Genomic DNA, 144179 nt, shown 5'->3' with positions numbered 1-144179 from the left:
CCATATTCTACACTACAGCTGCGTGATGGAGCACAAGGAAATGTCATCAGTGACCTTGTGTGCGTTTTGGCAATGTGATTGTTCCTCATGCGTCTTTATCCAGAAATTTGTGATAGCATGAATCTTCCTATCTAGAAGACAACGAGAGTACAAAGAGGTAAACTCCACAAAACAAGGGTCCTTCCTCCGAAAGAAATTAAGTAAGTGCTTCTTTGTTTGGTGGAGATGTCCTCATATTCCTCAGCATCAAGAACATGTCACAAAAATCAGTGGGAAAAGTCCTGGGGGCCTTTTGGTAAGCTGCCCATCATTTTGGCAAAAGGCAGGAAGACCATTTCATACTATTAAGGTGGACAGGGCGTGGCGGGGCCAAATGGGTGGAGCTTCCGGTACTTTTATACATTTGTATACTCGTAGTCATTTAAAGGGAGAACCATGGACTCTGCTCTTGAGGAAATATAAATTTTTATGGTCAATTGTGTCCCCTATCTTAGACCCCAACGGCTCCATGTACATGCTACAAGTACATGTATGTTCCCTCCACTTCAAGCTATGAAGACGCAAATACAATTGTGTCCAACGTCAACATGTCCTCTTTCAGATCCGCCATGAATGGGTCAAATAGTCCATTCCTAAGTATGATTGGCCACCGACTTTATATGGTTCACTTTTCACGTTTTACAGTTCAGGCGAGTAGGCCCTGAATTCTGCCATCAAGCCTTTTCCTGCTTCTGCCTCTGAAAATGCTCCAGCCTGGACCTGCATCCGTATCCATGAACTTTGTCCTACTCCCTGCGCGGCTAACGGTGCCTGACGCGGCCTGTTGCCTGCCAAAAACTGTATTCAGCCTTCAAGTTATCTGCTCTGCTCCTCATCCGATGCATTCCTGTCTAGTAGTTTAGGTAAACATCCTTCTAGCTACCGAGCAAAGGGCCCGGCCTCGCTGTCTTTATGCAAGTAATTCATAGGCCCTGTTACCATGGAAGATTCCTGCCCCCTCGCATCTCATGTAGACACATAGACGCTTGTACACGCACTAACAGTCAGTATAGAATAGGATCTGTCCGAGAAGACCTTTCCTTCCAGATAATATAGTTCCTTAAACACAAGATATTAGATATGATTTAGGACTAGGTTGTCCTGACACCCCAGACTTCTGTCTCCACATGTAGGGCTAAATGTCAAGTCCCCTTCACTCTCTAGTTACACGTCAATCACACGTCATGCGGCTGCGCGCGCATCTCTGCCAAATATTTCTGCTGACACTGCAGGATTCTCTTATGGATCCACCCACTTTTGACATCATTTTCAATGACGTTTCGAGCATACGCCTATTATTACGCCTATTATCATTACGTATGTGTATTCTTATCTGTATTATCAGCTGTTACGCCTCCTGCATCTGTCTTAATGCAATGCTTATCATATATATATTGTTACTTGTCAATAATGTAGGCTGATCCCTTCCTGAACCTTTGTGGTGATGGAATATGATTGCCTGGTTCGAACCATAATTCCTTTGTAAGGAATAAAGTCCTTTTCAGAACCTCTAATACCACGGATTCTGCCTCTTATTTTGACTGAGTTATTCTTACTAGACTTTACCGCATAAAAAATAGTACAGGTAATTTAAATATTTACCACATAAATTGGCACCCGAATAGGGACACTTTCTCATCTCACGCGCCGGAGGTGCGTTGCAGGCCCGGTCCCCTGCCACAGCTGAACGGACAAAAACGCGTACCCGCAGGATTTCCTGTATCTCCCTCCGGCCAAGCGGGGGTGACTGAGGCTGCGATCAACACCCAGACGAGGCGGTGAGAAGTGCGAAGTATCCCGACCAGAGCCTAGCTGAGAGAGCAAGATCCGAGGTATACAGAGGCCCACCAGGTTCCGAAGTTCCGAGTCGAGTCGAGTCCAGTCGAGTCCAGTCCGGTCCAGTTCAGTTCAGTTCCGAGGCCTTCCGTTCCGCGCTACCCGGTGAGTACCGTTGCCGGGGAGGCATTTAGACGTGCACATTAATTTGTGCCGGTCATGACGGGTTTGGGTACACAAATCCGGTCTGCACTGTTTTAGCAGTGTATCTGTACTGTTTAGCAGTATATCTAGTATGTTCATGTATATAATTCAGTATTATCTAGTATTAGTATTATGTCAGTAACTAGTTTTCTTCTAATTATCATTGTTCGTTAAATATTAAATGTTAAATGTTAAATGTTTTACTGTGTTTAAAAATTGTGGTATGAATGAGTGTTCATTATTGTGTTTATCGTATTAATTGTGTTCAAGTCCAGTTCGAGTAAGAACCAAGTAGCAAGGTTTAAAGATGCCGTTCTTTTCAAAATTAAGACAGATCAAAACTAGAAAAGGAGTACTCGAAGAAGCTGTTCCCATTCCACCTAGGGACACTCCAGGGTATTTCATGTATCATAAACATGGCCTAGATGCCGTATTATATCTTGACTTATGGGTGGACTACACCAAGGATCTAGCAGAAAGTCAGAGGTGGCCCGCAGCTGGGACATGGGATGCAGATTGCATCATGAGAGTAGAAGAAGAATTATGGAAAAAGAAAGCCAGACAGTCACAGAAAGATGCCATTGAACTATGGCGTAAAGAATCGCATAGGCGCACAGAGAAAGCACTCAGACAGGAAGAGAAAAGTAGGGAGAACTCAAATAAAGCCCGAGAAAACGTATTAGTTGAGGAAGGTATTCGAGTAAAATCAGAACAAGTAGACAGACAACGAAACACTTTTATGAATGGTATGTATCCTCTTCTGGCCGAGGGTTTACCCAAGGCCACCCCGGAAATACCGAAAGATTTGCCACCCCCATTACTCCCGACTAAAGCACATCCCAAGACCGCAAAAGATATTTTCCTTTCCTCCTATTTAGACGATGTAGCTCCCGAATATGTTAATGATCCACCACACACGCCACCTGTCGATGGTGCTCAACACCGAGATCATCTGCCCCCACCTCCGCAACAACAAACTCCTCCGCATAATCCAACAGGTTCATCTGTTTCCAACGCTTTTCCTGCATCCACAGTTTCTACCTTACATCCCACAAATCCTTTCGTGCCTAGCACCTCAGAAGGTGCGACAGCAATTTTTGCCACGCCACCATCACGAAGTAAATCGTCTCTTAGAGATTTAGCAAACCAACGTACACCCCAAATAGCAACGTCCGACATGTTTAAGGAACATCTTGTAGATTGTAGATATGATCCAGTGCCCGGTAAAAATGATAGAATGCTGCTATCATCACTACGTATACGACGAGCTTCACTATATTTAACGACACTACCAGGAATGGTTAATCATCTAGACAATATATATCGCTTTGTCCAAACAGGGCAAGGCCCTGAAAGTATTGACGAAGCCATGGAATACCAGAAAGTGGATATACAGAGACTACTGTTACGCTTCTCCATAAACTGCTTGATCAGAGACAGAGATAGGTCCGAGGTAGATCAGGATGAAATGCAAGTACTTACCAGATGGGGTCAGAATATATCAGAGGGAAAACATGATAAACAGACGTGTATAGTAGTTATGTGCCGAAAGATCCGCAAAGAAGTAGAACGAATACATAAAGCCAGATTGGAGGCAGACAAAACTGAATCAGAGGGAGAGGAGGAGGAAGAATCAGAAATGCCCACAGGACAATTAGAAACGATAGCTTATGTAGGTAGGGGAAGACCTTGTAACAATACCAGATACTTTAATGACCCGATACGCCCGATACGTCCAGAATGTAACAGACATTTTCAAGCCCCTATGCTAAATACGAAGTCCCCTGAACACTTATTCCAGGCTGCTGATAAATTACTCCGAGACCGAAGGGGGTATCATATGCTTGATTCTATGGATGAACAAGAATTAGCCAGGTCAGCAGTACAATGGGCTGACAGTTCTGAAAAATACAGTGATGATGCGCTAGCACACACGTTTTTGAACCTTACCCCAGACGAACAGCGTTTAGCTGGTATATACATGATACAACACCTCGTTATATTGTATAGAAGCCAACACTCCGATCCTGGTCCCCTACCTGATATACTGATAGAATTACTCACGAATAAATGGAGAGGTTCAGGTACTGATTTAATTAAAGAAATTCTAGAATATCGACACCAGTACATTGTCTTCGTATGCCCAGAACATGTTTCAGTTCCCTCCAAGGAAAGAAAAACGTATCACATAGACAGACAGAATCCCTTACGCGAAGTGCACCCAGTCAGAGGTGATGACAATATTTTTAAACGCGTGTTTGTGTACACGCCCATAACTAAAATTGAATTATTAGAAATGAAGAAAGTAGTACCTAGCCATGACAAAGACCCAGCGGGTTTCCACCGTGAGATAAAAGACATGTTACTCATGGGAGAGTATACTTACCCTGACATTATGAAAATATTAAAGGTCTTATTGCCTGCCGGTATTTACGAGAAACTCAAAGAAAAGGAATGGGAGGTGGGAGACCAAAAGATAGATTGGACAGCATTAGAAAACGAAGAAAAGGCCCGAGCTGCAGGTTCAGGGCTTGGGGAAAAGACTACAGTATTACCAGGATTATTAGTGCAGGTACTACCACGTTTATTAACTACGAAAAAGGAAGACTGGGGTGCAATCTCAGCCTGTAAACAAAAACAAGATGAAGACACCAGTGATTTCTATTCCCGATTTGAAAAATGTTTTGGTATTAATAGTGGCATAAAAGCAAGTAGTGAGTCGTATCCACATCTGTTTGTGACAAAATTAGTTGAGAATTCCCTGCCCCAAGTTAAGAGTAGAGTATTAAAATTCGAGAGTACTTGGCAAGGTAACACACCGTCTCAGATGTTACAAATGTTACAATATCATCACAATAGAATTAGAGAAGAACAAGAACATGAACAAAGACGTATGAAAGACACGAAAATGAAAATGCTTGTTGCTCAGTCAGTTCCAGCTGACGGTCATAAAAAAGGTACGACACAGTCCAATGATTCAACGGGTCCCGTTAGAGGGACATGCAACTATTGTAAACAGCCAGGTCATTATATACACGACTGCGCAGTTTTAAAACATAATATCTCTACGGGTATAACGAAAGAGAGACCACGTCCGCCTAGACAGGATCAGATCCAACCACAAGTACCTCAGAATATACAGCCTATGCCAGCTGTACAGCAGACCGTACCACAACCACAACAACAACAACAACAACAGCCACAGCCTATTGCTGCAACACAAAACACGACACAACAGATGTACCAGTATGCACAAAACGACTACCCAGAGTATCAGCGCTACACATGAAATAGCCTAGAGAGGGAAGTTGGCCTACCCCTTATTGAGGTTCCCGTAGATCAAGAGGGTCCTTACGTACAGAGTCAAGTATTAGGAAAAGACAGAAAGTTTCTACTCGATACAGGGGCAAGCAGAACCACTATCAGTCATAGCGAAGTCCCAGGGGCACCCCTCTCAGGCTCACAAAATATTTCCTTTGGTTTCTCAGGAAAGCCCACTATTAACGAAGTATCGCAACCGCTTGCATTCACAGTCGGTCCGTTAACACGGACTACAGATCTATTGCTTACGAAATCATGTCCAGAAAACTTGTTAGGTATAAAAACATTGAAGGCTCTAGGAGCTGTAATATGTTGTTCTCCGGAAGGAGTACGACTATTTTTGCGTGACTTTAAAGGTCACTACGTGTCTAGAGACATGGATCACCGGTTACAGAATCTACCTGCACATTTATAGGCGCAAGGCCCCACTGATGTAGGTTGTATGCACATCACACCATATCGAGTCACACTCAAAACAGGAGTGGTACTACCACGAATGCGACAATACAAGTTACCACCAGATGCTGTAGTGGCTTTACTGCAAATCATTGACGAGCTCATTGCACAAGGAGTGGTTGTGGAAACCGACTCCAATGTATGTAATTCCCCGATAATTCCGATTCTTAAACGAACTGATCCAAAAGCACCCCCAGTATATAGATTAGTTATTGATCTGCGAGAATTAAATAAATGCATTGTACCACAATACCCCGTGGTCCCAGATATCTCTTCATTGCTAACAGCCATAGATTCAGAAGCAACGTTCTTTACTGTAATTGATCTCAAGAACGCTTTCTTTAGCGTCCCAATCGATCCGGAAAGCCAATATTTGTTTGGATTCAGTTTAAATGGACGAAGTTTTAAATTCGCACGCGCACCTCAAGGATTCACAGAAAGCCCCAGCATCTATAGCCAAGCACTGAAAAGAGAACTTGACAGTATCCACATGCCAGCTAACACTGCCCTGCTTCAATATGTCGATGATCTGCTGATCACCGCCCGAAGCGAACCTGAATGTGAAAAAGCATCACTGACGGTTTTACATTTCTTAGCCGACAAGGGGCACAAAGTGTCCCCTTCAAAGCTGCAATTCTGTGTCCAGCAAGTTGTGTACCTTGGGCACTTGCTGTCCAAGGGGGGAAGACAGCTTACACCCGACCGTATCCAGTTAATTGTTAACATGCCGCCACCCAAGACACAAAAGGAGGTACGGGCATTCATAGGCCTCACCTCGTACTGTAGGCAGTGGATCCCTCAATATGCATTTCTAGCAAAACCACTCATTCAGTTGACAACACAGGAGGCAGCGACATCGACTGTCCTCCCTTGGACTCAGGAACATACACAAGCTTTTGAAAGCTTAAAGAAAGCTTTATGCCAAGCACCTGTTTTAGCAACACCATGTTACAGCAAACGTTTTACACTCTTTGTTACAGAACGTGAAGGTACTGCTTTGTCAGTACTCACGCAGGAACAAGCAGGATCACACAAACCATGCGCTTACTTTTCTAGCACATTAGATCCCGTAGCTCAGGCTCTTCCTGCGTGTCTGAAATCAGTCGCAGCAACAGCTTTAGCAATCAGACAAAGCGATGCCATAGTGTTAGGACATCAATTGACAGTACAAGTACCACACGCAGTAGAGGTTCTCTTGAACCGGACCCAAACACAACACTTGACTTTAGCCAGACTGACGGGTTATGAATTGACATTGTTCCAGCCACACATAGAAATCAGACGTTGTAGTACATTAAATCCCGCCCTTGATGTAATTGACATACAGACACATGCTACACCAGAAGAAATAAAGAGATGGACTGAATTAGGAGGGATCCAAACGGATCAAGGATGGATGACGAAGGGAAAATCTATATGGTTTCTCCCCGACTCAATGGTTCAAGTCATCATTAACACAATACATAGTCCAGCGCACCTAGGAGAGAAAGCTATGCTAGACAGTATTCAACACATTTGGTTCAATAAACACTTGCGAGCAGCAGCTAAACAGAAAGTACGCACCTGCATGATTTGTTGTCAGTTCAATCCAGGAAAAGGCGTACCTGTAGAACAGCGTGGATTCCAACCCCCCGATCACCCTTTTGAAGTCCTCCAGATGGATTATATCCAGATGGAACGATGTCGAGGATTCAAATATGTCCTTGTAGTTGTATGCGCTCTTTCCCGGTGGACAGAGGCGTATCCCGTCTCAGATTACACTGCCCCGACTACTGCCAAGCAATTAGTTCGTGAATTCTTCCCACGGTATGGTTTGCCCCGTATCGTGTACTCAGATAATGGCCAGCCGTTCTCATCCGAGTTAATGAAGCACATTTCACTCTTGTTAGGCTATCAATGGAAATTCCACTGTGTCCGACATCCCGAGGCAGCAGGTCTCGTGGAACGTCATAATCAGACCCTGAAAATACGACTTGCAAAAATCTGTAGAGAGAAAGGTGTCGACTGGATAGTAGCCTTGCCGGTTGCGCTCTTTTACATGAGAATGGTAGCACACTCTCGAACAGGGCTATCCCCGTATGAGGTGATCTTCGGTAGACCACCAAATATGTGGGGGACGCCTATACCTCGTAAAATCACTGATGTTGATTGTAATATGTTGACAGATTACCTGGCTTCCTTGATGTCTGCACTACAATCTTGTCGTTCACAGGTAGCTGCAGCTTTTCCCGATAACACTGAGGTGAAGCCCCATGACGTGGTTCCAGGTGACCTGGTGCTTGTAAGAAATTTAGACAGGAGGAACCCGCTGGAGCCTCGCCTATTTTCATTACGTATGTGTATTCTTATCTGTATTATCAGCTGTTACGCCTCCTGCATCTGTCTTAATGCAATGCTTTTCATATATATATTGTTACTTGTCAATAATGTAGGCTGATCCCTTCCTGAACCTTCGTGGTGATGGAATATGATTGCCTGGTTCGAACCATAATTTCTTTGTAAGGAATAAAGTCCTTTTCAGAACCTCTAATACCACGGATTCTGCCTCTTATTTTGACTGAGTTATTCTTACTAGACTTTACCGCATAAAAAATAGTACAGGTAATTTAAATATTTACCACATAAATTGGCGCCCGAATAGGGACACTTTCTCATCTCACGCGCCGGAGGTGCGTTGCAGGCCCGGTCCCCTGCCACAGCTGAACGGACAAAAACGCGTACCCGCAGGATTTCCTGTATCTCCCTCCGGCCAAGCGGGGGTGACTGAGGCTGCGATCAACACCCAGACGAGGCGGTGAGAAGTGCGAAGTATCCCGACCAGAGCCTAGCTGAGAGAGCAAGATCCGAGGTATACAGAGGCCCACCAGGTTCCGAAGTTCCGAGTCGAGTCGAGTCCAGTCGAGTCCAGTCCGGTCCAGTTCAGTTCAGTTCCGAGGCCTTCCGTTCCGCGCTACCCGGTGAGTACCGTTGCCGGGGAGGCATTTAGACGTGCACATTAATTTGTGCCGGTCATGACGGGTTTGGGTACACAAATCCGGTCTGCACTGTTTTAGCAGTGTATCTGTACTGTTTAGCAGTATATCTAGTATGTTCATGTATATAATTCAGTATTATCTAGTATTAGTATTATGTCAGTAACTAGTTTTCTTCTAATTATCATTGTTCGTTAAATATTAAATGTTAAATGTTAAATGTTTTACTGTGTTTAAAAATTGTGGTATGAATGAGTGTTCATTATTGTGTTTATCGTATTAATTGTGTTCAAGTCCAGTTCGAGTAAGAACCAAGTAGCAAGGTTTAAAGATGCCGTTCTTTTCAAAATTAAGACAGATCAAAACTAGAAAAGGAGTACTCGAAGAAGCTGTTCCCATTCCACCTAGGGACACTCCAAGGTATTTCATGTATCATAAACATGGCCTAGATGCCGTATTATATCTTGACTTATGGGTGGACTACACCAAGGATCTAGCAGAAAGTCAGAGGTGGCCCGCAGCTGGGACATGGGATGCAGATTGCATCATGAGAGTAGAAGAAGAATTATGGAAAAAGAAAGCCAGACAGTCACAGAAAGATGCCATTGAACTATGGCGTAAAGAATCGCATAGGCGCACAGAGAAAGCGCTCAGACAGGAAGAGAAAAGTAGGGAGAACTCAAATAAAGCCCGAGAAAACGTATTAGTTGAGGAAGGTATTCGAGTAAAATCAGAACAAGTAGACAGACAACGAAACACTTTTATGAATGGTATGTATCCTCTTCTGGCCGAGGGTTTACCCAAGGCCACCCCGGAAATACCGAAAGATTTGCCACCCCCATTACTCCCGACTAAAGCACATCCCAAGACCGCAAAAGATATTTTCCTTTCCTCCTATTTAGACGATGTAGCTCCCGAATATGTTAATGATCCACCACACACGCCACCTGTCGATGGTGCTCAACACCGAGATCATCTGCCCCCACCTCCGCAACAACAAACTCCTCCGCATAATCCAACAGGTTCATCTGTTTCCACCGCTTTTCCTGCATCCACAGTTTCTACCTTACATCCCACAAATCCTTTCGTGCCTAGCACCTCAGAAGGTGCGACAGCAATTTTTGCCACGCCACCATCACGAAGTAAATCGTCTCTTAGAGATTTAGCAAACCAACGTACACCCCAAATAGCAACGTCCGACATGTTTAAGGAACATCTTGTAGATTGTAGATATGATCCAGTGCCCGGTAAAAATGATAGAATGCTGCTATCATCACTACGTATACGACGAGCTTCACTATATTTAACGACACTACCAGGAATGGTTAATCATCTAGACAATATATATCGCTTTGTCCAAACAGGGCAAGGCCCTGAAAGTATTGACGAAGCCATGGAATACCAGAAAGTGGATATACAGAGACTACTGTTACGCTTCTCCATAAACTGCTTGATCAGAGACAGAGATAGGTCCGAGGTAGATCAGGATGAAATGCAAGTACTTACCAGATGGGGTCAGAATATATCAGAGGGAAAACATGATAAACAGACGTGTATAGTAGTTATGTGCCGAAAGATCCGCAAAGAAGTAGAACGAATACATAAAGCCAGATTGGAGGCAGACAAAACTGAATCAGAGGGAGAGGAGGAGGAAGAATCAGAAATGCCCACAGGACAATTAGAAACGATAGCTTATGTAGGTAGGGGAAGACCTTGTAACAATACCAGATACTTTAATGACCCGATACGCCCGATACGTCCAGAATGTAACAGACATTTTCAAGCCCCTATGCTAAATACGAAGTCCCCTGAACACTTATTCCAGGCTGCTGATAAATTACTCCGAGACCGAAGGGGGTATCATATGCTTGATTCTATGGATGAACAAGAATTAGCCAGGTCAGCAGTACAATGGGCTGACAGTTCTGAAAAATACAGTGATGATGCGCTAGCACACACGTTTTTGAACCTTACCCCAGACGAACAGCGTTTAGCTGGTATATACATGATACAACACCTCGTTATATTGTATAGAAGCCAACACTCCGATCCTGGTCCCCTACCTGATATACTGATAGAATTACTCACGAATAAATGGAGAGGTTCAGGTACTGATTTAATTAAAGAAATTCTAGAATATCGACACCAGTACATTGTCTTCGTATGCCCAGAACATGTTTCAGTTCCCCCCAAGGAAAGAAAAACGTATCACATAGACAGACAGAATCCCTTACGCGAAGTGCACCCAGTCAGAGGTGATGACAATATTTTTAAACGCGTGTTTGTGTACACGCCCATAACTAAAATTGAATTATTAGAAATGAAGAAAGTAGTACCTAGCCATGACAAAGACCCAGCGGGTTTCCACCGTGAGATAAAAGACATGTTACTCATGGGAGAGTATACTTACCCTGACATTATGAAAATATTAAAGGTCTTATTGCCTGCCGGTATTTACGAGAAACTCAAAGAAAAGGAATGGGAGGTGGGAGACCAAAAGATAGATTGGACAGCATTAGAAAACGAAGAAAAGGCCCGAGCTGCAGGTTCAGGGCTTGGGGAAAAGACTACAGTATTACCAGGATTATTAGTGCAGGTACTACCACGTTTATTAACTACGAAAAAGGAAGACTGGGGTGCAATCTCAGCCTGTAAACAAAAACAAGATGAAGACACCAGTGATTTCTATTCCCGATTTGAAAAATGTTTTGGTATTAATAGTGGCATAAAAGCAAGTAGTGAGTCGTATCCACATCTGTTTGTGACAAAATTAGTTGAGAATTCCCTGCCCCAAGTTAAGAGTAGAGTATTAAAATTCGAGAGTACTTGGCAAGGTAACACACCGTCTCAGATGTTACAAATGTTACAATATCATCACAATAGAATTAGAGAAGAACTAGCAAGCATTAATTGATAAATAGTACCAATACTCGGCCGTTTCCGAAGTAATTCGATGATTTTAATTTTTGGAAACACAATTTGGTTCTCAATACGTTTTTTATCCAGAAAGCTACGAATCTGTAAAAACTTGAAAAATTCTGTATAGGGAAGACCATATTGCTGTTGTAAAGACAAGAAAGAGACCATCTGTTGGCCAACGAATAAGTCCCCCAGTTGACTAATTCCGGCCCGGTGCCATCTGTGCATAATGGGATCTTTGAATATATCCGGCAACAAAGGGCAATCAATTAAAGGTGTATAATAGTTGACTTACTAATAGTAGCTGACAAATGGCAAAAGAAACTTGATGTAGACGGAATTGATATGAACAGAGTCATTGAAATATCTAATAAAACGTTGCATAATGGATCATTAATAAGTCAACATTTTATGTCCATTTACGACCTATATTATACACCGGCTAAAATTGCTAGATGGTCACAGGTCAGAGTGAATAAATGTAATCGATGCGATTTAATCGCAGCAGATACTATACATATGTTTTTTTTGTGTCCAAAACTCAGTCAATTTATCCAAGACATCGAGAATTTTTTATCAACTTATTTAGGGGTTTCAACACAAATTACTGCTGAGTTAGTGATTTTGGGGATACAAACTAGCAGCAATAGTATAAGAACAGATGTGGAGGATAGATTTATATTCATTTGTATGTCAATTTTTCGATGGTGTATTACTACCCAATGGCTAGATATTGAACCACCGGTTTTTAATAATTGGCAAGCAAGATTACTCTCTGTTTATCACTTAGAAATGGCTGTTTATAAAACAAAGGGCAAGAAAAAGAGAGCTGTGGGTCTGAAACTCTGGTCTCCACTTATTAATTGGTTATGAAGTGATGTAGTATTCTTATGTATGTACTTTTTGGGACATGTCCTCCTATAACTAATGTCTTCTCTTTTTTGTTAATTTGTTGGTACATCTTGATGTTTGTCCTGACTGCCTGATGTTATAAAAAACTTAATAAAGATGATTTAAAAAAAAAAAAAAAAAAAGAATTAGAGAAGAACAAGAACATGAACAAAGACGTATGAAAGACACGAAAATGAAAATGCTTGTTGCTCAGTCAGTTCCAGCTGACGGTCATAAAAAGGGTACGACACAGTCCAATGATTCAACGGGTCCCGTTAGAGGGACATGCAACTATTGTAAACAGCCAGGTCATTATATACACGACTGCGCAGTTTTAAAACATAATATCTCTACGGGTATAACGAAAGAGAGACCACGTCCGCCTAGACAGGATCAGATCCAACCACAAGTACCTCAGAATATACAGCCTATGCCAGCTGTACAGCAGACCGTACCACAACCACAACAACAACAACAACAACAGCCACAGCCTATTGCTGCAACACAAAACACGACACAACAGATGTACCAGTATGCACAAAACGACTACCCAGAGTATCAGCGCTACACATGAAATAGCCTAGAGAGGGAAGTTGGCCTACCCCTTATTGAGGTTCCCGTAGATCAAGAGGGTCCTTACGTACAGAGTCAAGTATTAGGAAAAGACAGAAAGTTTCTACTCGATACAGGGGCAAGCAGAACCACTATCAGTCATAGCGAAGTCCCAGGGGCACCCCTCTCAGGCTCACAAAATATTTCCTTTGGTTTCTCAGGAAAGCCCACTATTAACGAAGTATCGCAACCGCTTGCATTCACAGTCGGTCCGTTAACACGGACTACAGATCTATTGCTTACGAAATCATGTCCAGAAAACTTGTTAGGTATAAAAACATTGAAGGCTCTAGGAGCTGTAATATGTTGTTCTCCGGAAGGAGTACGACTATTTTTGCGTGACTTTAAAGGTCACTACGTGTCTAGAGACATGGATCACCGGTTACAGAATCTACCTGCACATTTATGGGCGCAAGGCCCCACTGATGTAGGTTGTATGCACATCACACCATATCGAGTCACACTCAAAACAGGAGTGGTACTACCACGAATGCGACAATACAAGTTACCACCAGATGCTGTAGTGGCTTTACTGCAAATCATTGACGAGCTCATTGCACAAGGAGTGGTTGTGGAAACCGACTCCAATGTATGTAATTCCCCGATAATTCCGATTCTTAAACGAACTGATCCAAAAGCACCCCCAGTATATAGATTAGTTATTGATCTGCGAGAATTAAATAAATGCATTGTACCACAATACCCCGTGGTCCCAGATATCTCTTCATTGCTAACAGCCATAGATTCAGAAGCAACGTTCTTTACTGTAATTGATCTCAAGAACGCTTTCTTTAGCGTCCCAATCGATCCGGAAAGCCAATATTTGTTTGGATTCAGTTTAAATGGACGAAGTTTTAAATTCGCACGCGCACCTCAAGGATTCACAGAAAGCCCCAGCATCTATAGCCAAGCACTGAAAAGAGAACTTGACAGTAGCCACATGCCAGCTAACAATGCCCTGCTTCAATATGTCGATGATCTGCTGATCACCGCCCGAAGCGAACCTGAATGTGAAAAAGCATCACTGACGGTTTTACATTTCTTAGCCGACAAGGGGCACAAAGTGTCCCCTTCAAAGCTGCAATTCTGTGTCCAGCAAGTTGTGTACCTTGGGCACTTGCTGTCCAAGGGGGGAAGACAGCTTACACCCGACCGTATCCAGTTAATTGTTAACATGCCGCCACCCAAGACACAAAAGGAGGTACGGGCATTCATAGGCCTCACCTCGTACTGTAGGCAGTGGATCCCTCAATATGCATTTCTAGCAAAACCACTCATTCAGTTGACAACACAGGAGGCAGCGACATCGACTGTCCTCCCTTGGACTCAGGAACATACACAAGCTTTTGAAAGCTTAAAGAAAGCTTTATGCCAAGCACCTGTTTTAGCAACACCATGTTACAGCAAACGTTTTACACTCTTTGTTACAGAACGTGAAGGTACTGCTTTGTCAGTACTCACGCAGGAACAAGCAGGATCACACAAACCATGCGCTTACTTTTCTAGCACATTAGATCCCGTAGCTCAGGCTCTTCCTGCGTGTCTGAAATCAGTCGCAGCAACAGCTTTAGCAATCAGACAAAGCGATGCCATAGTGTTAGGACATCAATTGACAGTACAAGTACCACACGCAGTAGAGGTTCTCTTGAACCGGACCCAAACACAACACTTGACTTTAGCCAGACTGACGGGTTATGAATTGACATTGTTCCAGCCACACATAGAAATCAGACGTTGTAGTACATTAAATCCCGCCCTTGATGTAATTGACATACAGACACATGCTACACCAGAAGAAATAAAGAGATGGACTGAATTAGGAGGGATCCAAACGGATCAAGGATGGATGACGAAGGGAAAATCTATATGGTTTCTCCCCGACTCAATGGTTCAAGTCATCATTAACACAATACATAGTCCAGCGCACCTAGGAGAGAAAGCTATGCTAGACAGTATTCAACACATTTGGTTCAATAAACACTTGCGAGCAGCAGCTAAACAGAAAGTACGCACCTGCATGATTTGTTGTCAGTTCAATCCAGGAAAAGGCGTACCTGTAGAACAGGGTGGATTCCAACCCCCCGATCACCCTTTTGAAGTCCTCCAGATGGATTATATCCAGATGGAACGATGTTGAGGATTCAAATATGTCCTTGTAGTTGTATGCGCTCTTTCCCGGTGGACAGAGGCGTATCCCGTCTCAGATTACACTGCCCCGACTACTGCCAAGCAATTAGTTCGTGAATTCTTCCCACGGTATGGTTTGCCCCGTATCGTGTACTCAGATAATGGCCAGCCGTTCTCATCCGAGTTAATGAAGCACATTTCACTCTTGTTAGGCTATCAATGGAAATTCCACTGTGTCCGACATCCCGAGGCAGCAGGTCTCGTGGAACGTCATAATCAGACCCTGAAAATACGACTTGCAAAAATCTGTAGAGAGAAAGGTGTCGACTGGATAGTAGCCGTGCCGGTTGCGCTCTTTTACATGAGAATGGTAGCACACTCTCGAACAGGGCTATCCCCGTATGAGGTGATCTTCGGTAGACCACCAAATATGTGGGGGACGCCTATACCTCGTAAAATCACTGATGTTGATTGTAATATGTTGACAGATTACCTGGCTTCCTTGATGTCTGCACTACAATCTTGTCGTTCACAGGTAGCTGCAGCTTTTCCCGATAACACTGAGGTGAAGCCCCATGACGTGGTTCCAGGTGACCTGGTGCTTGTAAGAAATTTCGACAGGAGGAACCCGCTGGAGCCTCGCCTATTTTCATTACGTATGTGTATTCTTATCTGTATTATCAGCTGTTACGCCTCCTGCATCTGTCTTAATGCAATGCTTTTCATATATATATTGTTACTTGTCAATAATGTAGGCTGATCCCTTCCTGAACCTTTGTGGTGATGGAATATGATTGCCTGGTTCGAACCATAATTCCTTTGTAAGGAATAAAGTCCTTTTCAGAACCTCTAATACCACGGATTCTGCCTCTTATTTTGACTGAGTTATTCTTACTAGACTTTACCGCATAAAAAATAGTACAGGTAATTTAAATATTTACCACATAAATTGGCGCCCGAATAGGGACACTTTCTCATCTCACGCGCCGGAGGTGCGTTGCAGGCCCGGTCCCCTGCCACAGCTGAACGGACAAAAACGCGTACCCGCAGGATTTCCTGTATCTCCCTCCGGCCAAGCGGGGGTGACTGAGGCTGCGATCAACACCCAGACGAGGCGGTGAGAAGTGCGAAGTATCCCGACCAGAGCCTAGCTGAGAGAGCAAGATCCGAGGTATACAGAGGCCCACCAGGTTCCGAAGTTCCGAGTCGAGTCGAGTCCAGTCGAGTCCAGTCCGGTCCAGTTCAGTTCAGTTCCGAGGCCTTCCGTTCCGCGCTACCCGGTGAGTACCGTTGCCGGGGAGGCATTTAGACGTGCACATTAATTTGTGCCGGTCATGACGGGTTTGGGTACACAAATCCGGTCTGCACTGTTTTAGCAGTGTATCTGTACTGTTTAGCAGTATATCTAGTATGTTCATGTATATAATTCAGTATTATCTAGTATTAGTATTATGTCAGTAACTAGTTTTCTTCTAATTATCATTGTTCGTTAAATATTAAATGTTAAATGTTAAATGTTTTACTGTGTTTAAAAATTGTGGTATGAATGAGTGTTCATTATTGTGTTTATCGTATTAATTGTGTTCAAGTCCAGTTCGAGTAAGAACCAAGTAGCAAGGTTTAAAGATGCCGTTCTTTTCAAAATTAAGACAGATCAAAACTAGAAAAGGAGTACTCGAAGAAGCTGTTCCCATTCCACCTAGGGACACTCCAGGGTATTTCATGTATCATAAACATGGCCTAGATGCCGTATTATATCTTGACTTATGGGTGGACTACACCAAGGATCTAGCAGAAAGTCAGAGGTGGCCCGCAGCTGGGACATGGGATGCAGATTGCATCATGAGAGTAGAAGAAGAATTATGGAAAAAGAAAGCCAGACAGTCACAGAAAGATGCCATTGAACTATGGCGTAAAGAATCGCATAGGCGCACAGAGAAAGCGCTCAGACAGGAAGAGAAAAGTAGGGAGAACTCAAATAAAGCCCGAGAAAACGTATTAGTTGAGGAAGGTATTCGAGTAAAATCAGAACAAGTAGACAGACAACGAAACACTTTTATGAATGGTATGTATCCTCTTCTGGCCGAGGGTTTACCCAAGGCCACCCCGGAAATACCGAAAGATTTGCCACCCCCATTACTCCCGACTAAAGCACATCCCAAGACCGCAAAAGATATTTTCCTTTCCTCCTATTTAGACGATGTAGCTCCCGAATATGTTAATGATCCACCACACACGCCACCTGTCGATGGTGCTCAACACCGAGATCATCTGCCCCCACCTCCGCAACAACAAACTCCTCCGCATAATCCAACAGGTTCATCTGTTTCCACCGCTTTTCCTGCATCCACAGTTTCTACCTTACATCCCACAAATCCTTTCGTGCCTAGCACCTCAGAAGGTGCGACAGCAATTTTTGCCACGCCACCATCACGAAGTAAATCGTCTCTTAGAGATTTAGCAAACCAACGTACACCCCAAATAGCAACGTCCGACATGTTTAAGGAACATCTTGTAGATTGTAGATATGATCCAGTGCCCGGTAAAAATGATAGAATGCTGCTATCATCACTACGTATACGACGAGCTTCACTATATTTAACGACACTACCAGGAATGGTTAATCATCTAGACAATTTATATCGCTTTGTCCAAACAGGGCAAGGCCCTGAAAGTATTGACGAAGCCATGGAATACCAGAAAGTGGATATACAGAGACTACTGTTACGCTTCTCCATAAACTGCTTGATCAGAGACAGAGATAGGTCCGAGGTAGATCAGGATGAAATGCAAGTACTTACCAGATGGGGTCAAAATATATCAGAGGGAAAACATGATAAACAGACGTGTATAGTAGTTATGTGCCGAAAGATCCGCAAAGAAGTAGAACGAATACATAAAGCCAGATTGGAGGCAGACAAAACTGAATCAGAGGGAGAGGAGGAGGAAGAATCAGAAATGCCCACAGGACAATTAGAAACGATAGCTTATGTAGGTAGGGGAAGACCTTGTAACAATACCAGATACTTTAATGACCCGATACGCCCGATACGTCCAGAATGTAACAGACATTTTCAAGCCCCTATGCTAAATACGAAGTCCCCTGAACACTTATTCCAGGCTGCTGATAAATTACTCCGAGACCGAAGGGGGTATCATATGCTTGATTCTATGGATGAACAAGAATTAGCCAGGTCAGCAGTACGATGGGCTGACAGTTCTGAAAAATACAGTGATGATGCGCTAGCACACACGTTTTTGAACCTTACCCCAGACGAACAGCGTTTAGCTGGTATATACATGATACAACACCTCGTTATCTTGTATAGAAGCCAACACTCCGATCCTGGTCCCCTACCTGATATACTGATAGAATTACTCACGAATAAATGGAGAGGTTCAGGTACTGATTTAATTAAAGAAATTCTAGAATATCGACACCAGTACATTGTCTTCGTATGCCCAGAACATGTTTCAGTTCCCCCCAAGGAAAGAAAAACGTATCACATAGACAGACAGAATCCCTTACTCGAAGTGCACCCAGTCAGAGGTGATGACAATATTTTTAAACGCGTGTTTGTGTACACGCCCATAACTAAAATTGAATTATTAGAAATGAAGAAAGTAGTACCTAGCCATGACAAAGACCCAGCGGGTTTCCACCGTGAGATAAAAGACATGTTACTCATGGGAGAGTATACTTACCCTGACATTATGAAAATATTAAAGGTCTTATTGCCTGCCGGTATTTACGAGAAACTCAAAGAAAAGGAATGGGAGGTGGGAGACCAAAAGATAGATTGGACAGCATTAGAAAACGAAGAAAAGGCCCGAGCTGCAGGTTCAGGGCTTGGGGAAAAGACTACAGTATTACCAGGATTATTAGTGCAGGTACTACCACGTTTATTAACTACGAAAAAGGAAGACTGGGGTGCAATCTCAGCCTGTAAACAAAAACAAGATGAAGACACCAGTGATTTCTATTCCCGATTTGAAAAATGTTTTGGTATTAATAGTGGCATAAAAGCAAGTAGTGAGTCGTATCCACATCTGTTTGTGACAAAATTAGTTGAGAATTCCCTGCCCCAAGTTAAGAGTAGAGTATTAAAATTCGAGAGTACTTGGCAAGGTAACACACCGTCTCAGATGTTACAAATGTTACAATATCATCACAATAGAATTAGAGAAGAACAAGAACATGAACAAAGACGTATGAAAGACACGAAAATGAAAATGCTTGTTGCTCAGTCAGTTCCAGCTGACGGTCATAAAAAGGGTACGACACAGTCCAATGATTCAACGGGTCCCGTTAGAGGGACATGCAACTATTGTAAACAGCCAGGTCATTATATACACGACTGTGCAGTTTTAAAACATAATATCTCTACGGGTATAACGAAAGAGAGACCACGTCCGCCTAGACAGGATCAGATCCAACCACAAGTACCTCAGAATATACAGCCTATGCCAGCTGTACAGCAGACCGTACCACAACAACAACAACAACAACAACAACAGCCACAGCCTATTGCTGCAACACAAAACACGACACAACAGATGTACCAGTATGCACAAAACGACTACCCAGAGTATCAGCGCTACACATGAAATAGCCTAGAGAGGGAAGTTGGCCTACCCCTTATTGAGGTTCCCGTAGATCAAGAGGGTCCTTACGTACAGAGTCAAGTATTAGGAAAAGACAGAAAGTTTCTACTCGATACAGGGGCAAGCAGAACCACTATCAGTCATAGCGAAGTCCCAGGGGCACCCCTCTCAGGCTCACAAAATATTTCCTTTGGTTTCTCAGGAAAGCCCACTATTAACGAAGTATCGCAACCGCTTGCATTCACAGTCGGTCCGTTAACACGGACTACAGATCTATTGCTTACGAAATCATGTCCAGAAAACTTGTTAGGTATAAAAACATTGAAGGCTCTAGGAGCTGTAATATGTTGTTCTCCGGAAGGAGTACGACTATTTTTGCGTGACTTTAAAGGTCACTACGTGTCTAGAGACATGGATCACCGGTTACAGAATCTACCTGCACATTTATGGGCGCAAGGCCCCACTGATGTAGGTTGTATGCACATCACACCATATCGAGTCACACTCAAAACAGGAGTGGTACTACCACGAATGCGACAATACAAGTTACCACCAGATGCTGTAGTGGCTTTACTGCAAATCATTGACGAGCTCATTGCACAAGGAGTGGTTGTGGAAACCGACTCCAATGTATGTAATTCCCCGATAATTCCGATTCTTAAACGAACTGATCCAAAAGCACCCCCAGTATATAGATTAGTTATTGATCTGCGAGAATTAAATAAATGCATTGTACCACAATACCCCGTGGTCCCAGATATCTCTTCATTGCTAACAGCCATAGATTCAGAAGCAACGTTCTTTACTGTAATTGATCTCAAGAACGCTTTCTTTAGCGTCCCAATCGATCCGGAAAGCCAATATTTGTTTGGATTCAGTTTAAATGGACGAAGTTTTAAATTCGCACGCGCACCTCAAGGATTCACAGAAAGCCCCAGCATCTATAGCCAAGCACTGAAAAGAGAACTTGACAGTATCCACATGCCAGCTAACACTGCCCTGCTTCAATATGTCGATGATCTGCTGATCACCGCCCGAAGCGAACCTGAATGTGAAAAAGCATCACTGACGGTTTTACATTTCTTAGCCGACAAGGGGCACAAAGTGTCCCCTTCAAAGCTGCAATTCTGTGTCCAGCAAGTTGTGTACCTTGGGCACTTGCTGTCCAAGGGGGGAAGACAGCTTACACCCGACCGTATCCAGTTAATTGTTAACATGCCGCCACCCAAGACACAAAAGGAGGTACGAGCATTCATAGGCCTCACCTCGTACTGTAGGCAGTGGATCCCTCAATATGCATTTCTAGCAAAACCACTCATTCAGTTGACAACACAGGAGGCAGCGACATCGACTGTCCTCCCTTGGACTCAGGAACATACACAAGCTTTTGAAAGCTTAAAGAAAGCTTTATGCCAAGCACCTGTTTTAGCAACACCATGTTACAGCAAACGTTTTACACTCTTTGTTACAGAACGTGAAGGTACTGCTTTGTCAGTACTCACGCAGGAACAAGCAGGATCACACAAACCATGCGCTTACTTTTCTAGCACATTAGATCCCGTAGCTCAGGCTCTTCCTGCGTGTCTGAAATCAGTCGCAGCAACAGCTTTAGCAATCAGACAAAGCGATGCCATAGTGTTAGGACATCAATTGACAGTACAAGTACCACACGCAGTAGAGGTTCTCTTGAACCGGACCCAAACACAACACTTGACTTTAGCCAGACTGACGGGTTATGAATTGACATTGTTCCAGCCACACATAGAAATCAGACGTTGTAGTACATTAAATCCCGCCCTTGATGTAATTGACATACAGACACATGCTACACCAGAAGAAATAAAGAGATGGACTGAATTAGGAGGGATCCAAACGGATCAAGGATGGATGACGAAGGGAAAATCTATATGGTTTCTCCCCGACTCAATGGTTCAAGTCATCATTAACACAATACATAGTCCAGCGCACCTAGGAGAGAAAGCTATGCTAGACAGTATTCAACACATTTGGTTCAATAAACACTTGCGAGCAGCAGCTAAACAGAAAGTACGCACCTGCATGATTTGTTGTCAGTTCAATCCAGGAAAAGGCGTACCTGTAGAACAGGGTGGATTCCAACCCCCCGATCACCCTTTTGAAGTCCTCCAGATGGATTATATCCAGATGGAACGATGTCGAGGATTCAAATATGTCCTTGTAGTTGTATGCGCTCTTTCCCGGTGGACAGAGGCGTATCCCGTCTCAGATTACACTGCCCCGACTACTGCCAAGCAATTAGTTCGTGAATTCTTCCCACGGTATGGTTTGCCCCGTATCGTGTACTCAGATAATGGCCAGCCGTTCTCATCCGAGTTAATGAAGCACATTTCACTCTTGTTAGGCTATCAATGGAAATTCCACTGTGTCCGACATCCCGAGGCAGCAGGTCTCGTGGAACGTCATAATCAGACCCTGAAAATACGACTTGCAAAAATCTGTAGAGAGAAAGGTGTCGACTGGATAGTAGCCTTGCCGGTTACGCTCTTTTACATGAGAATGGTAGCACACTCTCGAACAGGGCTATCCCCGTATGAGGTGATCTTCGGTAGACCACCAAATATGTGGGGGACGCCTATACCTCGTAAAATCACTGATGTTGATTGTAATATGTTGACAGATTACCTGGCTTCCTTGATGTCTGCACTACAATCTTGTCGTTCACAGGTAGCTGCAGCTTTTCCCGATAACACTGAGGTGAAGCCCCATGACGTGGTTCCAGGTGACCTGGTGCTTGTAAGAAATTTCGACAGGAGGAACCCGCTGGAGCCTCGCCTATTTTCATTACGTATGTGTATTCTTATCTGTATTATCAGCTGTTACGCCTCCTGCATCTGTCTTAATGCAATGCTTTTCATATATATATTGTTACTTGTCAATAATGTAGGCTGATCCCTTCCTGAACCTTTGTGGTGATGGAATATGATTGCCTGGTTCGAACCATAATTCCTTTGTAAGGAATAAAGTCCTTTTCAGAACCTCTAATACCACGGATTCTGCCTCTTATTTTGACTGAGTTATTCTTACTAGACTTTACCGCATAAAAAATAGTACAGGTAATTTAAATATTTACCACATAAATTGGCGCCCGAATAGGGACACTTTCTCATCTCACGCGCCGGAGGTGCGTTGCAGGCCCGGTCCCCTGCCACAGCTGAACGGACAAAAACGCGTACCCGCAGGATTTCCTGTATCTCCCTCCGGCCAAGCGGGGGTGACTGAGGCTGCGATCAACACCCAGACGAGGCGGTGAGAAGTGCGAAGTATCCCGACCAGAGCCTAGCTGAGAGAGCAAGATCCGAGGTATACAGAGGCCCACCAGGTTCCGAAGTTCCGAGTCGAGTCGAGTCCAGTCGAGTCCAGTCCGGTCCAGTTCAGTTCAGTTCCGAGGCCTTCCGTTCCGCGCTACCCGGTGAGTACCGTTGCCGGGGAGGCATTTAGACGTGCACATTAATTTGTGCCGGTCATGACGGGTTTGGGTACACAAATCCGGTCTGCACTGTTTTAGCAGTGTATCTGTACTGTTTAGCAGTATATCTAGTATGTTCATGTATATAATTCAGTATTATCTAGTATTAGTATTATGTCAGTAACTAGTTTTCTTCTAATTATCATTGTTCGTTAAATATTAAATGTTAAATGTTAAATGTTTTACTGTGTTTAAAAATTGTGGTATGAATGAGTGTTCATTATTGTGTTTATCGTATTAATTGTGTTCAAGTCCAGTTCGAGTAAGAACCAAGTAGCAAGGTTTAAAGATGCCGTTCTTTTCAAAATTAAGACAGATCAAAACTAGAAAAGGAGTACTCGAAGAAGCTGTTCCCATTCCACCTAGGGACACTCCAGGGTATTTCATGTATCATAAACATGGCCTAGATGCCGTATTATATCTTGACTTATGGGTGGACTACACCAAGGATCTAGCAGAAAGTCAGAGGTGGCCCGCAGCTGGGACATGGGATGCAGATTGCATCATGAGAGTAGAAGAAGAATTATGGAAAAAGAAAGCCAGACAGTCACAGAAAGATGCCATTGAACTATGGCGTAAAGAATCGCATAGGCGCACAGAGAAAGCGCTCAGACAGGAAGAGAAAAGTAGGGAGAACTCAAATAAAGCCCGAGAAAACGTATTAGTTGAGGAAGGTATTCGAGTAAAATCAGAACAAGTAGACAGACAACGAAACACTTTTATGAATGGTATGTATCCTCTTCTGGCCGAGGGTTTACCCAAGGCCACCCCGGAAATACCGAAAGATTTGCCACCCCCATTACTCCCGACTAAAGCACATCCCAAGACCGCAAAAGATATTTTCCTTTCCTCCTATTTAGACGATGTAGCTCCCGAATATGTTAATGATCCACCACACACGCCACCTGTCGATGGTGCTCAACACCGAGATCATCTGCCCCCACCTCCGCAACAACAAACTCCTCCGCATAATCCAACAGGTTCATCTGTTTCCACCGCTTTTCCTGCATCCACAGTTTCTACCTTACATCCCACAAATCCTTTCGTGCCTAGCACCTCAGAAGGTGCGACAGCAATTTTTGCCACGCCACCATCACGAAGTAAATCGTCTCTTAGAGATTTAGCAAACCAACGTACACCCCAAATAGCAACGTCCGACATGTTTAAGGAACATCTTGTAGATTGTAGATATGATCCAGTGCCCGGTAAAAATGATAGAATGCTGCTATCATCACTACGTATACGACGAGCTTCACTATATTTAACGACACTACCAGGAATGGTTAATCATCTAGACAATATATATCGCTTTGTCCAAACAGGGCAAGGCCCTGAAAGTATTGACGAAGCCATGGAATACCAGAAAGTGGATATACAGAGACTACTGTTACGCTTCTCCATAAACTGCTTGATCAGAGACAGAGATAGGTCCGAGGTAGATCAGGATGAAATGCAAGTACTTACCAGATGGGGTCAGAATATATCAGAGGGAAAACATGATAAACAGACGTGTATAGTAGTTATGTGCCGAAAGATCCGCAAAGAAGTAGAACGAATACATAAAGCCAGATTGGAGGCAGACAAAACTGAATCAGAGGGAGAGGAGGAGGAAGAATCAGAAATGCCCACAGGACAATTAGAAACGATAGCTTATGTAGGTAGGGGAAGACCTTGTAACAATACCAGATACTTTAATGACCCGATACGCCCGATACGTCCAGAATGTAACAGACATTTTCAAGCCCCTATGCTAAATACGAAGTCCCCTGAACACTTATTCCAGGCTGCTGATAAATTACTCCGAGACCGAAGGGGGTATCATATGCTTGATTCTATGGATGAACGAGAATTAGCCAGGTCAGCAGTACAATGGGCTGACAGTTCTGAAAAATACAGTGATGATGCGCTAGCACACACGTTTTTGAACCTTACCCCAGACGAATAGCGTTTAGCTGGTATATACATGATACAACACCTCGTTATATTGTATAGAAGCCAACACTCCGATCCTGGTCCCCTACCTGATATACTGATAGAATTACTCACGAATAAATGGAGAGGTTCAGGTACTGATTTAATTAAAGAAATTCTAGAATATCGACACCAGTACATTGTCTTCGTATGCCCAGAACATGTTTCAGTTCCCCCCAAGGAAAGAAAAACGTATCACATAGACAGACAGAATCCCTTACGCGAAGTGCACCCAGTCAGAGGTGATGACAATATTTTTAAACGCGTGTTTGTGTACACGCCCATAACTAAAATTGAATTATTAGAAAAGAAGAAAGTAGTACCTAGCCATGACAAAGACCCAGCGGGTTTCCACCGTGAGATAAAAGACATGTTACTCATGGGAGAGTATACTTACCCTGACATTATGAAAATATTAAAGGTCTTATTGCCTGCCGGTATTTACGAGAAACTCAAAGAAAAGGAATGGGAGGTGGGAGACCAAAAGATAGATTGGACAGCATTAGAAAACGAAGAAAAGGCCCAAGCTGCAGGTTCAGGGCTTGGGGAAAAGACTACAGTATTACCAGGATTATTAGTGCAGGTACTACCACGTTTATTAACTACGAAAAAGGAAGACTGGGGTGCAATCTCAGCCTGTAAACAAAAACAAGATGAAGACACCAGTGATTTCTATTCCCGATTTGAAAAATGTTTTGGTATTAATAGTGGCATAAAAGCAAGTAGTGAGTCGTATCCACATCTGTTTGTGACAAAATTAGTTGAGAATTCCCTGCCCCAAGTTAAGAGTAGAGTATTAAAATTCGAGAGTACTTGGCAAGGTAACACACCGTCTCAGATGTTACAAATGTTACAATATCATCACAATAGAATTAGAGAAGAACAAGAACATGAACAAAGACGTATGAAAGACACGAAAATGAAAATGCTTGTTGCTCAGTCAGTTCCAGCTGACGGTCATAAAAAGGGTACGACACAGTCCAATGATTCAACGGGTCCCGTTAGAGGGACATGCAACTATTGTAAACAGCCAGGTCATTATATACACGACTGCGCAGTTTTAAAACATAATATCTCTACGGGTATAACGAAAGAGAGACCACGTCCGCCTAGACAGGATCAGATCCAACCACAAGTACCTCAGAATATACAGCCTATGCCAGCTGTACAGCAGACCGTACCACAACAACAACAACAACAACAGCCACAGCCTATTGCTGCAACACAAAACACGACACAACAGATGTACCAGTATGCACAAAACGACTACCCAGAGTATCAGCGCTACACATGAAATAGCCTAGAGAGGGAAGTTGGCCTACCCCTTATTGAGGTTCCCGTAGATCAAGAGGGTCCTTACGTACAGAGTCAAGTATTAGGAAAAGACAGAAAGTTTCTACTCGATACAGGGGCAAGCAGAACCACTATCAGTCATAGCGAAGTCCCAGGGGCACCCCTCTCAGGCTCACAAAATATTTCCTTTGGTTTCTCAGGAAAGCCCACTATTAACGAAGTATCGCAACCGCTTGCATTCACAGTCGGTCCGTTAACACGGACTACAGATCTATTGCTTACGAAATCATGTCCAGAAAACTTGTTAGGTATAAAAACATTGAAGGCTCTAGGAGCTGTAATATGTTGTTCTCCGGAAGGAGTACGACTATTTTTGCGTGACTTTAAAGGTCACTACGTGTCTAGAGACATGGATCACCGGTTACAGAATCTACCTGCACATTTATGGGCGCAAGGCCCCACTGATGTAGGTTGTATGCACATCACACCATATCGAGTCACACTCAAAACAGGAGTGGTACTACCACGAATGCGACAATACAAGTTACCACCAGATGCTGTAGTGGCTTTACTGCAAATCATTGACGAGCTCATTGCACAAGGAGTGGTTGTGGAAACCGACTCCAATGTATGTAATTCCCCGATAATTCCGATTCTTAAACGAACTGATCCAAAAGCACCCCCAGTATATAGATTAGTTATTGATCTGCGAGAATTAAATAAATGCATTGTACCACAATACCCCGTGGTCCCAGATATCTCTTCATTGCTAACAGCCATAGATTCAGAAGCAACGTTCTTTACTGTAATTGATCTCAAGAACGCTTTCTTTAGCGTCCCAATCGATCCGGAAAGCCAATATTTGTTTGGATTCAGTTTAAATGGACGAAGTTTTAAATTCGCACGCGCACCTCAAGGATTCACAGAAAGCCCCAGCATCTATAGCCAAGCACTGAAAAGAGAACTTGACAGTATCCACATGCCAGCTAACACTGCCCTGCTTCAATATGTCGATGATCTGCTGATCACCGCCCGAAGCGAACCTGAATGTGAAAAAGCATCACTGACGGTTTTACATTTCTTAGCCGACAAGGGGCACAAAGTGTCCCCTTCAAAGCTGCAATTCTGTGTCCAGCAAGTTGTGTACCTTGGGCACTTGCTGTCCAAGGGGGGAAGACAGCTTACACCCGACCGTATCCAGTTAATTGTTAACATGCCGCCACCCAAGACACAAAAGGAGGTACGGGCATTCATAGGCCTCACCTCGTACTGTAGGCAGTGGATCCCTCAATATGCATTTCTAGCAAAACCACTCATTCAGTTGACAACACAGGAGGCAGCGACATCGACTGTCCGCCCTTGGACTCAGGAACATACACAAGCTTTTGAAAGCTTAAAGAAAGCTTTATGCCAAGCACCTGTTTTAGCAACACCATGTTACAGCAAACGTTTTACACTCTTTGTTACAGAACGTGAAGGTACTGCTTTGTCAGTACTCACGCAGGAACAAGCAGGATCACACAAACCATGCGCTTACTTTTCTAGCACATTAGATCCCGTAGCTCAGGCTCTTCCTGCGTGTCTGAAATCAGTCGCAGCAACAGCTTTAGCAATCAGACAAAGCGATGCCATAGTGTTAGGACATCAATTGACAGTACAAGTACCACACGCAGTAGAGGTTCTCTTGAACCGGACCCAAACACAACACTTGACTTTAGCCAGACTGACGGGTTATGAATTGACATTGTTCCAGCCACACATAGAAATCAGACGTTGTAGTACATTAAATCCCGCCCTTGATGTAATTGACATACAGACACATGCTACACCAGAAGAAATAAAGAGATGGACTGAATTAGGAGGGATCCAAACGGATCAAGGATGGATGACGAAGGGAAAATCTATATGGTTTCTCCCCGACTCAATGGTTCAAGTCATCATTAACACAATACATAGTCCAGCGCACCTAGGAGAGAAAGCTATGCTAGACAGTATTCAACACATTTGGTTCAATAAACACTTGCGAGCAGCAGCTAAACAGAAAGTACGCACCTGCATGATTTGTTGTCAGTTCAATCCAGGAAAAGGCGTACCTGTAGAACAGGGTGGATTCCAACCCCCCGATCACCCTTTTGAAGTCCTCCAGATGGATTATATCCAGATGGAACGATGTCGAGGATTCAAATATGTCCTTGTAGTTGTATGCGCTCTTTCCCGGTGGACAGAGGCGTATCCCGTCTCAGATTACACTGCCCCGACTACTGCCAAGCAATTAGTTCGTGAATTCTTCCCACGGTATGGTTTGCCCCGTATCGTGTACTCAGATAATGGCCAGCCGTTCTCATCCGAGTTAATGAAGCACATTTCACTCTTGTTAGGCTATCAATGGAAATTCCACTGTGTCCGACATCCCGAGGCAGCAGGTCTCGTGGAACGTCATAATCAGACCCTGAAAATACGACTTGCAAAAATCTGTAGAGAGAAAGGTGTCGACTGGATAGTAGCCTTGCCGGTTGCGCTCTTTTACATGAGAATGGTAGCACACTCTCGAACAGGGCTATCCCCGTATGAGGTGATCTTCGGTAGACCACCAAATATGTGGGGGACGCCTATACCTCGTAAAATCACTGATGTTGATTGTAATATGTTGACAGATTACCTGGCTTCCTTGATGTCTGCACTACAATCTTGTCGTTCACAGGTAGCTGCAGCTTTTCCCGATAACACTGAGGTGAAGCCCCATGACGTGGTTCCAGGTGACCTGGTGCTTGTAAGAAATTTCGACAGGAGGAACCCGCTGGAGCCTCGCTGGCAGTCGCCTAAACTCGTCTTATTGACCACAAGGACAGCTGTGAAGATTGAGGGACGTAAAGGGTGGTTGCACTCGAGCCATATAAAAAAATTTCATGGACTACCAACTGAATCGAACTTTCAGCCCTGCATTCCCTCACAGATTGACTTAAAACTCCCCCTGGTTGATGGGCCAGAAAAGGAGAACTATAAACTGAAACTAAGGTCTAGCAAGTCAGACAATTTGATTGTTTAAGTCCTCTTCAAGGTGAATCGGTTGAATTTGTCTCTGACATGTATCCTCTAGACCGAAATAGAGAGAGAAATAGACAGAAACAGCTCAAGAAACATGCGTACTGTAAATCACTTCGTAGTCACTGCATAGTGACATTATTAATTATGTTTTTTCTAAGTCTTCTGATTATTACTGTCAGTATATTTTTACACATGTATTACCCTATTTCCAAGCGTGCTTTCAATGCTACTGCCGAACATTCTTTTAGCGAATTACCCCCGCATGAGTTGTCCTATAGACTTGCGCTGCGCAACAACACATTCATTAGTATGTTACATCATTCCCATCAGACCAGCAATGCTACAAATTGTTGGATATGTGGCCGACTCCCTCCCTATCAGAAATACAAAGGAGTTCTGCCCCTCTTTCCGTATCCATTCACACACAATGGCTCCTGTGGAGCATGGTTTAGTTTGATTAATTCCCTAGATTCAAATTCAGTAGTTTATCAAGACAACTGGGTATGGGGAAACCTGAACCTAGTTTTACTTAAAGTCTGCTACCCTAACAAGGAGGGACTTCCCAAAAGAACAGGGACTGATCTAGAAAATGAAGTATATGGATTAGGTAACTTTACACTTAACCTCATGATCCTGAATGTTGAATCCGAAGCTACACCAATCTTGCACGCTATGTCAGTATTTCCAGTTAGAGGCGAATTATGTGTAAGAAAGAATGGTTCAATACACATGGGCCATAGTAAATGTACCACTGTAATAGAATTCAGTGATAAAGGCAAGTCTACATTTAGAGCTTCTCGTCACTCCTACTTCATCTGTGGTCACACCGCATACATACGCCAACCCCTAGATTGGGATGGTACCTGTTACATTGCATTCCTTCTGCCACCTGTTTTCCTAGCCCCGCCTGATTATCATAAGAATACCCATTTAGTACACAATAGACAGCAGAGAGATCTCCCGATTGTCGACTACACTGAAACAGCATGGGAGAAATACACAGATTTCAATAAAGGTTTCTTTCCTTACATAGGTACAGTCACTAATAGTAAGCTAATACGTAGATTAACTAGAACCCTTGAAGCAGTAGTGAATGAAACTACTTCCGCCTTAGGCAACTTAACAGAGGAACAGTCTGCGATGCGGATTGTTGTTCTTCAAAATCGTCTTGTCCTTGACGTCATTCTGGTCGATAGGGGCGGAGCGTGTAGGGTCATCGGATCAAGTTGCTGTGTTTTCATACCAGAAAACGCGCCGTCAGTGTATAAAGCCATAACTCGACTTCATAAAATCGTAAGCCAGATACATCAGAATCCAGGCACCTGGACTTGGTCCGGTTGGTTCTGGAGCATATTGTCAACCTGGGGATGGAGGATCCTATCCTTCCTAGGTATTGGTTTTCTCATACTATTCAGTTGCTGCTTGTGTCTACAATGTGGGCCAGCGATTTGTGGTCTGTGTGCCACATCGTGTATCCCGCCTTCAAATTTTCATTCAAGATCCCGGAAGAAGAAGGAAGAACAAATGATGCTATATGAACAGATTGATGGATTGATGAAGATGGATATTTCATAAGGGTCCGTAGGGGACAAGGAGGGAATGAGGAAATATAAATTTTTATGGTCAATTGTGTCCCCTATCTTAGACCCCAACGGCTCCATGTACATGCTACAAGTACATGTATGTTCCCTCCACTTCAAGCTATGAAGACGCAAATACAATTGTGTCCAACGTCAACATGTCCTCTTTCAGATCCGCCATGAATGGGTCAAATAGTCCATTCCTAAGTATGATTGGCCACCGACTTTATATGGTTCACTTTTCACGTTTTACAGTTCAGGCGAGTAGGCCCTGAATTCTGCCATCAAGCCTTTTCCTGCTTCTGCCTCTGAAAATGCTCCAGCCTGGACCTGCATCCGTATCCATGAACTTTGTCCTACTCCCTGCGCGGCTAACGGTGCCTGACGCGGCCTGTTGCCTGCCAAAAACTGTATTCAGCCTTCAAGTTATCTGCTCTGCTCCTCATCCGATGCATTCCTGTCTAGTAGTTTAGGTAAACATCCTTCTAGCTACCGAGCAAAGGGCCCGGCCTCGCTGTCTTTATGCAAGTAATTCATAGGCCCTGTTACCATGGAAGATTCCTGCCCCCTCGCATCTCATGTAGACACATAGACGCTTGTACACGCACTAACAGTCAGTATAGAATAGGATCTGTCCGAGAAGACCTTTCCTTCCAGATAATATAGTTCCTTAAACACAAGATATTAGATATGATTTAGGACTAGGTTGTCCTGACACCCCAGACTTCTGTCTCCACATGTAGGGCTAAATGTCAAGTCCCCTTCACTCTCTAGTTACACGTCAATCACACGTCATGCGGCTGCGCGCGCATCTCTGCCAAATATTTCTGCTGACACTGCAGGATTCTCTTATGGATCCACCCACTTGTGACATCATTTTCAATGACGTTTCTAGCATACGCCTATTATTACGCCTATTTTCATTACGTATGTGTATTCTTATCTGTATTATCAGCTGTTACGCCTCCTGCATCTGTCTTAATGCAATGCTTTTCATATATATATTGTTACTTGTCAATAATGTAGGCTGATCCCTTCCTGAACCTTTGTGGTGATGGAATATGATTGCCTGGTTCGAACCATAATTCCTTTGTAAGGAATAAAGTCCTTTTCAGAACCTCTAATACCACGGATTCTGCCTCTTATTTTGACTGAGTTATTCTTACTAGACTTTACCGCATAAAAAATAGTACAGGTAATTTAAATATTTACCACACTCTCACCAGGTAAGAACAAGAAATAACCCCACTTGTCACAGTCACCACACATTGCGCTCCAATAGATCAACAATGCATTCACCTCCAAGAAGCATTTCAGATTGTCTTTCAATGTGGAATTGCTGAGAAAACATAATTGCTCTGCCTTTGTCAAGCTCAGCAGGTCAGGATCATTTGTCCTTTACCGAAGTGGAGCTACATTTGTGGCAACTGCTATGTTTATATATGTGTTTCCCTTAGAGGTTTAATTTCTGTAAAGATTAAGCAGGGTCTCATGCCAGCTCCCCCTGCAACAGTTCTCCTGTGCAGCTTGCCCGTAGTCCGCTGCCCTCTGCTGCCTGTCTACCTGGTGCCCTCTGTTAGTTCCTTGCTCTGTTTTGCCTTTCTTGCTTGTTTTTCTGCCCTCTGTTTTACCTTTTCTGATCATTTTTCTGCCCTCCGTTTTATCTTTTCGCCTCAATTTTGTCCTCTCTGTTTTTCAGGTGTGATCAAGACAGTTTTTTCTGTCGAAACGCGTAACCTTCCTTAAATAAAAATGTGATTTATCCTCCGAGAGCGAGTTCTTCTTTGAAGAAGATTTTTTGCGTGGATTATATATTGCCGGGAGACCTGCTCGGCGTGACTCGCCACCTGTTAATGGGCCACGAACTTCGGTAATCTGGGTCGTTTGTGAAGAAAAAAAATAAATATATATATATATATATATATATTTTTTTTTTTATATGTAAATTTTTAAGTTTTTTTTTCATTCTACTTCAACTTTCTATAAAGTCCATGTAACCTTTGATTTTTTTTAATGAATTTCTAAGGTTTTTTTTAAATTCTATTTCCTAACTATAACGTCCCTGTAACCTTTGTTTTTTTCTGTGAATTTCTAAGTTTTTTTTAATTTTATTTTCTCACTGTTACCTTTCGAAGTGGATGTGTGAGCGGCTGTATAGGCGGTTCGGGCTGTAGTCGTGTCTAAAATCTCTATGGGAATTAACATGGGAAAAAGCGTTTTAGGACACCCCCTTTTCTTTGCCCCACTTGATGGATCACACTGAAACTTTCAACACAGCAACTGAACTGAGTGTCGTACTAAATTTGAAAAATGTGTGAAGATTTGTCAAACAACGCCAAAGATATTGGCAAAACAAAAAGCGCCTTTCCTATGGAAACTAGGATCTAACTATAATTACCTACTGGCGACTATATAACACACACGATTTTCTTGTTAGGCGTGTCCCCTCAGCGTGTCACGGGGAAACGCGCAAAATATAACACACACGCTTTTCTTCTGCCGAGGTAACCTGAGGGGACACAGCGAGGATACCAAAGGAAGAGCTTTATTAAAAGCGATGGCATGACGCGTTTCGGCGTGAAAGCCTTTCTCAAATGCCATGTAACACAGTCTCTCACCAGCTGCTTTAAATGTTCACATTGCTCTCGCGATAGTAGCGATAGACCAGCTGAGCCGCGTTGATTAATGAGATCTCACTATAGTCCGCATTGGCGAACTACAGGTCCCAGCGTGCATTTCACTGGCATGCTAGGTGCGTACTCATCACAGCTAAATCCCATAGTGAGTGGTGGAAGCTGGATAAATGAAGAGCGTTGAAAGCGACTGTCTGGTGTGAAAACGATGCTGCTGCTAAAATAACAACTCCTCCTTGGTCCCCAACTCCCAGCCGCATGAACCCAATGTCCCAAGTGCACTAAGGCGTTGATACCGTGATCTGACCTCTCCGTGTAGTCAAGGGCTGCAACTGCAGTGGTGCAATGATGTCTTGGATGCGGCGGTCTGGAGTCCATCCACTACCTTGGAGCACCACACAGAAAAGAACCCTTGCTGCTCCAGACTCTTGTTAGGCGTGTCCCCTCGGCGCGTCAAGGGGAAACGCGCAAAATATAACACACACGCTTTTCTTCTGCCAAAGTAACCTGAGGGGACACAGCGAGGATACCAAAGGAAGAGCTTTATTAAAAGCGATGGCATGACGCGTTTCGGCGTGAATGCCTTTCTCAAATGCCATGTAACAAGCACAGTCTCTCACCAGCTGCTTTAAATGTTCACATTGCTCTCGCGTTAGTAGCGATAGACCAGCTGAGCCGCGTTATATATATATTTCCAATAATTTACTCCCACACACACACCCCTGAACCTCAAGAGGAGGATAGCCAGACAGACAAGTGGACCCACATATAGACATGCGGACAGGTAGATAGAGACACGTGGGGAAGCAGATAGACACTCGCACAGGGAAACGGACAGACAGACATACTTGAGCATCAGGACACATGGACAGACAGACGTGGGCAGAAGGACAGACACATGCGCAAGTGGACAGACAGGCAGATAGACACACCTAGACAGACAAACAGATGTGTGCTGACAGACATTCATTCGTGGGTAGGCGGACAGACAGACAAGTGCGCAGGTAGACAGTGTCAGAGAGGCATACGTGGGCAGGCATACAGAGGAGTACACAGACATACAAACACAATATATATAACCAATATTTTAGATTTTACAACAGAAGAGTTTTGTATAAACATGTCTTTCTTTATGTGCCATCTACTTAAACAGATGTAAATAAATATATGCATATGTGTATAAAGGTCGCAATGCAATCTTCAGATGGTAAGACTGCCGCGAAAAACGAAGGACGAGCGGGGTCTAATTAATTGAACGATCTGCCTCAGATCCACCACAGACCATCCCCCCACCCCCCTCCGAGGCCGTGTGTTCCCAGAGCGCCGGCTCCTTGGAACCAGACACTCGCCTGAAGTTTGTTTGACCCCTTGTGCTTTCGACATTCAGTCCCTTTCAGGCCATTCTTCTAGGCACTAACTGCTAACACGCTGTAGTCACCTTGAAATTTCCTCTGCTATTTTCCAATTAAAAGCTTAATAGCCCTGGAAACGGAGTCCGTGTGGTGAAGTTTACCGCAGCCCCTGCTCCTGAAAGGCTTTCTGCTGCGATCCCATTACGTGCTTGAATAAACCCTTTCTGGGCGCAGAAACCAGGCCGGAGCTCGTCAGGTGCTGGGTTACAATGGGCTCCCAGGCGGGGGACATTTCACCAACATAAATACAGAGCGGGCCCAACAGGGCCATGTTGTCAAATAGTGGGACGTGTAAAACGTTCCCATCACTTATCTGAGAAAGGGATTAGTGCACTCCATCAAACGAGCGCTTCGCGCTGCACTCCGATGTGCACTCAAGCGAGAGGGGCCCGGGCCCCTCCACCGACCTAATGTGTGGGAAAAAGAGAGCCCAGGGAGGCGGGGTGGGGGTGGCTGCGCGGCGCGGGCCTGGAGCCTGAGGCACGGGGAGAGCCAGCGAGACGGAAACAGAGATAGAACGCTAGAGGCCTGTGGAGGGCGGTGCTGACGTGACCGGGGTGGAGGGTAGAGGTGTACCGCAGAGGGCAGGGGCGTAACGCCGGGCCCTGCAGTACAGCCCCGCCCCTCAGGAAGCCTGTCATCCTAATTTGTATGTATTTATTTAATGCAGTTGTATATAGCGCGGACTTTACCCAACGGTGTCAGAGCGCTTTATATTAGAGCCAAGACCGTTACATGAGGAAATTTACATACAAGTTACAAAATACAACAAGGAAAAAGTAAAATAAAACAGTAGATGGCAGTCCCACAAAAGTGAAAAGGCACACTAGGATTCGGAACGTACAGCCATAGATTACGTATGTCCTAAAGCCTAATACACCTGTAAACTACCGTAGTCTCAGAGGCCCCTCGCCGTATTCTGCAGGCGGACCCCGTGGTCATGCTTAAGTCATTGACTGTGAGGCAGTGGCGTAGAGCCTGGGGAATAGGGAGCGGGGAAACGGAGAGAGGCGGGTAGAGAGATGAATAGGAAAGGGGTGAGGCCCGGGGCAAATGGTGCAGCCGACCGAGGGGGAGTGGGGAGGCTGTGAGGGGAAGGCCTCCATCAGAGAAAGAGGTATTAAGAGGGGAGTGGCAGGGTGGGTTAGAGGCTCCCGGTGAGGGAGCTATGAGAGAGACAGATGGAGATAAAATTACCAGCAGGGAGGTGTAATGCGGGGGATCCCGTTTAGGTTCACGAGGAAGGGACCCCATTCACAATTGGCTGCATACAGTACCCTCACTTGCCACCAGTCATTTTACTTTCATAAAATCAACACTGACTTAAGCAACAGTCTGACAAGCCCCAAGAGACACAGACCCGCTGCGTAGTTTCCACCCCCGCGCAGGAGGTTTCGTCCACAGTAGGGAACCCCAACACGCGCCAGTGACTTCAAAAAGCCCGGTATGCACGTGACGGACCAGAAAGACGCACAGTTCAGGTGCGTAGATAAAACCCAGTTTGAAACCATGAATGTCTCCTACAATTGTCATAGAGCAGGATTGCCATTGTAAACAATATCAGGCGAGCCTGCACGGAGCACTGTTTTCACAGCCCCGAGGAAGACGACTGTAGGTGGAAACAGGTACGGAGGCATCTATCTCTACGATGCGCAAAGTGAGCATTGGGGTGTCATAAATGAGAACAAATGACCTTTGCTGCAAGCGAACATGTCCAATTCCTGACTGAATTTTTTTTGTAAAAAACATCATTAGAACTACATTAGTTGGCACTGATGTATCATAATGATAATTTTATTATTTATTAATTAATATGTTTAGTTGTTGGAAGGCACCAATGTGATCAAAACATACGTGTGTACTTGCATTAGTAGTTTTTTGTTTAATGTAATTGTGCTTAATTTGGATTTCAGATAGCAGTTTTATGTAGTATGTGCTAAAGTTTCAGACAAAGTAAAACTTTTTTTTATTTCAAAGCTATTTTACTAAAATGTTATGATTAAAAGTAAGGTGTATAAAGAAGTGAGGTCTAGAGTTGCAAAATGGCAAACATATGAGTAGACTCTGAGTAATCATAGAACATATAACAGTAATCATAAAATATACCATGGGTTACTAAAGTATCAAAAAGAAAAGAACAAAAAGCAAATCAGCATGCCCAACTGGGAGGAGCTTTGCTGAAAGAGCACAAACACTCTTTAACAAAACCAATAGCTCCACTCATGAAGATCTACGGCTCCAAGATTTTACCTGCAATTTTATATGGGGCTGAGATCTGGGGTTTTAATAACTTGTCTAAATTGATGACTGCCCAGAATAGATTCCTCCGGTCAGCTATTGGGCTTCCTCAATCCACCCCACGCATCCCTCTTTTGTTTGATCTGGGAATCCAGCCTATAGAGGACTGGGCAGGGTATAGACCCCTGGCGTTCTGGCGTCGCTTGTGGACGACCCCCGAACTATCTAACTATGCAAAAGCCCTTCTGGAGATCAAAGGGTTGGAGGGGTCGTATAGGATTCCCTGGTTGTCTAGCATCAAAACCCTGTTGTATGATCTCGGGATGCGTGACCTATGGGTTAACCCTGATACAGAAGTCTTCCCGGCAAAAAAGGTTCTTAAGGATGCGTACTGGAACTATATTAGGAACAGGAGATGTGCTTCTCTTATAGGTCCCACGATGAATGTTACTTTCCTAGCTTTTAAGGATGACTCTGTCTATGAAAATTACTGGGATACTATCTCGAAGTTCCTCGATCGTAAGTTGTATCACCAGTTCAGAGTGGGCGCTCTACCACTGCGAGGACTCACCAAAAGTTGGAGTCCTCTTGGTAGTGATAAATGAGACAAGATTGAAACTATGGACCACTTCCTTTTTTGTTGCCCAACTTATCAACTTCCTAGACGTATCTGGCTTCGACCTGTATGCAGACTAATGAGTACCCGCTCTGCACAGGTCGCTAGTAGAATTTTGAAAACAGATACTTCCAATCCTATAGTAATTGGTGTTGCTAAATTTATTAGTTGGGCATGGATCCTTAGGGCTAAGAAACTGAAGCCGTAATCCTTGTTCCTTGCTGCCACTCAATAGTATCTATTTTGGTCCTTGGGCTAAATAGCACGTCCCTATTTGCACTTTATTGTATTTTTTAACATGATGTGATTATTTTTAATCTATTATTTTATCTACCATTTTAAAGGTTTTATAGTCCTTTTGTATTGTATATGAATTGTATTGTAGTCGAATTGTCTAATATGTGTAGTATGTCTTTTATGATGCAAATCGAATAAAGACCTTTTGACTGACTGACTGAACTGGTCGTGGAAGTTAACTTTGAGGGGGATACGGTCAGATTTGTCTAATCTTTCCTAAAAAAAATTCCCGGGAGTATTTCTCATAGAACTGTTTTTAGGAGCTGTCAGCACCTCTAATGAACTGCGTCCAGACCCCAAGTAAAAATTATTTTTGCAGCAATTTAATACAATATGGTGAATAAAGTCCAGGTGTTGATTTTATTGAAGTAATGATGACTGGTGGCTGATGAATGTACTATTTGCAGCCAGTAGGGAATTGTAGGCAGAGGGGTCAGGAGCTGAGCCAGAAGAGAGAAAGGGTGGGGGTGGGGGTGTTCAGCATAGTGAGACGGAGAGATAACTAAAGAGACACCATGAGTGATAAATGGAGACAAAGAGGTCGATTCGCAAAACATTTGTGTATATGGGCAGTAAAACAGCCCTATTCCAGCTTTTTTTTGGGGGGGGGGGGGGGTTGGGGAGGGTATTGGACTGATTAACTTGGCTTGTGTAGCTCTTTTTAACTTTGAACTGTGACTCCAGGGTCGCAGACACTAATATATAACAGAAAGAAGATACCAGGGCATGGATGTGGTTGGCAGACAAAGGGTGCCAAAAGAACCAAACAGGGAGACAGAGAAATAATGACAATCTCAAAGAAAATGTGAGAAAATTGAGTGAAAGGGAGAGAGGGAAAGAAGCCGGAAGTGAAGAGAGATGGAAGGAAAACATAAAGCCAGAGAAAGCAAGTTCTAGGAAATGAAACTAGACAGAAGGAGAAAGGAGAAGGGAGGAAGGAAGCAAGGAAGGACATTTTCATTGGGTAAAAACAATCCTGGGGACCTTCCTTGAAAGGCTCAAATCACATGCTTCACTCACTCACCACAGACGTATAGTTCAAAGTGGGGTTTATTTTATGTTCTGCTTACCCCTTTGGACAAGAGTACTCTTTTACGCACTCTCACATGCCTATGTGATAGAGGAATACACTTGTACCTACTCTTACATGCCTTTTTTTATACAGTACTACTTCTTAAAGTACTCTTACATGCCTATGTGATCCACGAGTACCCTTTTTACATACTCTCACATGCCTTTGTGATGCCGAGGTACTCTTTCATGTACTCGTACATGCCTATGTGAAACAGGAGTACTCTTTTAAGTACTCCTACATTCCTGTGTGATATACGAGTACTCTAACATCCCTTTGTGTTACTGGAGTACTCTTCCAGGTACTCTTGCATGCTTATATGATACAAGAGTACTCTTTCAGGTACTCTTGCATGCTTATGTGATACAAGAGTACTCTTTCAGGTACTCTTGCATGCTTATGTGATACAAGAGTACTCTTGCAGGTACTCTTGCATGCCTTTGTAATTAGCCCCACAAATGTTCAATCCCCTGTTACTAAAAGAGCAAAGACAACCCGTCCTGTATGTTTCTTGAAAACTCAAAGTTTACATATTGTGTGGCCAGTTCGCAAAGGCATGCAAGAGGGGGTAATAAGAGTCCTCCGGGAGTACTACTTTACATGCTTTTGTGAATGAGACCCACAGAGAGGCAAACAGGAAGAAAGGTCATTCTGCCAGCCAGTTGACAGACAGAACGTGAATGGGCGCATGGATGAATGGACGAATTACACTTTGGGGCAGCTGGATGGATTGATGAATGGATAGAAAGACGGGTGGGTTTGGTGATTAGGCGGAAATGAGTGGATGTATGGGTGGATGAATATCTGCCGCACCACCTGAGACACAACAATAATTCTTTCTGAACATTACACTTTGGGAAACTATGTTTGAATTGAAACAATTATAAATGTACGCGCCTTAGTTGTCCAGCAATATACAACACAAAAACATCCTTAAATGTATTTAACTGTATATCCTGGCACAGGATAACAATCTGCGAATGTGCGTGCGATGCGAGTGTAAAACGCTGCAGGGTTTCGGGGTCTGCACCGTGTTGGGACGTGTCCGACTGCTGCTGGTCTTCTGTGAGGCATCTTGGGGCGCAGAGAGGGCTTGCTTCGGAGCACTATGGAAACAAATTGAAAATAGATGTGTGATCAGAAGAAAGGAGGCAGCCGCAGCAAGTGGCGTAATTAAAAAAAAACCCTTCCCCTGGTGAGGGGCCCCTGAGACTCCCACAGCTCACAGACATTCATTGGCTTTTGGGGCCCCCCTCAAGAGATATGTGCCCTTCAAGGGAGGTCCCCTCAACCCCCGCCACCCTCTCCCCTCGTAGCAAGCAGGAACCGTGTTACGTCCTGGTCCAGTGGGCTTAGCTCACTGCGGCTGCCTCATCTTCTCATGTCCCACTTCCGCTGCTGGCTGGTAACGTGTATTATATTGTTCAGAAACATATGGCGTCATGCCAGTGTGCTATAAGAATAACTTGAGGGCCTCGAGTCATACGGTCAGGAGTGCTGGACGGGCGCCTGCACGCGGTTGCCTTTGCACTTCCCTGCACATATGACGCTGTGGTTTTGCAGCACAGGCTTCTCGGCGCACCGTAGGCGCCTCTGGGAGTTGCGCTGTACTCAGGTGAGCGAGTCAGGGTGACCCGCTCACCTGTGTCCCGCGCGGCTTCCAGATGCGTCACCAGGGCGCCGAAGAGAAGGTAGGAGAGATAGGTCCGGTCTATAATGGAATCACTGTGCCCCCTCACCCCCCCCCCCCCACAAAAAAAAAAGAAAGGAAAGATACAATTCTGTAAATGTTAGGAAGAACCGCTCTCTTCTCTGGGGGTGAACAAGTAACTTTTTTTTCTAATTTTGGCGGTCAGCGATGAGTTAGTAATGCGCTGCTTTGTTGCACAGCCTTGGGACAGCTGTCTGTGGATTTTTGGACAAAGTATTCAATGTGTTGAGCGAAGAAAATAGAAAAAAACTTAAGTAAAAGGGATAGAGACTATTAATAAACTGAAACCGATTGTTATTTGATATTACACGTATATAATGCGCACTTTGTCATTTTGTGTTGCCTCGCGGCGCCAGTGTGCACATAGAATTGATGTATGCATTGTTAAATATTAATCTTAGAAAACCGCACACTCACAGGACCCAACCACTTGTAACTGGTAAAATGGAAATTACTCTGGGAAACATCTGCTATTTATTACACCCCAAGCAGTGACAATAAAAAGGTGTAAAGAAATTTAAATGTGTATATTTTGTTGATACAAAAAACAACTAGACAATATAACGCACGCTACTTACCCAAATGGAAACGCGTGGCTTCCTTGTCCACAAGGGTGACGTGTCCTCTCACAGACCTGGAAATATGAAGGCAGATCTTTCAGAGTAAAAAAGTTCGATTTGAACTTCCGTCAGGGAGGGATTCTGTAAACAATGGTTGGTGAAAAACGCCAACGTGCGAAGGGGAACATCTAACTGCAAACACGGAGTTGCACCAGCGGAAGGTATGAAAGGTGTCTCCACTGCAGGGCTCAGTGCGGCGAGGAGCGCTCGCGCTGTTTACCCTCCGAGGAAAGGAAACATTTGAGGAAACTCTCAGAGGTGAAGTCAGTTTCTATAGCTATGATAAAAATATATAATATGAGACGATCAAATTCAAGAATTATTTACTAAAATCTCAACTACATCTTCGTTACGAACGGAATTTTTAAAACTATTAAAATCGTGCGGTAAAAAAGATGATATATGTTTTTTTTGGGAAACTATTGGACGCCCCGGGACAGGAAAGGAAGCTGCTGGGATGCGCGTCACAAGGGCGGAGTGGGCTCTGCTGTGGTGGTCCCGCGGGCACGAGGGTAGGAACTACACTGTGCGGTTCACGCGTTATCGTGCGCGCGTGTTATCACGTGAATGTGCCCCCTTCCTGCTTCAAGAAGTGAAGACCAGGTACGTCGGTTCAATGACACGAACAGGGCTTCCTGTAACCCGAGTGTGTGTGTGTGCGTGGGGGGGGGGGGGCGGGGGTATAACACTCCAGGGATTAGAAGAACCTGCGTGAAACCTGTGGGTGTCAATCCTGCCTTAGTGCCCGGGGCTGAAGGAGAGAGAGTGCGAGATCACCGACGAGTCTGCAGTGAGCGCTGCTACTCTGGGAAGGAGGGCTCTGCTCATATTCACCGAGACACTGAACTGAGCGAGGGCGAGCAAGAGAGCGTTCACATTCATGTTGACCGAGATAATCGACCGACATACATCCATACATCCGTGTACCCTCTTTGGGGCTGAAGAGTCCAGAGCTCGGGCCTGCCTGGGTGAAATGTTCATTTATTTCAGAAGGACGGCGAGCTGAGAGGGCACGTGCTCTGGCGCGCGGAAGGGAGTACAGGAGGTGTGTGTGTGTGTGTGTGTGGGGGGGGGGGGGGGTCTCAGGTTGTTTCTTGAGGGAGGGGTCAACCGAACAAGCGTTAACAAAGGGATCGAGAGCAGAGAAAGCCGGGTGTGCAGGGTGTCAGAGGGCACCAGCCACCAGACACAAAGCATAGGCTGGAAGGGGAGGGGGGAGGGGGAGGGCGGTAAGGGAAGGGGGAGACATAGCAGGTCAGGTTGGCAGAGCGAGAAGCAAGGGGGCAGAGGAGGGGCAGAGAGAGGAGAGGGCAGGTAGGAGCGGATTGGCCAAGAGGGCTCAGAGCACAGGCGGCATCGAAGCAGGAGGAGGCAGGCGGCACCAGTACCTCCCTGCACTGGCAGTCAGCGGTGGGAGAGACGGGCAGAAGCAGTCCACCCAAAGAGGGGCCCCGGACAGAGCAGAGGCGGGGACTCCTCCTCACCTGAGCCACTCTCACCAACCACTCTCACCTCCCTCCTCTGCCGCACTCGGACTCCTCGGACCGGCCGCCGCCCAGGGCGCCCTTTGATCCCGGGGCGTCGCTGCAATGAATGGCTATGGACCCCCCTACTTGTACATGGGGGGGCCCGTGGCGCCGCCGAGGCCCCCCCTGCAGCGGACCCCTAAGTGCGCGCGCTGCCGGAACCACGGGGTGCTGTCGTGGCTGAAGGGCCACAAGCGTTACTGCCGTTTCAAGGACTGCACCTGCGACAAGTGCATCCTGATCATCGAGCGCCAACGGGTCATGGCCGCGCAGGTGGCGCTACGTCGACAGCAGGCCACCGAGAGTCTGGACAGTCTGCTGCCCCCCGGGGGCCCGCACCCCGAGCTGGGACCCGTGCGCTGGGGGGGACCCGCCGAGTCTTCCCCTCCCAAGGCCGCGCCAACAGGTAAGAGACGCTGGAGTATCTCTTGGGGGTGATGAGGGCGCAGGGGGCAAGATCCTGGGGTACTGAGGGAGAGGAAGAAGACGGGGGCACAGGAGCGCACAGGGGGGAGCCAGCAGGGGCCACCTGGAGGGGGGGGGGGGGTAGAAAGTTAGAAACAGGTCGCAACACAAGAGCACATTACTGGGCGCCGCTGTTGGAGGGGGCACGGGTGGTATTGGTCTCTAGGGGCAGAAGAGAGCGACACATTGCTTCGAGTAGGGCATTGGTACGTGGGGGTAAAGGCGCAGCCCGGTGAGTACACACCAGCACAGCTACGAAGATAACTGAGGGGGTAAAACTACTGGAGCAGAGCATAGAGAACTGCTATTGGGAGGGGGGGCAGTTTCGGGGTATTACCTACTGGTACAAATGGCGAGGGGTAGAGCTCTGGGAGTAGGGCCATATACCCTGATGAGAGTGGCACTGTAACCATATACCCTGATGGGAGTGGCACGGTTTTGTGACAAGGAGCGCTACACATGACCCGGGGCACGACTCGGACGGGTCCACTGGGCACAAGCGAGAGAGGGCCGCTCTGGATGAAGCTGGGGAGGGCATTTGATGGAAGTAGGACCCAGGGCAGGCGTAGCTGAGAACAGGGTCGGAGTAGGACAGAAAATAGTCCCGAGCACCATAATAAAAATGCCCCCATGAGTGAATGACATATCTAAGAATACGTGTTCCACGTTTGCAAGTCGGGGGAGTTTTTAACCTGTACAGAAGCACTTTTTGTTTATTATTTGTGATTGCTGCATGTCCAGCCTTAGAGACGAGACTCTGTGAATAGGCCCCGGGGTGCACTGAGGATAGTGCACTGAGCACAGGAAAAGCTGGAGGGGGCAGACCCCCAGGGAGCGCAGCCTGGGAGTAGAGTCCGTGCACATATGGGGAAAAGGCACCCTGCGCAGCGCCTGGAAGTGGCTCCAGTGAAGCTGCAAGGGTTCGGCGAGACCAAATGCCAGCTATGGAAATGCCCCCCCCCCCATTTGGTTGAGTAATAAAAGACAGCCATAATGTAGGTAAATTGGCTCTGCATTCTCCCAGGTCTGGTGCCTCTGCACCTGCTGATCTACAAATAGCGTTGCCCCGTGGCACTGATAGAATTAAAAGCGGCGCTATGGTTGGAGTCAGCATGATTTACAGTACACCTCAGTTGTTGAAATGTACACATTAAGCCACAGCACGTGAGACGTTCTGCAAAATAGAAATATCAGCGCGTCATAGGCGGAGGCAGGGAGGCATTTCACCTCTAAGAGGTTCGCTGCACACAACCCACTGAGCTGCAGCAAAGCCTTGTGTTCACCTGCCTGCCATTTCCAACTAGTTATAATAATATAGGGATTTAATGGGGTGTGTGCCGGAAATGCTCCAGGAGGGTAGGGGTGGGGGGGGGGGGGCATCGCACTACACGGCCAAAGATGCAGTCAGAGTTAGCAGCGCTATGAATGAGGTGGCGCTATATTGTAATTGTTCCTCCAACGGCGGCTAGCGCCTCCAATGCTTGTTTATTTACATCCTTCCCGCGTGTCGGTCAGGGCCTTCACGGTTCCCCATATTTGGCACACTTCATGTACTTCTGTAAAACATTATCCCCAACCTCCACGCCACGCTTCCAGTGCCTCTCACGGCGACGGCCCTCATTATGTTGACACGTTCTGCTTGCCTCGATGCGCGGATGGTGGGAGGGGGGCCCCGAACTAAGAAAGAAAAGTATTTTTAACTATTCTATCGTTCTAATAACAACGTGCATGTTGTAACTGTTCCCGAGTTAAGTATTGTTCTTTGTACCCCACTGCCAGTTATGAACAAATACACGCATGCATTTACAGGTCTGGTGTCCTCGTCACACAGCCTAACAAGGGGGTGTTCCATAAAAAGCCGAGCCCCTGACAACGGGACAGAACATCCCGGGCTGTGCATTCAATTTGATGTCTTAATGAGAGCCGGGGAGACGCTGGAAGTGGCTGTGCGTAAAGCGTGTTGTAATTATGGAGGGGAGTCCCGCGTTAGCTGAGTGGGTTGCGCAGGTGTCTGCGGAGGGATGGGCACGTGGGTTATACCGGATGTGCCCGTCCAGGGACCCACGGAGCGGTGTTTGCGTCAGTGACGGCTGTGGGGGTGCTATGGTAATCCAAGACTTGAACATCCTGTAGGAGGAAGAGAAGGGACTGTGGGGCGCTGTAGTAATCCCAGAATTGAGCATCCCCTAAAAGGAAGAAAGGGAGCTATGGGGGCGCTGTGGTAATCCCGGAATTGAACATTCCATAGGAGGAAGAGAAGGGACAATGGGGGGGCGCTGTGGTAATCCCAGACGTGAACATCCCGTAGGAGGAAGAGAAGGGACAGTGGGGGTGCTGTGGTAATCCCAGAATTGAACATACCCTAAAAGGAAGAGTGGGAGCTGTGGGGGTGCTGTGGTAATCCCAGACTTCAACATCCAATATGAGGAGGGGGGGGGGTCGTGGGGGTGCTGTGGTAATCCCAGACTTCAACATCCAATATGAGGAAGAGGGGGGGGCGTGGGGGTGCTGTGGTAAACCAGAACTTGAACATCTTGTAGGAGGAAGAGAAGGGACTGTGGGGCGCTGTGGTAATCCCAGACTTCAACATCCATAAAAGTCTTAGGCTGACAGAATTCGGAACTGTGACCTGCCAGCTGCTAGCAAATCACAGCGTAGAATCCTAGCCGGACCAACTCAGAGGTTAATCGCATTAAAGTCGAAAGTGCTTTATTAAATCATGTAACAGCAATAACTATAGGAGTTAAGTATATAGTGTTGTATTATAATGTATTCGTGTTCAGCATAACAGTACAAAGACAAGTTGCTGCCCTTTCGGAAATGTGAGTCTTTGTTTCTTTTTAAAAAGGGAGGAGAGTTTGCGGGTGCCATACGAGTCTAGGATGGACCCGGACTAAGGCCTGTGGGGTCTCACCACTGAAGGCCTCGCTTGAAAGGATTGGTTGTGTGTGTGGGGGGTGGAGGGGGGGGCGCTGGGTGTAACAAGCGGGGTCGGCATAACATGTAAAACCCGGAGCAGTGACTGGAACCGGCGGGGGTCGCGTGAGGCGCAGCTTTCGCTGGGATCCCTGTCCTGGACTGTATCACTTACCAGGAGAGGGGTGCGCCCTTCGGGCAGGGCCAGAGCTGCAAAAACAAGGGATTAAGATCACAGCACACACCACCGCACGCATAGGGCCGGCCTGGACTGTCCGCAGAGAGGACGGGGCGATGCCTGTCACCCCTCTTCTACCCCTTGGAGCGTGGGGTGCAGGGCGGCAGCAGCACCTGGTCAACTGTGCATTCGCGAATGTTTCGATTGAATGACCGCGGAGGCCTCACCCCTACCTGTTACGAGAGCTCCTTGAGGCTTGGGGTGCAGGACGACAGCTGCCACCTGGTCATCTGCGTATTCCCGCGTGTTTCACATTAGATAAGCGCGTGGCCTCCCTCCTGACTATCACCGGAACACTCACTGGGAAAAGATGGCCCCCACGATAAATGGGAGGTATGCAGGTGAACGAACTCAGGAGATAAAGTTGGGGTTGGTGGAGGACGAGAAACAATTCAACGTGTGTTCATTTGGCCGAAAATATGGCGTCTAGATCGAGGGTAGCAGGTTGGTACCAACGAGTCGTCTTTTTGCAGTCGAGGCAGCTAAAAAATAATGTCAGATTTTTTTATTCCACAGTAAAGAGCACATTTTTATTTTGGTGCCTCAAGTATTGTGCAGTCACGTAACACCACTGGCGGCTGCATGAAGCGACAACATCAAAATGGGGCCTCCGTACAAAGTGTAACATGGTGCAAAACAGCGGTTTGTTGCTAATTAGAACAAATATATATATATATATATATATATATATATATATATATATATATATATATATATATAATCTGACGGGCAGGTAACCCAGTCCCGCTCCACGTTAGTGGGCCCACGTGCAAGGATGGTAATATTATATACAATTTTTTTTTTTTGCTGTTTCAGTACTGTCAGAAAACACCACCATCAAGAGATATATTCAGAGAGGACCCTCATAATCGAAAAAAAAATCAGCAACTGATTAACAAAGTAGTTATTTTATAAATGCGTTTGATTTTAATCCGTGTCTCCGCTTTGCAGCCTTGTACCTGCGAGTTATTTCACGAAAACCTAGTAAATGCACGACCATTCGCTGTTCATTTATTTAGCGCTTTATGCAGGGCTGACCTAACCCGAGAGGATATCGCAGCGCTTAATGTAGAGTATAATGATGTGGTGCATTACCATTTATTGCTGTAATTTGCCTTTCGGTACGTTGCTGCAGAAATGCGTTTTGCAAGTATGTTGGATTCAGACTTCCCTCTGCCTGCGCTCTCTACCTATTCATTGTTTACCTGTATCTTAATATTACATATATATTGATGAAGCCGTGTGGTTGGCGGTGGTGGTGTGACTTTGGACTTTCGGCCATGGATGGGTGGGCTGCTTCATACCATGACAAGTGGACAGGTCTCCTTCGGTCTACAATAACGTCAATGTATATTTTAGGGAGTTTCTATACGGCGCGAACTCGACCCGCAGGTATCAGAGCGCTTTACATGAACACCCGCTGCCTCACAGACGGAAACATTCATTTTGTTAGTCGCTGGGAGATTAAGTTATTTGCCCAGAATAACAAGACTTTGAGCGTCTCAGCCGAGACTCAACCCCGTTCCCTAGCTTCGAGGTCGACAGCTGTAGCCGTTAGGCCACACCCTCGTTTGTATATTACACAATGCACAACTTAATCACTTTTAGACACTCATGTAATCACTTTTTAACGAAGCCCCCTATATAGATGTTTCGGGGGGGGGGGGGAGTTTGGGCATGGTCCCAGTGTGACAAACAGGGAATGTAAAACATTTAAAGCGCATGGAAGGGGTGTTTATACCGGACTGGAAACGGAAGTCTGGCCTGCAACATGTTTTAATATCGCCTCCTGTGCGTCAATAGCATTACTATCTCCTGCTGTGGCCGGGTGCAACTCTTCCTAACATTTGCATATTTTGGCTACTCGGATCATTTTCAATCACAAGTATCTCGCTCTGTGGTATAAGGTACCTTCAGATTTACAGGAGTGGTGAAAATAAAGGTTTCTTCCTCTTCTTTTGTCCAACCGTATTTCACATAGTAAATGATACCCCAGAGTATCACAACTCCCAACAGCAGTGGCGACAGACGGTGTGTTACGGTCCGTGGCGTCACCCGAGGTCTTGCAGGTTCCAGGTCTTTGCTATCTGTTGCTTTTCTGCCTCTGGCGCCAGGCACGCTGCCCGGATCACCATTCGAATTGAACACCCATTGCTGGAGGAGTTGAATGAGTTTTCAAAGTCGGGGCCCAGTGATATTAATTGCGCCACTGCCTCCTGGACGCGAAGGTTTCGGTTGACAGAGTCACCACAATCACGATCTCCTGCAATTCTGGCCAACTTGTAGCGCAGGTGTATGAACGGTGCTCATCATGTCTGCAATACTCCAACTCCCTCGGAAGTGGCGTTCCTCACGCCCTGGTCCTCCGCAGCCTCCCGTGGCCCTCCTCTTCCTCTCATGCTGAGGTACGTGAGGCCCAGCGGCAGGAAAAGGAGGCACACCAGAGAGGGGGTGCGCGCTACAGCCCCCGACTAGGCCCACCACCGGAAGCGAGCAGGCGGCGGCGTGACCTCCCCCCCCCCCCCCCCCCAATCCAGGTGTTTTTGGAGGAGGACCTGTGTGGCTGGCTCCGGTCCAGAGAGGTTCGTTTACCCTTTCAACTCTTATGTTTTTATCATTTTGAAGACAAAATAACGTGAACATTGAAAAATACTGTTTTCCTAACTTTTGGCGCGCTCCGTGGCCATCTCCTAGCGCTTGTTCTTGACGCCAAACTGAGAGGCGCTACATGGGGAAGGGAGCCCGAAGAGTGTTTTTATCAGTGTGTACCTGAAGATTCTTGTCCAGGTTAAACCACCCTACAAATGAATTTAAGAGTATTCTGTATTCCCCTGGCAGAGGGGGCCAGGGGTGCCCTGTAGTAAGAGCGGTGGCACCCTTTACTCTCCACACAAGCCCCGCAGGCAGGTGTGTTCCTTTACAGAGGCACAGCCACGCGCCTCCGCCCCCGAGGTGCCCGCAGATTGCGGCACGCTTCTTCCAGAAGGGCTCGGCGGCCGGGTTCGAACCCTCCAGGGTCAGCTGCGGTGCCCCCCAGTCTGCTTGGAGACCATTAACCCTCAGGCAGGGCCTCTAACGCTCCCTGCTTCCGTCCATTTCATCCTTCTTTTTAAAACTCACAAACCCCGAGTTTTAATCTGTGGAACGCAGATCACAGAGGAAGGGGCAGTGGCGCCGAGATTTACTGCTACCTACAGCTTTAAGAGCGCAGCCCCGCTTAAAACCATCTTTTCGGCTCAGCGCCCTGTACGTTTAAAGTGCGCCCCCTTTTATTGTACAATCGCATCTGGCCAACGCCATTAACGCGCGTGGTCTTCAATTGTAAACAACTTTATATAAGCTCATGGGGAAGTATTTCGGGGAACCAAACAGGGCGAGGGGTCTCGCGTGCACCAGATCCCAGTCCAGGGGGCACGCCCCATGCCTATAGCCCTTATCTTTCGCGCGCTGCCCACCCAGGACTGCAGGATGAGGAGTCCAAACACCCCAGTGCGCATCATTTCCACAATGTGTAACATGTGACATGTACCCTACCAGGGTCTGCACACTGGCTTAAATAAGTTATCCTAATTCACTGTAACTATTTGCGCCATGCCTGCGCCCACGCAAATGTTTAGTAGCTATTACCTGAGGATTGTGAGTGTCCTCCCGCGCACTCTGTACCCTCTTGCACTGGCTACGACCGCGCAGTCTAAGGAACCGCAAGCGAGCATGATGAAAGGTGGAGCGCAAGTTGTCAGCCACGTCCAAGCGCGGCTCGCTGCATCCGCTTTTAAAGCCTTTTAATATTGCGTGGAAACATCGCATTACGGTCTCAAGTGCATCTGCAAAAAGGCAGTTTAAAACCAGCACACGAGACTTTGAAGTAAGTCTTTATTAATTATCGTTATGTTGATACAAATGAGTATTGTATACGCTTTTACGCCCCTCCCGGCAAATCAACCATTAAGTTCCAGGTATCACTTTCATTTATTTTAACGCACTTTGTGAGTTCGGAATGCGCAAACTGCGATTTACGAGTGTTCATTCAATTTACACTTGTTTCAAAACATTTTTATTTAATCCTTTTGTAAGTCCTCTCTCTACGAAGAGAGACAACGCACGAGCCCAATCAAAAATATCATTTAAAACAGTTTGGAATAATTTGAATCAACACAATAAAAACACAAATATTGGTTTTGAAATTATTTATTTATTCGAGTAAAGACATTTAACTTAGAAGTAACGAAAAAGTTATGTTTATTCTCACTTTAAATAGAGGCGGGCTTGGGCTTTTTTGATCCCAGGAAACGCCGTCGATTTAGCAACAAGAGACACATTAATTTGTGGTGAGTGTTATATGTAGGGTCATTGTTGTGTTTATTACGAACATTATAATGGCTGTTATTTACTCTCACTGTTTTATTATTTTGACTATAATGATTATTAATGTAGTATCAGTACCATGAACGATATAATAACAGCCAAAATATTTACAACAGCAAATCAACAACAATATTAGTATTAACAATGATCGTACTACTTCTAATAATTTAATTAAGAGTACTATTACTAACTCGTTTCATTTGTGTTGCTTTTATCATTCTTCTGGATTTTGCAAGTGATGGAGGGTCTCTCTGACGTGGTGCCGTCCCTCTTTCTCTGCCTGTGTAAAAGTATCATCTAGCCCAGCGCCAACCAAATGTGTGACTATTTTATATTTCGCACTATGGGTGTCTGCTTTGGATTTGGGCTAGTAAATTAATTTCCAATTTTTGGTGTTGATATCGCAGGGTAATATGTTATTCTAGATTTTCATGAGTGCACAATAAAGCGGCCATGCACACAAAGCACTGTGCCATGGTTGTGACTAGTCGAAACTTAACCAGATGCTAGACTTATGCGTAAACATCATGCATGGTGGCCATAGGTGAGCAAGATGGCCGCCGAGCTGGGTCACGGGCAGCGGATCGAACCCCGTCCCCAGCGAGCCGACCACCGTCGCGCCGGGCTACGCATGCGCATCATGTCAAAGTGGACCTGGTGACGGAGAACTTCAACTGCGTTCTACAGAAACACGCCTATATCCACGTTCTTAACTAAACCACAAGGTGTACGTTTTTTTTCATATATTTTTATTTCGGTGGCGGTCTTTTGCAGTAGAGCGATATAAAGTTAGAAGGAGGTCTGATAGTGGTGGAGCGTGGAAGCGCTACTCTCTGGGGTATAGTTTTTTTTACTTTAAAAAAAATCTAAAACGCATATGAGTATCAGAGACAATGTTCATCACTGGCGAGTAGTGACGCCTTTTTTTCACGACAGCTCACACTTAAGAAGGAAATAAAGACCAAGCTTCCATCGAGATATTCGAGTATCCATTTGACTACCCCAGGATTGGAATTTGATGAATTAATAAGCCTGAAGAAGTTCTGAAATATGATTTTCTTTTTTGGTTTGAAACGTGCTTATAAACTTAAAGTTCGTTTTTACATGCTTGTATAAGAACGTTTGAGCTAAGGCCGCGTGAAGACCTCCTCACTCATGTGAGTAAACCTCGGGCTGCATTCAATGTGCACTCGATTAGCAAATAATAACGAGTTTGTAATGCACTGCGCGCGACTGAAACGTACACATTCGTTCTTTAGTATTGCCCGGCCTGTGAGAAGCAGTTAAGTACATATAGTCCACGATTGGTGGAACGATGTTAAGCGCTTTGAGCCTCGTAAGGGGTAAGGACGCGCTACATCAATTCCAGTATACAGTAAACAATTTTTCCCACTGAGACAAAGGCACACCTAAAATCTCTACATTTGCCAAAGTGCTCATACTTAATCTTTCTTTCTCTAGGATGTATATATATATATATAATTTTTTTACAACATTGATATGATTCTAAGTATAGTGTTTGCATTGTATCTATAGCCTTTGCCGTCTTTGGTCACGAATAGAAAGTTATTTTAAAATGATGGTCATCAGACAGAGCGTCTACAACGGGGTGTGATACTCTAACCATCAAATGCTGTCATTCCGCGACAAGAATTAATTCGAACATTCCTTACAACTTTATGCTACTGGTTCGCATTGGGACGAGCAGCGACAGCCAGGGACCCGGAAGTGGAAGGATGAGATACAAGCAGACGGGGCACATAGGGTGAGACTTGGTAAGCGTCGCGAGAAGCACTTTTGGTGTGTGACAGTAACACCGAATAACTCACACCCAGTATTCACGTAACACGGTGCATGCTGAAAGCCAAACTCAAATCCATTTATTTGTTTACTTATTTGAACATCTGGACTACCAGCACGTGAGATATTCACAACCGTAAAACAAAACATAGCACAAAATACGTGACAGAAAAAGTAAACATCACAAGCATTATCCGTGTACGTACAGAGAGAACGCGCGCTCTTGGTGTCTTGCCTTTCACAAGGGCGCCGGGCGAGGCTGGCCCATTGGAAGAGCTCAACATGGCGTCTGTGTACGGAAGCCTAATGTCTCAATCAGAGAATGGCCTGTGGCCAGGCTTCATGACTCTGACCATCAGCTATCAATAGCTAACAGGCAGGGTGTTCAAGGGGACCAGACTTAAACGCTATGCCTCAAAGGCCCCAAGTTCCCTGGGGTCACAGAAACCCTCTGCCCCATATTAATTAAATCATTACTTAATTTATTTATCCACCCAATGGGATCGTTCCGCTAAGAGATGTACCGAATAGCAAAAATACAGTAAATAAGAAATCAGTGGATGAGCCAGGTAAACAAGATCGAGTTATATGTCTTGTACAAATGCGCTGTTTTGTGAGCACAATGCAGCAGGTACATTAGCATTTGGACAAAAACTACATTAGAGTTCAACAAGATGAAAGTCCCACGCTGAGTCCAACAATAGGATTAGCTGTTTTCTGAAAACAAGTGAAGCCTTATATTCTAATACTGATTATCATATTTATGATCATCTAGTGTGGGAACACGTGACCTTACAATGCATATGTGTTGAAAATGACCATCTCTTATATGGTATTTTTGTTGGCATTAGGACTCTGCACACTTTACTCCTGTTAACCAGAAGTAAAGTGATGTGCTGTCCTTTAAAACAGGTGAAAATTGACATACTCTGATTGGCACATTTAATTTACTTATAAGTCCCTCTTATATGGTACTACATGTACCCAGGGCCTGGAAGTTAATGGGCTGCAGCGCTCATTGTGCCACTCACTACAGTAGCACTATAAAGAATGTTCCAGGCCTGCCACTGCAGTCTGGCGGCGCACTTTTTAAACTACCAATTCAACCTTTCAAAATCAGCCCTTTGACAGGACTGAACCTTTCTTTTATATAATTTTAGGTCACCCCTAAAGATGGGCTTATTGCCCGATAAGGCAGGGTGCATGGTATTTAAAAGTAGGACATGTAGACATGACATTAATGTTATACCTGGCCTGACAGTGAAAAGGCTGCAAAAGCCCTTTTAGCTGCAGCAAGATTTGCTGCCCGTAGGCAGTGGTTAAATTGAGCCGGTGGGGGCCATCAGCACTAATTTGTGGGGCCAGTGGGGCCCACTGGCACTCATTTTGTGGGACTGGCATTTATTTATCCTCATCCAACATTTCCCAAGAGCAAGAGAGTCAAAAACAATCAGCGGAGAAAGAAAGAGAAAGATAAAGACAAAAAACGTCATCTCTGGAGAAACAAGGAACTTGCAATAGAGGGATAAAGGGACAGGGAGTGTACAGACTACGCAGCTTTGGTATTCTGTGTGTTGGTGCCATCTGCGGGCTTCTGAACAGAGTTTGGGCACTGGCACTTATTCTTCAACAAATTGAGCACTACCCATAGGAGAACATTGGATTGCATTAAAATACCTTAAAATTATCATTTTGAATTGGGAACAGCTAGTAATATAATTCATGCATTATTTTAATTAGTTAATAAAGTGCAATCTAATGGTAAATTAAAATTTTGATTATGTTGGAGAAGGTACTCTTAGAAAAGTTACCTCTTTCTGCTTAATCCTTGGAAGTATTTCTGCCAGTATTCAACCGTCTACTGACTGATAAAGACTCCCCTGTGGTGAGATGTGGATTGCTCCTAGACAGACGACAAAGGGCTTGGGTGTGGGGAGGAATTGACAGCATGGCTTGGGACCTGTGCCTAAGGACTAGTTACACTTCAAAGATGCCTACCCTGCCACAAGCAGATGAGCCTGACACCAGCTCTACCACCTTCCTTCGTCCCTCTAGTCAGCTTGTCTCCGCAACCAGTGGGAGTGGGAGCTGTCCCAGAACTTGTTTGGAGTGACCACAAGGAAGGTTTTGCCCAATACCTTAGCCTTACATCCGGGTGTGTCCAGGAAGCTCTGACTAAGGGAAGAACGGTCCTGCTATGTAGGAGTTAGGTGGAGGGGCACTGGGGCATAGTTTACAGCAAAACACAAAGGAAGTGCTGTAAAAGTGGGTAGGGTTACTTCTGGGAACACCTACCTCATTAGCTAGGGTTTGGCCAGTGGTTTCCCCCACCCACAGGCTGGCACTGTGCATCCATGTGGTTTAACCAGTACACTCCTCAGAATACTCCTGGATCTAAGATGAATCAGAAGAAGGGCTGCCTTGCTGTCTGAAGAAATACTGGACTTGCTTGCCTTCAACCCAGAATCCCAGAAGTGATTCCAAGGGTCATTTGGATGACCTCCATGTGAGCTACAGGGCTTCAGCAAGCTTTCCATCTAACCATTCCCAACTGGACCTTACCTGGTCCCCTCTGATGGCCTCTATGAGAGTGAGTGCTGAACCGCCAAGTACTGTCCCCAGGGTCCTGGACCCTTGGCTGTGGTCAGAATGTCCTCCTCCCTGCCTATCTGAAAGCTTTACGGGACTTGAAACCAATCATCAACATCAACAACCTTAATAGACAGCTTCACCAAATTCGACCCAGAGCAGCACCGATTGATGACTTGCCCAAACTCGATGCCGGGAAGCAACCTTCATCGACAGCTCCACCGGTCTTGATGCCGATCAGCCTCCGATTGACTCCGAGACATTGCACAGCAACTCCCTGTCACTGTCAAGCCCTTCCTCAGATCCAATCAGCTTACTGACCCCTCTAAAGTCTTTCTACTTCACAGTTGGTGCTTAGCATTTTTTGCGCTATCTTAAAATGCAAACTTTAAAATTCATAGCTCTGGTTCTACTAATTGGATTTTTTTATTTATTAAAATATGCTCTATTTTTCTAAATTGCTTTGAGAGTCTTGTTCTGTTGTGTTTTGCATTTATTACTGTTTGAGTACTTGATAAATTATTTACACATTGCCTCCAAGTTAAGCCTGGCTGCTCTGTGTCATAGCTTCCAAGGGGGTGAGCATAGGTTTAATTTGTGACTTTTGTAAGTCGTCCTGACAAGGATTGTGATTATTATTTGAGATGGTTCCTCAAGCCCTTCAACTAATACTGAAATATCTTACAAGAAGAAACAGATGTGATTAATTTAAATTTTATAACCAACAGTATGCATTGGGGCCTTGGTCTAACTGTGAGCTGAGCCCGGTCTGCTTACCTGAACAGCAGAAGAGAGTGAAGGAGGTTGACATAAATGGGCTGGTAGGGACAGTGGCGTAACAAAACTTGAGCCCCCCCCTGAAAAGTACATGGAGCGCCCCCCCAGAGCCAGTCAAGAGCTTTCAAACAAGGGGCTCTCCTATCGTTCACAGTGCTGGAGAAGTCCCCATGGAGCACGGCCCCCCACTCCGCAGGCCTTCGGAGGCTAATGTTACACCACTGGATAGGGATGCTATCATGCTGCTGAACTGCTAAGAGCCCGCTTTAGAGGAAGAAGAAACAGTGAGAATGTAAGCTGTGCAACCCCATACAGGCTCTAGATTTGAAAGCCGGATCCAGCGTGAAAACCCCAGTTCTTATCCGTCCTATTGGATGAAATGTAGACATTGTGCAGGGAAGGTAATGTATGCAATCTTCAAAATCAAGGAGACAGTTTCACATTTATTTGCAGGTTTCAGGTACAGAGTGTACCAAACAGACTAGAAATCTCTTAAAAGATGCTCTTTACTCGTGTCCTTTACAAGTTATTTGGGTACACATCTTTCTAGGACCCTGAAGAGGAAGGGGGTGATGCTGGGCCTGTCGTTGTTAAGCAGTTCATGGTCAATATTATGTTTCTTAAGAAGAGGGTGAACATGGTTCACCTTAAGGGAATCTGGGAACAAGCCCTTGATGATGGTTTGTTGCCACCGAGGGAAGCATGCACTTGAAAGTTTCCTAGCCACACAGTGGGTGGGATTGGGTATGGAGAGAAATCTGATGGGCTGGTGTTTTTTCTGGCCTTCTACAACATTTCACTAGTAAAAAGAGATGAAGGTGATGTAGGTAAGAATTTTATATCTAAAGTGTATATCTTCTGCGAAAGAAGGGGATGTGTGTTTTTGCAATGTCTTCGCGGATTGTCATGATTTTTGTTGGAAAGTGGGGTGCTAGGTTGTTGCACTGAGATTATGTGAGGAAACATGGGGCTGGCTAAGTAGACTAATCCTGTTAGATCTGGAAGAGTTATCTGGAATGATGTGCACTTGTATATGTCTCAATTTAAAGAAGGAGGATTTGGTTCAGTAAATAGTCAGCAAGTTTTTCCTGCAGTATTGAGTTTCAGGAGGTGGGTGGATGTGGGTGATTTTCTCCTTCTCCTTTTCATTCTCCTAGCTTGTTAGTGTCATCAGTGCACCCTTTAGAGCAGTGCTTCCCAAAGATTTTCTAACCACTACCCAATTTTTATAACAGCAGACTTTCTCGACCCACATAGTTTTAAAGGACATGTCCAGGGTGATTTTTTAATGTAACCAAAGCATCGTGTGTAGCACACTGTTATTTACAGACAGCACATTTTTCATTGAAATCACCACAACATTTGCAGAGGCTTGGAGTTTTATGGATAATCCTATATTGCACACAAACGATAATGTGTGGAAATCAGGTTTCAGTGAATATTTATCATTTGTGCATCACAAAGTAAAGTGTTCTGATTTGTTTTGATTCTATTAGAATCTTTGTTTCACACTTCAGAATAACGAAAAGAATATGCTTCATTTTTGGTTTTCTAACTGGTGAATGTGTGCAGTTTATTTACAGATGTTTACATTTGATTGTGTGTTACAAACAAATGACGTTACAGCATTTCCTTTCAAATTCCCTACACCCCAGAAAGATTGTCATATGATTCACTTATTTACTTTTCTTTCTGTGTCTGCAAAGTGAGAAGAGTTTGTGAACAGCAATCCCCATATTAAAAAGTAAGCACCACTTGGTCAGAAGACATAGGCTGGCATTTGACCCCTGTCTTTGAAGCTCAGTAAATGTGACAAGCTAAATAAAGAATTTAAAGGCATCTTTATTAATTGCTTAGACTTTTGCGACCCAGCAAAAAATGGCCCACGACCCACATTTTGGGAAACACTGTGTTAGTGAGTTTTATAGGTCTTTTCAGTTTATGGATGGTGGAAGCTGCGTTGTTTATGATGGTGGAAATCTTTTCTTCATAAGTCTCTACTAAGTTGAGGGATCATCACTCTATTGGTAATAAATGCTTGGATCACAGAGTCTAAGGCCACTGGGATGTTTATCCTCAGCAGTCTAGGTGTTGGGTTGCTAATTGCTACTGTGAGACTTTGAAAGATAAAAAGTTACATGAGGTGATCACTTTGCATTTAGGGGACTTCTTGTGTGTAAGTGCAGTCCCTCCACCCATTTTCTCGGTCTGAGACTGCTTGAGGTTCGCAGGTTCCAGTCCATCAAGGAGGGGGTCTGTTGAAGAGCCAGGTTTTGAGGTTTCTTGCGAAGATGGGGAGCGATGTTATCTGTCTGAGGTGGAGCGGAAGGTCGTTCCAGGCTCTGGCCGCGCGGAAGGAGAAGGAGCGGCCTCCCGATCTGGTATTTCTGGTGCGGGGGACCACGGCGTAGGAGAGCTGGGCTGATCGTAGGGTCCTTTGGGGTGCGTGGAATTTGATTCAGCTATTCAGGTATGCTGGTCCGGTGTCGTGGAGGGCCTTGTGAGTGTGGGTTAGCATCTTGAAGGTGACTCTAGCTTCGATGGGAAGCCAGCGGAGTGTGGGCAGGTGCTGGGAGATGTGGCAGTGTCTTGGCAGGTTGAGGACCAGTCTTGCGGCGGCGTTTTGGATGTTCTGTAGCTTGTAGGTGAGGTTTATGTTTATTCCGGCATAGAGTGCATTGCTGTATTCGAGTCTGCTGGTGACCAGGGCGTGAGTGACGGTCTTTCTGTGATTGAGGGGGATCCATTTGAAGGTCTTGCGTAGGAGGCGGAGGGTGTGGCAGCGGGAGGACAAGACAGAGTTGATCTGGCGGTCCATTTAGAGCTCTGAGTCCAGGATGATTCACAGGTTGCGTGCATGGTCCGTGGGGGTGGGCGGGCTTCCGAGGGCGGGGGGCCACCAGGTGTCGTTCCAGGCATCTAGGGTTGGGTCCATGATGAGTACTTCCGGTTTAGTTGTAGGCAGCTGTTTTTCATCCATTTGGCGACGGCTTGCATGCCTTCTCGAAAGTTGTGTCTGGTGGTGTTGGGTTTGTTGGATAGGGAGAGGATGAGTTGGGTGTCGTCTGCGTATGACACAATGTTGAGTCTGTAGGTTCTGACGATGGGGCGAGCGGAGCCATGTAGACGTTGAAGAGCGTAGGGCTGAGGGAGGACCTCTGGGGGACTCTGCAGGTGGTGGGTGTAGGGTCCGAGAGGAAAGGGGGAGTCTGACCCGCTGCGTTCTGCCGAGAGGAAGGAGCGGATCCAGTCGCGGGCCTTGTCTTGGATCCCTGTGTTATGGAGTCTGTGTATTAGGGTGCGGTGAGAGACTGTATTGAACACCGCTGAGAGGTCGAGGAGGATGAGGGCTGCTGTTTCTCCTTTGTCCAGTAAGGTACGGATGTCGTCTGTTGTGGCGAGGAGGGCGGTTTCCGTACTGTGGTTTTTCCTGAAGCCGGATTGGGAGGAGTCGAGGATGCTGTGCTCTTCGTAGAATGTGGCGAGTTGGCTGTTGATGGATTTCTCGATGACTTTCGCTGGGAACAGGAGCAGGGAGATGGGTCTGTAGTTTTTGAGGTCGGTGGGTTCCGCCGAGGGTTTCTTCAGGAGGGGGTTGATCTCAGTGTGTTTCCAGTCTTCAGGAAATGAGGCGGTTGCCAGGGAGCGGTTGATGGTGTGGCAGAGCATGGGTGCAATGGTGTTGGTGGCTCTGTTGAAAATGTGGTGGGGGCACGGGTCCGTGGGGGCCCCGGAGTGGATTGACTTCATCGTCTTCAGTGTGTCTTCGGTGGTGAGGGCTGTCCAGTTGTCGATCGCTGGCTTCAGGGTGTCAGGGGTGGTTGGTGAGGGTTCAGTGTGTTGGTTGTCTTCGTCGAAGTTGTCATAGATGTTCTTGATTTTGTGGTGGAAAAAGGTGCTGAGTTTGTCGCAGAGGTCTTGTGAGGGAGGAATGTCGGTGGACTCGCTGGTGGGTTGAGCGAACTCCTTGATAATGTTGAAGAGTTCTTTGCTGTTGTGGGCATGAGTGGAGATTCTGTCTTAAGTTGCTTTTTTCCTCGCTATTCTGATGAGTTGGTGGTGGGCGTTGGTGGCGGCTCTGAAGTTGTTGTGGGCTTCTGTGGATTTGGTGTTCCTCCAGGCCTTTTTGAGGCGGCGGCAAGTGCGTCTGGACTCCCGAAGTTCGGTGGTGAACCATCTAGCTTTCTTGGCGTGGGTGCTGTTGTTTTTCTTGTGGGGGGCTATGGTGTTGGTGCTGTCGGAGATCCACCTGTGCATGGTTCGGGCTGCGGTGTTGGCATCGTCGTTTTCCGTGATGGTTGGGGTGGAGTTGCTGAGTGATGAGGTTAGCTGGTCGTCAGTGATTCTGGTCCAGTTTCTTTGTGGGAGCAGGTGCTGGTGTCTGTGGATGGTGGGGGTTCTGAAGGGGAAGTGGACGCATCGATAGTCAGTCCATGGGAGTTCGGTGGTGTGGCTGAAGGTGATGGAGTTTCCTGTTGTGAAGAGGGGGTCAAGGGTGTGTCCTTCTGAGTGCGTGGGTTCGGTTACGATCTGGCGGAGTCCAATGTTGTGGAGGTTGTCCAGGAGGGATGTCGTGCTGGGGTCCGGTTGGTTGTCGAGGTGGAAGTTGAGGTCTCCCAGAAGAGTGTAGTTGGTGGACACGATGGCATGCGGGGAGATGATGTCCGTGATGGAGTTGGCGAAAGGTCCGCGGGGTCCAGGGGTCGGTAGATGAGGGTTCCTCGTAGGGTGGAGGTAGGGCATGCCAGTATCTTGAAGTGAAGGTGTTCCATCAGGTCTGTGGGCTCGTCGGGGAGTGTGCTCAGGCGGAGGGTGGATTTGTGGACGATGGCGATTCCTCCTCCCGGGCGGGTGGGGCGGTCCTTTCTGGAGATCTTGTATCCTTGGGGAATGGCAATGGCGATATCCGGTCCCGAGGTGGTGTTGGTCCAGGTTTCGGTAAAGAATGCTACGTCCGGGGTAGTGCTGTCGAGGAGGTCCCAGATTTCAGTGGTGTGTTTGTGGAGGGATCGGACGTTGAGGAGGATGCATTGCAGGGTCTTCGGTTCCGTTGTGTTCTTGCGGGCGGATTGCGCTGGGTCAGTGGTCTTGGCGGTGCTGCAGGTGTGCCGGCAGCGGTGACAGCTGAAGGGACCGTGGGTGAGGGCTGGTGATGCTAGCTTGCAGTTGTTGTTGCGGCCTGGGTTGAGAGCGTGGAGTGCCGCTGGGTCGTAGCATTGGCGGTGCAGAGATCCAGGGTTCCTGGTGCTGGTCGCAGTCGGGTCACGGACGGGCGCAGACAAGCTTGCCTTTGGCACCCCGGCGGTGCGGCCGTGCAGTGGCCGCCTTTAAGTAGGGGTCGGGGAGGGCTAGACAGCTGGGAGGCGGGAGCAGGGAGGGAAGCTGGATTGGGCCGGTTGCACTGGTCGTGCTGGGGGGGAGCAGCGGCGGGAAACAACGGGCTGAAAAAGGCAACAGGAAAAAGGCAAAAAGAGAGAGAAAAGTGCAAACAAGGCAGTAAAAGTGCAAGAAAGAGTGGAGGAAAGACATAGTGGACACATGAGAGTAAAAGGGGGAGATTGAAATGAGGGTAAAAAACGAGTGAAACATGGAGGAAAGACACAGGAGAGTAAAGGGGGAGCTTGAAATGAGGGGAAAACGACAGAAAAAGTGCAAGAAAGAGTGGAGGAAAGACACAGAGGACACAGGAGAGTGAAGGGGAGATTGAGATGAGGGTAAAAAACGAGTGAAAAACGGAGGAAAGAAGGAGAGTGAAGGGGGGAGCTTGAAATGAGGGGAAAACGACAGAAAATGGAGGAAAGACCCAGAAGGAGAATGAAGGGGGGAATGGAAGTGAGGGAAAAAATGCAGAGGACAAAGGAGAGTGAAAGGGGGAGATTGAGATGAGGGTAAAAAACGAGTGAAAAACGGAGGAAAGGAGAGTGAAGGGGGGAGCTTGAAATGAGGCAAAACGACAGAAAATGGAGGAAAGACCCAGAAGGAGAGTGAAGGGGGGAGATAGAAGTGAGGGAAAAAACGAGTGAAAAAGGAGAGAAAAAGCAGAGCAAGAGAATGGAGACAGAGGTCCACTGGACCAACAGGGATGAGGCGCAGGTGAAACAAGCGGGTGGAGGAGGGCCTCGAACACCAACACTCGAGAGTGCAGGGGCTCTGATGAAGGCCTCACTTAATGGTGGAGCTGCGAGGGAGGAAGAGCAATTTCACTGGCAATGAGTCAAGGTGGTGTGGTTAAGCTCTGCAAATGGGTTTGTCGAGTGTCCAATGGAGGTGGGGGTCAGCAAGGCAGTATCTGAGATGGAAGCACGTGTGGGAAGAGACATGAAGAGTTTGTTATGAAGGTTTTGTATTATTTCATGAAAGCGATCCAATTGCAGCTTCATGTAATGCATTTTGTTTGCGAAACGGTGACGGAGAAGCTGTCATGGAGTTGCACCTCTCATGATGACCATCAGTCGTAGTGATAGGGTTTGTACGAGATATGTCAGTATCTATGCTGCTGGTTAGAGACAGTCATTTGAGTCATCAGACGGATCTCTCTTGGTGGCTCGGCCATGACTGAAGTGCGGATGCTTGCATCTAGAGTAGTCCGAGAGGGAGTAACGCTGAAGTAGGTTATGCACCTGCAAAAGTGATTCATACTTGAGCATCTTGACTAGTTCCAGACCCACCCTCGTGAGTAGTGATAGGGGAAGAGTTATGGGTTTTGGAGGATGATGAGCTGTTGGTGTTGTCATTCGTTTTTGTTGGTCGACGTGGTTTTGTTGTTTCTTTCTGTATCCATAGAAGAGCCTTTCCAAGACTTGACAGCATCAAACACTGTGATGTAGGTTTGTTGATTAATGTCAAAGGACAAGATAATGGCCTACTCCTTTTCACTTCGTTTTTGCGTGGACCACATTTCTAGCCAGTGATGGTTTATTTCAATATGGGATTTTAGTGCTTTTTTTGCGACTATGAAGAAAGAGCAGCCTGTATCCGGCCTGGCAGGTATGTTGTTGTTGAAACTAAGTAGCTCTGTTTTAGGTTCTCAATATGAGTATCTGGTATTTGTCACTGACTTTCTGGTTTTGCAGCCAGGCTCAATGTTTGTGACATTAGAGGACGGTTTTTGGAGATGGCAGGTGGAAAGTGGATCTCCTAATCTGGATTACATGCATCCTGAAATCTGATCTGTTATTCACAGCACTTTTTTTTTTAGGTCTGTGGCCATACCATAATAAAGGCAGAAACTAGAATGCTGAGTAGAATCACTACAAGGTGCACAACACACGCAGTAGGAAAATCAGTGCCCGGGGCAACATCGAAATTTGGAACATAATCACATTAAATTGATAAAATGTGGGAGCAAAATCACAGGGACATTAAGATGTGAAAACACATGTAGGAGTAAACTTGCAAGTGTGGCGCAGAATCATTGTGTGGAGCACCACCACATAAAAACGCAAATCACTTGTGGGAGCCTAATCAAAGTATGGAGCACCATCACACTAAAGCGCAAAACACAGGTGGGTGCAAAATCACAGCGTGGAGAACATATAGGGGCAAAAATAGAGTCCAACAGGTAACTCTGAACAGTACGACACTACTAATCTTTTGGTGCTTGACATTTTGGGGTAAAGCACATAACACGGACCATTTAGCTCAATGTTATCGACCGCAATGTTGAGGTTCAATTCTTTTGTTTGCACTTATTCTTCATCTTGGCAGCATGCATTGCAGAGTAGAGGAGATGGTAGTGGGTAAAATGTTCTGCAGAGAGACTGACCCTCTGGCCCTAAACTGGTTCTAACAAGGTCAGCAGGATCTCATCCTTCACTGAATGCTCCTCGCCAGACGGCCGGGCGAGGGACAACCTGGGGGAAAGACGTCTAAGTGAGGAGGTGTGTCCTAGTGGTTCAGGTGCCTTTGGAATCTGGGGACCCAGGTCCAAATCCTGGCCTCGGCACTATGTCCAACATTGTGTGATTCTGCGCCTATCACTACATTTCCCTGTGCTTAAAATGTGTGTAAAATGTATTTCAGTAATCCCCACTTAATGTACACGATCTAGGATCCTTTCCTAACTCCTGGTGTAGTGTACAGTGCTCCTTTGTTCAAAACTAGGTTTGTTGGTATATAAATGCCCCAAAACATACATCTAGGGGGAGGGTGAGCGGGCCGAGAGAAGGATCGAGGGGGTGGGGGAAAAGCATAAAATGCAGAACACTGCCCAAGATGGTGAGCAATTTCAATTTACCTATATGCCAAAGTGCTAGCCACAGACAAACCACACGTGGCTGTCACAGCAGATCAGTCCTGATAGTTGGAGGCTCTTTGTTAAGTCTATTGGGGAGGTATACTTTCAAATATATCCTTACAGACACCATCTGCCTAAAAATGTCCATCTCCACATTATTATTGCCTTGTTTCTGTATTGCCGGTGCAGGAATGCTCGTATTTGATGTCAAAGAAAAACGCAAAATTGTATGCTTGTAATTTCTATACAACATTAAATGCGCCACTGGAAATCCATGATGGAGCAGGGTTTTCTGTATCTCAACCTTTTGATGTAATCATTAAATAACCTTGCCATTGGTCGTATGGACCTTAGCTGGTCGATTAAGAGAAATAAGGAGCAATCATCTACACAAACAATACTAAACAATACTTCATTAAAATACTTTACATTCAGTCAATAAAGAGAGTTCATTGGAGTGAAAGGTTTTATTTGAACATTTCTTAGTTTTTTATCTATTTATTCCTCAGCATTAGTTTTTAGATTTGTTAATATGATTTATTATGTTAATATAATTTATACTGCGCATGAATCACCCCGGAAGGTCTATCTCAGTGCCGCTGTGAACCATAGGCTGGCAGCTTTATTATCCGAAAAGCTACACACTTGATTAGTCCGATGTCTTTTCCTGAAAATCCAATTCCTCTGTTTTTACGGTGTCTCTCAAATCGGGAGGTAAATCCTCCTCTGTTCTCACAGGAATACTCAAACAATACTCATACCCAGACAAACAAATATCCCCTACCACCTCTATGCAGATGATACCCAGCTATACCTGGAAATATCCTTACTAGATGACATATACCAGCTAAATGCGACTATCACAGAAGTCCAAAACTAGTTATCACACAACCGCCTGAAACTCAACCAAGACAAGACAGAAATTCTTCTCCTATTCATCAATGGACAAATCCCCTCAGATCTAAAAGTTAATAAATTCCATTGAGGCTTTAAACTGTGATTTGACTTTAGCTGATTCCGCCAAATCTCTGGAGATCACACTGGACCCAAGCCTGAACATGAGCACACACACAAAGAATAAAGTGAAGAGTGCCTTCTACAACCTAAAACTCCTGAACAAAATCAAGCTTTTCCTCCCTCTGAATGATCTTAAATCTGCCAGGCAAGCTCTGGTTCTGTCCAGACTGTATTACGGGAACGCCACCCTCATAGGCACTCTGAAATCTAATTTAGTCCTCCTGAGAGCCACCCTTAATGCAGCATCTAGGATGGTCCCCTGAATCAAAAGATACAATCACATCTTCTCCTCCCTCAAAGATCTAACGTGGCTCCCTTTTGAAGCTCGTTGCAACTTCAAAACTGCCTGTCTTACTCATGAAGTCCTTCACACTGGTAAACCAGCCTACCGTGCATCCAAACTCACATAGACAGGCCAGACGAGAAATCTAAGAAGCACCAGCACCCTGATTCTCATCCCACCCAAGAAGCACAGACAAAAAACCCTGGCACACTTTTTCCCGGGCAATGCCCCTAAAATCTAGACCTCACTTCCAGTTTTTATCAGGACTAACCCCTCTTTCATGTGCTTTAAGAGACAGATAAATGACCTCCTCCTCAATTGGCATTTTAACCCTCTGAGCATCAACGCATAGTGCTAAAAGGAGTCATGCCCTGATATATGTATTTATTTAATGTTTCTCTTAAGGTCAATCTCTGGTTTGATTCTCAACACAGATATCTACTTGAACTAACTGTTGACTGATTTCGCCTTTGACAGTGTTGTGAAGCGCCCTGATACCTGCGGGTCTTGCCAGCGCTATATGAAACTCTTTAAATAAAATTAAAAATAAATAAATAAACAGGCTGTAATCCTACAGCTGTTTCATGTCTGGCCATTTTAAATTCAACATCCTCATCATATGTTTGAAATTCAACACCATCCGATGTGCAACAAATGGTGCAGTCTAACTTGCACAAGAAACCCCTTCCTAACAGACTACAGGACTTGAATCGCATATCACAAACTGATGGTCTCTCTTATTATGAGCCTATTTTTATTGGCACTTTTTCTTTGAAACGGGATTTGTAATTTGCTTATTTGTGACACCTACAACTTGGATCTTCTTTCTTGCGAGGGGTAGGTCTGCGACTTCCACTGCCTTAACAGAGGAACGGGTGGCTCCTGTGTCGATAAGGAATGACACTTGCTGGCCATAAATCTCTCCTTCTACAAAGGGTCCACTTTGATCTACCTTAAAGGCTACTCCAGGTACACAATCTTCCTCCCTCCCCAGTCACCTTCATCCGGAATAGTCAGAATGAAAACTCTTGTTTCCCAACGTGGGAAATGGGTTCTTATTATGGAATGGATTTTTATTTTCTCTCGGTACCTGATTCATATTGAATCTGAGATTTCCCACATTCTGTGGGGCCATTGCAGCTTGTGTAACTTGCACCATAGGATCTTTTTATTGCACTGGTAACTGTAGTCTTTGTGCAGGTATTTGGACTGGAACATTTTGCATCTGTACTTGATTTAACACCCTTTAGTTGACCTTCACCACTCACTCTATTTGGATTCTTCCTACACTCTCTCTTCCAATGCCAGAGCCTTGTACAATAATGGCAAGGAGTTGTTTTCTTCAGCGTTGCAATGTATGTTCCCAAATTTGGATCAACTGAAACACTTCGAACTCTACCCTGTGAAACATAAACTCTATCTTGCACCATTTGACCTCCAGCCTGAAAACCAACACCTTGGGGCATATTTACAAGCCACATCGCCACCACAACGTCACTTTTAGTGATGTTGTGGTGGCGATAGGGGCTTCGCCTAATTTACAAGGCAGCGTTAAGCCACTTAAAGTGGCTCGGAGCTGCTTTGTAAGTAAGGCATTCTCTGAAGAAATGTATGTCATGAAAAAGAGCTATTAGACTACAACAAACATTTCTGAAAACATAAGTCTGGTAGGGGATAGAAAGAGACCTTTTTTAAGGACGAGAACCCTCACTCACCCGAAGGTGACATGCTTCTTCATATGGCTTCCTCCTCACACCTGGGCCGCAAGGTCCCAGGTGTGGGCTTCAACTCTTCAAAAAGATTTTTTGAAGAGGAGCTGAGGTGTTTCAAATAGAGGGGACCGAGGGACTCGGTGAGTGAGGGGCAGTGTGCAAATCAAAAAAGAATGTGAAGATATTAAAACTGTCTCCAGAGGACCTACTAACTTTATTAAGTGGTACCCTAGCACAAAATTATAAATGAAGAGGACTAGGGGTTACCAACAAATATACCCCGGTTAGAGGTCAACATGTTTCTGCCCTTGCCGACCCCAACCGGGGTTCATGGGCATTTCTCAGGACCAAAAAGAAAACTATTCACTCTGCATGTAAATAGTACAAATAATGAAAGAAAAATATTCAACACAGATGTTTATACTGCCCGTCAAGAGTTTGTAGCCCGTATATATAGCGGGTGATGAATACACCATCTCATTTGTAAAATAAACATAGACTCATGAACCAATTGTGGTCTGGCCATCATTTGTACATAATAAAGAAAGAACAGACCGCCACAGGATAAAGTGTGCAAGTATCATAATAAAATTGAGGTTACCTGGTCAAAAGGGATTTGATTACCTCTCTTCAGCCATAAAGTACCCCACTTGAATCTCGGCTAAAGGAGAAAACAAAAAACACATGGCGGTAGTATGTGAAAAGCCATAATAAAACAACAAAATGGTGATCATGGCGTAAGTGAAGTATACGGTAAAACTTGTCCATGAATGTTAAAGGAACAAGGAATCAATACCCACGGACTAAACATGTGTCAGCCCTGCATCATGTTTAAAATCTGTTCACAGGTACCTGACTAGTATCACATGTTTAGGTAATCATCTCTACCTAGCACGCAAAACATGGGAACGTGAATCTTGGCTTATATCAGGGGGAAAAGGACCAAATCAAAATCACACTCAAATCATGGCAACTTAAAAAGTTACGGGGGCATAGGAACCCAATGGCACCACATCTACAGTGATCCAGACCCCCCGGTATGAAGACCCAACAAACAAACTTTTAAAGTAATCGGGTGCAAGCAGTATTAGGGAAGGATGCGGTAAATAAGGGATTCACACCAATCACTACCCGTCTTCCTGGTACTGTCTTAATATATCGAACTGCCCGCACCCACCCATTGAGCAGTCCGAGTTCTTCCCCTTGTGACGGGGTCCAGGCAAGAGGAGGAAACGCCGTCAGAGCAAGGCTCAAGAAGGAAATGAAGAGGACCGCCACGTATGTCACATACCTCCCGGAGTAATGGGAACAATAGTTTTCATGATTCGCGCTTGTGCACCACGGTCCTGTAAGGGTAATGCAGAGAGGCAAGTAAGGTACAAATATTGTTAGTCCCTGTTCTGCTGTGAGTCCCAAAAAAAGAAGTAATGTGGACTCAAATCTAAAATGCTCAATGGCAAACAATGTGAAAAGTCTATAAAAATATAAATAACATTTTTATATTTTTTCAAAATATTTTTTCTATTCCCAAAGACAGTATATCTCGGGAAAAAGCTGGCACAAAATAATATCTGTTCTAAGGCCGTGTTCCCAGAGATGGTTGATCACAGAGGGAGAAATCCAAGGTAACACACGCACTAAACCTATATGCCCCCTTGTGTTCCACCAACATTTCCGCCATGCAATTGGTTCTGAAACGCCTTTAGAGTCAGTTTTGTCAGTGCAAGCATAAACTTCTCCCTAAGTCTCTTCTGTTTCATTTCCTGCTCATGCCTAAAGTATTTTGCATACCTCAGGATCTAATCTAAAGTTCTTGTCTGCTAACAAATCACATTCTGTTGTATGTGCATTCTGTTCTCTGGTTGCAACCCAAGAATGAACTGACACAAACCTCCTCATATCTCCCTTTGCGGGATTTTCTTGTCCGGTGTGTTGTTTCAACACCTTCAACAATTGGGCATAACAAGCATACACTGGTTCTTTGGCTTATTGCATAGTTCTCTTGATCATTAACCAAACAATGTCTCTTGTTGGAACCTTTCATTTCAAGTAGGTAATATCCTCATTGTATTAAGTCATTACCATAGGTGATGGCGTATGATTATGCGTATCCCTTGGAGGTTCACAATGCCGCTATTGAACAGCTTATCTTGCATTCAGTCAACAGTTCACTCGGCACCAAAATATGAAAGAAAGTATTAAAATCTGTCTTCAAAACCTTTTTAGATTTTCACAAATCTGTCAACATGTGTATACCCCTGTGCAGAATTTTCTCTAAATTTTTGGAAAATTGTTAGGAATTGTTGTGAGGTCACGTCTATTCCATGGTACATGAACATACCCTCCATGTGGTATTTCCCCGATAGGGAAAGCTAAAGCATTCTCTTCATCTGGAGGTGGTTTACCATTCATTTCGGTGGTATCTGGTTGTTTCTTTTTCTTTCCCTGTTTCTTTACCCATTTACTCTCTAATCTGTCAAAATCACTCCATTTGCGGATACATTTTACAAATTTTGCAATCTGTAATCTCATTTCTGATGATCTCAATGCGCCCCAAAGCTTTTCTGTAAAAGAACACTCTCAGATAGATCCACCTCATATATTCTCACCAATTCAGTTAATTTATCTCTGGTGGCAGCCGCATGTCTTGTTATTTCTTTATTTAAATATATATCTTTTATTTTTCTGAAATATCTCCGCATTCTCTGACAATTTCTATCAAATTCAACCTTTAATTGCGGCACATCTAAGGGTCTTACATTTCCCTGGCTAGTAGATGGTCTCTCTGATTCTCCCACCCTCTTATTCTCTAAAGTCTCTTGCGGGAAAAATTCCATCATCAAATGATTCTGTTTCTCCCTGTACAATTGGTGTTGTGAAAACAATTCTCCTCCTTTCTCTCAATGATTGAAAATTCTGTGGTGATGTCCAGGCAACAAAGTGTGAATTCTGCAATGTTGAGATAAACCCAGTTGCAGCTACTCCTTCTACAGCACCTCGAACAACAGCGTTTAAAGCAATAGTTATTGATGCAGTAGCAACTGGCACTGCCAATGTCTGTGCTGGCACAACTTGTGATATTGGGGCAGAAAAAGTCGCAATTGAGGCAGAAACACACAGAGCAATTGCAGTAGGGCTACTTCAAAAGGTGTAGGAACAACTGGAAGTGCTGCAAGTGGTCTCTTAATCTAAATCGTGCTTGAATCAACCGGGGCTGTAGCTACCGTAGCACTAGTGGTTGTAACACCATCTGTATTTAGTGTGGGAACCACATATGGAGGTGGACATGAGGATAACAAATCTACTAAAATGTCATCCCCTGAATTATTGTCAGTGTCTGTTTTCTTTGCAGCTTCCTCATCATCATTACCTTGGCTCCGATTCTTTTTAGTTTTTTTGTGGTTATAGCTTGATACATTCTAGCTCCCTTCACTAGACACTTCCTCCACCTTTGCTGACCTTCGTCCCACTGAGAATCTGCATAATTTTGCATTGCTGTCCTTGCTCTATTTTGATACCTTCCTTTCTGTCAATACTTTTCTGGTAAGTTTTCAATAATCTTTAAATCAAAAGTACCATATTGTGGAAATGTTAATGGTCCTTCATTTTCAGTGATCTTGCCCCATTGACAGAGCCACAAACATGTATACATGTATGGAGCCCTACATTTGTTGCCATATAATGATTGTGCGTACCTTCCAGTGGTGCCTCCTCACCCTTCCGAAGAGGGACTCTCACATCTCCCCATATCAAATCTCTAAGAGCTTTAAAACATTTCATCTTTGCAATAATTCAACAATAAATGTACAGTGATTCCATTCAGAATTTCAAGGTTTTGGTTCTGTATTTAATTCCATATACGTCAATTCTTTCCTCCAATCCTGTCACAACCTTTTTTACACAGACCTACCACAGCTTTCTTCTTGATGACTCGTCAATCAAACTCAGCGTGACACTTTGCACCAACTGACCTAGCTCAGCGTGGCAGTCTATGACATTACTTTTTACTTCTTGCAGCGGTCGATGAGTCCAAGTTAGCCCCAGATCAATGGGCCTGATTCACAAAAGTAATCTGAGACAAAATCCTAACTTTAAGACTCCCAGTATTCACAAAAGGCATTTAGGAGTAGTAAAGTTAGGATTCCTAACTTTACTGAGACAAAATCCTAACTTTACGACTTTCGGTATTCACAAAAGGCATTTAGGAGTAGTAAAGTTAGCAATCCTAACTTTACTACTCCTAAATGCCTTTTGTGAATACCGAAAGTCGTAAAGTTAGGATTTTGTCTCAGTTTACTTTTGTGATCAGGCCGAATCTGTCCAAGGCTGAGATCATTAGAGGCTGGATTACCAACTGTCAATAAGGCAAGTTGTTGCAGCACATTATCTTTTTCCAAAAAGTGATGATATAAAGATCAATCCTGTTAGACCTGGCACCATTGGCGTAGGTCTCCCTTCCATTTTTTTGCTGTTGCCTCCTGTATTTTTGCTATGTTTTTGCTGTTCTAGATGCTTTGGGCACTTTGCCACTGCTATTCAGTGCCAAAGTGAAAGTGCTCCCTATTGTAAATTGTTGTAGTGAATTAGTGACTCCATGATTGGCTCATTTGATTTACTTGTCAGACCCTAGTACAGTGCACCATGTGCGCCCAGGGCCTGTAAAACAAATGCTGCTGGTCGGCTTGCAGCACCAGTTGTGCCACCCACAGAAGCAGCTTGTAAAATGTGGCTCAAGCCTGCCATTGCAGAGCCTGTGTGCAGTCTGGGACTGCTATGTCTACTTGGCAAGTGCACCCACTTGCCAGTCCCTAAACCAGTAGCTGCTCCTGGAGGGAGTGCTGCCGGGCGATGACGCAGGACGGGAGAGGGGCAGGTTGGGGGTTAGTAAACTCAGGATTATGGCCGAACGGAGGTAAGTTTACAAATAAATAAATAAAACGAATTTCGTTGCGCACGCTGCATCTCCAAATGCGATGTAGCGCACTCAATGAAATTAGTTTTATTTATTTATTTGTATACTTACCTCCGTTCGGCCATAATCCGGAGTTTACTACCCCTGCCCCACCCCTCTCCTGCCCTGCATCACCACCTGGCAGCACTCCCTCCAGGAGGTGCTACTGTCCTAAACCTTCCCTTTTCTACATATTAGTCACCCCTTGGGTAGGCCCAAGCGCAGGGTAGGACATGCCCCGATGTGTGTGGCATGTCCTGATAGTGAATTACAGCCAATTACGTTTTTCACTATTGCAAGGCTATCTATTCCCATAGGTCAGGATGGGCAGTTTGATTATAACATCTTATAATCATACCTGACCCAAGGAACCAGATAGGAAAATAAAGTTTAGTATGTCTGAACTCAGAATGTTAAAATACATCTGTTAGTGTGGGTGATTTTTACATTCTGTGTTTGAAAATACCACTTTTAGAAAGTAGGTATTTTCTTGCCTAACCATCCAGCATACCTCTGCTATGTTTGTGCATTCCATGTCTGGTTTGTGGGTGACAGGGGGCTTGAGAGGGCTTTGGCTCCAGCAGTCTGATGGGTCAGGGCTGGGCTGAATAGGGCCTGCATTGAATAGAGTGTAGGGGGAGGAGATTTCCTTTCACTGACCTGAGCACTCATAGAATAGAGAGTAGGGGGAGCAGTTTCCCTTTCAGCTACCTGGACCAGGTCTGCTTTCAACAATGCTGTCTCCACCTCTGGCCAGGAAGCTGCACCGAACTGGTTTTGGCTGGGCACAGGCACCCACTGCCTTCAGAGGACACAGGATTTACTGGTATAAATATTGGGGCCCAGACCCAAGAACTTAAGATCACTTCTGGGAATCAAGACAAACCTTTGCCAAGGAGAAGAACCAAGAAAGCTGAAGGAGGAGACTGCCCCTGTGCTGTGCTATTTCTGGGATTGGCCTGCAGTGGTTACTTTATTTGTCATGGAAAGGGGAAGAGGACGTTTGTGAAGAATCTCCAAGGGCTTGAAGTGTGCTTGCCTCCTGCCTGAAGTCTCAGGGATACAAGACTTTACCACCAGCTCCCCTGAATTCCCTTGCTGGGAATTCTACCTGCAGAGAGGTGCCTACTGTTGTTTGGGCCCTCTGAGAAGACTGCATGTCGCTGGGAGCTGGAAGTGCGACGCAACGAGAAGAAGCGTGTCGCCGCCGCAGCAGTTGCCGTCGCATTGCTGAAGAAGCGTGCTGCAGCTGTTCGCCGTCGCATCATCGACGAAGTGTGTCGTATCACCGGAGATGCATGTGGCCGCCGCAGAGGTCACCGTCGCATCACCGGAGAAGCGTGTCCCAGGGCCTGTTGTGGCTCAGAAGTTACCGAGTTCGCCGCACGGCCGTTGGGCGTGCACGCATCGCATCCACGTTGTCGCATTGCATCAGAGACGCCATTTTGTCGCATCGCACCAGATCGTCGCATCGCATCGAGGCGCAATCTTGTTGCATCGTCACCGGGCCGCAGTAAGAAACGACGCATCAACTCCCCTCGCAGTAAGGAACTGACGCATCCACTTCCCTGAGTGTAAGGAACGGTGCATCAACTTTTCTGCGATCCTTTTTGTTTGTATTTCCTGACGCATCCCAGGTACTTTGAGAGTAAAGTGTTGCATTTACCATCTACAGTGAACTAAGCTATTTCTACCATTTTAAAGTGTATTTTTGATTACAGTATTGTGGATTTTTGTCGTTTGATCTTGTGTTAAGTCTAGTAAAGATTACTTATTTTTCTAAACTGGTGTGGTGTCTTTTTGTAGTGTTTTCACTGTATTACTGTATGTGTTCACAAATGCTTTACACACTGCCTCTGAGATAAGCCTGTCTGCTCGTGCCAAGCTACCAAGGGGGTGAGCAGGGGTTATCCAGGAGTGTACCCCACTTTCCCTAACTAGAAGTAAGGCCCCTACTTGGTCAAAGGTACCTACCTCTGCCAACTAGAGACCCCCAATTCTAACAAATCCCCTAATTCATTTGCTTCTCTGCCACATTGTAGAGGTAGTAATAGTTAGCTGTAAATTGGACTGTGCCAGTTACCTGTGTGTTGCTATTAATGGCGTTATGCATGCTTTCTTTAAAATAAACTCCAACTGGCAGAAAATGCAGAGTTAGGTTGACCATTGGTCTTTGTAGATATGACCATATTTTATAAGATTTGAGGTAGAGCATAAAATAAAAGGCTGCAGCAAATTAAAATCCTATGTTCAGTATTGCAATCCATACATCGTAAAGTACGTAAATATTTGATTCCTTAAATTCTACCCCTAGAAAAGACCTGTTTTTTTTTACAAATTCCGGAAAAATCCGCAGGTCACTATAACATACGTAATATAGAAGATGGGTCAAGAAGTGTCTCCTTTTTGTGACACTGGTAATGAAATACATTACCCCTTTAAGTCACTTATGGTTCAAATTGTTTACCATATCCCTCCTTGTTCCAGGCAACTCAGCAATACAGCGCCATGAGATACGTTTTTTGTACTGTGCACTACAGATAAATGTAGCCCATGGATCCATGCATTAATCAGCAGTTATGTAATGCCAGACATGATTTCCAGACTAATATCTTGCGTGTTCACAATGGCGCCTACCCTGATCGAACACATAGCCAGAATTAACGAACACTTATGTCACATAAGTTTTAGAAACTCTGCTCGACATTAGTCTCTATGTCTAGTTGAGAGTGTAAGGCCGATAAAATCTATCATCTGTTGGTATCATATGATTGCTTGTTGCAAGAAATGGCTCTAAGAGCACAACCCCACATCATTAGGAGCTTCCTGAATTGTAGGCAGCCCTCTTAACGCACTGTAAGGGGGACAGGTCATTCTTGGAAAAGGGGCCCAGTCTATTCAGGGTTCATTCCCCTGGATTATCATGACTGAACCTGCTTTCTTTGACAGCTCAGTGACTGAACATAGGCATTGCAACAGCAGGTGACTAAGCAGATAAGATTTTCTAAAAGCATCTTTGTGTCTTATGGTTCGGAGTGTGAGCTGCATCTGCCTGGGGTAATGTATGCTTTTTAATGTCCGGTGTTGTTGGATTGTGCCGAAGCTGAGACCTAAAGCCGAGCCATCACCTTTATGTATCCTGGTGAAGACTGCATCCCTGTTGCCTAGAACAGTCCAACTTCAGGTGGCTGATGCTGATGATGGAGAGTGTATTTTTATTGTAAAGATAACACTATGGGCCTCATGTAGGTAGCTAAAAACCGGTCGGTAACGGCCAAAATTCGGTAAATATCCCGTTACCGACCGGTATTTAGCTATTTGAGATGTGGGAGGCATAATTTCAGGATTCGGTAAATTACCGAATCGGTAAAATACTGATTCGGTAAATACCGAATCCTGAAATCATATGTAGGGAGCACTCCAAGGAGTGAAAATTAGTATTAAGAATTTGTTATTTACCACCAAATACAGGTTGGTGATAAATAACGAATACCTTGCAAAAAGTAATATTTTGCAGATTTAAGAGTGCCATGTGGCAGACATACATGCCCTTAGGGCATGTATGTGCACCACATGTGCACACATGCAAGATTCAGGGGTGCAACAGGGTGTCAATGTGACACCCTGCCACCCTTGAATATGCTCCCCCCATTACCGAATCGGTATTTACCGAATCGGTAATGAGGCATACCTTCCCATTGATTCCTATGGGCCTCCAGGCCCATAGGAATCAGTGGGAAGGTATGCCTCATTACCGAATCGGTAAATACCGATTCATAATTACCGAATTTTTCCGATTCGGTAAAATTTACCGAATTATTACCTACATCACATTTACCGATTCATAAATACCGAATCGGTAAAATTCGGTATTTATGAATCGGTAAATGTGATGCTACCTACATATGGCCCTATGTGTTGGCTGTAGGTGTTCTGGTACACTGGGTGTGCATGGTAGTAGGAGGCACTGAAGAAGATAATTACCGCTTTCTTCTCTGCCTAACAGGTTAGGAAGGACCTCTGTTACAGCCTGGACGCTGCTGCACTATGAAAAGTATTTCTCATATATTTTAATTGGAATAGATGTGGCAATATTAGATGTAATTGTTTCAAATGCTTTCGCAGATCTAGTTACAAAATACCCAAATCTAGAAACGGAAGTAAAATATATCAAGATAGTTAAGTTATAGAAGAAAATTAACATCTATAATTATTGTCACACGGATGTCTTAAGTTTCCCATCTTGACACTTGAGAGCAGAACTTAACTAACTTATGCAGATGACTTCCTCATAAACAAATGTCTAATCTCAATTTATAGGGGACTCCACAGAGTAAGGCTGCGAGTGATTGGGGAACTGCTACCACTTGCCTAGAAGTGATCAACATGCATGAATGCCCATCCATCACTTTTGAAGAACACTGAGTAGAATATCCAGACCACTTGTGCTGGCTGAGCTGATTAAGAAAGAATGGACTGTCTAGAGAGAACCTTTAGAAATTTGATGAGGAACAAAGCTAAGTTGATTTGCAGTTGCTGTGTATTGTGGGTACCTGCTTCCTTACACTGTACACAAGAGCAGTGCCCTGAAATCTCTGTGGGGAGCCTGTACTGCATTGGGGAATCTTCCCTGGAGGCTTGATAGTAGTAGCTTTGAGTGTGAAGATCATTCCCACCAGGTGTGAGCTGTTTGCATCATGTGAGGGTAGTTTGGCTTAGACTGATGGATTTCCGTGAAATTGAATGTGAGGCTTTGTTTCTGGTTTGTCCTTTGTAGGGACAGCCAACAGTTCTAAAGGTGAGAGTATTGGTGTTTCCCACTAACTAGGGATCTACATACTGTGAGAGAAAGTAGGCCTCCCAAGCCACCTTCATTCTCTAGACCAGGGATCTCCTACCAGTCAATTGGGAGCTACCAGTAGCTCGCAGACACCTTCAGAGCAACTCCCAGCCTTGAGTCAATTTTTAAATAAGAAATTCAGTAAATAAGTGTTTCATTTTCCTTAAAAGGTAAGGAAAGGCTATGTTTATTTTATATTGTTATAAGGCTGCATATAGCAGAGCCTTATAATGAGCAGTGCTCCACTCAGATTTATGACCCAGGTAGATTACAGAAGTTCAGAACTGAAGCATTGAGGTATTTAACTCTTAAATAAAAGTCGTTCTCAACTAAATATTGGAGCATGAGAAGAAAATAATGTTTCTGAAGGATTTTAAATTAGAGAAAATTAAAGAGGTAAATTAATGATAACTCTTTATTTTAATTTCTTCCCATTTCAAGGCATTTACGAACAGCAGGCATCTTGCTCCCAGTGTCTGGTAGACACACTTCCATATGTATAACTGAAAAATTGCCATTTTGTTTTTAAATGGGAGAAATTTAATGTGCAGAAAAATGTTCCATCAAGTGCAGGAAAAGGTTCCTTATAAACATTTTTGCTGAACATTTTTATGCACTTTAAAATTGTCCCAGTTAAAAAAATGGTTGTATGTTTGTGTTGTACATGCAATTATGCAACATATGGAAAAAGTTATGTCCTGTGCAGCAAGTACATACAATACAGGTACCTAGTCACCCATACACATATATCCCATTCATTTACACACATGTTCATACAACCCCACAGACTATGCACTCACTGACACACGTGGCAGCCCTATCATAGTACACCTAGTCCCAGTATTTTGTTTAAACCTGAGTATCTGGCTCCATGGACATTAGGTTTAATGCCAATGAAGCTAGTTGAGGGGGTGTCTGGTAACAAATTGCAAGTTACTTGGCCTTCAGTAGCTCACGACGATTTTCACTGATCAGAAGTAGCTCTCACAACAGAAAAGGTTGGAGACCCCTGCTCAAGATGGACATGGATGAGCAGTTATCACCAAGCTTGAGTGGTGGACTGAAGTGATTCTAGGTAAAATACTAAACAATAATCACTGGTGCAATATAGATCAGAATGGTTAGTCAGAGCTGTGAGCACATAACACTTTAATAATGTCTCAAAATATATATACAGGTTACACAAATCGTACCCACGTAATATGGCCCTATTCTGCTGTTGAGGGGTTTTGGTGACATAAAGTATGATGTTAAAAACTGAGTGGATGGGCAACTTCGCCAGAACCCAGATATGGCAAAAAGGACCATATTAGATGTTACTAGTTTTGTATTCTTATTTTTCATATTTATTTTGATGTAACTAACATGAAAATGTGATGTTTTCATGGAAGAAAATGATTATTGAAAACTGTAAGTGAATTATTGGAGTGTACAGTTTGCTTGTTGAAGTAAAAAGAAGAGAAAACTGAATAATTATGTGCTTAAGAATGAGGGTTTTAGAAAAACACAACTTTTTGAAAAACACATTCTGTGTATAGAAGACTTTGATGATTGAAGCTGCTTCTGGAATGTTGAACTAACCTAACAATGGGTCATGATTCCAATTATTGCAACAAGAATGTTCAAGATTTTCTTTGCTGTCACAAACAGGGTTTTGATTAAACAATGGGGAATGAGAAATCTCTGTAGAGTAGTTTGATATTATCCAAATTCACGTTGATGCTTGGAGACTAATTAGGTGGACAAATGGAAATGAGACAGAGACTAAGCCTCCCATTGGATAAAATCAGTATTTCACAGGAATTATGTCATATCCGCAAAATCGTATTCTTTGGTTGTGAACCATGGGTTTTGAAAACACTGCATGTTGTGCATTAAAAGCACCCAAACATGACAAATGCACATATTTAGAATACGAAATGAGGAGCGAATAAAAGTAAATATACAATACACAGTACTCCATGAATACGGTAATTTAGCACAATGCTGTGTTAAACCCAGGGTCAAGGGCCAATAAAACAATATGCTGTTCAACATTGACACAACCCTGAAAGTTAAAAACACAAACAAAATGTAGTTACAAGAACTCTGGAACGGTTCACCAATATAACATATTATTGAAGGAGTCAGGTTCCACGTTCTAGACTTACTCTGGAACTCCTGGTCGATGGCTCTTTGTTGCCTGCTTAAAAGTGTGGAGGTGCGAAAAGCTGTTACTAAAGGAACACAGACTCTGAATCTAAAATTTAGTGAGTTTATTACACGGCCAAGAAAAGCTGAACCTCAAGACGAGGGTGTAAAAGTACATGGGCACTAATACAAAGCCAAATCTACTAGCGGCATTTAGACGGTGCAACATACACAGGACAACCAATTCCAATATCATTACGCAAAAGATTACTGCACCAACATCAATAGTTTTCTTCATTTGAGGTTCGTAAGTAAAAAGCATTAGTCTGTCACTACACTACCACTGCAATTGTTACATCCCTACTTAGCATTTCCCAGGCAAGTTCAAGAAAAAGGTGTCAGCATGTGAAGGCTTCCTAAGAAGTGCACTCATGTCGAATGGGTCACGCAGCATAAAGCTACAGAGCTCGTTCTAAGATGCTCTCTCCTCTCAAGTCACTGCAGAATCCCGGTACTCTGTCCCTAACCCCAATACAAAAATCGTAGGTCACATCCATCATCACATCAAGCAATCATCCCATCCAGCTAGACCTCTCCTCATAGGTAACTTTCCATGCAGCAACGGTGCTCCCAGGCTGTTACTCGATGACCTTGATTCCCAGGCCTTCTCCGGTGAGAAAGAAGACTGTCCCACATTATCAATATCGCCTGTTAAAATGTATCCTCTCCTCCCTAAGCCTAGCTCCTAAAACAAAAGTGTTATTCTAACTAACAAGGATGAATCTCTCCACCTGTCACAGAAATGTGAGAAAGAACAGATTCTGCATACACAATAATTCTGCTAACAAACTCATCTAGAGAGCATCAGGGAAAAATACACATAAGGCCTATAAAATTCGGCTAACATAAGAAACAACATGAAATTTAATTAAGCACACGTATACATGAACATTATTACTGTGCACGTTTAGATCAATGGGTTACATAGCAAACAAATTATCTCTCGTTAGTCACATGTAAAAATCAGACTTTCATCAAATAGCACACAATTACAATGTTGATTTGTCCATGTTGTATGAAAATATATCGATCACTTCACTTACGCGTTATTACATTACACATTCTAGTAACCAAATATTAACACAACAATCAATATATGTAGGTGTGAACTACTCGTGACTATAATGCACCCCTACAAATGAAAGAGCACAGTCGCACTCTATCATTATCATCAAAAGTGTTAATTGATCATTCTGACAACTCAATAAAATGATGCAGTAACCCAGGACAATAGTGGATTAAATAAATTGACTTTACGCACTGGTGGCGCATAAAAACAGGCGCTTTGGTCTGCGCTGAGCCAGCGGAGCCCATCATGATACAGGCCCAGAAGCCAAAAACAGCATACTGTCTTCTATATGTTTTTAGCACAGCTTCCAGGGCAAGTTATAGATATTTGGTTATCACTCACAGCATAATTCTCCATGACATGCACTTGACATATAATGGCTACTCATTACTACTGTTAGAGTCAGTCGCGGCTACTGGAGGGAGTGCTGCAGAGCAGTGAGGCGGGGCGTGGGAGGGGCAGGGTGGGGGGTAGTAAACTCCAGCATACGGCTGAATGGAGGTAAGTACATAAAAAATAAAATAAAATGAATTACATTGCGCACGCTGCAACGCCAAATGGCGATGCAGCGCACGCAATGTAATTTGTTTTATTTATTTATTTATGTGCTAACCTCCGTTCGGTCGTATGCCGGAGTTTACTACCTCCCACCCTGCACCTCCCCAGCCCCGTCTCACTGCCCCGCAGCACTCCCTCCAGGAGCCGCTACTGGTTGGAGTACTTTCTGCAAGCGTGCGGGTTCCAGGAAACCCCATGAATCCTCAGCCACTTGTAAGTCTGTGTCAGCGAAGTTTCCTCTGATAGACGGGCTACCCTGGCAGAAACAGACTGCAGCAATCTGCAGGAATGGTGTAATTAATTTTTCTGGTGGCAATAACTTGTGCACAAGGTCTGACCCTAGTGAAATGTTACCATTTCGTGGCCTAAGAAGGCATCGGTCTGGAAGAAACACAATTATCTCACATCGACAAGATATCTCTCACCGCCAGCTAGTCAGCACTTTCCGCGACAGCTGGATATGGGGCAGGCAAATGGATGTTTAAATCTTCATCAGTCACAGCTAGCTCTCAGAATGTTGCTGTTTATTCATTTACTCAAGGGACTGGCACAGGCACATTATACCAGACACAACAAGATGATCGACCCGTACCTCAGGGAGGAAATGTGGCTTAATGTCAGAGCTGCCGAGTTTAGAATTGTGGAACCAGGTTCCAATCCCGGCGTGGACTGAACATCCTGTCATTCTGGGCAAATCATTTTTATCTCTTCAGGCCTAAAAGAACATAAATGAAAATCTGACCTTGTGTAATGTAATTGGCTGCTCATGTGCAGCGCGCTTATGTTCTTGGGCCAAGTTAACAATCTATAAAACTGGAAAAACATAAATTTAAAAAGTATCTTATGAAGGGCAGGTCGGTAATGACCCCAAAACGACTGGATTCAACAACCTGCATACACGAGGGAATTAATAAGCTATGCTTGGGAAGAAATACTTCGCATTAACTTTTATGTTCATGGATTTTTTTCAGTAAAACATACAGCTAGTCTGGAGACCCTAGGACTGCAATTAGACCAACACTACACTGAACATGCAAGTATGGCGAACACCCCTGATGCATTTGGGGCAGCATTGATGGAGCCTCTCTCAAAAAATGTTCAGAAAAATCGAAACTTTGGGGCCGATTCCGATGTCGGACGGACTCAGGTCCGTCCGACATCGGTCATGAGCCGTAACCGACCGACCTGCTGTCGTCGGTTACGGCCCTGCAAGTACGATGCAACCAAACAGGGTTCGGTCGCACTCGTATACTTCACAATTCAAGCATGCATTCCGAGCGGAATGCATGCTTGCATTGTGAAAGCAGGGGTGCAGTTCATCCATGCACCCTGTGGCCGGCACCCCAAGGTGCCTGCAACCGGGTGCAGGGATCCACAGAGGGGCACCATAGATGCCCCCAGGCCGCCATTCGGCAGCCTCGCACCCATGAGGGCCCTACTGGGGGCCCCCAAAGACAGTTCCAACTGCCTTTTCGTGCCGGAAAGACCGGCACGAAAAGGCAGTGAAAAACTGCCATCGTACTCCCTCGGTCATAAAGAGGCGGCCGGGGGAGTACTGAGGGATTTCCGGACGGCGGACGGGCTCTCCGAGCCTGTCGTCAGCCATCTGGAAATCCGAGTCGGATTCCTTTCCGACCAAGCCCATCAGAATGGCTTGGTCGGAAAGGAATCCGACCGACACGTTCCGATTCGGTCAGAAGGGCTCCGACCATCGTTCGGAGCCCTTCCGGCCAAAATCGGAATCGGCCCCTTAATGGTAAATTTTGTAGCACAGTTCTTCAACTATATCGGCAAACAAGACACAGGTTTTAAAGGCATCTCTGAAGGGAACGTTGAATTTACAAATACTTAAAAGTCTACACCTGTACCCAAAACACTACTTTTCAATAGCAGATAATCACACATGTAACTGAGAGAAAATAATGCCCCCTACAAGAGAATGCTGGGCACGAATCAGGCACATTTATTTGTTTTACAGAAGAAGCAGTGCCTGTGAGAAAAGCAGTGCCTCAGTTGAAAGAATAAAAGAAAAAATCCTAAACAAGTGTACTAGTTTCATAATCTTCAAATCATATGCTGGACCACTTCTCCTCTCCATAGGAAACATTGAAACCAAACGAGGAACTGTAAGATTCAATACACAAGCTTGAGCCGGTAGGAAATTCCCAAAACGATTCAAAGAATGATAACTGCAATATGCAAAAAGGAATATCTACTATTTTACTTTGTATGTGCCTCCCTTCGTAAATTCAAGCTCTATCTAACTCTGCCATTTTAGCGTTGTGAACGTTCCACATTGGTCTTAGAAGGGGTAATTTTTCGAGATATGCTTTCAGACTTTTTGGGATTTAATAAGATCCTACAAAACTATTGTAGCCAAAACAGGAACAGCCAAAGCAACATCTAAGAAAGTATATACGTTAGTATGGGTTTCTATTCTTAATTTCACACATATGTAGCCTTCTTCACAAGGATACCCAAGTATTGGGGCATTCATAGAGCTTTAATAAAATTAATCTATCCTGGCCTGCAACATGCATAGATGCCCACTACCGAGACGTTAACGAGGCTCTCCTGGTGAACCTCTATGCTGTCCTGCACAATGCAACACAAACTCACAACTGAGACGTCTATAGCAGTCCTACAACCGCCATTAGGTCTTGCGCCATGCCCTGCTATACCAGTATAGACACTTGCGAAGCTCTCCTAATGCTCACATCTTCTGAACTGCAACAGACACAGCTATCCAACCAAGGACCTCTGAGGCATCCACAGGCCTCGATCCATCCTGATTTTCATCATGCTCTTGTTACATGTTTATGTGCCCTAAAGGTTACAGCGTCTGATCCTGGTAAGACAGCTTGATAGTTAAATACACCTATTGCACAAGACTTGTGTGTAACCTACAGGTTGCAACGTCCATTGCAAGTAAGGTAGAAAGGGGGTTTAGAGTCATGCCTATTGCAATAGTATCACTGTGCCAGTCTGTTACACAACTTGGTATTTGTTATTTATGTGCAGGACAACAAACTGTATTGCTTTTTTGGTGACCAGTCTGGAGGGTCACTCGGCTGGCTCGAATGGGTACGTAGGTGGACTGGGCGCTTTCCAGGCTGGATAGACAGCCCATCCCCCGCTTTGGGAGAGCCTCCAAGCCTGAAACCACCTGGGCAAGTGCTTGGTTGACTGTCCATCTCTGAAGACATGGGCGGTGCTTTTCTGACCCCACCCCTGCGTTGTCAGATAGGCTGAACTACGGAAAGAATTCAGGCTCTTTGTCTTTAGTCAGTCGTTTACTGTCTTTCAAGCTCCTTTCCTATGTGAAAGGGTCCTGAACAAAGAGGCTTTGCTAACAGCAGACGCCGAAATGTATAAATGCGCCGAAATGTATAAATGCGCCGAAATTTATAAATGCGCAGAAATGTATAAATGCGCAACCAGGGCATCTAGCCTTCTTCTTCTTCCTTTGAGGTGACAGGAAGCAACAATATAATGATGATACTGGGCTGTTAATGTGATGGTGTGCCAAGGCATGTAATGTAAAGACTTTAATGGTAAAGGATTTTGTATACTTTGATAGTGGAATGGTAATGATACAATTAAAATTAAATGAACACAGTTTATAATGAGCACTGCTTCACGCCCCATCTCAAGTGCACTTTACAAGAAGTGTTTCCATATTATTGCAAGTATGTCAATTTCATTCCATTATCAATTGCACTAAATTCAAAGTCAAAGTTTATTTAAAATGAGGTTAAGGGCTTTCATCACGCAGAAACAACTTAATACGTTTTGAATGCTGATAATATGTAAAAGTTAGAGTTCTTGCAATTCATTTTCTTAACAAAAGGTGTAAAACGGTGAAACAAATCAAAGCACAGTTCCAGTTGCAAGCATTATAGCCACTCTTGAAGACCCTATTGGTAGTAGGGAGCCTGCATACATTAAGTTTTAATTTCTCGTTTCTGTAATTGTATCAACACTACAGTTGACAATTAGTTCTATACATTAATGTCACAAGTAGAAAAATGTGTGTACAATGATCGTCAGAAAACTCCATTCAGAACTCTGAATCTACTTTTAGATTTGAATCCAAAAAAGTTGTTACAAAAAATGACTCCTTAATTTTCCAGTCATTTGGGGTATAGCTTCGTTTCTAACAGATATGGGCCTTCCAGAAAACAGGCAGTGTGTCTTTTGTGGTTAGACCATTCCAGTTCTTAGGGTCGTATAAATAAATCGATGACCAAAGTTTTATAAATAATTCACAATTACATTCTAACCTCTAACATATTTAATATTGATAAGAGACAGAGAGTTCTTATTAAACGGAGTTATAGCCTACCCCATTCTTTCAAATAGAAACATCAGTTTCCATCAAACTGTTGAACTACGGATTCAGTTTAAGGCCATGTGCATAGTTTTTAAAGCCCTTAATGGCATTGGCCCTGACTTCCTGAAACATTCAATACAGTGGTATGTTCCAGGAAGAGCCCTATGCTCCACGCAAGCCAAACAAACTCTCCTCCCCCCGTATAACAAGACTAGCTGGGGTGGCAGGAGCTTTCACCATTGCGCCACTAAGGCATGGAATAGGCTTCTCTTCCGTCTTAGAAACTCAACACAGCTTCTTCTTTTCAGGAAGGGATTAAAAACATGGCTATTCACTTAAATGGTCATCTCAGCTAATAATCACAGATGTTCTATCGGTTGGTAGCGTACAGGACACCCCAGGGTAACAGAGCGCTTTAAAAATTCCAGTAACATAACATAACGTCATCTACAGAAAGATTCCCAAGATATAACAGTAAAATATGACAGTAAACTCTTGAATAAAATACGTTTGGGCTGGCAGATTTGAAATACGAAGGAGACACATTTTGATGTATTGATATAAGAGTCCTGTTTAAATCCAAAATTAATGTTGCATCACTGCATAGACTCTGAAGAATAGCTTTGCTGCAGTGAAATTCATTTAGCTAAGATGTAACAGCACAATGCTTTGCCAATATTGTGAGTTCCATGAATAAAGTTTGCACCTGGTCCCTATGTACTTATTAATGAAAAAATCCTATAGCGCACTGCACATCCGCTTACGTCACTTTAGCGCTATATATGTTTTGAAGAGGTGGACTTTGGAGTTCAATCAGTGAAGGGACAGCCCTAATCCAATATCACTTAGCCTTGTATTTGGTAATAACTGCAGATAATGACATTTAGTTACTTGAGGGTGGCTGGAATTGTCTGTTCTGGACTCACTGTTCAGTATTCACATTTTCTTCAACACCAGGCATCACACTATGGGCGATTCTCCTCTGCATGCCCTGAGAGCAAGGAAGAAGAAACATTGGCAGGAAGTACTGTAGTGATTGTACTGAAATCTGCTCCACAGCAAGCTTTGCACCTTTCATTTGCATGTGATGATGCTTGGATGATCCCAGTTCCTAACTGAAACAATACACCCCTTGTGTTGGTTCATTCCAGGTGTGTTATGAATTGCTCAAATGCTGGATGGAATTGCACTGTTATATTAGGCCTCAGTCCTTCCTCCTTCATCTGTGCTGATTGTCTCATTTCTGAAAGCAAGATGTAACGGTAATATTGTGATAGCCTCTTTTGCAAGTGTTTTCTCATTTTGTATAGATGTTTTAATAGGACCGCTTTGACCCTGTTTTCTAGCCGAATCCTGTTTATAATGTTACTCATTGAGTGGCATGATGTACCTTGAGCGCTTTTCTTATGAACTGGGGTTCTGTTCCAAGGGGAAACATGGCTTTTGCGTACTTCAGACTGGAAGCCATTTTTAAACTTTTTGCGTCAAAGACCCAGAAAATGGTTTAAGAGGCCATGGGCCATATTATCAAGAACGGCACAAACAGTATCGCCGCTTTAGCGGCAGGAAACTGCAGCTAAAGCGCGAATAAGGGGCTTGATAATATGCCCTGGAGAATTCCAATAGAAGCCCAGGTTTGATGTCCTTGACACCTGAACCTGGGCTTCTATTGGAATTCTCCAGGGCATATTATCAAGCCCCTTATCGTCGCTTTAGCGGCAGTTTCCTGCTGATAAAGCGGCAATAATGTTTGCGCAATCCTTGATAATTAGGGCTCCCGGTTTTATGGAATTTTTTTTTGCCATTTCCGTCTGTATTTATCCATATTTATTTTTGGGGCATTTTTTCTGTATTTATCCACATTTATTTTTGCCACAAGCAAAAGATGACGCTACAGCTAGTATTTTTCCACATTTATTTAAATTGACAATGCACACATGTGCTCGGTTGTTATTGGTTAACACTATACATTCATCTGAAGACTTTGCAATTTGCAGAATGTCCCAAATATGTTTAAATGTGCTTTGACAAGCCATTTGTCTAAGAGCCTTGCAGTTTCTGTTATCCGCGGGGTGCCACATCCTCTTCCCCACTGAACACCATACTGCCTCACTGAGAGAAACTCACACTGCTTTCAGCTACACCCAATTGTGCCCCGCTATAAACACCTGGAAGCAATTCAATTCAAATTATGCACTAGACTACAGTAATATGCTGCCTGAAAAAAAAGTAACAATATACTGGAAAAAAGCAAACCCTTATAGGGAATACAACTTAACGCTTTTACACTAATTATTCAGAAATTAGTGTTTTTGCTTGAAAAGCAAACGACATGAAAAGAAAAGTAGCGCTTCACTGGCAAACTCTGTAAGGTGGCGCTAATGTGTTGAGTGTAAATAAAACCAATCTGGCCACTTTGCGACCACTCTGTCGTGCTTTATTTAGTTATGTATTTATTGGTTGTATTTTAGGGGTGGGGGGCTAATAAAAATTTCGGGGGGGGGGGGGTGGAGGGGGGGAAATTCCTCCGTAAACTGGCATGTTTTTCCCCTGTCAGCTCGGGACACTTTTCTCTTAGTTCTGGTCAGCATCCCAGGCTCGTTATTGCACACAGGAGAGTTTTGGGAGGGCGTGTATTTTAAAGTTCTTGAAAGTTTGCAAGTTTGCAGTCCTTATGGAAATTCGATCTTTGCAAGGATGCTCTGCTAAGACATACATAACGACTGTCTCAGCCTCTGTTTTGCATTAGATTGTGTTTGGTGTGCCTCAGGCCCTCGTTATAAGGTTGGCAGGCTTTTGTGAACAAGTAATTGGTCTTTCAAAGACCTGTGAAGTACTAGGGTGCGGCTGTGTGTTTGCCCAGGAAGCTGTCTCAGCCCCGGCTGACACATCTTAACCCTCTAAGGAGGAGGAGACACCAGATGGTTGGGGGTGTTATTTTACTGACGTCAATGAAGACCTCACTCGAGGAGCGAAGCGGAGCTGGGACATCAACAAATGCGTTGTTACTGTAGGCTGGTCTGCTGGAGCACGGCAGTTCCGCAAAATGTACTAGTATTTTCCCGTTTTTATATATAAATATAGATAAAGGAAAACTTGTTTTCCGTCTGTATTTATATATAAAAATACGTTTAAACGGAAAACCGGGAGCCCTATTGATAATATGGCCCCATGTCTCCTGCTTTGTAGTCTATAGGCTACTGTTGCAGTAAATTGAATTTTATTTGCCAAGCGCTGCTTTCTGGGCTGGTCGGGTTTCTTTTATGTCAAATGTGACAGACTGGAATCTGGATTATTCTTTTCTTTCCAGAGTTGTGTGTTTGACCTTTTATTGATATTTTTTGTCTTCTTTATTACCATCAGTAGGTCTGGTTTAGGTCTCACCTACATATAACTTTAGCTGTCAGTTGTTAAAAAATGTATTGTGTCTAATGCAAATATTTTGAGTTGACTTTGGGCCATCCCATTGCTCATGATTGCTTGGCTTCCCTGTCTGTCTCCTTAGCTTGCGCGTCAATCAATGGCTTTCTTTCATTTTCTTATGTTTGCCACTCTCTCCCGAGCATAGCTGTTTCACAGTGTTTTTGACTAGAGAAGTTGTATCCTTCCACTCCATAAAACGAATGGAAATATTTTGTACTTTTCTTTCATCTCTCCATCGGAGAGCATGTGTTTTCACGCTCTCTCTCCCTGTGTTGATTCCTACTGACAACACTGCGCCTGTGTTTTCAATGTTGCTCTTCATTTCAGCTCATCCATTGCTTCTGCCACTCCTCCACGTCCTGCTCAGCTTTTTTTCCACTGTGTTTTAAAACGTTCCACCTCCCCGCATATTTTGTGCTCCACCGCCCCTCTGTGCTCAGCGTTCTGTTTCTCTGCACCCTCTGTGCTCCACTGTTGCTCCTCATTGCTTGGCAGCATTGAGTTGCTATCCCAACTCCTCCATTGCTCACCACCCTTCCCTGTCTAATTTTTTCACTTTTGTTTTATTTTATATCTTTTTTGCTGTTAGTCTGCTCCTTTCTCTGTGATTTGCTTACACACACTTTTTTTTTTAATTTGCTACTCTAAGATGGTATCATTTTGGAACAGTAAATTAAAAGAAAATAAAAACACCACCACACTGTCTTCAAACATAAGCACACATTCATCCACATATTGGGGTTGGGTATTTTTCCTTTTTTCTGTTTCTGCCAATGCTGTTCACCATTTGCAAGAAACTTAGGGGCAGATTTATGTTCCCTGGCGCATCCCTGCAAATCAGCATGGATGCGCCAGGGAAGATGCGTCACGCAAGTTTGCCTTTGCGCCACCGCAGATGCGCCGCATTTACAATGCGGTGCATCGTGGCGCAAGGACAAGCAGATACGTGACGCATTTGCCGACGTAAGGTTGGCGCAGAGCTAAAGTTGCGTCGCAAGCGCGACGCAACTCCAGCACTGTTCCAACCTACCCTATCTCTAACATGGTGCGTCAAGCCTTACGCCTGCTTCAAGCAGGCGCAGGGTTTTGACGCATCAGCGTTGGGAAAGTGACTCAGTGAAATCTTATAGATTTCACTGAGTCACTTTTCAGGGGCGTTCCTGCGATGGAACGCCCCCCCCGTGTCAAAACGCCCACGTGAAACCTGACGCAGGTTTCACGTGGCGCAGGGCTTTACACCGTGACGCATCTCCATAGATGCGTTACGATGTAAATGGGGCGCAACGTGGCTCAGGGTTTACGCCGCCGCTGCGTCACAAAAGTGACGCAACGGCGGCCTAAAAGGGGCGCAAGTGCGTCATAAATCTGCCCCTTAGGGGCTTATTCACAAGCCCCTTGCGCCATTTTGCGTCACTTTTTCCATGTTAAAAATGACGCAAAAGTGGCGCAAGGGACTTGTAAATCTACCCCTTAGCATTTTCTTTTTGGTGCAACAATCCTTGGCAAAGCCAAACAGTCGTACAACACCTTTAAAGTATGAGACCTATTGACGTTGCCTATCGATTTAATATGCTGACCTGTACATCTTTTTGTTACTAGCATGTCAGATCATCTCGTTTGTTCTGCAGTCCTCTCTTTAGATTTCCCATGACCATTGGGCGAACTGTATAGATCAGATTTCGCTGTGGGTTGCCCATGGCTCTTGATGGGACAGTGCCCTGCCTTCAGTGCTCTATGCCTGCTGTGCATAGGTTAAACACTATGCAAACTAACATGGAACATAGTTTGAGTCCTGTAATTGGTCACTCTTGTTTTCCTACTCTGAACACATCTCAGTGACATTGTAGCTGGATTGGACAAAGATGTCCATATCAAGTGGGCAAAATGTAACATTATTTTTTGTAATGATTATTTATTCATTTGCAGATATTCAGATGTTTGAATCAAGCATACAGTTCCCAGTTTAGCGAGCAAAGTTTGTGAACATAACAGTTATGGGATACATTTCTTCCCTCCCTTGTTTAATTTGACAAAAAAATCGACAATAGAGTGGGTCAGCAGTTGGCGAGATATGGGCAAAACAGAGAAGGGCGGGGAAGCGACCATCTTGATAAAATCAGTAAAATGTAAGTGTTCAACGAGGGTGGATGTCATCATAGACTTTTGTTTTAGGACAAGGCAGTGGGATAGGCCGAACTGTGAGTGTGACTTTGGTACTAGCCTCTGCCCTTTTGTCCAGCCCAGGTGGCTGTGTATGTTTTACACATAGCGCCTGCCAGGCAGCTAAAAGGCTCCGGGGTAAGTAAGAAGCTATGCCCCTTTATGCCCCTTATTTTACATAGAACTATAATGTTCCTTCACCTAGGCGGTGCACATCCACTCACCAGCATTATTCTGATTACTGCATTGACAGTGGGCCACTGTGCCACCTGACTTGCTGCTCTTTAGCATCCCTTTGGTGATACCCTTGGGAGACATAGATTTTCTGACTTTAAATGATTTGGAAGACAAATTATGTTATAGTGGGTAGCATAAGGTGGATAGTTTAATTCTTTGAGCAGTGTGCATTTACTTTTAGGGTCGCCCATACTGAGCGGTGAATAGTTTGCTCTTGTTGTTGCTTGACTTCTGCATTTTTGTTGACTTTTGCACAATTTCCCAAAATATTATCCTGTTTTGTTTCATTGTTGTTTCCTGTATTGATAGGGTTTTTTCATTCTACGCCTATAACTTACTTTTGCACTGATTATGTTGGTTTGCTTTCGTTGAATTCCTCTAGATTTCATGCATCTTGTGTGCATGCTTTCCCATTGCTCATCATTTTCATTCTGTCATTTGGATCTGGTATGCTGCTGGTCTCTCGTCTTGGGAGAGGTGTGCTGTTGGGAGATTGCTATAAATTAACTCTGTGAGTTATATTCCTCAGATATCTCAGTGGTCGTGGTGGAAAGAATGTGGAATTGTTGCTCTTTTGCCTGTTGCTTGATGCCAGGAAGTGGCTGGACACAAGTATAAGTTGGAGTTTAGGTGGGTTTAGAGGGTATTCAACACATCAAGGGGTTAACTTTTAGTTATGAGGTGGAACTTGGAGCCAGCTATACCAAATGGTGTTAAGGTTGAAGAATACATTGAAACACAATAACCCAGCACTTAAAAAGCCGAGAACCGAATGTCCAGAAGATAAAAATGTTTCTCTTTTAATTACTATCTACACATGCTCGTAAGTAAAACATTAGTCATTTCTGGAAAACCCTTGAAAGGGATAAACATATTTGGAAATTAAAAACTGTTTTAAATGGATACTACGCTCTTAAACCACTTATCTTAGTGGGTAAGATTCAGAAATTTCCAAAACAACCACAAAAGACTGCCCCTGGAATAACAAAATCCAATAACCATGTGCTTGGCAGTTTAAATTAAATTGATTGAATAACAAAATACAAAATGAGTCTTTAAAATGCAAAATGACTCGATATTCAGCCCTGTACCTCTAGTGTTGCTACAACTGGGGGCACCAGTAACTGGTAGAAGTGGGGAGTTGTAATTACTCAGATTATGAGTGGGACCCTGAACATTCCCTTCGAAATAAGGAATTTCTAGTGGAATCAGGATTACCACAACCAGTGCTTCTAGTTACTACACATTTCTATACAGTATATTAAGTGATATCCAAGAGCAAATGTAGCAGATCTGCAGCATCTCGGAATTCCAAATTGGAATGGTATTTTCTGTTACCATATGTTTTATATATATTTAAATGGATGTGTTTTATAGAGCTATCATTTTTATTCTTTCTCTTATTCCTGATGTAGAACAAAATGAACATGGCCCACTATATTTAGAAGCATCCTTGTATAATCTGAACATTGCTATTTGCACTTATCTGGCTGTTTTTCACATTCGATGTAATTTTTAATGTGTATAGTGATGAGTGATGCATTTGTATGTACTTTTATGGATGTTTTCAAATTATCCGAATAAAGATCATTTGATGATTGATTGTTACCAACACCATTAAAATTACAGGAGCTCTTGTAATGTGTCCCCAAAGGTCTACCAGATAAGCCAATATATTCACACTGGCCTGAGAGGTCCATGGAAAGGTCTGAGGGCAAGAGAATGGAACACATGAAAAAGTTACCTGAGGATGCCCTCAAGTCGTCTGTGATGACATTGTGCCTGCTTCGGGGCAGCGGAGGTATGGAATATAAAGTAGGAAATATCGAGAATCCAGAATATTGTAGACAAAATACAGAGCACCGAAATGTCACCAGATAAGTATATATATATTTATATTTATAGGTGCATAGATGTGGAGTTAAGTATAGTAAATCTGTGCTTACCTATATATACTTGCCTCCTTGATAATTTGGTCCTTAATCAATATGTTGGATGCGATATTCTGGTATCACCATATTACTTACTCGATATTGCATGATTCGGCCTTTGAGCTGCCGAACCCCTTTGGCTACATATCAGTGTCAAGTCAAACTACGTTACGGAGTCATCGGTTTGGGAAGACCTTCACATCCTCACTTTGTCACTTTAGTTTAGGGAAGGGTCACTCTGTACCTTTATAAGAGTCCTGTCACCTAATGTAAGTGGATCATCCATTCACTGAGGTGTGAAAGGAGAACAAGGAAGGCCAGCATGCTGGCTTGGTATTGTATGCTGCAGTTGGCTTCACTGGCAACCTCTGGATATCAGGAGGGAAGGAAGAAGGCAGAGACAAGTTAATTGTTACAGCATTTTTCTTCTTTCTTTAAATAAATTTAGACTGTTTTTGAATTTAGCTAGAGAAATATAATGTCATATACATGGTAATTGCAGTATTAATACAGAACCTTTGGGTACTTTTTAGTCCACTGGCCATGTGGAAATACACCAGCCTCTGTATTTTAAGTAAAATGTAGGAGTCCTCAAAGACGGGTGTATTATAGCACATTTGAGGCACTCTCGCACTGGCCGATGCTGGTCTGAGCAGGACTAAACTCCTCATGTAGCTTAGCTAAGGGCTTCATTGTAGGGTCCTCCGCAACAGCCCAGCATGTTACTTTTAGCAGGCTTTCCTCTCTTCGTATATGTGTGTATGTTCCTTGCATCTTTGTATATGGTCATTATCATTTTATGTCTATACATTACCAAGTTTCATTTAAAATGTATTTTACTTTTTGTATATGTACAGGACCACACAAACACCACTTGAAAGACGAGTATTTCGCTCACCAGCATAAACAGCATATTAGTATTGAATGTGTGATTGCTGGATGTGTACGCATGAAGTCAGGGACTCAACATAGGGGAATATAGGGATCCCGGCCCTGAAGAAAGCCCCAGAGCTTCATTGGCCTCAGATAGGGCTGAAATATGTTGACCTGTCAAGCAAGAGCAATAACATTCTCCAATGGCACCCACATTTAAGTTTTAGCCACATCGTCACCACCCATTTTTACAGAGGTTAGTTTTGTTGGGTAGGTGAGCGAGATTTTTATGTTTTTTCTTTGTCTGGATCCTTTACCCCTTATCCTTGGAAGTATCCTCAACACAACTGAGGACACAACCTTGGGTTCTTTAGCTAGTGCAGGAGGACCAATGACAAAGCATGACATCCAGGGGGATGTATAAGGTCACCCCATATATCTTCAAGAATATTCCAAGGTCCTGTTTTTGTAGACACTAGGGACATTTTGGTACCAACAGGAATAGGGTATGGTCAAGACTAAGGACCTTAGAGGCACTAGCACTGCCCTCCAAAGCACTCCGTTTGCTTTGAGTGTTAATAATTGTTTTGTTAACCGAGGCAAGGCTCCAGCTGACATAAATTCAGGATACTCCATCAGTGACTCAAAGTTGGCTAGACTTTTGAGGTCGATGATTTTTTTATCAGAGCCCTGCAGCTCTTCAAATTAGTTCTTCAAACAGACTTGCCCCTAATACAGCCACTCAGATTGTCAGTGCAATGTTTGAAGCTTTTCAGAACTGACCATGGTGAATAAAAAGAGTCTTTGGGAACAAAGAATCAGATATACAGAGACGTTTGGTGGCGCAAACGCTCTGATCCACCAAATCACATTGTTTGTGATCATAAAATGGCCTTTTGCTACGTACTAAACCCATTTTGCAAGTTGGAAAAGCGTTTCTCATTCCCAAAATGGGTTTATCGACCAATTCCGAATCGAAGTTAGCAAGGTGCAGGAAAGGAGTGCCCACATCTAACTGTGATTTGGAATGGTATGTATCAATGGATTTTGACCACCATTGCACTATTGAATACGTAACTGACTACTCAAAGGAAGCGATAAGAGATTTACAAAGGGCAAGCTGTCACTGTTGGATAGTTCCCCCCTTGGAAATCATATTGGGTGACCTCAGCAGGAAGAGTCACACTGCCACTATCTACTCCCCTAGATGTGTTACCAAATGAGACTTATCTTAACAGCAGCATAGGTTCCTTTAAGGAGCATGGTCTACTATGAAAGAAATGTTTCCCGTTTGGGAATGCAGGCACAGGAATGGCTGTCTTCTGTGCTTTGCAGGCTACCATCTCAATGGTTGTAGCTCATCATGGGTGGTCACAATAGTCACTTGCCTAATTAATAATTAATAGTCAACCCGATGCCACTGGACGTCTTGCGATGTGACTTAACAGTACATGTTTGCATTGCAAAAGTAAAGAATATTATCAAAATGTTTGTGCACAATTTGCAACTAATTTTTGCAGCCAGTTTTTTTGTAATAATGGACCAAAGACCTTTGCATTTAAGTTTATTAAATGTGCTCCACTCAAAGCAAACCATTATCTCCCAATTATATTTCATTTCAAAGCATAGCTTAAAGAGTAATGGTAACCATGTTTTTCAACATTTCGGTTTAGTACAATCTTATACCTTTTATTGAGGTATTTGGGATTCACGTTTTAATCTATCACAGATATGCCTTCAGTAAGGCCCCACAATGCCATGATGGATGCAGTTCTATCATTTTTCATTCTTTTTCTCAATTTCAGTGAATACTGATCAATTCTCAAAGAAGTAATCTACTTTCACTAGATGTCTCCCTCACTAGAAACAGGTACTTTTGTTATTTTAACATTTAAAATGTACTACAGGGTTCAAAGCTAGCACCGCCTAAAAGTGAAGTCCCTGTGAAGAACTTTAATGAAAGCAAAACATCATGATATCAGGATATTTACTTTAGTGGACATACCATTGTACTAACTTGTACATTAATGCAGAGTTTCTTTATTGTTTGGTTATAGGTGTACTTTGAAGAAGTGGGTTTTTAGCTCCTTTTAAAGTTGCAGGAGTTAGTCTGAAAGCCCATGCGTGGTTAATTCTGTAGAACCTCAGTGCATTGAAAGTAAAAGCTTGACTCTTTTTAACTTCTTGCTTTCAAGATAAGCAATTACTTGGCTCTTTGAGTTGTGTTGGCTGACAGAAGTGTTTGTCTTTTAACAGGGTTGCTGGTGCGAAGATTCTTGCTTCTTTGTTGGTAATGTTGAAGGTTTTGAAGAAGATGGGGGCTTTACAAATGTGGATGTTTTACTGACACAATAATACATTGTATATTCTTGTTATATACATGGCACATGAGTTTTTTGTAATATACAGATCGTTAGAAATCTGAAGATTTTTTTGTGTGTGCAGTATTACCTCAAATGGGAGTACAATTTGTTAGGTTTCTGTTATATGCTTCCCCCGTTGATGTAGCGGGGTAGCTCCCTTTTCAAAACCAAGTCCATACAAATACAGGTAGTAGCACTCCAACCACCATCAGTTGCAGTAAAGAAATTCAACTGATAGGATTTGGCAGAGATAGTCATAGTATAAATTAGTCTTCAAGTGAAAGATGCGAGTATACAAAAATGGCTCCTGGGAAGCAAGGTTCTCCAGGGTAAGTGCCTTGGTATACTAGAGCTCAAAGACAGTCAGTCATCACATTCGGCTTCCATCTTAGGAACATAGAATGTTACTTAAATCTGCCTTGAATATAACATTTGTGATATCAATATTCAAGATAAAATTGTTCTGAATTACTAAATATAAGGAACCATGAATGTACCTAGTATCTATATCTATCATATATCCATATTCATCTACCGTGATTGCCACTGATGAATTTTCTCCAACTTTGACCAGAAGTAATGCATACTGTGTTGAAGTTCCTGACACCAACATAACCAAGAAGACACATAAGGCATGATTCACAAGACTTTTTCAGAAGATAGCTGTGTCTTTCTTCAGGCTTAGATATGGCTAACTCGTGATTTTCTAGATGTACAACATTAATTTTCACACTCAAATTTGTTAATTCCCATTATATCATTCATTCATCCTTCATGCATCCAAATTCACAGTCTCATCCATTTGCTCACCAATCTTCATTTATATACATTCATTCATAGTACTTAAACTTAACGCCATGCATCTGTCTATCCATTTCTATCCATCCTCATTGATTTATAATCCATTCAACAATGTATCCATATTCACACTCTCATAACTTGATTCCTTCACCCTTGCACTCTAATTCAAGCAATCATCTAAATCACACTCTCATTCATTCACTTGTTTGGCCATCCATCCATCCATCCTCAAACTATCATCCGTTCAATAATCCATTCTCATACTCTTATCAATTCAGTAATCCAATCTTCCTCCCACTCTTATTGATCCATTCAGCCATCATCACACTTTCACTTGTTCATTAATTGATCCATTCATCAACTCATCTGCAAACAATTCCATTTATCCATCCCATCATTTACAGTCACACTCTCTTACATTTATCCATCATTACATTCTCATTAGTGTCTTCATTATCTCATTCAGGCTCTACGTCACTCATTCATCCATTCATATTCACATTCTAATATAATGGTTGGATGCGCAAAAACACACAGTTACACACACATATGCACACAGACACATTGCTACAAATAAAAACAAGCCTTGGTAAAGCCTGTTGGTTTGGCCTTGCCACTGATTATTGTTTGCTACTATTGTCTTTCGAAGTGCTTTTAATATTGTGCTGGCTTTGGTAAGCCAATAGTGATGACTGGCCATCTTGAAAGTGTATTTCCTATACTAACACAATGGCTGCCATGTTGTGTGACACAATTTGACAGCCATATTAAAACTGCAGAAAATAATGGTTTTATACTTTCAAGATGGCTGCCACATTGTGTAACACTATATTTTGTAATGGGGCATGACAAACATGTTAAAAGTATTGAAAAAACATTCTTACAGCTTCAAGTTGGCCACCATGTTGCATCACAGCTAGTTGCATCACTCGGCATGGTGGCCAACATGAAAGTATAACAAACACACTTTAAAGTTGGTTGCCACTCTCAGCTTCGCCAATGCAATTTTAAAAACATCCATCACTTAAAAGCGGGTGGGGGAGAGAGAAAGCCAGGGAAGAGGAGTGAGAGGCAGAAGAGGGTAGAGAGAAATGGAGAAGGGAAGAGAGGGCTCAGCTGAAGCAGTGCTTGATGATGGAGACTCAAAGGGAGAGTAGGTGGAGAAATTGGGGGTGTGGAAACTTAAAGCAGCATGGGAACGAATGTGACTGCATACTCAAGGTATAGAGTGGGAAGTGATTGAGAGGAAGGAGCAGGATATGAATCAGAATTGAAAGTGCAAAAAAAAGAAAAATAGTTCAATGACATCAGAGATGGAAGGATACAACTCACTCAATCAAAAGCAAATGTATAGAAGAAATGCCCCAATAGTAGGCCAAACACAAAGATAGGGAGGAAAGCCATCCAATCTAGAGCAGAAACCATGTTAGGTAAGAAAGCCATCTAATCATCATCAAGGAACTGACCAAAAGCCCACTCTATATAGTATTGTATGGAATCTGTGGCGAGACCGGAAGCAAACCAGTTAGATTTTTCAATGTTTCTTGAATGTAAGTAGCAATCCTGTGCTTTAACCTTTCTCTGGTGCTGCACATTCTACAGTAATGTCTAAAAAATGTCTGATAGTGACTTTGCTAATACTTTAGGCAGTTCTCTTAACAATATAGGATATAAACGTATGTTGTAGAGATTGTTTTCTTATCCGTTCATTTGTCCTTGGTAATCTGTTCTTTATTTCTCCGTTTACTAGAGAAGTGTATCTCCAAGTATCTTCACCTACATAATGAAACACAGGAGCAAAATATTCTTCTACTAAATCTCCTAGTTTGGAGATAGTTTTGTTCAATGAGCGGTCAATTGTCTTTTTTTTCCAAGTATGTTTTTGTGTTTCTAGAAGCTTTTCTACTGAATCCATCCAGTACAAAACCTATGATCTACAGAACGCACACACCCTTGCACTATAGTGCAAGGATATGTGCACTGGCGCATGCCAGCCTGAAGAAGAGAAAAAGAGCGCCATAGCTAATCAGATATGGTGGTGGTTTTCTCTCACATTTTGACTCAATGCAGAACAGCAACTTTGGTTGCTGAGCTATGCTGCGCCACAACTTAATAAATCTGCACCCATTCTCAGAGCTTTCCCCAGTCTGCAGGAAAATGTGGTTTATGTAAAAGAGAGACCTGTAAGTAGGTTATAATAATTGATAATATATTGAAGATATATTTCAAAATTTGCCATGTGTCATATTGATCCTTCTCTTTGATTGTGCTAAGAAATAACTCCCATGATTTATTTTTAACAAACTTGACAGAGTCAGATCTATTCAAAATAGAGGTGCATTGTCTGCTCACAGTCACTTCCAACATTGAGATTGGAATGAAGGCATTTTCTGAGGAATTTTGGGATTCTACACATGAGAGCGTAAGAGCATCATGTGCTACTTAATAGTTTGACCAAGACCTTCTACTTCAATAACACAACATTAAATTTCATCCAGACGTTAGATAAAGAGAGAGAGCATTAAGCAGCAGGATTGGTTATAATGTCAATATTTAGCCCCAGGAAAAACTCTATGGATTATTCTCCAGAGAAGCCCTACCTTTATTACACCATGTAGTGTGCCTCATAATGGCTTACAAGTGTGCTTGCCAAGACATGGAAAGGGTGGGAAATATGAGGTAACTCAAGAGCATACCAGCTCACTGAATACACTGTGTGAAAAATGTGTGGAAGACAACTTAGAGCAAGAAAGCAAAGAAGACTCAGCTTCCCCCTTCTTAGATGTAATACATTAACATTGCACATGACTCATCTGCCCTCATTACAATGGCGGTTGGACGAGCGTCTGACTGTCATCGTATTGGGATTGAGACCGCCCAACATGTAGTCTGCGTCGCCACCTTCCTTATTACGATCCAACCAAGGCGAAGGCGGTCAGAAACATGCCTTTTACAATTGCAGCTTATGCTGCGGGCTGGAAAAGGGCCAAAGCACAAGCCACAATTGAAAAAGGTATGTTTTGAAACATCCATGCACCGTGTGCCGGGCACCTGTAGTGCATGGCACACGGTGCATTGATGTTTGGGGGGGCAAACCTAATCACATCATTATGTGGTGGTAGGGCCGCAGCCTCTGATGTTGGACAAACCGCCACTGACAGCCTGTTGCTGGCCATCCGCTCAACACCATAATCGGGCCCATAGTGTTGCATTAACATGTCCCAACCTCTGAGAATTTGTGAACCCCTTATGAAATAGCTCCTTCTGAAAGCCTAACAATCTACAGCGGTCTGTAAGATATCTTACTTCATTAGTCATGAGACAGAGGTAGACTTTGTGGTATTCTCGTATAAAAACGGACATTCCATGTTTGAGCAAGTTGTGAGTGCTAGCACAACTGGGCAACTGCATGAGAGGAAGCGCAAGCGGGAAGCTTACCGAAAGGTCAAAATAAAAATATTTTACATTTTCGGAACATTTGTATCAATTCATTTTTCGAATTATTTGTGTCTACTTGGTCACAAGGTGCCAGCAAGGTTGTTTCAAAATTGAAGATCGGCCTGCTCGAGTGTTGACAACTACAATGATGAGTGCAGATTACTTTTTCAGGGCTTCATTTGCAAAAATGTAAGTGACAGGACCCAGGGTATTTCTCAGGAGTCCACAGCATTTGGCACCAACCCACTGCTCCGTGCACGTGGTAGACTCTGATTTATAAATGCAGATATTTTAAAATATGTGCAGGTGCTGAGCATCGGCAAACACCTGCACAAATTAAGCACTGTAAAATTTTGAATTTTCTGGAACATGGAAATTTGTTTCTATACAGTCGGACGTGCAAAGAATTATCGTGTTTCAAGCAGGAAAAAAATTGAGTTAGCAAAAAATTATTTTGTAAAAATGTCCACTTTTTAGATAGCTATAACTGAAGACCCTTAGTGAACTTTTTAAATTGACCAATGGGGTCATTTAGACTTTTGCAGAGTTGGTGAACCACTATAAATTGGTGGTTCTCACACCCTATGAAATTCACAGTTCCCTCACCCCATTTAGAAGTCTTTCATAGGCACGCAGGTCATATTGGCAGTTGACGCACCCTATATAGGGTGGGCTGACCATCACTGAATGTTTCTGTCCTGGTTTGCCATGCAAGTCATGCCTGTCTGAGGCAGGGAAATCAAACTATAACCTCGATGTGCAGGGACAAAACTCACAAGAGAGTTTTGGCAATTTTTTTCCCCTTAAAAACAAACTCCCACAAAAGCAACGTAATGCTTGTTCTGCCACGTACTCTTCCTTCAAAACAACTACTGTGCCAGAAATTGTTCTTAAAGCATAGGGATCCCTGCCGGGATCCTGGGAAGCAGAGACCATTTATTCCCTGGAGGCCTTCCATGGTATAAATTACCCCACAAGAATGAGTGAGTGTACTGCATTAGCTACTAATGGAATTATACATAGGGAAAAGTTCTACGTTGTCAGCTTTTGCTCCATTGAGGAGTAACAAAGGTTTAGCAGTGCTGCAGGATTTATTGGACCCAACGTCAATGAACTATGGTTTTCCTATTATCGAATGAGCATACCACTCTCTCTAGGTCCTCCGATGGACCTTGCTTTGTGCCGAGAGGGGTTGGATATAAGGGAGCCAGCAGTCATCCAATGAAGACCAGGAACTGAATAACTGAACTAGAAATTAAGCGCATGTAAATTACTCTTAATACAATGCTATAAAGATAAAGAATTACTACAGCAAACCCAAATCTCCTGAAGAAATGTAGGCGAGCTAAAATTATACACACTAAAAGCTCAGTTGAGGCAATGCAGAATAATAACATTAGAATTTGATGCTCAGTAATCTCTCTAATAGGATCCTTTCTGGTCATTAATTAACAGGATTAAGAATGCACATTTATTTGGACAGAAATAATGAAGATAGCTGAGACGATGTGGAGATATGTTTCTAACACACATTATTAAAAATAGTACTTTCTAAATTAATAAATCAGATTTATGTACAAATTATATCATCTAGTCAAATTCTTTGAATGCATGCTTTTATGATGCAGTAACTAAAAATCTCTCATTTTGCAAATATTTCTCGAACTTGTGGTTGGTGCACGTTTATTATTTTTCTCTCTAAAGATGTCGTAATTCGGTTTAAAAGTTTGAATGCAATTTCCTCTCCATCTGTAGTGTTAAGAATGATCATACTGTTCTGCTTTTAGTGGGGGAAATTTGTGAACATTCTAAATAGAGGAGCACTAAATTATGTTGGTTTCTTTCTAACCTTTCCCCAAATTTGGAATCATCAGTATTAAAACGAGTTCAGAAGGATATGTAAATCTTTTCTTCTGTAAAGCTATACTTGCACCCACGCCATTATTTTGATAGGAGGCATGCCCTAAGCAAAGGAATACAACTCTGGCTAATGCAATTATTGTTTTGACCAAGGATGTTGCTATTCTGACAATGAGTGTTCAAACAAAAATACTCACAGTTATTCTAATTTTTGCTATTGAATTATTGAATTGGTTTACTCACATGTCAATTTTTTAAATGTTAAAATCTGGACAGCTACTTTTGCTTCGAATTAGAGAAGAGGGAAATTGTAAAGCTAATCAGGTTGCTGTGTAACGCCTCACAATCCTTCCTGCAAAGTATTTCTAAACCAATAGCAAGAATTAAAGAATTCATATTAAACCTTCCACTCTTGATATAACCAGGAAATTAAACCAGTGCTTCTTTCTTTGCAGATTTATCTGAAGAGCGAATGGCTGACAGCAGCGGGACCGAGAACGTTGATGCCTACAGTGACAAAGAGGCTGACCAAAGAAGCTCGCCTGACGTGCCCAAAGCTAAGACGTGCTTCAGCCCCGACAGTCCGGACGAAGTTTCAGTAGATGAAGGTGGTTACTCGGGGCCGAAGAATGGTGGAAGTGCAGAAAGGAGCGCAGAGAGCCCCAAGTATCAACCTGAACCAAACCACCTCCTGATTGAAGGCCCATCAGGGACAGTGTCCCTACCCTTCAACTTGAAAGCCAATAGACCACCCCTTGAAGTGTTAAAAAAAATATTCCCGACCCAAAAGCCAACAGTTCTGGAGTTGATCCTGAAAGGCTGTGGGGGGGACCTGGTGAGCGCTGTGGAGATCCTTCTCTCCAGCCGATCTTCAATCAGTGGTGACAGAACTTCTGCAGAACAGGATGGCCTGGTACTACCTACCAACAGCCATATATTTGAACACGCTCTTGGCTCCTACCCAATTTCTTCCTCTAAATGGTCTGTAGGATCAGCCTTCAGAGTGCCGGACACGTTGAGGTTCTCTGCGGATTCCAGTAGTGTTGTTCCGAATCCTTTGGCAGTTCCTCTGCAGCATCCCTTTCCACAACCACCACGGTATCCTCTGATGTTAAGGAATACTTTGGCAAGAAATCAGGCCAGTCCATTTCTTCCCAATGACGTGACTTTGTGGAACACAATGACTTTGCAGCAGCAGTACCAACTGAGATCCCAGTATGTCAGCCCCTTCTCGGGCAACACAGCAAGCGTCTTCAGAAGTTCCCCCGTCCTTCCCACACGCCCTTCTGAAGATCCAAGGATCTCCGTTCCAGATGATGGATGCCCCATTGGGTCCAAGCAGCCCATTTACACAGAAGACGACTATGATGACCGCTCGGATTCTTCAGACTCCAGAATACTCAATACGTCCTCGTAGAATGGCCATCAACCCATTCTTGAGAATGACTGACACTTGACTTTGTCTTTGAGAACTAGAACCAAATTCACACAAAACTCTTGAAGCAAACATGATATCATTCAGCTTGAAACTATACTGTAGCAATACTACTTAACTTATTTTTTTCTTACTCTTTAATGGGAAATTCCTGTTTGCAGTAACTTTATGCCAACGTGAATGTGCCAGAAGAAAAATGAAATGTGAAACAATCAGAAATCAAAACAGGCATTGGGATCAAGTGTTAAAAGTCTGGATTTTCTCCTCAAGTAGTATTAGCTGGAACGTTCCAGTAGAGTAAAAACTTGAATGTAGGTTCAGCGTTGCAGACTTCTCAGGACTATCCTAGAAGGAAGGTTCAAGAGATATGTACCTGCCCATAAAAACCACTGCATTAAAGTCTTCCTGAACTTGACTCTAACAGGACATGGTGCAAGAACTGCGCTTTTGTTACTGAAGCCTGACCTTTTAAAGATAACTACTTCAGAGGGTGCTTCTTGTCAAGTAGCTGGGAAATACTTATAAATATTGTCAGTGTAAAATGATTGGCACTTGTGAATTGCATGTGATGTATTGTGAAATGAACACACGATTAAACATTGCCGGGTTAATGTAGCATGCCAAGGACTGTAGAAGAAATAAACAAGGATGTGCTTGAGTCATGCCAATGATATATGTAGAACCCAGCCTTGTGTATTTACATATCTGAGTGGTACCTCTTGCTCTGTGCCATGGGTGCAGGGCCACAGTGTAGTGCTGTGTTCTCTAGTAGGGCTGTGGGCTTCACTGAAAGGGAGATGCTCATAAAACAGAGAGATGTCTGGGAAATGTGCAATAAGAGCCCCAGTCCACTCACCTGAGCTTCATTCATGTTTCATTGGCTGACCTCTGGGCTCCTATGTGCAAAACAGTGGGTGCCATTAGCTCTGAGAAGCAGGTAAGTATTACTCTAACTCATGACATACTAACCAGATCCATACACTAGGACAGGAACATACAGAACAGGAACACATCGGGCCCGATTTACAGAACTAACTTAAGACAAAATCCTAAACTTACTACTTTTGGTATTCACAGAAGGCATTTAGTAGTAGTAAAGTTGGGATTTTGTCTTAAGTCTGTCTTAAGTCTGTCTTAAGTCTGTCCTAAGTTTGTCTTAAGTTTGTCTTAAGTCTGTCTTAAGTCTGTCTTAAGTCTGTTCTAAGTTTGTCTTAAGTCTGTCTTAAGTCTGTCTTAAGCCTGTCTTAAGTCTGTCTTAAGTCTATCCTATTACTTTTGGTATTCACAGAAGGCATTTAGTAGTAGTAAAGTTAGGATTTTGTCTTAAGTTTGACTTAAGTTTGACTTAAGACAGACTTAAGACAGTCTTATGACAAACTTAAGACAAACTACAGACTTAAGACAAACTTAGGATAGACTTAAGATAGACTTAAGACAGACTTAAGACAAACTTAGCACAGACTTAAGACGGACTTAAGACAAAATCCTAACTTTACTACTACTAAATGCCTTCTGTGAATACCAAAAGTAGTAAGTTTAGGATTTTGTCTTAAGTTAGTTCTGTGAATCGGGCCAATGGTGTCTGTGTGGGGTATCTGCGGTCATTTTGTGATTGTTCTTCCACACAGTTATCTATTTAGGGACCGATTATAAGTAAGGCAGAGTGGTATCTCTGCAGGGGTTACCCCTCCGACTGATTTCGTGTTGAATGAGTACGAACTCATACCTGGTAACTCCTACTCTTTCGCCACACAGTGATTCCCTCTGCTGAAAGCAGGGAGTATTTCTGGACAGGAACTGACCCAGAATTGCTATTCCAGGACCCACATGTCATTCCCCATTCTGTTCCCAAAAAACAAAAACAAAAATGCATGGTGCAGGAATACTGAATGGAAGCAGAGACATAGAAATGATACCATGGGCCCTGGTGCAAGCATGGTAAATTGGGCTCCTGCTTCAAAGGCTGAGTAGTTAAATACAGCTAAAATTTGGTTGCAGTGGGGCCCTAACACATCTGAGCCCAAGTGCCACTGCACCTGGTGGACTGTTGATAACAACGTCCTGGGTTGAAATGTTGATGACGGCTCCGGTATTCCTCTGCTCCCTTAGTAATCAGGCCTCTAGTGGTAAATCTGTGGCCTTTAACCACTGCTTCTACTAGGTCGGCTGATCATTTTATCTACCATGGATGGCAAGTCTGCAAAACCAACATATTTAAATTGCTAAAAACACATTTTTAAGTATGGTCGCAGGAGGTACGTTAGAAACACACTGTGCATAACAGACACAATTCAGCATTCCTACTTGCGTCATCCTCGGTCACATCCAGGATGAAAAAATCTAGAAGGGGAGTCACTAATAAACACATACATAAAATACATTTGTATTTATATTGCCGCTATCATGCATTTCACGTATGATACCCAGTATGGTTAGAATGGGAGAGAGGACCCTACACAGAATACACCCTGCTGCTGTGGTACAAGATGGCGGATTCATGGAAAAGCGTGTGACAGTGTACCTGTGCGCAGGTGAGAACCGAACATTGTGCAACAGTGCTAAGTCACAAAAAGTGACGCAAACTGACGAAAAGTGTTGATAAAGTATTTACTTTTCACTGCAATAATTTTTTGGGAAAGAAGCCTTGAAATGACACAAACAGTGGGGCATATTAGCAAGACCGGCGATAATGTACTTGCTAATATGCGTTATAGAATTCCAATAGAAGCCCTGGGGGCATATTATCAAGAACGGCGTCAAAATTATCGCCGCTTTAGCGGCAGAAAACTGCTGCTAGAGCGGCAATAATGGGCTTGATAATATGCCCTTGAGAATTCCAATAGAAGCCCATGTTGACACCAGAACATGGGCTTCTATAGGAATTCTCCAGGGCATATTATCAAGCCCATTATCGCCACTTTAGCTGCAGTTTTCTGCCGCTAAAACGGCGATAATTTTATCGCCGGTCTTGCTAACATGCCCCAGTGATTTTTGCTGCTTTAGTTTACTTTGTGTCAATGTGTGATAAATGGGTGTTCCCAAACTTCCAAACTTTGGTTTATGACTCAAAGCCCTATCTACTAACAATGGCAGATAGGGCTTTGTGCCCAAAAATAACACCTCCTCGAGGCAGGCGGTGGCAAAATCTTCTCTCCAAACCTTTCCCTCATTACATGGGTACTTAATGTACCGCACACCGCCAATGTGGGAAAGTTTTAAGTATGTCGATGGATAGTATTTTGTACTAAAAGGATAGCCTTATAGTACAAAACCTACTGTGGACATCACACATCACACATTCGCCTTTGTACTGTGGTGCGGGTGTTGCTCTGAGCAGCCCGAGGAGCTCCAGTACTGGGGAAGAGAGCATTGACACCACAAAACTGCTGATTGTCTTTTTTGCATCAATGTATCCCAGCCTGTCCCTTTCACCCTCCCACCATCACCTGAGATGAATCTAGTGGGAGCTTGTTTGGTCTGCTTCAGTCTTCTAAGTTGCAGGGAATGCAGAATGACTACTTCCTTAAAGCATCGCCCGACAGCAGAAGTAATGGATGACACAGGATGCTGGACTCGAACTGTGATGTGGTGCACATTGTACCTCTTAAAAAAGAAACACCCATGAATCACAATGCAGTGCACTTTTCTGGCTTCTCATGCATCAAACAGTCATTGTCCAACGAAAGCGCCCCATCATGTCCGTTGATGGTCTTTACGAAAGCTGCAGACATCCGTTATCTCCTCTGGGTGCATGCTGTTGTCTCCCAATCCAAAACTAGCATTTTCGGGACTGTACCAGTCCCTTGATCACCCCAACCACATGTTCTTGGCTTTGTGGACATGTTTCCTCAGCTATCTGTACAAGGCACGAGTCTTGATTGACTGAGAGAATCTTCTCATTTTAGAAGGAGCATACAGTATTGACAATGCCACCAGAATTCTCCCACATTATTGTGCTGCAAACAAGCTTTCACATTATAGAAATCCTGTTCTCCTCGCTTAGCCCCTCCCTGGCCCGTGCCAATGGGACTACTAAAAATACAGATTATGCACCCACATTACAAGTCTTGGTGCACTTGTGTGAAGCTGGGTGTGTATGTGCTGCAGTTGCTTTAGAGAGCGCATGGCTATCCTACTGCAGGCAAACACATACACTCACACAGGGTTGGCCAAGTGCGAACATGGGAGATTGATTCAGACAAGGTGTATTGGTGCGGGTAGTAGAAGGCCAGACTTCTCCAATTGGGTCAGAACTCCTGGAATGACTGTATTCTGCACACAACCCACAAGGCAGCCTTAGTAGATAGGGTGCCTTTATGTTCCCTACCTCTTACTAGGGTGACCATATGTTGGGAGACATGTATTTAAAATTAGGAAATGTGCCTGGACACCAGGACCATCCTCTGAAAACCAGAACTGCCCCGGGAAATCAGGAACATGTGGTCACCCTACCTTTCATACACCACAGCAACGGATCTGAGTTGCGTTCATTTTTTGTAAATTTGCTCCGGTAGGTTGTACTGGAAAAGTAGTCTCCAGTAAAAAAAACTATGCTGGTCATTATACACACACCCTTGCTCTGTACTGCAAGGCTGTGTCTGTATGGACCTAGACAGCCCGAGAGTGTGCCAGGGCTTGGAAAGAGAACAGCAGCACCATACCTTAGTTGATTGTTCGCTCTTCTGCTTTCTCTTTCACATAACCCAATGCAGCAACTTTGGTTGCGACGCTGCCTTGCATACAGTGTTAATAAGCCTGGTTCTCTGTGCCTTGCTGAAGACTGCTTCTCTCACTTTCCGCACAATAGTAAAAGAGACCTCCTGGAATCTATTCCTTGACAACTGTCAGAGACGTTTCCACGTTCCCATCTAACATAATTACTTTGTCTACACAGGCAGTGGACAAAGTTATAGTAAGGATAAACAAACTATCCTGCTTCTACTAAGTGACAAGTCTATGCTCCAAACGAGTCCTCGTAGGCAGAAACTGAAAACCCTTGACTTGGGCAAAGCTATTTCTCAGGCATCCAGCATCTCTCATCTTGTATTGTGCTCTCGCGCTTCTTGAGTTGTACAAAGCACACACCTTCATGCCTCATATCCGGCGAAGTTTTAGTCGAATCTGCTGCCTTCAGTCATCAAGGGATCATAAGGGCCTCTTAAAGGAGTACCCCCCCCTAGGATGTTGTTCTATATGCCCTCGGATTTAACAAGCTCTGATCCAAGCCACAAAACCATTCGCCACACTAGCGGAGAAAGAGACAAAATGGGAATGGAAAGGAATGTGACAGACAGAAAACTACAAACTCACACATTCACACACTCCTTAGGGAATGAATCTTTGGCGGTGATATCCGGCTCAAGGAGACCCTGGTTCACAGGATTCCTGATTGATACTCTGCTGGTCTGTCAACATTGAATTGCTTTTAAAGTACCTACAAGTCTGCCCTTGGGTTCTGTCCTGCAAGTGCGTTGGTGCTGCAAAGTGAGTCCTGGTGTTAGCAATGCTCTTTAGATGTAGACTCTACTGTATGGAAACTACCAAACTCACAACCATTGTTGAGCCCCTACATACTGCCAAGCAGTCCCTTGTGAGAGAGATCCAGGGAATACAGATGTGAGGGGCTGCTGGAATGATGCAAAGGGGAGTGAACTTGATCTGTTTATGGTAACTGGAAGAAAAGCAGACTGGGAGATCATGGTGAGCAACAGTGTCTGGGGCTGAAGTAAGGTGAGCATTGTGGATGAGGAAGAAGATAGCCATAGGGATGGGGAACGGAAGAGAAATGTGGTTGAGTGGGATGCTGATGCGAGAAACTTGGGTTACAGCGGCATAATCCACGTAAAATGCACAACACTGTCAAAGAAGATGGATGCAGGTGGAGACTTTGGGGGTAGCCACTGTATGATTTACAAAATCAATAGTCAGTATGAGTGAAACTCAAAGCAGGACTTCCTGCTCTGAAAGAGATACATCAGACCTATGTAGATTCCAGTGAAAAAGGTTGTTAGCGCATCTCCGTCCCAAGCGTATCTGAAGGTGAGCTCTCCTGCTCTACCTTTTCTCAGCTTTACCATATTCTGATTGGTGCATGGTAGCACTTGTGCTTTGCATCCCCAAGCAGGTCTGCAGCTTGAGCCAATTGTCTTATTTAGGTAATATTCTACTTGGAGCCAGGAGTGCACACGTCTCCAGATAGTGTACCCCAGAAAGCAGTGATGATAGCACTGCCTTATGGCGAGATTTGTGCTACAAAAACACCACATACGCACATACACTCATACAACATGCCTGCACTTACCTGACCGCATGCTGACACTCAAATTAGTCATCTCGAAGGAAGCCAAGGACCTGAATTTACGCTGGGGGTAAGGGAAATTGGTCTTATTTCGGAGAGAATGGAAATTTGTCTGATATCTGTAGCGGATGGTATCGTACACCAGTGTAATTTCCTTGCTCCATATTCTCTCTGTGATGATGCTGTTCCACCAAAGGGGTGTCTTCGGAATTTAGAACTTCCTGTTGAAGTTTGAGGTTTTTCCTATTTTGAAGTGCTCTAATTCACTGTCTAGGTGATTAGTTTCAAGTTTGCAGGTAGATGCTCAGTCCACCAATGTAGCTAAGATCCCCCCTACTTCTCGTTGGTGGCGTAAAGTCATTCTTTTGAAAAATGCACATTATGAGTGAGAGATTTTTCTCTTGAGATGGCGGCTCTGCCCCAGGAAGAACCAAGAGGGGAAAACCGAAAACCAATTTCATTATTCCGAGGTGGAATGGGGAAATTGCCACCATCATATGCCGGACACTCAAACAGGGGTTTATAGTCTTTGCCCAGATTATAAGTATCTCTGACATTCTGGGACTTGTGTCCCAGCACGCCAGTGGATTACATGTCAGTCTTCCTCAGTGAGCGTGCTATCATAACTGATGGCAGACCAACACCTTAAACTGGCAAGCCAATCCACCATCATTTTTGGCAGCATCAGCACTGATGTATTTAAAACCCGGTGGTGGAGCTAATGAGGAGGTCGAACACTGAGTAGGGTCGACTGGACGTCCACTGTTTTTTGGAAGTTCTATTACTGCACTCCTGCATGTCAAGAAACTTGTATGTTGCTTTTCTGTATAAAACAGTTGTAGATATGCTGTAAAGTGAAATCAAGCACCTCTGGTCAAACTAAGGGTTCATCAGGACCAGTCTTACGCCTAACTGAGAAAGAGCTGCTAATAAAATCCACTGAATGACTACCTACCAGATGCTGTTATCAATGGCATCCTGCCACAAGAAAACCAGCCAGCCTCACCCTTTGATTGGCTTCTCTGCTTAGCAAGAAATATATGCAGAGAAGCTCAGGAAACAGACCCAACAGAAATATGGAAAACATAGTCAAGAATGAAACACAGATACTAAAAGATAAAAGCCACGGGAAGGTTGCACAGGGAGTATGGTAAGCCTATTTTATAGCATGTTCTGCCTGCTCACAAGAGGAAACCATTAGAGCAACAGAGCCTGTGGTGATAGTGTGGGTATTCCCTTACACTCTTATAGGATCCAGATTGTATATGCATCCCGTATATATTGTATGATGTTGGATGTCCTGACATCTAGAATAATTGCTGGCAAAGTGGCTGGAACTATAATTTGTAAGTGAATACTACCTATGGGTGAATGGTTAGTCTGTACAAAAACCCAACTGACCCATTTACTGGTCCAATGCTACGTAATTTATAAGATTTTAACTGGTCACCGCATTGGAAGGGCCAACGGATTCCATGACATAGCCTTGGCTGGACAATTAACCTCCTGATATCGCCGCCCAGTTAGCAATGATGCATGGAATGGGTGGACTATACAAGCAAAGACTGGGTGAAGGTTTCCCAGAGAGCTGGGCAGGAGCTGCGTTAATGGTAGTGGTCTTTCACTATTCTCCCAGACTCAGGATTACTCAAACGTGTCTAGAGAATGGTGTTGCTCTGTTGTTCTCAAGAGGAAGGGGGTGAGAGAGAACAGGTTATGTTCCCTACCTAATTCTGTATGAGGTATAAAGCTGTGAATGAAACAACTGAGAGGTTCTCTTAAATTAAGACTCAAATGTAAATGTGTTACATGTGTCTGTATGTACGTGCATTTTCCCAATAAACTATGCTAGATTACTCATTAATAGTGTGAGTGAGATTGAATTATTAGCCTGAAGACAGCCTTTTGTATGTGTGGTATGAAATGTATGAGTTGGCATCCTCACACCACTGTAAGGACACAGAAGTTTCTGAAGCAGCTCGAGATGATATCACAGTGAATCCCTCCTTCTGAACACCAGACTAGGGTAGGAATTTGAGTTTGAAAGAACTGCATTCTTTTCCAGTTGCTGCAAAGGATTTTTGGTAGAACTTTCCTTGCAAGCAGCACAACACCTGCGACTGCACCCGGTATGCCCAAGTGACCTGGGGACGAGAGTTGTTGACTTATTACATTTAACACTTAATCAATCAATCAATATATATCTTTATTCGAGTACATTTAAAACCATAAAGCTTACAAACAATCATAAATACATTTGTAAAAACAGTTCATTATAGAGAGGAAGATACTTTAAGAATCTGCAAAATGATGAATCTTCCTGTGTGCTCCTATAGGTAGTGGCGGCTCTTCAAAAGCAAGTGCCATTTGTGACGGTAAATTCATCTGTAAGTATCTGTAAAAACAGGAGGGCAGGGTGAACTCGTGAATAGCCTCTGTCTTGAAGAAGTGAGACAATGAAAGCTATCCTGGGCACAGTATAAAATTTACAAAACATGATAAAATCATCGTGTCCTGCGGAGACCGATTGTTGCAGCCGCAGGGACCCAGGGATTTAAAATCATAGCAACCTCTAGGATGAGCTAAAAATAGGTGCAGTAGGTTAAGCCTAAATCTTACAAGCACATGTCTGTCCCTATTGTTTTTCACCAGAACTAAATAAGGTTCTATGTCCTGGGTAGTGGTTAACATTACATACTTTCTGACCGAGGGTTCCAACAATTCTGACTCCTTCCTTAACAGGGTATTCCTTTCAAGGAAGTGCTCTTTTACCCATTTATAATCCACTCTGAGGATTTCATCAGGATTGAAGAAGACCTCCTTCCTTCCTAGCCTAGAAAACCATTCCTGCATATGCTAAAACCAGGGATTTTTCAAAGCATAGTCAAGTGACAAAAAGTCTCTAAAAATTGAACGATTCAGGCCGAGCTCCTCTTGGTTCCATATCCTAACCCAACTAAGCAATGGACGAAGGGCAATCTGATCACGGAGATACTTAACTCCCAGCTCCTCGTGCACACAATAAGTCGAGGTGCTCTTGGTAACACCCAATAAGCACCTGAGGAATTCCTTTTCTTCAGTCTGAGATTCATTGGAAGCCACACAACCCCAGATGTCGCTCCTATACAGGACCTTTGATTTACGCTTGTCCCGATAAATCTTTACTAGTGCTTTGAGTGGTCTGCTCCCTAATCTTGTTGTGTAGCTAAATACAGCCCCAATAGTCCTCCTGAGCTCCTCTTTCTTCACAGTGATTAGGGGCTTACAGCTCACATTGCAGTCAAATAACACGCCCTTACCTTTGCCAAGATGTGACTACTCATGCTAAATGTCATGGATCTTGTTGCTTGTTGTCACTTAATTCATCAGCATGTTGGGGTTAGGTTTCATAAAAACAAATACCAGTCACTTATGTTCTGCTATTCTGGAAGGGCCAAGAACTGGTAGGTAATAATTTGCAATAAGGCATTTATCCCTATTTTTCCTTTAATAATAATTTAATAATAATTTAGACAACCAGCCAATTCTTTTAGGTGATTTATTTAAGTGCTTGCATTTTTTTGTTTATATTTTAAAATGGAAAAGTAATTTTTTTACTGCTTTTCCCGTTTTTTAAACTGCCATTGAGATAAAAATCCAGGTCAGGCTGGTAAAATACTCGATAGGTGGCAACCTGAAAAGGTATGGTGCCTTTTGCGCCTCTTGCCATCCAAACTAACAGGATACAAACCAGCCTGCCCTACCTCTGTGCCCAGTGAACCCAGGAACCCAGAGGCACAGCTCTGAGAGCCGCAAGTGCCCCTGGCTAATTTGCCTGCTTTCCGAGCATAGTTGATGAGCCGCAGTGAGGCGAGCATTACCCTACGCAAAGACTAGTCAGAGGTAAGTAAGGCACAAAACCAGTGCTCGAAGTATGGGGGCTCTGAGGGTCACGACGTGCCCATAGTTTTTTCATTTTAGAAAAACAGTTCCTCTACTTTTTGTGAGAAGACAACTGTCCCAGGACGGTTAATTACAACGGCTGAAATGCTTCAGCTTCAGAGTCTCCTGTGCTGTGAAAAACCAAGGGAGGGGCAGACAGCTAAACAAGTTTCCTTGCCAGGGTGCATGTGTAAGAAGGACACCAAAAAGGAAGACTGCAGTTGATAGGTTTATTCCATAGAAAGATCCCATCCACATAAACAGGTCTTGTAGGGATGAAAGCTAGGCAGCAACTGTCCTCTAGTCATTACATCATAAGGCTCATCCAGATGATAACATTCTTCAGTGCCTAGCAACAGAAGTGACATCTCAAGATGCCACACATCCCCATCCTTTATAACAGAAACAAATGAGTCTACAGCTAAACAATAATCATGGGATAGTAAAAATTGACATGACCTATTTAACAAAATCTCTCAAAAACTTAGGTGGAGAAGAGATTCTTGAAGACTTGCGAATAGCAACAGGGCTAGGTTTAGCTTCAGGAGAACTTGAATCACATTGACCAGCTACAAAGTCTTTCCTAACCACCACCACCCTGTTTAAATTCCAAATACGATGATCCGCAGTCTTTATAGCGTTGTTGAAAATTTTGATTTCTTGGATGGGTTTCAAAAACCCTGAATTGGATTTCTTCTTTGACGGATTCTTTATAAGAACCCAATCCCCAACCTTGACTAAGGTTTTCCTAACGGACTTTCTTAAATCATGGATTCTTTTCCTGGCTTCTACACTTTTAGACTCATGCAGTTTCCAATTTTTATTTTCATTCTCAACCAGTAGACCAGGTTGCATATTGTTTACCCAGGGAGGGGCAATCAGAGTGTTTGGGCATCTAGACCTAAACAATTCAAAGGGAGTTCTATTCGTCACAGAATGAGGAGACACTCTGTAAGCCTCCACCTTTTTCCATATTTGAGTACGCCAATCTAGACTATTCGCCCGTGCCATGCTGATGGTTTCTTCAAGTACACTGTTATATCTCTCAACCATCCCATTCGTTTCTGGATGGTACAGAGAAGATTTTTTATGCTTGATACCACGTGCAGCCAAAAAAAATTGCATTTCCTTAGACACGAACTGTACCCCATTGTCAGTTAGGATACTATCAGGTAATCCTTCCCTAGCAAATATTTTTTCTAGAAAATTTATGACGTGCCTAGTTTCAATTCCTCTGGAGATTCCAATCTCAGGCCACCTAGAGAAGAAATCCATTAATACAAACACATACCATTCTGTACCAGAAGACTGTATTGGACCAAGAATGTCTAAGCCTACTTCTTTCCAAGGAGCATCTGGTCTGTCTCTTATGGTCATGGGTTGCGTTTTAGGTTTGGCTACCCTCTCACTAAGAGCACAATCTACACAATCCCTTATCACACGTTCGACCTGTAGATCCATGCCTGGCCACCAATAATTTAATCTAAGTCTCTCCTTAGTCTTAGAAACGCCCTGATGGGTCATATGTGCCAACGATATAAGCTCTGCTCTAATAGAATTGGGAGGGATAAGCCTTAAACCCCTAAAAAGAAGTCCATCGTGTTGAGACAGTTGATCACGCACATGCCAAAATTTTGCCAAGCTTGCATCTCCCTTGTGTTTTAACTCCCAACCCTTGTTAATCATTTCCGACACTTTAATTAACTCTATATCTTGTTGTAAAGCTTCCTGCCATTTACATTTGTCAATTATTCTCTCTTCAATGACACAAACCATATCATCATCCTGTTCAAACTCATCTGAATTCTGGTCATTCTCAACAACCAATCTGGACAACGCGTCAGCCACTTCATTTTCCACCCCAGGCAAGTATTTCACCTCAAAATTATAATCTTGTAGGCCAACAATCCACTTCATTATTCTACTTGAGACTGCGTCAATACCTTTATTCCTAAAGATCTCGCACAACGGTTTATGGTCAGACCTGACTTCAAACTCACCACCCCATAGGAAATTCTTTAACTTTCTTATAGACCAATAAAAAGCAAGTGCTTCTCTCTCAATCACGGAGTAGCGCAACTCCGCGCCCCTCAAACTCCTTGACAAGAAGAGAATCACTTGTTCCTGAGAACGACCTTCTTGTAGTAAAACAGCTCCCAACCCCTTTAAACTTGCGTCCGTGACTAAAATAGATTTCTTTGTCGGATCAAAACTGCTTAGTTTAGGAGCAGTTTTCAATTTCTCTTTGATAGCATAGAACTCTTTTTCACAGCTGTTATCCCAATGAAATTCAGAACCTTTGCGGAGCAACGCTCTCATGTGAACACATAAAGATGCAAATCCACTTACAAATTTACTATAATATTCGGCCATGCCGAGGAAGCTCATAAGTTCTTCTTTATTCTTTGGGGAGGCTAGATTCTGTATAGCAGTAATTAAACTTTCCTTTGGTAAGACACCACCCTCAGATATAGTGTGTCCTAAATACTCAATGGAGTTTCTTCTAAATTTACATTACTCAATCTTTATTGTCAGATTGAACTCTTGCAATCTGTTCAAAACCATGTACAGTCTATCATCATGTTCCTTAGTATCACCTCCAAAGATCAATATATCATCTTGGTAAACCCTAACGCCCGTAAGGCCTTCCAAAACCTTTTCTAGCGCTCTTTGGAAGACTGAGGCTGCTGATACAAGGCCAAAAGGAAGTCTTGAAAAACGAAATGTGCCAAATGGAGTGACAAATGCTGTTAAATCTTTCGAAACCTCATCTAATCTAATTTGATGATTAGCCGACCTTAGATCAATGGTGCTGAAAACCTTTGCCCCCTTTAACAGCATTAACATGGCGTTAATCTTAGGCAGCGGATAACGGTCTACAACCACACTCCTGTTCAATTCACGAAGGTCCACACACAAACGGAGAGATCCATCCCCCTTCTTTGCGGCGACCACCGGAGCAACCCATTGTGTAGCTTCTACATCTTCAATCACTCCCTTAGACTTTAAACGTTCCAGTTCTATTTTGACCATTTCTCTTACTGCAATTGGTACATTCCTAACTTTGCAACAAACAGGTTTCGCATTCTCAACCATACGAATGTGATGAAGATACCCTTTGAGGCACCCTAACTTATCTGAGAACACATTTGGGAATTTTGTTTTCAAACTCTCACAAAGGGCCATATGTAGGAAGCCAAATACCGGTCGGTAATGGCCGATTTTCGGTAATTATCCCGTTACCGACCGGTATTTTGGCATTTGCTATGTAGGGGGCATATTTCAGGATTCGGTAATTTACCGAATCGGTAAAATTACCGAATCGGTAATTTTACCGATTCGGTAATTACCGAATCCTGAAATGAGATGTAGGTAACACTCTAATGAGTGTTGTGTAGGAATTGAAATTCGGTGTTTAACACCAAATATAGGTTGGTGTTAAATACCGAATACATTGCAAAAAGCAATATTTTGCTGAAAAAAGAGTGCCATGTGGCAGACATACATGCCCTTAGGGCATGTATGTCCGCCACATGTGCACACATGCAGGAATCAGGGGTTCAACAGGGTGTCAATGTGACACCCTGCCACCCTTGAATGTGCTCCCCCCATTACCGAATCGGTATTTACCGATTTGGTAATGAGGCATACCTTCCCATTGATTCCTATGGGCCTCTAGGCCCATAGGAATCAATGGGAAGGTATGCCTCATTACCGAATCGGTAAATACCAATTCAGTAATTACCGAATTTCTCCGACTCGGTAATATTTACCGAATGATTACCTACATACACTTTACCACTTCTTAAATACCGAATCGGTAAAATTCGGTATTTAAGAAGTGGTAAATTGTATGTTACCTACATATGGCCCAAAATCCTTTATCTGCAGTATTCTGACATACTGAGATTAAATTCGAATTGTAATTTTTTTTAAGTATGATGTGGGGTGAAGAATTTGGGTCCAACATAACGCCTAGATCCCTCTGGTGGAACCAGCTCAAAATGCTGTCCCCTTTTTGTGAAATGTAAATTTTAGCGCTTGTTAATCTGTTTTTATAGTCAATTAAACCCCAGAAATAGCCAAACAATTTAATGGGTTCCCCTCCGTATGCAAACGGTTTTATGTCAGGACGAAAGACTTTTACCTTACCACAAACTTCTTTAGTAAAGAAATCTTTTGAGATAATGCTAATCTTTGCACCCGAGTCAAAAAGAACTTTAGTGGGTCTTCCTTCCACTAAAATTTCATCTTCCGGGCATTTTTTCCCTTCCCCACTCTGCACGGCTTGAACTTGTATTTGGCCACAGTCTACCTCATCTTGACATTAATAAGTATCATCAACATCACAGTAAACTTCACTTATTTTGTCTCTGTAGTTTCTTCCTTTGCACATGACAGAGAAATGACCCTTCTTTTTGCATTTACTGCACGTGACCTTCCACCCTGGGCATTGTCTGTCATTTGCAAAGTGTCCTGTTTTTCCACAACGGAAACACTTCACACTGGAGAAATCACATTTCTTTCCTATTTCTTTTGAGTTGTCAATCTTCTCATTTCCCTTGTCACCTGTTGCCGCTCTAGGTTTAGTGGCAACAGCTTGAATGGAATTTTTCTCTTTGCTTTCACCATTTTTCTTTATAACATCAACACATTTTAGTGAGTGTTCTATTCTTTTCGCAATTACAATTACGTCTTCCAAAGTTGGCTCATCTTTTGGCCACAATTCTTCTCTAACACGTTCAATGCTGCAACCCAACATGAACTAATCCCTTAATCTCTCATCAAGAGTTCCCTCAAATTTACATGACGAAGCCAATTTCCTAAGAGATGTAACATAATTCTCTATACTCTCGTCTTCTAATTGATTCCTCCTCCCAAAATGGTATCTTTCTAGAATGGTACTGGCTTTGGGCAAGTAATGTTTGTCAAGCTTAGCAATGCAAATTTCGTATTCGTTAAGGCTGCGATCATGAAGTTCAGGAAGGTGATCAAAGACTTCCTGTCCTTCGGATCCCAAACAATGTAAGAGTAGTGCGGTTTTCCTCTCTGCACTTAGGGATGAACCGCACACTCTTGCATACCTTTCAAAAACCTTTCGCCATTTTTGCCATTTAATGGGGGGATCACCTGGTGTTGACAAAAAAAACGGGGGTGCAGTTACGTTCTGCATTGTTTTCCCCGTCCCTCAAATACTACCTCTAAAGTAGAAGAAAACTATTACTTATTTTTTTTTTGAAACTACAATTAGTTAATTAAAGCAATTATCCTTAGGAAAATAAAGAAAACGAGAGAACAAAAATAAAAACTCAATTTTTTAATTTTTTATTTGTGACACAGGAAAGTGTGTGTATCACTGTTGTAGAGTCACAGTTTGCATAAAGTGTGTGTATCACTGTTATGATACACTTTAAATTTACCTTGACCTGTTGAAATGAATAAATAACTGGAATGAAGAAACAAAATAATGATTACACAGTTTTGTCTCCTTATTCTATGCGCTGGGTGCTGGAAACGCTCATATTCCGTTTCAGTTTTGCATTTCCTCGTGTTCGCCTGCGCGTTTCAAAAGGAGAAGAGTGTTGTCTAACGTTGCTAAGCAACCATGCATCACGTGTAGAGACGTCGGTACGTCTAATCGTGCTTGCCGTAGTAGAGTTCTGTGTGAAGACGCAGGCTGTCAGGCTGACGGAGTGCTGAAGGCTGTGTATTCCAGGGGAGGAACAGAACTCGCGAGGCACTGAACACCGCTGGACTCGAACACACGTTCACGAGGTGAATGCGTGCAGTACCTTTTTCAAAAGAAAACTTTTACGCGTTAATTTCCTGAGCCCTCAATGACGTGGCAAAATCTCCCAGACATAAACAGGCACATGCACAGTTTAGAGGAAGTCGGCGGTGGGGGCACAACACGGTAACAGACACTTGCACAGTTTAGAGGAAGTCGGCAGTGGGGGCACAACACGCTCGCTGTCCCCAACGTGCCGCGCCCGTCGAGAACAAGGAGAGTTTCAATCACCAGTGGGCAGTACCTTTCCCAGGCACAAACGCCAATTCTGAGTGACAATGCTGTTTCCTTTCACCCAACAAAAAACGTGTGTGCTAAAAGCAAAGTCCAAACGCGCAAAGCTGTGTACAACAAAAAAAAAATATCAATCCACAAAGGCGGAACAATCCAGAGAGGTACCTGTGTAGCAGATAACACGCCAATTATAATCCAAGATAAGACCAAGTAGATAAAGAGACGTGAAGTAGAGGTTTCACCAGCAGTTTCTCAGCTTTGATGAAGAAGGAATGTTGAGATCTTTCCATTAGTAGAAATAATCCTTTGTGGTGTAGGAATCAATGCTTGCAGGTGTATCCCATCCTCAGACGCCAAATGTAAGAAGGACACCAAAAAGGAAGGCTGCAGTTGATAGGTTTATTCCATAGAAAGATCCCATCCACATAAACAGGTCTTGTAGGGATGAAAGCTAGGCAGCAACTGTCCTCTAGTCATTACATCATAAGGCTCATCCAGATGATAACATTCTTCAGTGCCTAGCAACAGAAGTGACATCTCAAGATGCCACAGCGTGCTTCCCTGAAAGAAATGTAAATGTGCACAACTGGTCAATCTGCAAATGTAAAAGGTGCTTTGAAGCCGGTATTGGCGTGAATTCCTGATGACACAAATGTATTCTTTTTGAGAGGTATTGTAAGGGAGCTACCAGCTAAGATGTGAAGAGTGTGCTATTAAAAGTCTGTTACCGAAAAAACTGCTTCCTGATGGCATACATTTATTCTTTTTGAGGGTTATTGTAATGGAGCTACACTTAAGTTACGAAGTGTGTGATTTTAAAAGACAGTTATAAAAAAAGCTGCACTAAAATCTTTTTTTTTGGAAATACTTATTCTCTTAAACCATTTTGCCCATTCTGTAGCAGCCTATGTTATACTGCGCACACAATAATGACGACTTTCATTTAAGACGTGTGTTATTTTATATCTAGTTACTGGAAGGTGAAAAACTGAAAAAAGTTACAGAATAATTTGGTTTTTAGCCACGCCCACACGCTTACTCATGCCCCCTTGAGCACAGCATCACAGTTCCCATAAGTTTTGTAATGCACTTCGACCCCTGCACAAAACTCACAATCACGTGTGGAATTATCAAAACTAAAACCTCCATCAAAAGAGCATCCACCCTCATGATGTTGGAAGAGTAGTGTGTGTTAGACGAGGTTTCCCCACCTCGCAATCATAATGTGATCTTTCATCTGATCTTTGTAAGTGTACTCTAAAATGTATTACCGGTTTTTATTCTCCTTTTTTCTTCTTTTCTCTGGAATCTCAATGTGCCCTTCTGGATTGGGAGGGTTACAATCCAGAGGTAGAAGAGAGGGACAATGTCACTGGTGTGCAAATTCTTGCTCAGCTGTATTTTCTGTGGGTGGAGGATAGACCAGAAGCATTTATCTGTAGGCAAAGATCAGAGAGCATGTGTGGTGATGTAGAGGTAATATCGTGGCAAAGCCTGGGGGAAGTGGCAGCGTCAATAAGGGGTTTTAGACAGGGCAAGGCAGAGTGGGTGATGTTGACAGGGAAAGAAGGGGCACAGAGGGGGGGACTGGGTGATGAAATGAGCAAAGACTGAAATGGAAGAAATTGAGTGGGTGGGTGCTAGATGACAAAAGGTAAATTGAGGATTTGGAGGTGGAATGGGATATGGTCAGTGCTTTAAATGGGAAAAAAATGAGTGCACGTACTCATTAAATTGAGATAGGGGCATGGCTGGTGGGCGGGGTTAGAGGCGGAGTTAGACATGATACAAAAACACTTCTGTTGAGTATTCATGTTGTCCTTGCATTGTCCTGGATAGTGGTCTCAAACTTTCCATATGTGCAGATTAACAACTAAAACCCTGAATGAGCCAAGCCATCAACAGTACTTTTAGCACTTTCAGGCAAATAATCAATGTGCTTTAGGACGAGAGAGACTCTGGCACTTACACCAGTTGCACAACAGAGCAAAACATGTGAGAAATGTATCAATCCAAACAAAAAGTGTCAACTCGTTATACAAATGAAGGTGAAACACTGTTGATTCCGATCCGGTAAAACCCGGGTACGAATCGTCGTACAGAGCATTTTCTCCGTATGACTCGTACCCGGGAACTCCGCCGTACAAACCAGCAAGTACGATTCGTACAGAAATACCATTTCCGTACGAATCGTAAAAAACACATAGAAGTCTGATCCGGGACAGCGCGTACGCGACATTCGCACGGAGTCAGGCAGCGTTTTACGGACCAGCAAGTACGATTCGTACCCACAGCACTCCGCACGGCAATAATTTTACGGGAGCCAAAAAGTGCCGGAAAAGCTAAGTACGTCGCGATCCGTGAGGAAAAGGGGGCCCGGTACGCACCGTACCCCCAGCCCCCCACCGCATGTACGCACCGTACCCCCAGCCCTACATGTACGCACCGTACCCCCAGCCCCCCACCGCATGTAAGCACCGTACCCCCAGCCCTACATGTACAAACCGTACCCCCAGCCCCCCACCGCATGTACGCACCGTACCCCCAGCCCTACATGTACGCACCATACCCCCAGCCCCCCACCGCATGTACGCACCGTACCCCAAGCCCTACATGTACGCACCGTACCCCCAGCCCCCACCACATGTACGCACCGTACCCCCAGCCCCCCACCGCATGTACGCACCGTACCCCCAGCCCTACATGTACGCACCGTACCCCCATCCCCCCACTGCATGTATGCACCGTACCCCCAGCCCTACATGTACGCACCGTACCCCCAGCCCCCCACCACATGTATGCACCGTACCCCCAGCCCTACATGTACGCACCGTACCCCCAGCCCCCCACCGCATGTACGCACCGTACCCCCAGCCCTACATGTACGCACCATACCCCCAGCCCTAAATGTACGCACCGTACCCCCAGCCCTACATGTACGCACCGTACCCCCAGCCCCCCACCGCATGTACGCACCGTACCCCCAGCCCTACATGTACGCACCGTACCCCCAGACCCCCACCACATGTACGCCCCGTACCCCCAGCCCTACATGTACGCACCATACCCCCAGCCCCCCACCGCATGTACGCACCGTACCCCCAGCCCTACATGTATGCACCATACCCTCAGCCCTACATGTACGCACTGTACCCCCAGCCCTACATGTACGCACCGTACCCCCAGCCCCCCACCGCATGTAAGCACCGTACCCCCAGCCCTACATGTACGCACCGTACCCCCAGCCCCCTACTGCATGTATGCACCGTACCCCCAGCCCCACATGTACGCACCGTACCCCCAGCCCCCACCACATGTACGCACCGTACCCCCTGCCCTACATGTACACACCGTACCCCCAGCCCCCCACCGCATGTACGCACCGTACCCCCAGCCCTACATGTACGCACCGTACCCCCAGAACCCCACCACATGTACGCCCCGTACCCCCAGCCCTACATGTACGCACCATACCCCCAGCCCCCCACTGCATGTACGCACCGTACCCCCAGCCCTACATGTATGCACCATACCCTCAGCCCTACATGTACGCACTGTACCCCCAGCCCTACATGTACGCACCGTACCCCCAGCCCCCACCGCATGTAAGCACCGTACCCCCAGCCCTACATGTACACACCGTACACCCAGCCCCCCACCGCATGTACACACCGTACCCCCAGCCTTACATGTACGCACCATACCCCCAGCCCTACATGTACGCACCGTACCCCCAGCCCTACATGTACGCACCGTACCCCCAGCCCCCCATCGCATGTACGCACCCTACCCCCAGCCCTACATGTACGCACCGTACCCCCAGCCCCCCACTGCATGTATGCACCGTACCCCCAGCCCTACATGTACACACCGTACCCCCAGCCCCCCACCGCATGTACACACCGTACCCCCAGCCCTACATGTACGCACCATACCCCCAGCCCTACATGTACGCACCGTACCCCCAGCCCTACATGTACGCACCGTACCCCCAGCCCCCCACCGCATGTACGCACCCTACCCCCAGCCCTACATGTACGCACCGTACCCCCAGCCCCCCACTGCATGTATGCACCGTACCCCCAGCCCTACATGTACACACCGTACCCCCAGCCCCCCACCACATGTACGCACCGTACCCCCAGCCCTACATGTACACACCGTACCCCCAGCCCCCCACCGCATGTACACACCGTACCCCCAGCCCTACATGTACGCACCATACCCCCAGCCCTACATGTACGCACCGTACCCCCAGCCCTACATGTACGCACCGTACCCCCAGCCCCCCACCGCATGTACGCACCCTACCCCCAGCCCTACATGTACGCACCGTACCCCCAGCCCCCCACTGCATGTATGCACCGTACCCCCAGCCCTACATGTACGCACCGTACCCCCAGCCCTCCACCGCATGTAGGCACCGTACCCCCAGCGCTACGCGCTGGGGGTACGGTGCATACATTCGGTGGTGGGCTGGGGGTACGGTGTGTACATGTAGGGCTGGGGGTACGGTGCATACATGCAGTGGGGGGCTGGGGGTACGGTGCGGACGTACGCGGGAGGGGTGGGAGGATGGGGGCGGCCGTACGACTTGTACCCCTCGCCCAGGTGTACCCGGGGTAGGGGTGGTACACAGTTCGCTCCGTACGAGACGTTTTATATACGATTGTGCCTTCGGAACGCCGGTACGGATCGTACTTGTGCGCTCGGACTTCAGTTTTACGAATCGTACGTAAAACTGTCCGGGAACGTGTCGTAGACTATTCCCGAGGTCATTTGTATGTATTTTTCACGTACGAATCGTACTTGGCCATTTGTACGGGACTTGTACGATTCGTACGTAAAAAAATACGGATACGAGTCGTACGGGAATTTTTTGTAACGGATCGGAATCGGCACCTAAGTGTTCATGTTTTCTTGTTTTGTAATATTTGCAGCTTCTTAGTATCATAATATTTCTAATGTTCATACTTGGGTGCATTTGGCGCAATCCTTAAATATTCAAGGGTGCACACACACAAACAAGCAATCCACGTATTTCTTTTCAAATACCTCCTGATTCTGTTCCTCTCAAACACACACTCTCTGTTTTCACATCTCTAAGCACAAGATCTCCCCCGCACTCACCTCTCTCCTGTTTGTAGCTAATTTTGTCCCACACTCATTACTCCAATCGTATCCTATCACTCTCTCTCATCACTCTTTCTATTTCTAATCTGCCCTCTCTGCACCTCTCTGCCTCTTTCCATAACCGTCTGGATGTCTTCCATATCTCTGTATGCACCTACCCCTTCTGCCTCTCTTCCTTTTCCTACTTTAAACTATTTGCTCCTTCCCCCTCACTCTTCACCTTCACTCACCCCCATTTCCCCTCCTCTCCCCTCGGCACAAGGCCCCACTGCTGGAGAGCTTGCACTGATAGGCAGTGAACACTGCAGGGTCTCGAGTATGTACAGAGTCCTGCAGGGTAGAGGTCAGGGGGAAGAACAATACTGGCTTCCAATGGGAAGGTCGGTTGTCCTCCCCCACCTCACCTGGGCTCCAGGGAGGCTGCTTAAGCTATCTTCACCACCTCATCCCCGCCCCTCATGGACTCAATGTCTCAGCGGGCGGGGTGGAATCGCAGGGACAAGTGAGTCATGAGAAAGACAGTCAGACTCCAGTGGGAGGCCAAGGGGTGAAAATGGCCCTTTGTGCCTGCGTTCCTCCACGGACCCAGCATCGATGCCTGGCAGCTGATGAGGACAAGGAGAGCCTCCATCTGGGTAGGAAGGGAGCAGAGGCCCTCTTGTCCCAGTGGCAGACCTCCAATAGGCCGTTCAGGCCCCATCGGACTGCTTGCCACAGCGAGTAATACATACGGCAACGTCCAACATGCTGCCAAACAAACAGCATGCAGCTGGCCCTCGGGCACCAGTCCAGTGCCCACCTTATTAATCCGACCATGAGTACCGGTCCTTAACAGTGGAGAAGTGCTGGTACTCGGCTCGGTAAATATCAGAAGTGCCGGTTCTCAGTACCGGTCAATACCAGCCCATTTAAAGCACTAGATATGGTGCATTCAAAAAATGATGTGAAGAGGAGTGTGGGTAGGAAGTCTTGGCAGAGAGCAGATTGTGGGTTAAGAGGGGATGTAAGCTGCCAAAGGGAGAGAGAAAGACAATGAGTGGAATCAGGGGTGAAAAGGAGAGACATTGTTGAATGTGAAGCCAAGATATGGATGTTAGCAGGCCAAGCAGAACTGAAAGGAGTGAGGAGATTGAGGTGGCAGGAATGGGGAGGGAGAGGGCAGGTGGCAGATGATGAAGGAGGAGAAATTAGAGGAGAAGGGATACAAAGATGATGACAGGAGCCACATTCGTTGGGAGCAGACTGCTTCTCTCAAACCCACCTTTCGACAGAAACAACTCTGAGTTGTAACAAGCATAAATGCCAGAGGCCGGAAAGGTTTGGGGGATAATACTGCAGGAACGGAGTTCTGAAATAGAGAGAAAAGACTGTAAAATACAGGTCCTGGCATTCAGACACTTATAAGAAGCTATCACAACTGTATGCTGGTGTGCTTTTAATGCATCTGTATGCTTTTCTTGGATACCTCCTCCAGTGCATGTGGTAGGATCTGTAAGTATAGCACAATGAGCTAGCATGAAAGACCAAGACAGATCAGCCCTTCTAGATATTCTTAGTCTTCATGGGGTACCTGTGGAAAAAGGGAGTGGTGCACCTATGCAGATGGTTAGGTCTAATGAACAACCCTTAGTCACCTGATTCAAATTTTCATCCAAAAGTAAGATTCACAGATCAGTTAAGAGTACACCCCATCTGTCAAATGTCTATATTCATGATGAACAGGTACTTTTTTGGGTAGTTGGTGACTCTTGCAGTCTACTACTATAGACCAGACAGTATGTAGAAATGTACCATCTATGGATTTGCGGAGCAAGCAATGCGGGGATGCAATGAGCCCAGCACGCCACAGCCTGCGCCTTGTAAAATAAGCTCTGTGCAAATATTTGAACTGGATAAGGCGCAGACGAGCTGCAATTGCTGCACTACGCGGGGATTCCAGAGCCTCCACCAAGTCATACTCCTCTAACGGGCCTAGGTCTTGCTGCCATGCTTTTCTAGTTTTGTGGATGCTAGTGGGGGTGTTGTTGATAAGAGTGTGATATATTTTAGTTATTTTGTGATCCCCCAAGTCACCCATGAAGACTTTAGCTTCAATGGGATTGAATTCAAGAATCTCGGTTAGGCGGGATATATATGGGGTAAAAGCGTGTCGCAACTGGAGATATCTGTAAAATTATTTTGCGGGGCATGCTGTATTCGTCTTGTAGGTCAAGAAAGGGCTTAAGAGTGCATACACGCATCACTGCTCCCACCTTATCTATTCCTATGGCCTCCCAGCCCTAAAACCTGGACAAATGAGTCAGTTGTGGTAGTTGCCCGTTGCTCCATAGTGGAGTTTCTCTAGTAAGTTTCCCCTACCAACCCATCTGGCGGAGTGCCAATTTCCAGGTCTGAAAGACCGTAACTGTAGCTGGTGGTAATTCACGGAGTAGTGCCGCTGAGTACAGAACCAGGTGGAGAGCGTTACCCCCTAGCAGCCAGGGTTCCACCGCATAGGCCGGATCTTCACGGTGGCCATACCACCAGTCAATGAGGATGAGTAGGTGAGAGGCTATGTAGTATGCTTGAACGTCAGGAGTAGCCACGCCGCTGGAGTGGGTAGGTTGGAAGCAGGATATCAGGGCCACTCGCGATGAACCCCCCCCAAAGAAAGCGGGCCAGGGTAGCATTCAATTGGCAAAACCATGTTAGTTTTATCGGATAGGGATGGTTTTGCAGTTGATAGAAGAGACGAGGCAGGGAGATCATTTTAAAAATAGCTGACCTACCAATGGGAGATAGGGGCAAATTGGACTTCTCTCTAATTCTTTGCTGTCTATCATCTTCCCTTCCGCTTCATTTTGGTTTTATTCATTATTACATTATGTACTGTGCATGAATTTGCTTCTCTCTTTTAGGATATGAGTGTGAGGAAGGAAATGAGGTAGAAGGGGGTAAGGTAGCTAAAGAATTGACTTAGTCCCTACAAAGTCTGAATATCACGCAACATGTCCTTGCATCCATGCATATTAAAGGTCACACACTCGACCAAGTCTGGTCTATCAATCTTACTCTTCAGAACTTAGTAATCCAGCCATGTGTATGGTCAGATCATTGCATAATCAGTTTCACTTTATGTGACATCACTACGCCCAAAATCCCACCAAGCCAAAAGGGCCCACACAGAAACTGGAATCGCCTTAATATGGAGTCCCTGTGTGACACCCTGAACCTTGAGCCTCCCAAAAGCCTGAGCAACATAGATAACTTTGAGAGAGATGTTGCCAACTGGCAACTGAACGCCCTCAATATCCATGTGCCTCTACAGCCCCAAAACTCTCAGATAAGGTGGCATGAAGCCTCTAAATGGTTTACAAGCGATCTAAAAATAGCCGAACACGTCAAGCATAAAGAAAATGGCGAAGCACCTACTCAGTAGAATCCAGAGAACAATATAAGTCAATTCTAACGACCTACAAAAAAGCTATTCTGGAGGCAAAAAATATGTTTTTCACAAATAATGTATTAAGCTCAAACAATAAGACATCTTCAACACAGTTAGGGAATTATCTAATCCTGACCGCGTGACCCCCTTATCATTGCAACACAGAAATTATGTAATGATCTAACTTCTTATTTAATTGACAAAATCTAAAAAATCCAAGAATCTATTGATACCAGCCACAAGGATGTAGAAGCACTGTCAGGAAACCCCAACCCGTTTCTTCTGTACAATTTTTCCTGCCTAGATAAAGAACAGCTCACAGCACTACTTAATAAAGTAAAATCAGGCTCCCCCAAAGACGCCTGCCCACCCATATACAGAAATCTTTCTTCTCTGAATTTCCAGAGGTAATCCTGAACCTACTGACTCTTTCCTTAGCTCAACGGACGTTTCCATCAGACTTTAAAGAAGCAGTGATCATCCCGCTTAAAAAAATACCAAGGGATGGACCCGCAAATTCTGGAAAATTACAGGCCTATTTCCCTTCTCCCCTTTCCGGCCAAACTATTAAAGCTACATGTAGCCAAATAGCCAAACTACTTAGTACCTTCATAGAAAGCACTAATTTTCTAGACTCCCACCAGGCAGGTTTTCAATCATCCAACTCCACTGAATACATCAAGCTATCAGTCATTGAGGACCTCAAAGGAAAGGTGGATGAGGACAGCACTCAGGCCTTGATACTCTTAGACCTGTCTTCGGCGTTCAACACCGTCAACCATGACACCCTGATGGAACGTATTGCTGCAGCAGGTCTCAGAGGGGCGGCCCTAAATTGGTTCAGATCCTTCTTAGAGGACCGGAAACAATCAGTGTGGCTCACACCATACAAATCCGGCATAGTCAGCCTAAACTGCGGAGTACCGCAGGGCTCTTCGCTGTCCCCGCACCTTTTTAATGTATACATTCGCCCTCTTATATCGACACTTCGCCAGTTAGGGGTGATGATATACAATTATGCTGACTATATGTATTTGATCTTTTCCATTGATAACTCCACTACCTCCAAGGAATTTTTGAGAAATACCATGCTGTTCATCGAAAACTGGATGAACAATAACCAGTTAAAAATAAATTCCAAAAAAACGACAATTATGATCCCGAATAATAAACTATCGCATTGAACGCCAGCCTACTGGCCATCAGACCTATGTCCCCCACCCATTGCCAAGAATTCGATCACTGGCTTAGGCATTCAAATTGATTCAGACCTCTCAATGAGCTTGCAGATTGGTTAATGTTACCTCGGCCTGTTTTTTCCAACTTCGGAGACTGCGGAAAATCGGAAGTTTTTTAGCAGAGAGGCATGCATTCAAATCACTATTGCCCTGATTTTATCTAAAATCGACTATGCTCATGCAATTTACCTCGGCCTCTCCTGCAAACAGAAACACCATCTGAAGCTGATCCAAAACCAAGCAGCCAGAATGATCCACCAACAAGGCAGACGTTGCCACGTCAAGCCAATACTGAAGGAACTCCACTGGCTTCCAGTGGAGCATTGTTCCATGTTTAAAACTGGCTGTTTAAAGCTATACATGGTACTGGCCCGCAATATATAACCTCAAGAATTCAGAGATACTCTCCACAGTGCACTCTAAGATCATGCATATGAATCTTTTGGTGGTGCCTAGATTCATGACAAACGGACAAGAGGGTTGTGCTTTTCAACACAGGATCCCAAATTCTGGAACTCTCTGCCCCCTCCGTTGAGATTAGAAACTGACCTCTTGCGCTTTAGGAAAAAACTGAAAACTTGGTTGTTCACCCAAGCCTACAGCTAGATATGGATCAGTCCAAAACGGTGCCTCCAAAAGGTAAATAAACCATCCAGCGCCAAGAGACCTGTTGGTACACATGCGCTCTACAAATCCCCATTAACATAAAAAGGCGGATGCAGGGTGAAGGGCAATGGTAGGAAGACAAAGAAAGGCAATAGAGAGAGTTGGGATCGAAAGAAGAATGGCATGGAGCAAGTGCGGCGGAGGGAAGATGGCTAGATTAGAGAAAGAGAGAAAGAGCAACAGGGAGAGAGAGAAAAAAGGCAGGAGGTAGAGACAGTAGTGGGGCAATCGGAAGAGAAAGTGAGAAGGAAGACAATAGAAAAGACATAGTCAGCAGACACAAAAACAGATTCTATACAGCTCCCCCTGTTATGTATATCAATGCATGAAGCAAGAAATGTCAGTGGCAGATGCATTATGCTGAAGAGTGGGGAGGTGCAAGGATGAAAGGAACAATATCTGCTTGTGCCTGATGGTGTTTGATAGTTTCAAATTCAACACAATATAAATGTGAAATATTGTTAGGACTTTGAGGGTTTGAGGGGATGCAACCATGGGAGCATCCCCTCTTGACTACTTGGCATGGAGTGCTGCCTGGGAAGCAAGCTGAGAGGTGATTTGATAGGTTAGGTTATAGTAGAGATTTATGGTTCATAGAGAGAGGTGCACAGGGTCAATCCCTTACACCTGATACACGATGAACTGACCCATGGTTGGAGGAAGAGACAAGGAAAGCTGGGGAGGTGGAAGAATTGGTCATAGTTGTGGAGAAGTGGAAGAAGGAATAGGAGGTTGATTAGTGGTGCCCAAATTGCCAAACAAGGTGATGACTGAGTCCTTGTGGGCACACTGAATGGAGGCTGCTAAGGACAAGATTTAGAAAAGGGAGCATATTGAGGTTTTATGTAACTCCATAGGGAAATGATGGCCAAGGAAGGTTCAAAGGAGAAGTGTGATTTGGTTATGGAGCCTAATGTGTTGGTGACTGTTGAGAATTTGAGAGCAGCATTTCGGATATATGCAAATGTATACTCTGAACGTTTCTCGAGAGAAATGCAGCCTTGTTTAGGTATAAGACTATCATCATCAGGAAAACTCAGCTGAGTTTGGGGGGGTTGCCTGGGAAAGGTACAATGAGTATCTCAAGACATGATATACAGAGGACTCCAATGGAGCTCGGGGGAGTTAGGCAATGATTTATGGTTGCAGTGGGTGACGCTTGCAAGACTGGGCCCTACAACTTACAAAGCCAGGGGTTTACAGTTGTTGATCATTGGGCAGCCCATCTATATGGAGTAGGAAGAATGTCTAGAGTCAGATGCAACTTGGGGAGCTTGTTAGTAATACATACGGGTCATCCCTCTACACTTTGTTTCAAGCAGTTGATGAAATAAGGTCAGGGAATGCTGGATTGGGGAGAGGTCTCCAAAACACTGAGAAAAGATTTATACACCAATTTAGATTGGTAGGAGAGTTTTAAATTGGAGAATGAAGGGTCAAGGGTTGAAAGGTGGATATAAACTTTGGAGTCAGCCCTAAGATATCCTGAAGTGGTGAGGCAAAAATTGAAAAATAAACTTGGGTAAAGGCAGGATGGCGGGCCCCTTTGATGATTGCCCAATGGAAAATGTGTTTGTCTTCCAATGGGAGATATTCGGAAGAAGGTGCTGGGGAGTTTCTTTTGATTAAAACTTTGTCTTGGACAGAAGGCTTGTCAGTGAATGATTTAATTTCAGACAAATTGAGTACCATTTGTTATGATAGTGTCGATGCAGTAAATTAGATGAAAGAACTGGTTTGATAACAGAGATGGCAAAACATGACAACAGTTTTTTGATTACTACCGGTGCACCTACAGAATTTCCAGTTATTTGGCTTGCAGCCAGAGGGTTGATATTTATTTTTAGAAGGCTTTGCCTACTGGTTGTTCAATATAATGTTCACGTTTTGATACGTTTAGCTATATTCTACAATGGGCATTCACCTTCCTAACAGGGAAAGGTGGAAATAATCCATTATTTCAATTATTTCTTTTTCACTGGAGAGGGTGGACAGAATGCTTGCGAGGGAAACATTATGGAGTTTCTAGAGCCTGTTGGGAGATGTGTGAGTGAAGTTGACTAGGAGCCTTTTGACTGACATAACATTTTTTAACTTGATGCAGTGGCAATGCAGGCAAGGTTACTAAAGGAGAAGGTAAAGACCACTGTATCATGGACTAGAGAAATGTTTGGAGTCTGCATGGTGGAATCAAGCTCAATTTAAGTGCTTTTAGGGCACCTCAATTTTCTCTGTGAGATAGTGAGAATGGGAACAACCTTTTTGAGCAGATTGAGCTTGGCATTGTCTGGACTTTTTGTTGCATTACACAGTTAGACTTCTGGCAGCAGTAAAGGTGAATTTAACAATTTGTGCTTCCTTTTGTGGAATTTTAATGGCAAGACTTTGTGGCATTTAGGTGGTGAGGTAGAAAGAGCAATCAGATTCATTTTAGGTCATCTGACTTACAACATAGTTTATAGGGCACTCCATATTCTGGGGTTGACAATGATATTGTGGATGTCTTGTCTCATTTGCATGTGGTGGAACTTCTGGGAGCATATTATTGCAAGACGACAATGCTTTTGGAGTTATGGGACCTATGTGTGTTAGAGTTTTGCAGCTGCTTGAGAACCCTTTGGCAACATCCACCAGAAGAGACTAGAAACAGGCATAGGCCAAATTTCTGGCTAGGGGTCAGTGAGAAGAATGGAGAGCTGGTCGCAATTGGGGAAGAGATAGTTTGATGAGGTTTAATACACTATGTTACTGATTAACTATGGCAACTGTAGGTAAGATGGTTGGGATCACCTTCTCTTTTCAGGGTACAAATCTACAGCAGGCAAGATAGCTCATCATACCTTGGGGGATAGGCTTGAAAATTTGGGAGACTGGATATGATAGATGGACAGCAGCACTGTTGTTGTTGTTGAGGAAGATTGTGAGGATAAAGGAAGTACTTTTTCTAATCATGGAAAGTTTAGTTGTTTTCCTTATGTATGTTATGGTTATATGTTTGGGCATGTCGGATGTCAGAGCAGTTAGGTGTTTGGGAAGGCCAGTTTCTGCAAAAAGGAGATGTAGTAAACAATGACTTAGCAGTATAAATTTGTTACTTGGGCTCAATGACAGCTCAGAGAGGGATAGAGAGGATGGTGGAGTTACATCAGCATACGAAGAATGCTATTTGCTGCATAGGGGTGTGGCAGTTTTTCTAGATAATAATCTGGATGGGTACCAGGGGTATTTTGCATGCCTTTGTATAGTTGTCAGGAGTGGATTGTGTAATGCTAGGCATTACATGGACTGAGACTGTCAGGTAGGGGATTTTGCTTTAACTCTTTTAGGATAGTGGCAACAGCAGAGGCCAAAGGAGTGTTGTTTCAGGTGTGCAGATTAAAGGTTTAAGGCAATTTCCATATCAGCCGTGTTAGGATAGCTAGAACACCTGAATGGGTAATAAAGGTGTACTCATATTCATGGTAGTGGTATGTTACCTTTATTGCTTATTTCTCACCACAATGTATTCCTTCTTATTACCAACAAAACAATCTTACAGTGATATCATGTAAGGTCCACAAGCCAACAGAAATAGTTGGAGATAAAGCTTTTGTCACATAGATACATACAGACATACAAACATATACATACATAAGCAAGCTCAAGCATAGTTACATATACATCAAGGCACAGAGGAGGAGTCAACTTTTTCAGTTTTGTGGAACGCAGGAAGCCAATAACCTATCTGTCATTTCTCGCCATTCTTGCAAATCATATTGTAACTTTTCATCTGTCTGCACAATTTCCATCTGGACCTCTTCAGCCAGTAGCCACTTAGAAACATCTTTGTACCACAATTGCAAAGAGGGGACCTGTGGTTGTATCCATTGGATCATAATCCTGCATTTGGCCTGCAATAGTGTTAAAGATATAAACCTACAACTAATTAAGCCTCTTTTGGGTTTAGGGTGTAGTCTCAATATGCAGTGTGTTAGAAACAGTCTACCACAGCCTTGGGAACAGAGTCAGAGCATCCACATTTTATCCAGCCACACTTTACTCAGACCACCGGACAAGTCCAGATCATATGCAAGAGATTCACCCCTGTCTGCTGCGCAAAGGGGGATCGTCATCCACTTGTGTCGGGTATATTTTACTAAAGGTCTGTGGTGTAAGATAGGCCCGGTGTAGTTTCCTAAATTTGTTTATGCAAAATTGAGCGTTACAAGAAACCAGATTAAAGTATGTCAACACTGTAGTCGATTCAGAGTCTCTTATCGAGACAGCCAAGCCCAGCTGCCACTTGGCCCGAATCATCAATGGTCCTACATTTGTTTAACAATTGGTTGTGTTCTTGGCTTCGATGTAGGTGGGCTATGGGTGTGGATTTGCAGTCACTCTTATAACAGAGTCAGCAAAACAGGTGGAGCGACAACCATTTGGTCTGAGCCTGGATGCTTGCAGATAATGCATTGGGAGGAACTGCTTCCTACACTAGGAGAGCAATTCAAAAGGACGTGTTTCCAATACCATTTTTTGCTTTATTTAGGCAAGAACGACCTAGATAAAGGGAATTTGTTTTGACCACAAGAGATGTAGAGAGATCAGAAGGAGCCGGTACAAGAGTAATGCAGACAGCAAAAATCCTGATAAGGGTTTGGCGGGGAGGGAAGAAGCCATGAGCAATAGTCAAGGCTAGGTGTAAGGTCAATCGCAAGATGATCATTTTTTGTCAGGGGAAAGGCTATGAGATAGTGCGGCAGGGGGAGCTTCATGTTAAAGATTACTACATATTTCATTTGTATCAGGTATTCTTCTCATTTATGGGTTTTGAAGTAAGCCTGGGCAGAGATAAGTGACAACAAAACTCCGCCACACAGATTCTGCCAGCAGCGGAGTGCATTTGGGTCATGCCGTTTGCTGTGATTTTTTGTGCCCTGTGATTGTTCTGTGCTGAAAAATCATCGTGAATGGCACCATGCACTGCGCAAGAGGGCACTACTTTCCTTCTGCTGCTCAGGTAGATTTTCTACCCGAGCTGCTGCTTTCTCAACGCGAACGGAAGGTTTCAGGACGCGAGCAGTTGCGAGCATACGCGACCACTAGCATTGAGAAATCCGACCGCCCATATTGAGAAATCTCGCTGGGAGATTGATTTTCCTCGCTGCCGCTTGCCAACTAGATGTTGATGAGCACAAGTGGGAAAAAATCTCACAGGAGGTGTATTTTACTCGCTCGCGCTCTCCAACTTGACGTTGACGAGCGCGAGCGAGGAAAAAGACTCTGCTCCGCTTCGCCGAGCGGAGTTCTGCGGTAATCTCCGAGCTCTGTGGAGCATGGAGTGCGGAAAACTCCGGAAACTCCACGAGCGGAGCATAGTTCACCGTCCAGGCTTAGTTTGAATCTGTGTCTCATGAAGATGTGTGATACCCTGGCTTTGTTGTTACTGGAGAGGTTTTCGGAATGACTGCTAGAGTGCCCTCAGTAGCACAGAAAAACAGGGAGAAGGATTGTTATGGATGGACGTTTTTTCGAAAGACACGGCTCAATTGAAGGGTAATTTCTCTATTGATCGGGTGAACAAGATGGGTTGAGAATTAGGGCCAATTCCAAGTTGGGCAGAGCAATATCGTCATGGGCGATGCAGTCCTGCCCGATTCAAAATTCATCTGTCGTAGAGTAACACCCCAGTATCTTTTCCAGCGTTTCTGCAGATACATTTTACCTGCTGAAGGAATCTGTGAACAGAAACAGAGCTGGAATCAGGAATACAGTGAGAAAGGGTCCCGTAATCCTGAGTCCGACACGTTGTTACGTATTCAGACTATACAAACGGAAAAATGTCCATGGGAATACCGCCCGGAAATGTCAATTCCTGCCTTTGGGGCTTATTTATAAGCTCCTTGCGCTGTCGGTGCGTCACGTTGTGTGATGCACCGGCAGCGCAACCTGCTGCGTGATATTTGCAAGCACAAATAACAACCCTGCGTGGCTTTATGTGTGCTTGCGAATATCCCCCCTTTTCATGCAACTCTTTGCATGTTAGGGGAGTGACGTGGGTGTTGCTGTGGGTGTTCCCACGCAATTCCCATGTCCACTGACGCATTTCCAGATTTACGAGCAATCGGAAACCTGGAAATGCATCAGAATGCTACGCCACCCCAAGGGCGGCATAGCGAGGCGCAACAAGGAGAAATTTTTTCATTTCTCCTCGTTTTCCTCTTTCAATGCGTGCTGCATTCTACAAGACACACATTGGAAGAGGAAATCACCTCTATTTAATGTTTTTTGGGAGGAAGATGCCCCTTACTGCACAAAAACAATCTCCCCACGACGCAGGCATCCGTGCACCATGGTTGCAAGGGTGCCTGCGCCGGCACATGGCAGCAGTTTGTGCGCTAGCGCATGGAAAAGCACACATATGCGACATATGAGCAGCAAAATGACTTACAGCACCATGCTGCCTTAGTATTCCTGTGTCCCCTGTACCTTGCATTTCAGAAGGGGAGCCTTGGCGATAAATGATGGTCGTTTTATTGTAGTTTATTTTTTACTTAATCTTTTGCTCTAAGGCAACTTATTTTATTCAATAGAGTTAATTCTCATTAACTTTGCAGACAAGGGACTATGCCTGACTGCTCTTGCAGCCAATTACAGTTTTCTAACTGAGCCTGGATGTTCTGTAGCTAGCTGATTCCAGTCCTCCCTTCTTTAAAATACGACGTCCAAAAGACAAGCACAGTATTAACATGGCTATCGTTTTTTATTCACACTAAAACAAGGTGTCATTTCCCTTCTTTTAATGTGAGCCCCTTGTTGCGCTCTGGTTGCTATTAATTAAGGATCTTTTTAAGGAGTGAATTTTCTATTTCAGTATTTGCCAATTTTACAGTCTTTCTGCTCTCTACTATCAAGCATTCTCTGTATTAAAGTTGACAAACGAAGCTGAGAGCTTAGACATATTTTCCTGAGAAGTAAACCATTCTTTAAAAACATGCCATTTAAGATATGCTTTGGTGCCACGACGTGAGCAAAATGTTGTTGCATCAGTTTTCGCACAGCTGAAAACACACAAAAGATTTAAGAAGACCAATCTTGCTCAGAAGATGGCGGAAGTGGTTTCCTGACCTCTTGACCGGCAGCCCGAAATCCAGTCTAATCCTTTATATGCACCCAACCAGAGCTGGCCTTTGCTCAGAAAGCGCCCTGGGCAAAACAACATTTGGCGCCCCCTTCCTACTTGTCATCTCTAATTGTCAGTGTGTTGGGAAAATCGGAGGAGTAGGGGGAGAAGAAAAAGGATAAAAACAGACTTCAGAAAAGTGTTTACTACAATTTTCGTTAGTACCAGGTTAGAGGGAGACTGGTGCCGACTACTCCTGCGTCACTCTAAAGGTCGGCGCCCTGGGCGTGGGCCTAGCTCGCCCATGCCAAAGAAAGCCCGGCACTGGCGACCCAACATCGGAAGCAATGCTGCTTCTACTATCGATCGGAATGTCTAGGTACCGGTGCAGTGTTCTGCCTACACTAGCCTCTGTCCTGCTGCCCGTTGTGGCAGAGGTGTGGGCCTGCACTCAGCAACGCACAGAGAGCAGAGGGTGGCTGACTCCTGGGGGTGTACCCGTTTGAGCAGCGTGACTGAGGTGTGGAGACCAGAGTCTGGGCGCTCGCACTCTGCATCTCTCAGGCCAGTGAGTTTCGGGACTTATTGGCGGTGGTGTGCGGAATATTGGACACATGGAGAAGCAGTGGCGGCTCCTCCAATATGGCGGAGGAGCATCGCCTCACTGCTTTTAAGCAGTGCCAAGTAGAAACATAAAATGATAATAATTCAGAGTTATTATCATTTTCTGCTTCGTGTCCTGCTGCTTTGTGGGCAGGGGCGGGCGGGTTGCTCTGCTCTCGGAGCAGGGGAGGAGTGGTTTGCTCACTCCTAAGTGTGCAATGACTGTTTGGCCGGCCCTCTCAGGCCTCCCAAACCAGTCATGCGCACTTTCCCTGTTCTCCACGCAGGCTGCATTACAGTCTGCATGCAGAACATGCCCACCCCTCCAGCCCCTGGCCGAGCGCCTTGTCACGGCGCTTAGACTAATCACAACGCTGCAGTGAAGCGTTGTGATTGGCTTAGCGGAGGGAGCTTGGCTGCCTGCTTCCTGTTCCTGGAGTCGGAGGCAGGAGAGCAGGAGCATAGACGCGGGACCCGGCGGCAAGGTAAGTTTATTTTTTTTATTTCCCCACGTGACCTCCCTTGTGACACCCCCCGCGACCCCCGTGCCCACCCGCCACCCGCGAGCCATGCCGACCGCCACTGGGAGAGCGTTGGTAGCTGCTGTGAACCACAGGCAAAGCCCGGTGAAAAGGGACAGACTGGAGGAGGGCCTACTCTGATAAGGCACCTGCGACCTACAGCTGAAGCAAAAGGCCGGTGGCCTGCGATTGTTGGGCCACAAAATAAGGGCTGAGGACTGCTGATGAGGCACAACCATGGATGACAGGGCTTAGGTCATCGAAGTCATCGCTAGGGCAGGGGGGGGGGAGGGGGGCTAAGGGTGGGAGGATGAGGGAAGGGCAAACACAGCCAGGCTAGTAAGTGGCAATTGAACTTGGATGGAGGTGGCCATGAATTGAAGCGCTGATTTACTTGCTAGAAGGTGGGGGCACAATTGATTGGGAGCCTGCGGGCACTGTTGGGGCACTGGTGGGGTGCTCGTGTTGCCCCAGACTTCGGAGTTGGCAGGTTCAGTTCATAGCCAAGGAGGTAGATCTGGCCAACTCTGCTCCCTGCCAAGTCTTTGGTGAACCAATCTGTGATTGTTGCTCATATTCTCCTTCTACTGGTGCATGGAAGATGATGAAAGACAGAGCTGTGGCCCCATCTAAGCAGGCCAAACTCCTCGACGCCAATCATGTTGACTCAGGATCCACAGAGGCCCTCAGGTTAACGCATTCCCTAGAAGGAATCTGGAAGCGGTGATTACACCAACGTGATCTTGCAGGCAATTGCTGACAATAGACAGGCATTGGATCCTTGGTGGGGTGTGATGTGATACTACTATGACAAGATCTCTGACAGGTAATTGACCGAGTCAGAGAAGCTGAGGGGCGTATTTCGCGTTTAGATGATGAAGTGAAACACAATCTTAAGACACCAAACTGGTGTTTTGTAGCCTGGTGAAGGATGCCGAAGAACTGTCCTGGTGCAACAACTTAAGGTTTGTGGACTTTCCTGAGGAACTATAGAATGAGGACCTTGACCACTTCCTGGAACAGTAGTTGAAACAGAAATTCCATACAGCTCAGTTTTCCCTATGCTTTTCCCCGAGAGGGCTCATCAAGCGATGGCTCTTGGCCAACGCCTGGGGAATTACCACTCACAATAATTGCCCATTTTTTCAATGATACAGTTTGTGATATAGTCCTGCGCTCAGCAAGGATGGCTTGGGACCTCTGGCATGAGGCTTCTAACATACTAACTTTCCCTGACTATACTCAAATTGTACCGTGATGCTCCTTTCACCAGGTGAAACAGTAGCTTTGAGCTATGCACCTGTAATATATGTAATTGCTCCCAGCAAAATTAAAGGTATTCTTCAATGATAAGGACAATTTCTTTGAATTCTGGTGCAAGCATGGGCAAGGGTGGAGGAGTGGCCAATGCAAGATGGCAGACCACTGTCAAAAAGCCAAATCACTGGTCCATTGGCTAGCCTGATGGAGCAACGGAGACAAACACGTCATTGATCTCGCGCAAGGAAGTTCAGGAAGACAGGGGACATGTGTATATGGCAGAGGGTCATAACTCCTAGAGTGAAAAATCGGACTCCTCAGGAGCTGGGGTCCTGGATGGCACCGGGCCTCACGAGAAACCATGATTTCCTGACTGACCACTGGCTGACCACTTTGAATGGAGGGGTGCTGCTGCAGCGGCCCTCCCATGGCTTTAACATTCCATATCAACAACTTGTAGACAAAGTGTGGGCTACAGAATAAAATATCAGCTTATTCACATGAGAGATAAAATCTGGCCCACAGACATACTGGCAATAGCCAGAAGTGGGTTGCATTCATAATGTTATACTGATATTGGATATTGTATGTTGTTCATTCACGAATTGCCTACTGCTTGGTATATGGATGCACGGGACACACGTAGGCTTACCTACATGTGCAGGATTGCACTGTTAGTCCCTCCATATTAGTTGCTTTTTATCTAAGGGAATGATTTAGTTATTTTGGGGCAACACATTATTCTGGGGGAGAATAGGGTGGGGGGCATTGGAGGGGGGGGTTTGGTTGCTGTTACATTACAGTTCAGTTCTTTCTTTTAGCATACCAGGCAGTTGCCCGCCTAGGTTTTCAAGGTAGTGGCTTATGGGTTGGCTGGGATTGGTGGGGGGGGGGGGGGGGGTGATATAGTACAATGTCTTCAAATGTAAATGGATTGAGCAACAAAATGAAAAGAGGGGAGCTCATTTTGTAGGTGAAGGTCATGCCCCGGACATCCTACTCCTCTAAGAGATTCACCTACAAGGCATGAATTGTGGGTTCTTGAGCATACACGGTTAGACTCAAGTGTATCATTTGGGTTTCACCAGGGAGTCTAGCGGGGTGAAAATCATGCTGCACAGATCATTCCCCATCTCAGTGCAGTAGGTCCGTACAGATGACTTGGGGTGATCTGTCATGATCAAATAGTCAACTGGAGGGGTACCCATGGTCACCCATAAGTGCTTACGCTCCTCCTTTCTTTAACCTATGCTACGTTGTCAGCCTTGGCCCCGGTTTTGGCAGACTCCCCGGTAGGTATGACAATAGTGGAAGTAGACTTTAATGCAGTGGTGGACCGCTCGTTAGACACTAGCAGGCCCTCTACGACTTCTCGGGCAGCCGATCTCTTGCAGTAGATCTCCACAAAGGGTCCTGTTGATATCTGGTGCATTATTCATGTGACGGCAAAGCAATTTACATTGGTACTCTGGTATTGATTACTTATGGAGCATCATAAAGTGAACTCCTCGGCCATCCTCTCCAAGGGACCCTTGAATCATTCACCCATCCAATTAACCATCCAGAAAAGATGACAGGGAATACTAGGGAAATGGAGATTAAATGACTGGTGATGTTCGACAATGACCTATTGGAGTACTTGAGGAATAGAAGTAGATTTTTTTTTTGATTAATGAACACTCTGTCTCCTCCACAGAAACGGTTTGGGAGGCCTTTAAAACGATGATCCGTGGCCAGGGCATGTGCCAGATTGGTGGCAGATTGGTGGCCAGGCGGAAAGACACTGCAAGCTTGGGCACCACATTCTTCAATCGGAGAGGGAGGAGACACTGTGAATGGGGAGCGCTCTTTCCAGCAGATTAGAGTCACTTTAAAACAGAAATTACTAGATACAGCACGGATAGATGGGTGGTATTCCCAAAATAGAGTGTACAAACCCTGTGACATGGCAGGCAAACTTCTGTACTGGCTGGCGAACACAGACCATCTCGTGAGGATCGACCCCTCTATTCAAGATGGGATAGGTGACCTACACACAACTTTGGCTGAAATTGTGGAGGTGTTTGATGCCCACTATAAGAGATTGTATGTATATATCCCACCTCACCAAGTGGAAACTCAGAATCCCATCATCATTGACCTCCCAATGTGCAGATTATTGAGGGAAAGTAGGGACGAGCTTGACCTCCTCATCACAGATTAGAGGAGACATCATAGCTACGGTCTCAAGGAAGACCCCAGGTCCCAATGGCTTCCCAGTTAAAACACACCTCCCTTCTGGCACACTTGAAAAATGTGTTCAAAGAGGCACATGGAAACTCTACGTTACCATATGACTTACAAGGGATGATCATTTCTGTTATTCTTAAACCACATGAGCTGCAAGATCTTCATGCTTCCTACTGCTTGATCTCCTTAATTAATATTGAATCCAAAATCCTTGCTAAAATACTGGATTTAACACTGAAAAAATGTGTGTGTTTGGTGATACAGAACCTCATGCTGGACACGAGTACACACCCCTGCCTCTGCAGCTTGCACATAATCCTTTCCCAAGCTAATGATCCGAAGGCCTTACTCTTCCTACATCTATAAAAGGCCTTTGATGTGATACATTAGCCATTCATTCCAGTTTTACTCGCTATGTAGACACTCACTACGGTTCACTGTGGGTGCAATTGAGGGTCAATGGTACTTTTTCAGCCCCTTTCTCGATAGATGGAGGTACCAAGGAGGCGTACCCCTTTCACCCCTATTATTCGCGTTCCCCATAGAACTGTTGACAGAACGGATCTGCATGGATATGTGGATTATAGGACTGACATGGAGTGATGACCATGAGGACAGAATATCATTATACATTGATGACATGTTCCTCTATATTCGGAAACCACAATATATTACTGCCGGGGTTAATGGAGATTCTTGATATTTACTGTGTTGCCTCAGGGTTACAGGTGAATGTGGTGAAATCGACCTTCATCCACATTAAAGGCAATATTCCGACCAGGGTAGCTGCCTCGAAGTTGCAGTTGGCGGGTGACCACTTTCAGTATTTAGGAATGGAGGTAGCCTGTTCACAAGATAGAAACTGGCAGTTGAATGGCGCCCCTCTCATAGCGAATATGAAACATAAATTCTGGCCCTGTGTGAGCTTTCCCTTCTTGCTGATGGGACGAGAGGCTCTATTTAAATGGCTATCCTCCCCCACTTTCTATATAGCTTTCAAAATGACCCACACATAATTCTTCAAGGTTTTCTCACAAAAGTTCAATCTTTGATCCCAGGCTTTTAATGGGCGGGTGCGGTCCCCTGCGTCTCATTTGTGAAATGCTGCAGGTCTTAATTTAAAACAGGATTGACCTGGGCGAATATAGAGCTCTATTACTGGGCTGCACAGATAAATCCAATTAATGATTGGCTACATAATAACAGAAATGACCCCTTGCAAAAATTGAAGGTCCTTGCATTGAGCAGTATGGTCTACTACACATGCTGTATCGGTGCGCTCTCTCGCCCCAGAGTCGTGACTACCCGTATTGTGTTAGAGTGAGGAACTGAGGCCCATCCAATGTCGTGGCATCCCCACGGCAGCCATGGGGGAGGTGTGTAATTCCCGCATGTGGCACAACCTCAGGGGTTTGTACATTGGGACCTTATTAGGATCTCTACATTGGGGGATGTATGGAC

The 144179-nt window shown here is 44.4% G+C and overlaps 1 protein-coding gene across 1 annotated transcript; it reads left to right on the top strand.

Annotated features, from left to right (window-relative positions):
• Positions 1-43199: 43199 nt before the first annotated feature.
• DMRT3 (doublesex and mab-3 related transcription factor 3) lies at positions 43200-105185 on the top strand. Its single transcript, XM_085640787.1, has 2 exons — positions 43200-43847; positions 103322-105185. Exons 1-2 carry the CDS (start codon positions 43505-43507, stop codon positions 104281-104283), a joined length of 1305 nt encoding a protein of 434 aa, XP_085496913.1. The 5' UTR covers positions 43200-43504; the 3' UTR covers positions 104284-105185.
• The last annotated feature ends 38994 nt before the right edge of the window (positions 105186-144179 follow it).

The sequence above is a fragment of the Triturus cristatus genome, chromosome 2_1 (assembly GCF_964204655.1).
Source record: "Triturus cristatus chromosome 2_1, aTriCri1.1, whole genome shotgun sequence".
NCBI classification, from domain to species: Eukaryota; Metazoa; Chordata; class Amphibia; order Caudata; family Salamandridae; genus Triturus; species Triturus cristatus.
This window is presented reverse-complemented; position numbering and strand designations above follow the sequence as displayed.

Excerpts from the sequence above, each read along its gene's own strand:
- DMRT3 (XM_085640787.1), top strand. The coding sequence starts at position 43,505 with ATGAATGGCTATGGACCCCCCTACTTGTACATGGGGGGGCCCGTGGCG. Across the intron at positions 43,848-103,321 it reads TCCCAAGGCCGCGCCAACAG|ATTTATCTGAAGAGCGAATG; the intron begins GTAAGAGACGCT and ends CTTTCTTTGCAG.